Here is a 112,388-nt window from a genome sequence, read left to right on the forward strand (position 1 = left end):
TCAAACGGGGGATTGTAAGAATTTATAGTCAGCCTTGACAAAGATTCCACTCCAATTTAGCTGTTGAATAAAGCTCATCCCTCCAAAAGGCTTGATAATCATAAATGGTAATCTCAGTTCAAGCAATACAATAATATAACCTGAAGTAATACTTTCTTAATAGTAGTATGGGAGCAAATATGAGACTTCTTGAACCAACACAGATCAAAGAGGGTTCATGATAATAAAAGACATCTATCTAAACATTATCTGACCACTTGGTTGAGCACACAGTTGGATACAATGACGGATTTGGGCACAGTGGGAGATATAGAGGTCATTTGTAGTATTAGTCTTAATTTACATTTAAAGGGATACTTCATTAGCATTAGGGGTGGGAAAACAGGTTTGAAACTATAAAGTGTTAAGACTGACTTTGCTCAGGGTTCACTCCAACTCCGATGAACCCAGAGTGCTTCATGTACTTTGCTACTGCTTCAATTGAATAAACTACTTTTTGATTGAGACCTTCAATGTCCTCCTCATCATTTTTTTCTTACACAGTTTTAATACATATACACTGTGACAACTCAAAAGAGATATCACAGCACCAGGTGTTCATACAGATCCAGAGAAAGAGAGAGCAATTTCAGGTGATCATTTTTAAACATCTTAATCTGAACTATTGTTTAAGTAATGCTAGACTTTAATAAGATTAGATTGATTAGCAAAATAAATTTGTGCTATCAAGCAGATGTAGACGCCAATGAAAATATGGCAGATTTTTTCTTATTTTTCAAATAAACAAGGTTTAGGTTAATGGCACATTATTTGCATTGACATAATTATATTTAGAAGATTTAATATTGTGAATTGTTTAGACTATACTCAAAGTGTGCCTTTATGCTTTGTTTTTGTTTGTTTTGTTTGTTGCATTGTGGACATCTAGAGCTGGAAAGATCAAGGAGGACATGAATAACTCAACAGTGAACATCAGCGCATCTGAAGCATCTACAAACTCCACATATTCACTTTCTGAGTTATTAGGTCCTCTGGAGATTTGTGTGTACAGCATCAATGTCCTGTTTGGTTTTCCTACCCACTTCTTCATTATATATCTCATCGTCACAGGAAAAGGAAGTGGATTTGCATCAGACTTCTTCCATCTCAATCTCTCAATATGCGAGATTGGTATCTCTCTGGATAGTTTGATTACTGTTCTGTCATCTTGTGTGTCAGGTCTCACAAAAATAATAAGTTTTTTATTAGGACTACTCATCACCGGTCGTGCTCTGTTTCAGTGTCTGATCTGTCTTGAGCGTTACCTGGCTGTGGTTCATCCTGTAACCTTTCTGAAGTACAAACCTCTCAGATATAAAGTCATCTGCTGCACTGCTGTCTGGATAATAACTCTTGGATCCTGTTTAGTCTGCATGTACACATTTACAGCGACCAACATCAATATATATAGAGGCTTCATCACAGCCCAGCTCTTTCTTTTCCTCGCTGTTCAGTTTTTTTGCTGTTTGGCCGTTCTCAGAGCTCTGAAGCAGTCAGGACCAGGAGAGAGAGGGAGAGAGAGAGAGGAGGAAAACAACATAAAGAGAAAAGCGTATATCATTCTCATAACTACTGTCAACATGCTTATCATTTATGTTCCATTCATTTGCTCGATACTTGTAGGCATGCTAACAGTGAGGAATATTAAGCCACTGTGGTATTTAAGCTTTATTTGTTTTATGCTGGCTGTAATTTCACAACCTGTCTTGTATCTGCAGCGATTTCGCAAACGCTTTTGTCCCTGTTCTAAATAAAACATCCGATCACTAACTACTAGGTTAAATAAGTTGGTAAGTGGGCTATTGACACAAAATTTCCACCAGATGTAGCCATCGAGCCAAATATTACATTCATATAAAGAAAGCAGAACATTTAAGTATACAAGTTGAGTCATAATAAATAAAACGAAATGACACAGGGAATAAGTATTGAACACATGAAGAGAACAAGGTGCAAAATGGCATAGAAACCCAGGAGATCATCTGAAATCTGTCAGTATTGAGAGAGAAACTCTGCCCCCTATCAGTAGTAATTGATATCAGCTGCTTTAGTCCTAATTGATGGCCTATAATGGTTTCTCATTACCCAGAAGGCACACAGGAAAGACTTCATGATAGGTAAAAGAAAAGAACTCGCTCAAGATCTTTGTAATCTTATCGTTGAATGGGGGAATGGTTATAAGCGCATTTCCAGAATGCTGAATGTTCCTGTGAGGACTGTGGGGGGCATTATCCGGAAATGGAAAGAGCATCAGTTCACAATAAACCGTCCACTATCAGGTGCTCCACATAACATCCCTGTCTGAGGAGTCCAAAGAATAATCAGGAGAGTTCTCCAAGAGCCAAGAACCACTCGGGCAGAACTTCAAGAAGACCTTGCATCAGCAGGTACTGTTGTTTAACCCTCGTGTGGTGTTCATATTTTTGTTACTTAGACAATGTTTGTGGGTCTAGTGGACCCACGGCATTATTCGTATCCTAAAACAATGCAGTCATACAAATTTATGTATAACTGTTTACAGATGTTTATTTTAGCCTTATTGGAAGTAATATAGACAGAATTTATGGTTAATATTTGTCATTTACCACTAGTAGAGGACTATTTATAGATTAAAGTGCTATTCGTTTTTGTGATAATATGAAATAAGAGAAGAAAATTCTATTCTCTCCCAGATATTGGGTAAAAACAACAGTATTTATCACTTTTTCATCTCAAATACGTTTTTCATCACTTTGATGTTTAAGTCTTTGAACTTAGTTTGAAATTGTACACATTTGTGTCAGTTTACATAGCACAAGCCCCATCTGGAAAGATGCTGTATCATAACACATCATCCACATTGAACACATAACCTGTTCATGCCAGCCTACACAACACATAAGAAGCAGATTTTTACCATGTAGCTGTGTTGCATATGCATTTCTTGCATTTTATAGACATATACTGTGTCTTCCTGTCCATCTTATGTCCACACACACTGCAGTAAAATGTGTTGCTATTGGCTACAACCCTAAAATTATAAAAATGCTTGGATATAAAAAATTTCTTTCTCTATTTCTACTTCTCTATTTACTTTCTCTCTCTCACGCACTCATACACACACATACGTGCGCACACACACCATAGGTTTTGTGGTAAACCCATGGTTTTACAAATAGTAATCAATACACCAATTTACCATGATTACTACACTTTTACTATAATACAAGCATGGATATTTTTTGTAAGGGAGATAATGGGAAAATGTAGAATTTCCTGTTAGACAGAAGGTAAAGTGTTTGGGACAGTGGGGGCAAACAAGTGTTCATGCTTGATATATAACATGTTGTATCCTTGTGCTGTTACAGCAAGTGCAGAAGGACAAAACTCTGACATGCATCCATCACATAATGTACAGACATATATACAAACACACTCATGCACTCACAGGAGTCCCAGATAGAAGAAAAATAGAGTGAAGTTACATAGCACATTACATTTTTACACTCTTATTAACCCCGGGTCCAGTGGACCCGAACACCACATATGTAATATAAATGCGTAGGGGGGTGAACAGTGTACAGTAATTATAAATTTGTTTATTTTTATGTTCTTTATAGAAAATGAGCCAAGGCCAATGAATCTGAGGTTGAAACAATAATTAATTGCATAATTTTTCTTTTAGTAAACATTAAAAACGGGTCCCACAGACCCGAACACCACACAAGGGTTAAAAAAAAACTATAAGCAATGTACTGAACCGCTATGGCTTCCATGAACACTTACCACGCAAGACTCCATTCCTGAACAAAAAGCGTGTTGAGGCTCGGGTAAAGTTTGCAAAAGAGCATCTGGAGAAGCCTGTGAATTATTGGTAGACTATAGTATGGCCAGATGAACGCAAAATTTAACTTTTTGGCAGTCATTCTACACACCATGTTTGTAGAAGAAATGGCACTGCCCACCACCCCAAGGACACCATACCAACAGTTAAGTTTGAGGTTGCAAGCATCATGGTTTGGGGGTGCTTTTAAGCAAGGGGTACTGGCAGACTTCATATTACTGAAGGCAGGATGACTGGAAAAATATACCGGGACATTCTGGATAAAAATCAGCTGCCATTTACGAGAAAGCTGAAAATAAAAAGAGGGTGGGCAAACACAAGGCCAAGGAAACAATGAAGTAGTTTCAAAGAAAGAAAATCAAGTTGCTTGAATGGCACAGTCAATCACTTGACCTAAATCCCATAGAAAATCTATGGAAAGAACTGAAGATCAAAGTTCATAAAAGAGGCCCAAGGAACCTTCAATAATTAAAGACAATTTGTGTGGAAGAATGGGCCAGAATCACTCCTGAGCAACGCAGACGACTGGTCTCTCGATACAAGAGGCGTCTAGAAGCTGTAATCACCAACAAAGGCTTTTCTACAAAGTATTAAATAAAGTGTGTTCAATACTTATTCCCCGTCTCATTTCACTTTATTTATTATGACTCAACTTGTATACTTAAATGTTCTAATTTCTTTGTATGAATTCAATATTTGGCTTGATGGCTACATCCGGTGGAAATTTTGTGTTAATAGTCCACTTAGAAATTCCCTTACTGCTGATGTGTCAAAAACTTATTTTTCCCGCCGTATAATCTATATTTGTATGTATTGATTTAAAAAATAGTAATATATATAGATTGTAAATTAACTGAATTTAAGTGACACAGTGATTACTAACTCAACTGATAAAATGATGCATCTACACAGCTTGTGCAAAATTACAAAAGATACAGGCCAATGGATGTGTACAATGTATACAACATTACAATGCTGTTCCATTAAAAAAAAATATTAAAAATAAAATGTAATGTGTCATTTATTGTTATTATTTCATATTTATTTAACATTACATTCCACTTCATGTAATCTAATATTTTGGTTGACAGGGTTTGAGCTTTGTTCTCAAAAAGAAAAAATGTCAATTTTAACAGATGTTGAAATGAGAAAAACTTTGACCGACTAAAAGCTACCACAAATAAAAGTATAAAGTTGTTGATGTGGTATTTTCAAAAAGTACACATTTAAGGTACAGACTGGCAGCTCAGAGGTAACATAAATGATAGGATCTTTTTAAAGGGTAGCTACTAATCCAGTGACAGCTTTTAGACTTCTATTTCTGAGAGTATAAATTAATTTACTTTCTCATTAATTCAAGACTGTTTGTCCACTGAATGCAGTTAAGGGTTTATAGTCTTTCATGATTTTTTATAATTAAATCGATACTTGTATCACACATTTTCCAATCATAAAAATAAACAGCAGTGTTTGTTTAAAAGTTTTAAAAGTATGCATATTTGTTCATTTTGTATGAGAGCTATTTTTTTATTTTGATTTCTGTAATTCTCTAAATATTTGCTTCAGTTCATATAGAAATAGTCAATGTACTGAAATCTGTTAAGTCTGCTAACAGGACATTCAGGTAACAAACTTCTTTCACTTCTTATTGTTTACCCTTTTAAATTTATTATGGTTTTATTATGGTATTTGTAGTAAAACCATAGTAACCACAAATCTGCCATCATCTCACTACAGTTACCATAGTTTAACCATGATAATTGTAGACATAAAATACAAATGGAAATTTGAGCAAAACATGTTTACTAACACGTAAACATATAAGACCCAGGTGAATTTCGAAAGGGATATTTGAAACATCAGAACAAAATAATATAAATATTAAAGCATATGCAAATTTAGTTAAATAACATACTAAAATGTTCTTTAGTAAACATTTTTATTAAACAAAAAAGTTTTGGCATTAAGCATTTTGTTTTATTTCTCATACAACAGTAAACAAATAGACAATTGTTTTTAAAACCCTGTGTAAATAAATTATTTCTAGTATGAACTAGGACAAATGTTTTATAACTTTTTATTCATTATAAAATATGTTTTTTTATTTCCTAATTAATTGTTTATTTATTATTAAAACATTCTTAACTTTTTAAGACATGCATTGTGATGAATTGTTCGTCTTTTTCACATCATGTCATGTAGTTTTTCTACAATTGAATACATGCGTTTGTGTCCCTCTGGTAGATAACATGTGCAAATATTCATCTCCACCACTTCAAACTTCACCTCATCTGAGATTTATCTGAAACTATTTGAGACAAAACAATGATTCATTAAACCTACAGCTAACTTTCATTTTTGATTAATTAACGACTTTCAAAATTACAAATATGGTGTAGACCTCCCGTGAAAATGATTTTAGTATGCATTTAAATAAGTAATTACAAATAAAAGCAAAAGAAATCTGACTTTTTGGAGAGGTTACAAATTTGCTTTTATTTTGCTTACATTACTTGCAAGTGCTTTGTGACTTAAAAAGTCAAATAAATCCTAGATATTTTACATTATGTCACCTATGTAATTTTAAAAATCATTTTGGGGTGGTTTCCCGGGCCAGGTTTAGTGTAAACCAGTACTAGGCCTTAGTTTAATTAGGAAATATAGCTAGTTTCAACAAACATGCCTTACTAAAAACATTACTTGTGTGTGCATTTTGAGGCAAAACAAAGGACACTGGTGTATTTTATGATATGTCAGTGCAATAAACTTACATTTATAATATGTTAGTCTAGGACTAGTCTAATCCCTGTCCGGGAAACCTCCCAATAAAGTCTGATTTATATTTAAATGGATAATGATGTGTAACCTAAGTTTCTGTATTATTATTATTTATAAAGGTTTGTGTAAAATTTTGCTTATTGTTATCATTATTAAAAATATGACATACTTTTTAAACAAAATTGTCATCCATGTGTAAAGAAAATGTCAGATGTCATGTGCATGAAAAAGAAGCTTGACTGCCCCCTGCCGGCACTATTATATTAATACATCACAGGTTTATACAGTTGAGGTTGAGTTTATTAAAAGGCTACATGTATGGCAAGCCATTTAAAACTTTTATTTGTTGGGTTCTTGATATCGACAATTCCATTTTCACTAGTTAAAATTATAATTCTTGATATCAGAAATTACATTTCTACTAGTAACAGCAATTCAATTCTTGATATCCACAATTACATTTCCACTATGGCAAGCCATTTTAACTTTTATTCGTTGAGTTCTAGATATCAACAATTCAATTTTCACTAGTTAAATTTTTAATTCTTGATATCAGAAATTACATTTCTACTAGTAACAACAATTCAATTCTTGATATCAACAATTACATTTCCACTATGGCAAGCCATTTTAACTTTTATTCGTTGAGTTCTAGATATCAACAATTCAATTTTCACTAGTTAAATTTTTAATTCTTGATATCAGAAATTACATTTCTACTAGTAACAACAATTCAATTCTTGATATCAACAATTACATTTCCACTATGGCAAGCCATTTTAACTTTTATTCGTTGAGTTCTAGATATCAACAATTCAATTTTCACTAGTTAAATTTTTAATTCTTGATATCAGAAATTACATTTCTACTAGTAACAACAATTCAATTCTTGATATCAACAATTACATTTCCACTATGGCAAGCCATTCGAACTTTTATTCGTAGATATAATTCTTGATATCAAAAATTAAATTTGAATGGTGGCCTATGGTGACATTTAACTAGTAAAAATACAATCAAGAATTGAATTGTTGATATCAAGAATTCATGAATAAAAGTCAAAACGGCTTGCCATACTAAGTGCAAATAATTCCAAAACACATTGTATCTCTACAGGAACTCAATGCTGCATAATAAATAAACTACCTTTAGGTGATCAGTTATTCTGTAACATTCTTACTTCAACTATGGGTGAATAATTAGATGTTATTAAGACACCCTACCTGAACACACCAGAACTCACATCATATTCATCAAGAGCCTGCATGTAATTTGTTTTTCTTTTGGCAGTCAAAATGAATATTTAATATAAACTCACTGTCCAATGCAGTACAATATTTTTGAAACACAATTGCGAAGACAGAAAGATGTAACTGTTTAGAAACGACACGTCTAGGAAAAATTAGCACACTACTGTTAAAATAAGTAAAAGTACTGTACACTCATTTTAAACTATTAATAAAGTATAATTCCTGACAAGTTTATATATTATCATGTCCGTATGCAAGGAAGTAAGTCCACCAAAATATTTTGTGAGTATATAAACTCACGACTATACTGTCAGGTTTAAATTTTGCTTCCAAAATAAATTTAGATATCTTAAATTACCAAATTTTTAAAATGCAATTAAAATAAAAATATTTTAAACATAGTTTTTTTAGAATAAAATTGAGGTTACACTTTATTTTGATAGTCCACTTTAGACACTAACTATAAATAACTTTGCAACTACATGTCCACTAACTTTCAATAATTTGCAACTATACGTCAACTAACTGTCATTAGTGTATTAGTAGACTGTAAGGGTTGGGGTTAGGGAAGAGGTTTGGGTTAGTGGAATAAGTTGACATGCACCTGCAAAGATACTTAAAGACAGCTAAATGTCTGTTGAGATATCATCACAATAAAGTGTTAGTAGATATTAAGCAGTCAGTTTACTAATTCTCTAAAGATTGGTAGTTGATAAGTAGTTGCAAAGTTACTTATACTTAGTAAAATGTCTAAAGTGGACTATCGAAATAAAGTGTTACCAAAATTGAAATTGAGTAAGACAAGCTTTGACCAACCTAAAGCTACAACTCTCATAAATAAATGTACAAAAGCTGTTATTGGGGCGGTACCTTTTTAAAAAGTACACTTTTGTACCCTATATTGGTACTTTAAAGGTACATTCTGTATCTGTACCCAAAAGGTGCATACTGTATTAGGATCTTTTGAAAGGGTAATATTCTGGTGACAGCTTTTGAACCTTTATTTCTAAGAGTATATGAATGATTTAATTTCTCGGACATTTATTCATGTTTGTTCACCGAATGCAGTTGTGTTTTTCTCTTTTTTTATTAAATTTATACTTGTATTACACATTTTACTTTCATAAAAATAAACTTTGTTTTATTTTTAAATAAACTTTGTTCTTTGTTTTAAAGGTTTTTTAAACACAAGTGTGCCTCTTTGTTTATTTTGTATGAGAGCTATTTTTCTTTTTGATTTCTGTAACTCTAAATATTTGCATGTCACATGTTTTGGTTTATAGTATATCAATAAGAGACTAGTCAGTGTACTGAAATCTGCTCTCTCTACTAACAGGGCATTTACTCTTCAGGTAACAAACTTCTTTCAGTTATTTTATTTCCAGAGTGAATAATATTTGATAGTACCTGTGCTGTTTTGTATTGCATCTTTGTAAGCAGGTGTGATTTAATTGTCTGGTTGTAGTTCAAAGCCTCCAGTGTGAACTTAGCAAATACAGAATCGATGTGCGTACTTGTGAGCACCCTTTGAAATTTACCATGGTTTTACTATGGTATTTGAAGTAGAACCGTAGTAACCACATATTTACCACTGTCTCACTACAGGAACCATAGTTTAACCATGATTCGTAGACATACAATACAAATGGAAATTTGACAAAAAACAGGTACATTTCAAAAGGGATACTTGAAAAATTAAATCAAAATAATATCAATATAGGCAAACCTCTGTTATATTTCTTTACTAAACAGTTTTATTAATCTAAAAATAACTTTGGCATTAAGTATTTGGTTTTTTTTCTTATCCAACAGTAAACAAATAATATTTTTTGAATCTTATAAATAAATGTTTTTTTTTATTATTATTTATTTTAAAATATGTTTTTATTTTTCAAATGTATTATTTAATTGTTTATTTATTGTTAAAACATTATTTATTTTTTAAGACATGCATTGTAATTAATTGTTTGGCTTTTTCACATCATGTAATGTATTTATTAATGTATAATGAACTTCTGCAATTTAATACATGCGTAATGTGTCTTTCTGGTAGATTACATGCATGTGCAAATATCCATTCTTCAACTAAAAGATGAACATCTCCACTGGAAACTTCACCTCATCTGAGATTTATCTCTCTACTAATCTCACATCACAAGATTCGTTTTCCTCTCTCAAAGCTTGTGTCCTATGCTTTCAACTGCTGGTCGGTCTTCCGATCCACTCCTATGTTTTGTGGCTCATTGTCACAGGAAGAGGAATTGCATTTGAGTTCTTGAACCTTAATCTTACAGTTTGTGAGATCTTTTACTCCATGTATTCTTTGGTTTACATACTCGCACTAAATTATCCAAAACTTGCTATACTACAGCGGGCTTTACAAGGACTAGTCATGACTGGTCGTGCTCTGTTTGAGTGTCTGATCTGTGTGGAGCGTTACCTGGCTGTGATTCATCCTGTAACCTTTCTGAAGTACAAACCTCTCAGATATAAAGTCATCTGCTGCACTGCTGTCTGGATCATTTCTCTAATATTCTGTTTGGGACGTGTGATCACATTCATATTGTCAGAAGGGAATGCATATACCTGGGTCTTCTCGATTCTTTTCCTCCTCATCCTCCCTGTTCAGCTGTTTTGCCTTATGGCTGTTCTCAGAGCTCTGAAGCAGTCAGGACCAGGAGAGAGAGGAAAAGAGAAAGAAGAGGAAAACCACATGAAGAGAAAAGCGTTTCATCTCATTCTCATAACTACTGTGACTATGGTAATAATGTTTCTACCTTATATTATCACAGGATTTCTCACTGTTGTGGAACAAAGGGATGTTTCAGTTGGTTGGTTCATGAGTATCTTTTGTTTTATTCTGACCGCTTTTGTGCATCCCATTCTTTATCTGCAGAGGGATGGAAAACTTTTCTGTTTCTGTTCCTCATTAAAACAATTTGTGATAACACACTGATTCGTTAAATCTACAGCTAATTTTTCTCTTTTGATTTTATTAAAGGAGCTGTATGTGCATAGGAGGAGTTTGGGGGTGGGGCAGGGGGGCATTGGCCCCCCAGACCAGAGCCACTTATGATTTTATGCAAGCATTTAATGAAACAGAAATATAAGATTTCATATTTTATTTGTCAAATCTTGATGTTTTAATTGGTAGATTGAGTAATAAGGTTAAAATAGTTTTAATTCATTTAAACCACATTTATAAACCATGAAGCCACATTTTCTCACTAATCTTAAAGTATTGCAGTACCCTTTTTTGCCAGTAGGCGCCCCATGCACAAATGTGAAACTCCGCCTATGTGTATAAGTGTACCCTACTAAATAAAAAAATACTATAATACATTTGTAGATATATAGAAATCATGCTAAATACCTGTGTTTTTTTTTTCTGAAAAGCAATAATTGTAGCCAGTTATTCCCTTTTAAAAATAAGTTTTCCAATCCTGCCCACTGCCAATTTACCCAAATAAAGTATTTCCACACCACAGTTTCCAGATATCACGGTTGTTTAAATGAGACTGCAATGGCTCATAAATGCAACCTTTGGGATAAAGGAATGGCCTTGGAACCAGTGTCTCATAACTTTCAGGTTTGGTTTACAAAAATACATCATCCCTGTGGCACTCACTTATGCTTTCCATTGTTAGTTTATGTATGTGTACCTGGCAACCCAAGAGGGAGACATGAAAAACATTTTAAATTTAGACTGCGGTACCAAGTTCAACCGCCAGACATCAGTGTTACACACAGCTCATTTAACAACTTTCAAAATGATAAATACAGTATAGACCTCCTTTTAAAACGATTTTGTTTGCATTTTAGGAAGTAATAAATAAAAAAACAAAACCGATCTGACCTTTCTGATAAAACTGATTAATATCTTTTTCTATTTTAATGGCAAAAGTTGTACTAATGTAGCCTAATTGTTTAAGATTTCTCTATTATGGTTTGTGTAATGTATTGTTCACAGTTATCACTATTAACAATATTTTATACTTTTAAATAAAAATTGCTGCAGTCTCTTTGCAAAGATAACAGAAGATAATTTGTGACCCAACTTTTTTTATTTACTAAAAAAATTTATTTGTGAAATTTATAATTGAAATTACTAGATTATGTTACTTTATCTTAATTGGATTTCACAGACAGGGTCACATTTGTTTTAAAGAGGCACTGTGTTATTATATTTACATCTTCCTACTGATCACAGCGGCCTTGTTATTTATTAACTAAGTCATGCTCACACAGCAGAAAAGAATTAAAACGCAATAAATAAGTAAATGTTGATATCTTATATTGCAAAATTTCAAAATGCTTTTCAAAGTGTTTTATTTGTTGTGTTGCATGTTACGACTCACATCAGCCTTTCAGGTGATATTATGCATCCAGTACATATTGACAGAAAATTATTTTTGACATGAATAAAGACTATTGGATTCATAAAATCTCAGATCTGTTGCACAGCTGCATGGATTATCTGTTGTGGCTCCTGTTTAGCCTACATATATTATGGTAATGAAAATTCATATAGATGTTTTGCCTCAGTTCAGTTCCTCCTCTTTCATTCAGTTGTTTTGTTGTTTTATATATATGACCAATAATCAGTATCGGTCGGTTAAAGCTATTTTTCACAAAACAGCCGATAGTCATGGCCGATAAATCCTGTCATTCAAAAAAAAAACAGGAAAATGCTATGAATTTGTTTAGAAAATGTAAAGAAAAATCTGTAGTTTAATGTTGAATATTAATGCTCATTGTATTGTATTGTAATTGTATTGAATGAATACCACCAAACTTTAAGCAGATATCAGTCTGAATAATCGACTCGTTTTCTCGAATTTATATATATATTAAAGATCTGCCTATATATTTATGTTTATGTCAAAATCAAACTTTTCAGAAAATGTCTTATTTGTTTTCTTTTTTATTATGTTACATATGTGACTCTGTCCGTGAAATCCAGGCTAAAGTCTGATAATCTTATAATGAGATTTGAAGCATCAAAGTTTGATTTCAATCATTGATTTTAATCTTTGATATGATCTTACTTTGATATTAAAAATATCAAGATTATATTTTACACAATGTTCTTTACATGATTTTTGTAGAAACAGTAAATCACAAAAACATTAGCTGATTTTTCACAGACTGAGTCACATATGTCTGAATAATGGTATTACTAATATTTTTCCCTGATTTTTTTGTGCACAACATTTTCCACAGGATGATTTGCATGCATGTAACATTATATTTAACATTTAACATCATGTTTACCTTCTTAATTATCTGTATGTATCATGCAACACATAAACACACACACACATAGGCTATAAGTATATGCCAGCATCAGCGCATTTAATTTAATGCCACAAAAACAAATGTTGTGTTGACTCTACTTCATTTTATTATTGCAAGTGGATGCACACAATAAATGTATCTAAATCATATATATATATATATATATATATTATAAGTAATTTCAGATTTATTATATTTATAATTGTAGCTACAACTATTTGAGTAGAATTTACTTTTTTTCAGTACACTAAAATGAATTATGTACAACCAGATCAATTTAATGGTTTAATTTCTACATACTAAAATTAAGTTTAATCCAATAGTTTTTTAATCTCTTATTCTATCTTAATTTTCATTAATATTCAGACAGATCAAGCAAACCCATAAAAATAAATTAACCAGAATAGCTGGAGGACAGCAAGTATTATACACAGGCACCATTCTTCTGAATGACGATAACCACAAAACTCAAAACAAAAATTATTCTAAATCTTAAGTTATATTTACTTAAATAATTCAAGTAGTTTCAACACTAAATTAAATTTCTTCTTATAAATTTCGGTGGATTTAACATGATAAAATGAAGTTAAATGTACTTAATAATGTGTTAATTTAGAATAACTAAAAAATTTTGTGTTATTTTTACTTTTTACAAATTGCTTATAGAATTTCCTTTTTTTTTTTACTAAGGCACATGATCATTTTTTTTACAGGTGATTAGTTATTGCATGTGCCTTGACATCACACAAATCATAGATCAAAAAATCCTACTGAGCTGCTAGAAATATCTTCAAATTAGCACTAAACCAAATCCAAACCCATACTGAACAATTGATTGAAACCCAGAGAAATCAACGCAAAGAGTGAGGATGAATAATGAAGGTAAGGTGAAGCAAAGAAAAAAGAAAAGCCTTTCAAGATGAAGTAATAAAATGTAGCGACATTACTGACCTGATGGGATCTTCAAGTACAGGTCGGTTTCATCTGCACTGTAAGTAATGTACTGTATCTTTGCGTTTGGTAACTTAACTACTTAAGCATAAACCACAATTTCAGCCTCCTTTGATCCTGAAACCAACTTTTGCATCTACCCTTAACCTAACGTATAACCAAGTGTTAGCGTATCTGTTTTCAGTATTTTGAATACCCGACCAATTCAAAACCAATTGACCTAGTTTATAATTTGGATTTGAAAGCAGATGCTATGGGTTGGTATCCATGAGACACATTGTACTGTGTCACAGATCCCATTGCATTGTGATCTATGACCTTTTGTTGACCTTCTGTTTGTGGGCAAAAGATGATGTCATCGTCCGGGATGTAAATGTTATCAGGGCTCGCAGATAATCGCTTTGTTTCTTTCATCCCACGTTTCTTTTGCCCCGGTTCTCCCCTACTGTACATTTTACTCAACTACGTTTTTACATTAAATATACTTAAAGGGATAGTTCACCCAAAAATGAAAATTCTGTCATCATGTACTCACTCTCATGTTGTTACAAACCTGTTGTGGACCCCATTCACTTCCATAGGAAAAACAGAATACTGTGGAAGGGAATGGTTTGGATACAAACTTTTTTCAAAATATCTTCCTTTGTGTTCATCAGAACAAAGAAATTTGTACAGGTTTGTAACAACATGAGATTGAGTAAATGATGACAGAATTTTCTTTTTTTTTTTTAAATACATAAAAATCTAGTACTATCTTGTGTATACTTTTAATTTTATATAAACTTAACTTTTACTTGAGTTTTAACTATTTTTATGTAACTAATTAAGTATTTAAAAATATTAATGTGAAATGTAGTGAAATAAAAAGTATGATATTATGCTTTAAAATGTACTGAAGGAAAACACTCTGATACTTGAAAAATTTACTTATTTATAAGTACATTGTATAATATGTATATTATATATATTATAGTAGTATATAATAGTGTGTTTGTCTTGGGAAAAAATTAACTTTCCTTTACTAAAAAATTTTCACTACATTCTAAAGCAGGGATGGGCAACTTTGATAATGACGAGGGCCAGCATTTTCCTCCTTTATACCAAGGGGGCCAGAACCACACGCACAATTTACCATTCTTAATTTTCTTTATTAAAAAACCACAATATACAATTAACCTGTCTTTAAAGATTTTAACTATAAAACTTAGCAATTATTTTAGTTCTAAATTATAACTTTATTTTCAGTGGACAAGCATTTCAGATAAAACTTCTTATTTGCATTGCTTTAACATCTGTAACAAGCAAGGCACTTTTAAATTAGTATAGAGGAGTTTATTATCTGACCCTTAGAGAACAAAATTATTTGAAATAAAAATACATAAATTCAAAACAAAATATATATAAAATATATATTCAAATCTGAGAGCAATTCTGGCCCGAGTACGACCCGTCAACCAAACCAGTGTCATTATTTTTAACCCGACTCTCGTACCGTTTCTCAAAACCAAGTACGCCGAACTCGGACTTGTGTCCTTCGTAGTTCGAACTTGCAAGTTCAGACTCGGAAGAACGAACTCCTGACGCGAAATGCATTCTGGGAAACTTCGCTGTCATAAGTCCACACAAGTCTCCTCTGATGCATCCTCGATAAAATGGGCGGATCAAGAACACATCCGGGGATTTTATGTGAACTTGGGCTTGATGCGAACTTTGAATTGGAACAGTACTTGGGCCGCGACTGATGACGTTTCACAAGTCCACAAGAACACAAGTACAGACAAGAACGCATATTGAGAAACGGCTTCGATCTCGGATCTCAAGGCGGACCTCAACGTCTTCTTCACATAAGCCTAAACACAGGCTTATGCTTACTGTGACGATCCGCGGGACCTAGCGCCCCCTCCTGGTTGGCAGTATTTATGTCCAAATACAAAAATCACTATTTTAAAAGGATTTGATTAAGTATAATGTGGTCCAGCGGGCCGTATAAAAATTTACCCCGGGCCGTTTGCGGCCCTCGGGCCGCCAGTTGCCCATCCCTGTTCTAAAGCATAAAATAATACTGTGTACTACTTTGATATTGCATATGTAAATTGATTTTATACCTAATTACATAAAAATTGTGTACATTTACTTTCCTTGAGTAAAAGTACAAAAGTACTTTTTACTTAAGTAAAAGTAAAAAAACAAAATGTTTAATGTTAAATATTAAATATAAACCAAAAACTTGAAATAATGAAATGTAGTGGAGTAAAAATTATGATAATATGCTTTGGAATGTATGTTTTCCATAGAAAAACACTAATAAAATATGAATAGTTAAACAGGTAAGTTTATGTAAAAAGTAAAAGTACTTTAGTACTGTGTCCGCCTCTGTATATATGAATACTTTAATAATATAAAATAATTGAGTACTTTACACCTCTGGGTATTGTTACATTTGATTGACATGTACAATTCTTTAGTGTTTGATTCCCAGAAAACACATATAGTGATAAAAAAATGCATTGATTGAATGCACTTTAAGTTGTGTCTCCCAAATACATAAATGCAGTTTAACCATGTTAACTATTGCATGTTAACTATAACTATGGAAACATGTTAACTAAGCAGTTTAACTATTGTAAAATGTTTAAAAGTGTCTTAAAAAGTACCTGAACTCACTCTTTCAATAGTGTCAAGATATGAATACTTAAATATACTGGAAATTAACTAAATAGTTATTGCTAAATTTAAGTAAAGTGTACTTAGTTGGTTGAGTCCATATGGACAGTGAGCCATTGTTAACCTTTATCTTGACCTTCTCATTGGCAGACCGCAATCTAAAGCCATGATGTTACAAATTAACACATTTGCATATTATGGTTACAGTTCTCATGCTATATAAAGTTGTGCAAGTTACATTATACTTACATAATGCGTCGACTGGAAAGACAAAGTGGCCAGCTACAGGTAAGCATCTCTAATATATATAAATACATTTATTGTATAGATCAATGTTGAATTTTCTTTATGCATTTAAAAGCCATATACATCTAAATCTAGTGTTGCTAAAAAACAATTGCACTCTTTACAAAATGACAAAATGAATGTTCTGGTGCACTTACACTCCTTTGAATTCTTATTTATAGATCAGATTTAATCGACTACATACGGTGAAGAGATGAACATCTCCATTGAGTTCTCCTTCATTGACCGATCAAATTCTTTCAGTTACGTAGCTTGTAACAGCACAAGGGGAAACACAGTTTTCGAAGTGTTTTCGATTGTAGATATAATGACTCTTGCGTTGAGTCTTCCTATCAACTCCTATTTGATTTGGCTCATTGTAACAGGAATCGGACATGGACTTGCAGCAGAATTCTTCTATCTCAATCTCGCTCTCTGTGAGTTATGCCTGTGTGTGGAAGCGTCTTTGGGTCTTCTCGGCTACGCCACTGAAATTTTCTTGAAAATTTTGGATTTTTTCAATGGATTTGCCACAACCGGTCGTCCTCTGTTTCAGTGTCTGATCTGTTTTGAGCGTTACCTGGCTGTGGTTCATCCCGTAAGCTTTTTGAAGTTCAAACCTCTCAGATACAGACTGATGTGTTGCACGGCTGCCTGGGTCACGTGTATTTGCTCCTGTATATTTAATTTCATCACTTTGCACTATGCATGGCTTAATGTGTATTTTATTTCCTGGTTGGCACAGTTTTTCTTTTTCTTCTCCATTCAATTGTACTGTTGCTTTACTGTTCTCAAAGGTCTCAAGCATACAGGACCAGGAGATATTGGGAGAGAGAAAGAGGAGGGCGATCACATGAAGAGTAGAGCATTTAATCTCATTCTCATAACTACTGTGACCACGGTTATCATATACACTCCCTATATTACTTTAACAATCATTGATACGTGTTCATCAGACAGTAGGCACATATTCAGTGTTCTTGCTTATGTTTGTTTCGTCCTTGCTGGTTTGGTGCAACCGTTTCTCTTTTTCTATCGGGTGGGAAAGCTGTCTTGCAATAAATCACCGTGATTCCACTTGGATGCTGATTTTAATATCTGATTATAGAAGCGACATTTAAAAAAATATATAAAATTACTTTAACAAACACCTGCATCCAAAAATTCAACAGTGGTAAAATCAATTATGATAATGATTAGAAATATTTAGTTATCATAATGTTACTCTTTAACCCCTTCAGACCTGATTTTTTTATTGAATTGGTTGATCAGTATTTTTATTGGTTTGAACCACAAAACATGTGATGTCGATTCTAGTGGGCACAGGGTCTGAAGGGGTTAAGAAACCTTTATATTTTTATATTTATATTTTAAACCCATTTATTTTATCATAGTTAAACTGGCATTAACTTTTTGTCACATTGTACCTGAAAACACCTTATCCCTAAAATTATTTTAGTACACATGCATTGTTTTTAATATTAACTGTATCGATTAATGTCTTGATAAAACAATAACCAGTGATGTAATAGATGAGAGTAGATGTAAAATTCTTTAGCGTTATACTTGCCATCACTTCTTGTGAATAAAAACAAGACAATATTTTTTCATTCGTTTCCATGTCTGTGATATCCAGGCTACAGTCTTATAATCTAATTGTGAGATTTCAACATGACCTTAATATTAATGATAGATTTTCACAGAATTCAATTTAAATGCATATTAAATGTAATAACATTGTACAACCATTTTAGCTAAACAAAATTGTAACTTTATGTACAAATAATAAAGAAATGAAATGCCTGTGTGATCCTTTGTGTGAAATCCAAATTCTGTGAAAATAAAGACATGCAATGGTTATTTAATTTTCACTGGATGTACTTTACATTATAACAATTATAAGGGGGAAAAATCACTAAAATGTTTTTTTCATGGACTGCGTATGATAAAATAAAAGGCCACAGAACATCTACAAAACCGCATAAATAAAATTTAATAGGAATACAAAAACTTACTAATAAAATATGAATAAACATTAAAGTACTTTTCTTTTCTGACATTTTTAACTTTGCAGCAACATTAATTACATTAAGGGGCACTTTCCTGGACAGTCCAAGACTAAAATGCTTTTTTGTCTTAACTTAAAACAGATTGCATCTTAAAATATATCAGAGCCATAGTTCTGTCTCACATCAAGTTTTTTGTAAGGTATGTTTGTAAAACAACTTAAATGTCCTAATATAACTAGGCAAGGCAAGGCAAGGCAAGGCAAGGCAAGGCAAGGCAAGGCAAGGCAAGGCAAGGCAAGGCAAGGCAAGGCAAGGCAAGGCAAGGCAAGGCAAGGCTAATATAACTAAAATGAAAACCACCCCATATCACATAAAAGATGACAAGAAATGCTTATTAAGAATGAATAAAGTGTGCCAGCAATCTAAAGCCTAAAATAATAGTATTAAAATCTCTCTACATGGGCAAATGTTGCCACGTTCTGTGGCTATGAATGCTTTGATTATTGTGGTATTCAAGTTTTCCGCAATCCACCTCTGAAAAAATATGCAAATTACGGTGCTATTTATTTTTGCTTTTATTCATACAGTTGCTTTGTATTTATTCTCATTTGCCATAAGATGCTTATTTAGCACTTATCTTTTTAATCTAATATTTGGGTCTCACTAATTTAGTGATTTGCACATTAAATAATGAGATCATGAGCTCAAATGCTACAATTAAAATAGCAATAATGATTTAGGCTTAAAGGTGCAATTTGTAAGATACTTGCAGTAAATTATCCAAAAACCACTAGGCCAATGTTATATTTTGTCGAGGTGATTACTATGAATATCTTTATTTTTAAATACTTTTAAATCGTGAGAAAATTGCCTTTCTAAACAGTGACACGGGGCAGTGCAGTCGCCTGTCAAAGACAGTAATATCCACGTTACCCTTTGTTACCGCCTTTACTGACGTAAAATCCACATGACAGCAGTGTCGTGGACAAATGCGGAAGTATCCGTTAGCGTCTGTTGGGTTACGTGCTTGTTTATGGACTATTACGATTACTCTTTACCGTCTGCCGCTGGTTGTGTTAGCAAAGACAGCTCCTGTAAGCAGCGGGCCAACCAAACGACCCAAGAAGAGTTTGGGACAAGACGAGAAAAAGAATGAGGATCAATATCGGTGTTGCATTATCCAGATGGAGGGAGCTTCGCAACAACATTTAACTAGACAGAGATGCTGATCTGGCTTGTGTTTTACGCGACGGGTGAGTTGTTTTGAATCGTAACCCTTCAAAAATTGTATGCTATTATATCGATCACAATATTGGTGTGTAGACTAATTACTTTTGCACCGCAAGAGAATAATCTCTTTAAATCATTTTTATCATTGGTTAATTGGTTTATCAATAGTGTTGCATGTCATATGTGGCAAGATGGTGGTCAAACATTTGTTTATCTATATGTAATTGAGAGGGGTAATATCTGAATTCATTTCATTTGCATTTTCAGAGCAACGTCTAGACAGAGATTAGTTCAAATGACATTTAAATAATGAACCCACAACTGCTCCACGCAAAGTTTCTCAGTAGATAGTATGTGGCAACATTTTAGAACACAACCTCCCTTTGGTAGTACATATGCAAAACATCTGAATAATTACATTTTCTATTTTTATCGACGTCCACCCTCTTTCAAAAGTTTTTTAACAAAAAAACCTTGTTGCTGCAAAACCTGCATTTTACACAGCTTTCTGGATTTTTTTACTTTTTGCTGATTTCAAATGGATTTTCCAAGTTTTGCGTCTGTTGGGACCTTTTTAATAAATTTTATAATGATTGACTCTGTGTCTGATCTGCTCGGTGTTTTAAATGGTAAGGGGTATATGTATAACAATTTAAGTAAACAATTTAATTGAAAACTACTGTTTTTTGTTATGTCCACTTAGCTTTAGTGACATCATGCACTCAGCTTGGACTCCAGTTTTGTACCTGATGTTATCTCAGCAAGATCAGAAAATGTAAACGAAAAGCATATTTCGATCGTAAATTTTTTTTTTCTTCTAATGCAATGACATTTAGTGCCTAATATCTAGGCTGTTACGTATATGTCTTCAAAAGAATTGTAATGTATATTTTAAAATGCTTTTTTATCAAATTTTTCAGGATGAAAATCAGTGGGACAAATTTCAAATACCATGTTTACTAAAAAAAAACAATTTTATATCAACAATGGTATAAAACAATCCAGCATTTTGGATCCAAATAGATTAAATTACAACCCATCAGACTGGGTTCATCCCTTTTTGACCCATCGCTGGGTTGAAAACAATCCAACATTTTTGTATAAGATAGTGTTTAAGAAAACCTGCAGCATAAAACTTGCAAAAACACTTACTTTTTTAATTTTTCAGAAATCTCGTTTTTTGGTTGGGCATTCCAATTAATATCAATTCAACTGCAGTTGGTTTGTTTTGATTTAAACCTTCATAAGTTAAAAAAATACAGCTAAGTAGCACAATATGTAAAGGATAATGTAGAGGCAGCCGGTAGTTATCGGGAAATAAGCCCCGACAGTGTGGTCTTGTATCACACTGAAGGGGCTTATTTCCCGATAACTACCGGCTGCCTCTACATTATCCCGCTTATTACACAGCTACTTGTCACATAAGAAAAAAAACGGACATGAATATGAATTTGAAACATTTTATTGGCATATTTGTTTTAAATTAACATTTTTATCCTTCCGCGAAACTTTGCACAGATGCATAAAATGATCGTAATACCTTATTAAGATCCTCTGCTTCATACTTGTCTGTCTCCATTTTTCCTCTTTTAGCCAGTCTTTGAGAAGTTTTAATGCCCATTCTGTATTTTTTGTGTGTTGGCTTCGTAGCTGTCATGCTTGTCAAGTTCAGTCTCAGTAAGCTGTCTGTGTCTTGTCGTGGTTGTCCAGTGTTTGTCACAAGATGGCGCCAAACAGTAATCTTTATTGATCTTTATTGGCGCGGAGCGATTTTACTCGTACAAGTAGTACCGGCTATGCGTTATTACTTTGGATCGGTTATTATTTGAAAAGAACGAACCTGCAAATGTCTCAACTGACCAATCAGAATCAAGCATTCCAGAGAGCCGTGTAATAAAACAAAATAATAACATGATAACATAATAATAAATATGTTTTGACAAAAATGTTAAAAACTGAGTTATCTCGTTTTGCAACAAAACTCTTCATATTGTCTTTTGTTCTGTTTTCTGTTTTTTTTTATATTGTACACTTTTAAATAAAAATTGGCATATGGAAATTAAGTACAGTTCTTGTGTTTGCAAATAATAGTAGAACAAAAAGAATGTTGCAATTAAGAGACGTGTGAATATTGAATTAGGTCAAAATGTACAGAAAGGTTAGATATTACATTACACCTTGATTGTCTGGATGTGAATTATTAAATTGATACCTTGACGTATTCTCATTAGTTCTTTTAGGCATATGCAAAGTTTGGGGGGCACTGACCCCACAGCCACTTAAGATTTGTCTTTCGGCTATTAACAAAATATAAATTTATGAATTCATTTTTATTTGTCTTAATCTTAAAATCTTAATATTTTAGTGGATAGACTGTCTAACTTAAGGCTAAAATAGTATTAATTTATTTAAACCATATTTAAAAAACACCCCCTTGCTAATCTTAAAGTATTGCAATACCCTTAATGATAAGTATTGCGAGTAGGTGTCTCCCAAACACAAAAGTGAAACCCCGTTTGGGTTTAGGTGACAAATGACATTATTTTGAAGCAGGAAAGTCAGAACTCGTCCATTACATTGTTTGCTTTTCCCGTATAAACATACGCTCTGCAGTTTGCTTTACACAGCAGGTGGTAGCACATAAAGCTGCCAAACTGAATTATATTATTAGTATGAAAATGTCCTTCAGATATATTGCCAACACCTGCAGAAGATATGTAATATTTGATAGTAAAAATCTATTTAATATAGCCTGTATCTAGCAGAAATAGCCAAAGTGTGACAAAGTTGATTTGTATTTAGAAAAAAATGCATTTGAATAAAAGCTTTATGTCAGATGATACATGCCAAAAGTTGTGTGAATAAAACAAATGGACAACCTTTCATATAAATTATAAATGATGAAATGACATCAACCTTAAAAAATACCAGCAAATATATGATTGAAAAATGAAAGAGATTTTAAAAACAATTTCATATTAAAATGTTATTTGAAAGGCATCGTTTTAAACCAAGTGTTGCATGATAGAACTAAGACATTTTATTTGCATATAAGAAGTTTTATGCCGTTAATACACACTGCTCAGAAAGACATTACATGGCACCAGATGTTCATACAGATCCAGAGAAAGCGTTTTCAGGTGATCTTTCTAAACATCTTAATCTGAACTATTGTTTATGTAATGCCAGACTTTAAAAGCAAAATAAATTTGGGCAGATTTTTTTGTGCTATCAAACAGATGTAGACGCCAATGAAATGGCAGATTTTTTCTTATTTTTCAAATAAACAATGTTTAGGTTAATGGCCCATTATTTGCATGGACTCGTTACAACCGAGATATGCAGCAAAGCATTTGTGAAGCCACAACACGCACAACCTTGAGGCGGATGGGCTACAACAGCAGAAGACCCCACCAGGTACCACTCATCTTCACTTCAAATAGGAAAAAGAGGCTACAATTTGCACGAGCTCACCAAAATTGGACAGTTGAGTTCACTGTACTAAACAGTGACCCCCACAGTCACCAGATCTCAACCCAATAGAGCATCTTTGGGATGTGGTGGAACGGGAGCTTCATGCCCTGGATGTGCATCCCACAAATCTCCATCAACTGCAAGATGCTATCCTATCAATATGGGCAAACATTTTTAAAGAATTCTTTCAGCACCTTGTTGAATCAATGCCATGTAGAATTAAGGCAGTTCTTGAGGCGAAACGGGGTCAAACACAGTATTAGTATGCTAATACTGCAAATTGCAATATATATGTTGTTAATTTGAGCGTTTTTTTTTTTCAAATGTCACCATAAGTGACCCAATGATTACTAACCCAATTAATGAAATGATGCTTCTATACTGTTTGAGCAAAAATTACAAAAGATACACATTCTACATATATATATAAATAATATGTCATGTTTCATGCATTATCATTATTGTATATCTATCATCACATTCCACTGTCTTATATAATCTAGTAATTTTGTTGACAGGATGTGAGCTTCATGCTACCCTTTATCAGGTTAGGAAAATAAACTGTGCCCTTGCATTAATCTCACAACACATGGCTTTGTCATAGGATTATTTGTCATTAATTATTTGAATTTCATTGGAAATAAATGTAAAAATCTCAGCTTTAACCGACTTAAAGGAGACATATCATGCTAAATCCACTTTCTTAGCTCTTAAATGCATTTTGTTGTATATTTGTAGTGTTTAGAAGTACATAAAAGTTGAAATTAGTCTCTTCAGTTGATATCTTTATATTCTTTTTTGGTCATATTTTCCAACCTGTTCTGATTTTTCTATCTATTACGTTTTTTGAACAATTACGTCACAGTATTTGCAGCGGAACTGCCAAATAAGGACATCGACTCGTAGCCCAACACTTCGAGCAATCCGCCATTTTCAATTTCTCGCTGCGATATTGTAGTCCAAGCTCAAGGATGCAGAAGTTACAAGAGAGTAAATCAAAATGTTAGGTTGTTGAACCTGTGCCTGGTTGAGTTTTATTTTTCACAGAAATGTCATTTTTATGTGCCCGAAGCACTTCAAGGATAACTATTTCACCAACCTCCACCTGTATAAAGTAGGATTTGCTGATAGACTTCGTCTGATTGAGGGGTCAATTACTTCTATCTTTGGAGACGACGAGCAGAGCACTTCGGTAAGCTGTAAATAACTTTAAAAACAGTAAAGTACACAGTGGTCATGGTTTAGCAGTGCTGTTTCTCACTCCGAAGGCTGCAGCCTGCAGATGTCGCATGGGGTCATCAACCCGGGATTAAGTTATAGCATATAACAACAACTTACAATTAACTAAGAATGATAGTCAACTATATAATTGTTAATATTCGTAAATAAGACAGCCGGCAATAACACACCATTGCGATACCTCCATATGAAGACGTATCTGCAGGTTCGTTGTCTTCATTTTCATCTCACTCCGTTTCCGACTCTGGCGCGAACATGTACGGCTGGATGGACAAGTCTTCCGTTGTTGACATTTTGTGAATAACGAGTAAATAAAACGTTTCTGTGCCGCTAGATAATCGTATCTCTGCTATAAAACTACAAAAATGGCCGAACGGGGTGGAGTTTAACCGAGTGTCACCTCTGCAACCTGGAGAGGGGGCAGGGTATGACGTGCATTTAAAAAGACAGCACCAAAACGAGTTGCTCTCAGATGCACATCAGAAAAGGGGTAGAAAGGGGGCCTGTGGGGCTATAATAATGAGGAATTCAGACCCAAGCATTGCAGTTTCACTTTATATAGACCACAAATAGATGATTTATATGTAAAAAGGACAGATTTAAAAGCATGATATGTCTGCTTTAAAGCACTCTCTGAAATAAAGGAATAAAGCTGTCAGTGTGGTATCTTTTCAAAAACTCCACCTTAAAGGTACGTCAAAGATAAATGTGGGTACCTCATACACTGAAAAAAATATTTTTAATGTTTGCGGGTTTACATAGTCTTATATGTTTTTTTCTTCTTAGTTAAATTAATACTTGTATTACACATTTTACATTAATTAAAATAAACAGCAGGGATCTCTGCTTAAAAAGTGTGCCTACATGTTTATTTTGTATGAGAGCTATTTTTCTTTTTAAGTTCTGTAAGTCAAATAAATTTTAATATTTGCATGTCACATGTTTTGGTTCATAAAGAGAGCAGTCAGTGTACTAAAATCTGCTCAGTCTACTAACAGGGCATTTACTCTTCAGGTAACAAACTTATTTCACTTCTTATTTTTTTGTATGTTTTGCATTGTTTCTTTGTACGTCTGGTTGTAGTCCACAAATACAGTAGCGAGGTGTGCACTTGTATGCAAATAATATGAATAAAATACTTATTTTATTAAACATTTTTATTAAACCAAAAAAAAACTTTTGCATTAAATATTTGTTTTTATTCCTTATCCAACAATAAAAAAAATAATATCGTTTTAATTCTATGTAAATAAATCATTTCTAAAACTAGAATAAATGTTAAAAAAAAATAATGGTTTATTTATTCATTAAAACATTATTTTTATTGAAGACATGCCTGTTGGTTAATTCTTCAGCTTTTCCTCATGTGTATTTTGCTTTTGTGCAATTTCATACATGCTTATGTGTCTCTCTGGTAGATTACATGCCTGTGCAAATATTCATTCTTCAAATAAAAGATGAACATCTCCACTAGAAATTTCAACTCATCTGAGATTTATCTTTCTACTAATCTCACATCACAAGATCTGTTATCCTGTCTCAAAATTTGTGTCATATGCTTTCAACTGCTGGTCGGTCTTCCAATCCACTTCTATGTTTTGTGGCTCATTGTCACAGGAAGAGGAATTGCATTTGAGTTTTTGATCTTCAATCTTGCGGTTTGTGAGATCTTTTACTCCATGCATTCTTTGGTTTATCTACTCTTACTGAAGTATCCGAATCTCACACTACTACTACAGGTTTTAAAAGGACTAGTAATGACCTGCCGTCCTCTGTTTGAGTGTTTGATCTCTGTCGAGCGTTACCTGGCTGTGGTTCATCCTGTAACCTTTCTGAAATACAAACATCTCAGATATAAAGTCATCTGCTGCACTGCTGTCTGGATCATTACTCTTATATTTTGTTTGGGACGTATGATCGCATTCATACTGTCAGAAATTAATACATATATTTGGGTGTACTTGATTCTTTTCCTCCTCATCCTCTCTGTTCAGTTGTTTTGTTGTGTGGCTGTTCTCAGAGCTCTGAAGCAGTCAGGACCAGGAGAGAGAGGAAAAGAGAAAGAGGAGGAAAACCACATGAAGAGAAAAGCGTTTCATCTCATTCTCATAACTACTGTGATTCTGGTGATAATGTTTGCACCTTATATGATCACAGGATTTGTTGCTGTTGTAGGACAATGGGATGTTTCACTTGGTTGGTTCATGAGTATCTTTTGTTTTATTTTGAGCAGTTTTGTGCAGCCAGTTCTTTATCTGCACAGGGTTGGAAAACTTTCCTGTTTAAAACGACATTGATTCATTAAAGCTACAGCTAACAAATATTTTTTTATTAATTAATGATTTTCAAAATGATAAATTTAGTGTAGACCTCAGTGAAATAAATTAATTTGTATTTAGTAATTACAAATCTCCTTTTTGGAGAGGTCACAAATTTGCTTATATTTTGTTTACATTACTTGCATGCGCTTTGTGACTTAAAAAAATGAAATCAATCTTAGAAATTTTACAATATGTCTCAATGTTGTCATTTTTAAAAAATCATATAAAGTCTGAGTCATAAAACTTATTTATGTCTATTTCTAATTAATTGGAAAATGTTCTGTAACCTGTCAAGTTTCTGTGTTGTATTTTATAAAGGTCTGTGTAACGTTTTGTTCATTTTTATCATTATTAAAATAATATACATTTTAAATAAAGAAAATTCGTTAAATTGTCTGCAGTTTTTTTGCAAATGATAACAGAAGGTAATTTGTGATCCAGTCGGTGAAACCCAGCTACATTCATTTTTTTGTGATCATTAAAGGTGCAGTGTGTAAATTTTAGCGCCATCTAGTGGTGAGGTTGCAAATTGCAACCAACGGATTAATCTACTGCTCACCCCTCGCTTTTGAAACACATAGAGAAGCTACGGTAGCCGCCACCAGACAAACATGTCATCGTCTTAGACAACTTAGTAAAAAAAATTGTCAGTTAAGGGCTTCTGTAGAAAAATGGCAGCACAAAATGGTGACTTCCATGTAAGGGGACCCCCAGTGTATGTAGATAAAAAGGTCTCGTTCTAAGGTAATAAACACATAACGGTTCATTATGAAAGGTATTTATACACCCCTGATAATATAGTTTTGTATATTATTTTGCATTTCTGTCAAGAGATCCTTCTAAAAGTTACACACTGCACCTTTAAATCATGTAAAGAACATAACCTTAATATCTTTAATATTGACAAAGATTGAAATTAAAGTAAAATCAGTGATTGTAAATAAAACTTTGATGCCCCTAATCTAATCCTTAATCTAATCTAAGACTGGATTTCACAAACAGGGTCACATTTATTTAGAAATAAGGAGGTGCTGTGTTATTTTGTACCTTGACATCTTCCTACTGAACACAGTGGTGTTATTATTTATTAACTCAGTAAAACTCACACAGCAGAACAAAAAAAAACACAATTAATACAAATACAAAAATAACTTGCTACATAGAATCCACAGATGGAAATGTCAGATGCCAGGTGCATGATAAAGGAGCTTGACCTGCCCCCTGCCGACACTATTATATTAATACATCACAGGTTTGTACAGTTGAGGTTGAGATTAATAATAGGCTACATGCAAATATTTCCAAAACACATTTTAACTCCACGCTGCATATAATAAATACATTTACTGTAGCCTGCCAATATAAAGGTAAAAATATTTGGCTCATATTTGACAAGTTATATATTATCACGTCCATAATATGCAAGGAAGTAAGTCCAGCAGAATATTTTGTGAGTAAACTTGATCACGACTTTACTGTCAGATTTTAATTTGGCTTCCAAAATAAATTAGATATCTTGTATTACAAAATTTCTAAATGCTATTCAAAGTCTTTAATTTGTTGTGTTGGATCTTACGACTCACATCAGCCTTTCCTAGCTGATATGTTGCCACCAGTCAGGGGCGCTGCTAAGGATTTTGGGCCCCATGAAAGGAATCTTGACAGGGCCCCCAACACAGCTGAGACTTTTTTCATATTAATTTACATAAAACCATGTGCTTTTATGGTATTTTGACTACCAATGGGGTGAGAAAATTTTACTTGAATTAAGTGTTTAAGAAAAAATTAATCTTATTTCACAATTTTTTTCTCACCCCATTGGCAGATCATTTTGCTTGTTTTAAGAACAATTTCACTTAAATTGTATATTAATTTGTCTTAAAACTAGACTCATTTACTTAGGCCATTTTGCTCATCAAGATAAAGCATCATAATTTAAGAATTTTTAGATATTTCTACTGAAAACCAGACAAAAATACTAAGTAAGAAAGTCATTTCCAGTGTTGAACGTTTAACTAAAACTGTGTATTGTTATTGTTTCCAGCGTTTTCTTGACCTAACATGGGGAGAAAATTGAGTTCCCTTATCATGCACTTTTAACACTAGAACGGCCACCAGTAGTCATTTTAACCGCAAAATGTAAAGTTATGCATTGCAAAAAATGATTTTCAAGAAAATAAGTCTAGTTTTTAGACCAAAAATATTACATTTAAGGGATTTTGTGCATAAAACAAGCAAAAAAGTAAGCAAATTTTTCTTGAATTTAGTGTTTAAGATAAATGTTCAAGATTTTTTTGCTTACCCCATTGGCAGATTTCTTTGCTTGTTTTATGCATAAAATCCCTTAAATGTAATATTTTTGGTCTAAATACTAGACTTATTTTCTTGGGTTGTTTTGCTCATCATGAAAAAGCATCTTTATTTAAGAAATTTTACATATTTTTACTGAAAACAAGACAAAAATACTAAGTATTTTTTCTTGAAAATCCTTTTTGCAGTGTGGTAATTATCTTTAACACTAGAACGAACACGGCGTCATTTTGACCGTTTTGAAATTTGCATAGTCAATAACTTTGTCTAAATGAATCATAAAGCCTACCTGACTTTTCCTAAAACTACATGAATTTTCATTAAAACTAGTTTAAATATTTATTGTGTGAATAAAAACAGAAATATAATAATTTCTATCTATAAAGTCCACAGGCAGTCATTTTGCGCTGTTTAAATTGAGTTTTGCCGAGTCGGTCTGAATCAGATAATGTGAAAGTATTACAACTCCACATGATCTTCGAGATGCACCGAAACCTCACAAACAGCTGATAGTAGTTTGTACAGTAGCTGGCAGAGGATTATTATCAGAGTTCATGAAGTAAGACTGCTTGCAAGACAGGTGCAACAGCGTGGACCGCAGCAGGGTGCTGAAAGTGGGCGGACCGGCGGAGCCTCGTACAAAGATGCCGAAAACGGATGGCTGTGAGGCAAAGCCGTGCAACCGCTGCACTCTGCTCTATCGAAACGTGCTTACTTGTCGAAAAATGCTACCGTAGAGACCTGGGGCCTCATGTTCGAAGAGTGAGCACAGAAAAGTGCCGTAGGCTACGATCATTGTCACGGGCGGGCGGTCCACTAACAATTTAGGCCTACTTACAAACCCACCTTTTCTTGTGAAAAATTGGGTAACATAATGTCGACCCTTTGCCTCTTTCACTTCTTATTTTTTTCTCTTTCCGTTTTTGACTTCCAGATTATTGAGGCATTTTCACTTCCTTGTCAGTCAAGTTGATATTCTGCCGGCGCTATAAGTGAAGTCAAGCTGTGTTGCCTGGATTTTACAATTTGGACGGACTGAACCATTTTATGATAATTGGGAGAGGGGAAAGGGGCCCACAAACGTTTGTGTTTCCTAAACAAATACATTTTTTGATACCAGGAAACAGCAAATAGAACAATTTAAAGTTAATAATTTTTACTACTAAATATTTTTAGCACCACAATTTTGGGGGCTTCTCTGGGCCCCCTCTTACTTGTGGGCCCCGAGAATCGTCATTGTTTACCCCCCCCCCTTTACAGCAACCCTGCCACCAGTACATATTGTATTTATTTGCTATCAGTAGTTCTGAAGGTCTGATAATGCATAATGGGACAGTTGTAATGAAAATGAAAACACCAGCCCTTTGTGATATAACCATGTGCTCATTCTAAAAAATAAAGGTTAAAAAACATTTTGATTATAAAATTGAAGTTGACTAAGAAAATCTTTGACCAGCTTAAAGCTACACTTATACATAAATGTACAAAAGTCATTATTGGGGTGGTATCTTTTCAAAAAGTACACTTTTGTACCCTATATTGGTACTTTAAAGGTACAAATCTGTACCCAAATGGTGCATAATGTATTATGATCTTTTTAAAGAGTACTATTCAAGGGACAGCTTTTGGACCTTTATTTCTGAAAGAATATAAATGAATTTATTGCCTCATGAAGAAATTGCCTCAGGCATTTCTTCATGGTTGTCCACTGAATGCAGTTGTGTTTTTATTTTATTTTATTTTATTTTTATTTTTTCATTTAACTGATACTTGTATTACAGATTTTATGTTCATAAAAATAAACGTCGTTTTTTTTCCACACAAGTGTGCCTATTTGTTTATTTTGTATGAGAGCTATTTTTCTTTTTGATTTCTGTAACACTAAATATTTGCATGTCACATGTTTTGGTTTATCAATAAGAGAATAGTCAGTGTACTGAAATCTGCTCAGTCTATGAACAGGGCATTTACTCTTCAGGTAACTAACTTCTGACACTTATTATTTTATTTCCAGAGGTAATTATATTTGATAGTGCCGGTGTTGTTTTGTATTGCATCTTTGTAAGTAAACGTGTGATTTAATTGTCTGGTTGTAGTTCACGGCCTCCAGTGTGGGCTTAACAAATACAGAAGCGATGTGCATACTTGTGAGCACCCTTTGAAATTTACCATGGTTTTACTATGGTATTTGTATAGTAACCATAAAGTTACCACTGTCTCAGTACAGGAACCATAGTTTAACCATGAGATTCGTAGACATACAATACAAATGGAAATTTGACAAAAACAGGCACATTTCAAAAGGGATACTTGAAACATTAAATCAAAATAATATCAATATAATAACAAATGCAAATTGCTATTATACATATTAAATATTTATTTACAAAAAAATTTATTAATCTAAAAAACTTTGGCATGAAGTATTAAATTGTGTTTCTTATTCAACAGTAAACAAATGATTTTATAAAAATAACTTTATTTATTTAATGTAAAGTATGTTTTTATTTTTTAAAGTTATTATTTAATACTTATTTAAACATTATTTATTTTTTAAGACATGCATTGGGATTAATTGTTCAGCTTTTTCACATGTAATGAATTTTACTCTTCTGCAATTTAATACATGCGTTTATGTGTCTTTCTGGTAGATTACATGCATGTGCAAATATTCATTCTTCAAATAAAAGATGAACATCTCCACTAGAAATTTCAACTCATCTGAGATTTATCTTTCTACTAATCTCACATCACAAGATCTGGTATCCTGTCTCAAAAGTTGTGTCCTATGCTTTCAACTGCTGGTCGGTCTTCCAATCCACTCCTATGTTTTGTGGCTCATAGTCACAGGAAGAGGAATTGCATTTGAGTTCTTGAACTTTAATCTTACAGTTTGTGAGATCTTTTACTCCATGCATTCTCTGGCTTACCTACTCTCACTAAAGTATCCAGATTTCACTATACTGCAGCGGGCTTTTCAAGGACTAGTATTTACCTGTCGTGCTCTGTTTCAGTGTCTGATCTGTGTCGAGCGTTACCTGGCTGTGGTTCATCCTGTAACCTTTCTGAAATACAAACCTCTCAGATATAAAGTCATCTGCTGCACTGCTGTCTGGATCATTACTCTTATATTCTGTTTGGGACGTGTGATCGCATTCATATTGTTAGACGATAATGCATATACCTGGGTCTTCTCGATTCTTTTCCTCCTCATCCTCCCTGTTCAGCTGTTTTGTCTTGTGGCTGTTCTCAGAGCTCTGAAGCAGTCAGGACCAGGAGAGAGAGGAAAAGAGAAAGAGGAGGAAAACCACATGAAGAGAAGAGCGTTTCATCTCATTCTCATTACTATTGTGACTATGGTTATAATGTTTGTACCTTATATTATCACAGGATTTCTCACTGTTGTGGGTCAACATGAAGATTCATTTGGTTGGTTCATGAGTCTCTTTTGTTTTATTCTGACCAGTTTTGTGCATCCCGTTCTTTATCTGCACAGGGTTGGAAAACTTTTCTAATCGATTCATTAAACCTACAGCTAACTTTTCATTTTAGGAGCTGTATGTACATAAGAGGAGTTTGTGGGTGGGGCAGGGGGGCACTGCCCCCCCCCAGACCAGAGCCACTTATGATTTTGAGCAAGCTATTGATGAAATATAAGATTTCATATTTTATTTGTCAAATCTTGATGATTTAGTAATTAGTTAAAGATTGAATAATAAGGTTGAAATAGTTTTAATTAATTTGAACCATATTTATAAACCATGAAGCTGTATTTTTTTGCTAATCTTAAACTATTGCAGTACCCTTGTTTGCCAGTGGGCATCAAATGCACAAATGTTAAACTCCACCTACACTGTTAACCCTGATATTGTCTTTACTTAAAGAAGTGAAGTAAACATCACTTAAATATTTTGTGTTTTGAAGCCAAAGCTTAAAAAACTTTAGTTGATTTAACTTTTAAGCTTACAAAATCCATTAAACTAAAGATTTCAAGTAGAATGAATTTAAAGTTATTAGTTCATGTTGTGAGGATTACCCATAATCCTTGCGCTTGAATACTTTGATTATTTTCTGCTTTTTCACAGAATAAAATCTGATAAGAACTTTCACTACTTAAATATTTGTTAATAAAATGTCATATAGGTTTAAGCTCTTATATTATTGATGTTGTTTTGTTGTAAATTACAATTTTATAAAGTCACCGTACTTGATCAGTGTTTCCGTACATGAACCCTGTTCAGAACACTTTATTGTATTTCTCTCCACAGTACTGAAAATGCATGTCAAAAACACAGTTTTGTGTGTGTGTTTCTGTGGAGAATCACGTTTATTCAATTACTGACTTAAAATCAGTCACCAATTCTGTGTTATAATACCATTTATAACATCAAAAGTAATATAAAGTGATAAAAACTAAAGTTATATGCAAGGGGTTTCCTCACAAATTTCTAGTAATGTCAACTAATCTGGGTTAAGAGTGCAGGAATATTGAAAGAAGTCTATTCAACTTAAAATTGTTGTTAGAACAGTTTATATGTTTAAGTAATCATTACTTAAAGTTTTTAAGTAATCATTACTTAAAGTTTTTAGGGCAACAAGTTTGCTTCATTTTTTTAAGTATACTCAACTTATCCGGGCTTACAGTGTATGTGTATGTGTTTTAAAGTGTACTAAATAAAAAATTTTTTTATAGATATTTAGGAAACATGCTAAGTTGACACATCTGATATATATTTTTTTTTTTTTTGCTGTAGCCAATTTTTTTTTTCTTTTTAAAATACGCCTTCTGGTCTCGAGGGTCTGTTTTTGTTAGATCCTGCCCACTTCCAGCTTACCCAATTGTATTTTGACAGCAATAAGACCGCAATGGCTTAGAAATGCAACCTTCTGTGGACACAACCTCTGAAGTGAGTCTGAGATTGAGCCTCAAACACAACTTCTTCAGAATTTTTGCTTCATCGGTGAAGATCTTGTTGGACAAAACGTGCAAGTGTCATGAACCTTTGTTAAACATAGAGTTTATTTTTTTGTGATAATCCAAAAGTCTATGGGATAAAGGAATGGGCTTTGTAGCAAGGGAACCAGTGTCTACCTAACTTTCAGGTTTGGTCTACAAAAATACATAATCCCTGTGGCACTTACTTATGCTTTCCAATGTTAGTGTATGTTTCTGGCAACCCAGAGTGGGGACATGAAAAAATTTTGAATTTAGGCTGCGGTACCAAGTTCAACCGCTAGAAGTCAGTGTTACACACAGCTCCTTTACCACTTTCAAAATGATAAATACAGTGTAGACCTCCTGTTAAAATGATTTCAGTTTGCATTTTAAGAAGTAATAAAAAAACAATCTGACCTTTTGGAGAGTGGTAACATGGTCAGTGTCACAAATGTGGGTAACACTTTATTTCGATAGTCCACTTTAGACATTTTACTAATTATAAGTAACTTTGCAACTACTTATCAACTACCAATCTTTAGAGAATTAGTAGACTGTCTGCTTAATATCTACAAGCACTTTATTGTGATGATATCTCAACAGATATTCAACTGACTATAAGTATCTTTGCAGGTGCATGTCAACTTATTCCACTAACCCAAACCTCTTCCCTAACCCCAACCCTTACAGTCTACTTATACTCTAATGAAAGTTAGTTGACGTATAGTTGCAAATTATTGAAAGTTAGTTGACATGTAGTTGCAAAGTTGTTTATAGTTAGTAGAATGTCTAAAGTGGACTATCAAAATAAAGTGTAACCCAAATGTGCTTATATTTCGCTTAGATTACTTACATTTGTTTCATGACTTAAAAAAGAGAAAGGAATTTTAGATATTTTACATTATGAATACTTGTTTTAAAAAATATATATAAAATCTGAGGCATAAAACTGATTCATATTTATTACTTATTTCTTATTTATACTCAAATGGGAAAAAGTTTTACTAATGTAGCCTAATTGGTTAAGTTTCTGTATTATGTTAGTTCATTGTAAAATATTTGATAATTTTAAATAAAAACTGTCTTGCATGAGTAACAAAATGGCTGCAGTCTTTTTGCAAATAATAACAAAAGATAATTTGTGACCCAATTTTTTTATTTAAATAAAATCTTCCAAACATAAAGGACATTTAAATATTACTCTGGTTAATATTGACTCAGAAAAGATCAATATACAATTTACTGTCTGGTGCTATATATTCCTGTGTTTTATGGTTTATAATTACAGGGGAAAAAAAATGGGGTTTGATTCCCTTAAAGCTTATGGCAATTTTACATATTTTTTTTAGAATGAGAACAAAGCTGCTTTCAATTGAACCCTGGATGGGTTTTGTAAATACATTATGACTTACATTATCATGTCTTTTTGTGTTATTATCCCTATAATGCGTTTACCCATCAGACTTTTATAACTACTAATCTCAGAGATACATGTGCTGGATTCATTATCTCAACATTGCATATCAACCAGGAAGGCTGATGTGAATCGTAAGATGCAAAACCTAATGAAATGTTGCAACATGAAATATAAATATTTTTGGATGCAGAATTTCCGTGTGAATTTGTGAAATATTTTACACTAGTTGTAATCAAGTTTAAAGTTGTAAACAAATTATAAATGTTTCAAATGTATTGCTGAAACACATCAAAAAGTTTTTTGCCATTTGTGCGTCCAGGATCACCTTTTGTTTGATTCACGTTTCCTTTGGTGTGTAAAGGTATATTCACATTATAAGCAACTTTGTCGCTGTGTGTCGCTCGTCCCTTTCAAAAGAAGCGTTTCTATATCTGGTTGTCATAAACAAATGAGTAACGTCCACTCCAGTAATGACACAAGAATGATGTGAACTCCCCTGCTTCGTTCTCATTGTCCCTCGTAATTTGCTTAAAGTAAAAAAATTCAACTTTGTCACGCGACTGGACATGCCCATCCAGCTGTCAACGGTCACTGTCGCTCTTGTCGCCGGATGCCGCCAAGCTTCCACTGAAATCAATGAGATTGTGTTGCTCTGCTACTGCTCATCGCTTATAATGTGAATGTAACTTAAGTGTGTATTGAAAGATATGCAAAAGGTAAAAACCCAAAAGTAAATGATGATGCGAGTTATCGTCTCCAACGTAAATCCCATTTCTTGGACTACAACAAACACACGGATTGTAGGCAACAGTTTACTTCCTGTGATTGGTGATGTAGACATTGTGAGTGAATCTTTCAAACATGGTAAGGCAGCATCACATTTCCAGCTGACGTCAGAGGTATTGAGGTCAATCACAACATACAGATTAGCTGGCCCATCAGGGACCCGGCACTTTTCAAATCGATGAGTTTTGTACACAATTTGGTTGGGTGGTGAATAACAATTTTTTTCTGTGGTGTGACAAACTCAGAACACATTTATAATCTACATCTATTTTAAATACTCCCAAAATATTCTAGTAGACTAAACTTTCTTGTACAACCCCAAATCAGAAAAAGTTGGGACACTGTAGAAATTGTGAGTAAAAAAGAAATGGAATAATTTACAAATCTCATAAACTTATATTTTATACACAATAGAATATAAATAACATATCAAATGTAGAAAGTGAGACATTTTGAAATTTCATGCCAAATATTGACTCATTTTGGATTTCATGAGAGCTACACATTCCAAAAAAAGTTGGGACAGGTAGCAATAAGAGGCCGGAAAAGTTAAATGTACATAAGGAACAGCTGGAGGAGGACCAATGTTTAGGAATGGGAATGTTGTCCTATTCTTGTCTAAAACAGGCTTCTAGTTGCTCAACTGTCTTAGGTCTTCTTTGTCGCATCTTCCTCTTTATGATGCACTTAATGTTTTCTGTGGGTGACAGATCTGGACTGCAGGCTGGCCATTTCAGTACTCAGATCCTCTTCTACGCATGCCATGATGTTGTAATTGATGCAGTATGTGGTCTGGCATTGTCATGTTGGAAAATGCAAGGTCTTCCCTGAAAGAGACGATGTCTGAATGGGAGCATATGTTGCTCTAAAACTTGGATAAACCTTTCAGCATTGATGGTGCGTTTCCAGATGTGTAAGCTGCCCATGCCAAACGCACTCATGAAACCCCAAACCATCAGAGATGCAGGTTTCTGAACTGAGCGTTAATAACAACTTGGGATGTCATTGTCCTCTTTAGTCCGGATGAAATGGCGTCCCAGTTTTCCAAAAAGAACTTCAAATTTTGATTCGTCTGACCACAGAACAGTTTTCCACTTTGCCAAAGTCCATTTTAAATGAGCCTTCATTGAAAACGCCTGCGTTTCTGGGTCATGTTTAGATGATTTTGACATATGGGACCCTATTTTAACGATCTAAGCGCATTGTCTAAAGCGCACAGCGCAACGTCTAAATGGGCGTGTCCGAATCCACTTTTGCTAGTTTAACGACGGGAAAAATGGTTTGTGCGCCGAGCGCATGGTCGAAAAGGGTCGGTCCTTCTTTTTTAATGAGTAATGGGAGTATTTTGGGGCGTAACGTGCAATAAACCAATGAGAGTCTCACCTCTCATCGCCTTTAAAAGCAAGTTGCGCTGGCGCTATGTCTAATCCCTATTTAGATGACGGACTTTGTAAACTGAAAAACTAAGCAGAGGAAGAAGATCCCCAGTTTAAGATTAATGTTAAATAATTGTGTTGTTTTTCACGTGCATTGAAATTGTTATTTTTTTAATTAAAACCTTTAAAACTCGTTTTCTTTTAGTCATGGAAGTAAAAAGCAGGCTTGTAATTGCTTTAAATGTATGGCTATCCAATATCATCAAAAAATAATTTACAAGTATGTAAGAAAAGGTTTCTACTCTAAAAATGCTTTATTTGTAACAAACAGGAGATAAAGAATTTACAAACGGCTCTCTGCACGTTTCAGCACTTGGACAGCATCAGGTTTTTTTTAAGCATTACTTAAAAATGTTTCTCATCTCACCATATCAGATACAATAAATCCGTGAGGTAGCATTTAAAAAAAAAAAACATTTAAAAACAGATGCATTTGTTTAAAGCAAAGCATTTATTTACTTACCAGGCTGCAGGTGAAGCAGCTCTTTGTGCCTTCTAACGTCTCATAATTAGTCCTCATTTATGTCCAAGAGACTCAATAATAATCTTTTACATTCAATCCTTTAATCTTTCATATTTAAAAGCGTTTTTGTGCTGCTGCCATTCATGTATGTGATAAGCAAACCCGCGTTGTCGTCCCGTATGTCCCGTTTATAGACGCATATTACTAATGCGCTCTTTAAATAATAAAAAAACATATTGCGCCATTGACTTTAGACTTTAGAGCAGGTTTTTGTTGGTCAATGGCGTAGTCTATTTTAGTTGCCTCAAAATAGCAACGCGCCAACAATGCGCCTGAACACACCTAATTTTCAGACCAGAACGCCCATGGGCGCAAAAGGGGGTGCAAATGCATTTGCTAGTTAACCAAAGTGGCGCTAAACGTGAAAATTATCATTGCGCAGGGTGGAAACTAGCAAAAGACACTTGCCTCGCGCATTGAGCTGCATTGCGCCGGGTGTAAGATAGAGCCCCTAGAGTTTTAGCCGGCAATGGCGATGGCACGGTGGATTGTGTTAACCGACAATGTTTTCTGGAAGTATTCCAGAGCCCATGTTATGATTTCCATTACAGTAGCATTCCTGTATGAGATGCAGTGCCGTATAAGGGCCAAAGATCACGGGCATCAAGTATGGTTTTCCGGCATGGACCCTTACGCACAGAGATTGTTCCAGATTCTCTGAATCTTTGGATGATATTATGCACTGTAGATGATGATAACTTCAATCTCTTTGCAATTTTTCTCTGAGAAACTCAGAAAACTATTTTTCGCTGCAGCATTGGGGGAATTGGTGATTATGCCCATCTTGACTTCTGACAGACACTGCCACTCTGACAGGCTTTTTTATACCCAATCATGTTGCCAATTGACCTAATAAGTTGCAAATTAGTCCTAAAGCTGTTCCTTATATGTACATTTAAATTTTCTGGCCTCTTATTGCTACCTGTTCCAACTTTTTTTTGAATGTGTAGCTCTCATGAAATCCAAAATGAGCCAATATTTGGCATGACATTTCAAAATATCTCACTTTCAATATTTGATATGCTATTTATATTCTATTGTAAATATAAGTTTATGAGATTAGTAAATTATTCCATTCCTATTTACTCACAATTTCTACAGTGTTTCAACTTTTTCTGATTTGGGGTTGTATATTATGGACAAAATAATATAACTTTTTAAATATTGAGCCAAATATCTTCCTTTATATAAGCAGGCCTTGCCTCACTATACATTCATGATGTCACATGTGACATGAAAACATTTGCATAGGGTATCGGGTCTCATGCTATAAAGATGTGCAAATTGGATGATTCTTATATTACACATCAACTGGAAGGCAGATTTTCCAGCTACAGGTGATAATTTCTTCATTTCTCTCTTTATGAATAATGTAGCTGTGAAAAATAAAGTTTCACATGAAAATATACTAGAATTAAAAATCAAATATGATTTATAAAAGGGATTCACTGTTAACGTTTTGAAATTGTTCTGGTGGACTAACACTACCTTGTATTCTCATTCATAGATCCATTGGATACACTGCAAAAAGTGAAGAGAGATGAATACAACTCATGAGATCTCCTTTATTGATGGAATCAGTTCCTTCAATTTCTCAGCTTGTAATGACACTGAGGAGGAGGAGGAATTCGAAATGTCCACCGTAGTAGATGTAATCACGCTTCTGTTGAGTTTGCCTATCAACTCCTATGTGATCTGGCTTATTGTTAAAGGAATTGGAAATGGACTTGCGGCAGAATTCTTCATTCTCAACTACTGTATCTGTGAGATATTTCTGTGTTTCGAATGTCTCGCTAGTATTATCAGCTATCAATTTGATATTTTTCGGGGAATTGAGAATTTTTTAGACGGACTTGCCATCACCGGTCGTCCTCTATTTGAGTGTCTGATCTGTCTCGAGCGTTACCTGGCTGTGGTTCATCCTGTAACCTTTCTGAAGTACAAACCTCTCAGATACAGACTGATGTGTAGTGCTGTTGCCTGGGTCATAGGTTTTGGTTTCTCTATTTTCAATTTTATGGTTTTGTTCTTTTTTTTCAACAAGTTGTATTTTATTTCCTGGGTGGGACAGTTCTTCATCTTCCTCTTCATTCAGATGTTTTGTTGTGTGGCTGTTCTCAGAGCTCTGAAGCAGTCAGGACCAGGAGAGAGAGGGAGAGAGAAAGAGGATGAAAACAACATGAAGAGAAGAGCGTTTGATCTCATTCGAATAACCACTGTGACCACAGTTTTGATATATGCTCCCTATATTACTACATCAATTCTTGAAAAGAGTTTTGACAAATTAAGTGACATATTTGATTTTATCAGTAATGTTTGCTTTCTTTTAGCTGGTTTGGTGCAGCCTATTCTCTTTCTCTATCGGGTGGGGAAACTGAACTTCATTAAATGTCAATAATTCTACTTTAATAATAATAGTATTCATGAATCTAAAATGTTATTGGATGATCCACACTGAGGCTATTACACCTGTGACTTTGCATTGAATAGTAATTCTGTAAAAAAAAATTAGCTGCCTTAAATGTTTAAGTTTAATGAAATTGGCTGTGCAAATTTTAACTTACTGTTTTAAATGTTGACTACGCTTCAACTTTTCAGATTAAGTTAAGCAATTCAACTTGTTTTGGGTTGCTATCATTTCAAATAATTGGCTGCCTCCAATTTTGTGTAGCCTACGCATAAAATGTACTATTACGACAATAAAATGCCATATAAATTTAATTGTAAAATTGTAAATTAGTATGAGGACTGTTTCAAAGCTTTGTATCTTGTATCTAGATGTAAATTAAGCTTTAATTCTGACAACTTATAAAAATAAGCTATACCCACATGGGTAGCACTTTATTTTACAGTACCTGTACTTACCTTGTACATATATGGTAAATAAGTTGTACTTAGTGGTGTTTGATATTAGTTATCATATAATACCTGTCATTTACCCTAACTTGCCTGTAAATACGAAATATATATATATTGTACATTTATTTGTAAGTACAGTAATGTTTCTTGTTAGTTACAGTATACCTGCACTATAAGTATGTATCTGTTATTACCCAGTACTTATCTATAGTTACATAATAACTACCAAGTATGTACCACTGGTAAGTACAGTAATGATAACAAATAATTACCATGTAGATACCTAAAAGTAAGTACCACACATTTGTCTGTAAGTACCACTTATTTACTATATATGTACAAGGTAAGTGCAAGTACTGTAAAATAAAATGCTACCCTAATATGTATAGTAATGGACTAGCAATACTGTTAAAGCAAAACTTTTTTTATAATAATAGTCTTTAGGACCATGCATAACCAAGCAACCGGAATGCATGTTAAAATATTTGTATTAAATATATATAAAATATATACTAAAGTGTGTCTATAACAATGCTTTTTAATTACTAAAATATGCCCAAATTCTTAAAGCGGTTTGGTCGCCTTTTCTTTATCTTCACTGATATTTTGTCATTGAAAACTTATTGCTATAACAATTTAAAGCAAATCTGTGCTCATTTACAATCGAGAAAATTTGATTGAGTGGTTATTTGTTTTACAAATAAAACCAGCTTGTTTGTTTTTAAATAAACACACTTATCAATTTTCATGATGGATTTGTACTGTCATCACTGTGAAACCAAAAGGATCTCATATATCACGAATGATCCATGTAATCCATATTTTTCCAAAACATAAAACCCTAAGATAAATCACTTCATATTCATATTTACAATATATATTTCTTTACCACGAACAAAAATGGCAACACATTCTTTAAGCTAAATACAAGTTTTAAAAATATGAAAAATCAAAATATAGTTGTACCTTAACGTCCTAAGACCCAAGCTTTGGTTCAGATTTCTTCCAGCTATTTTGGGGGTTAGGAAGAACCAATAAATATAATAACCAAATATTTTTCTTTGAACATGAAGCAGTGTTATGGTCCATGTTTGTGTACAACAGGTTACAGTTGTACATAATTAAATATTCTGGAGCAAACAACAAAAAATTTTATGTCTTATGACATCTAGGTCTTAGGAGGTTAAGTATTCAAATGCTTTCATGGCTAATTTGAAGAGTTTTAAGTGTTGTTTAGACACCTAACTATGTAAATTAAACTTACTACTTGTTAATAAAGTACCAACATTTGGTTAAATACAGTAAAATGTAAACACTGCATCTGGGTTTCCTTTATAATCGTCCACAGCATTACAGCAAACTGTAAACTAAGATCACCGTGTACCAGATAAACAGTGTATTGTTGCTTTTAGGCAGGGGTGTCCAAACTCGGTCTTGGAGGGCCGGAGTCCTTCACAATTTAGCTGAAACTTCCCTCCACACACCTGCCTAAAAGTTAAAACCTTGATTAACTGGATCAGATGTGATTGATTGGGGTTGAAGCAAACTTGGCAGAGACACCGGCCCTCCAGGAGCAGGATTGGACATTGATGCTTTTAAGGCAATACTATCTCAGTAAGGTAATATTAACCAAACACTCTTTAATTACAAAACACTGTAAAACCTAAAAGTTAACTCAACTCAAACCGGTTGCCTTAAACCATTTAAGTTTTAAAACACATACATTTAAGTACTGTGAACTTGAGTCATGTGCAATTATGCACTTATATTTAAGTAGTGTGAACTTAAACAAACTGAGTCATATGCAGTTATGCACTTATATTTAAGTTCACAGTACTCAAATGTATGTGTTTTAAAACTCAAATGGTTTATTGCAACCGGTTCCCTTAAATGGTTTGAGTTGAGTTAACTTTTAGGTTTTACAGTGTATCAATTAAAGTATTTGCATATCAGGGTTTCAAATAAGAAGTACAAGTCGCATCCCATTTTAAATCAAATCATGTGGGAATGCAGCTAATTTATAAGTCATCTCTCTGATCATTCTTTCATGATCACATCAATCACTACACTGTCACTGTATCAAGACAAAGGTAATGATGCTTGTTTTATCTAAACTTAAACTAGGATTTAGGGCTTGACAAAAGACACATAGTTTTATAAAAAAAATATTTTGATAGACTTGAAAACATTCTTAAATTAATCTGATTTTTAATATAACTTCATTTCAGAGTTTAATTTTAATTTCTTGTTTTGAGCAGTGTTTTAGAAGTGCAATAACAAATACAATGTTGTATTCAGTATGTTGTTTATGTTATTAAGAGTAGAGTAACTTTATTTTGGGCTAGCGTTGGACTAATACTAATTTATCATTTTGTGCACACAGTAAAAGAATGAACATCTCCAGTGAGATCTCCTCCTTTCATGAATCGAATTCCTCTTATGTCTTTCCCAATGGCACCGCAAAGGAAAAACCTTTTGACATGTTTAAGGTGGTAGATATCATCAGTGTGGTGTTTGGTTTTCCTGCCAACTTCTATGTGATCTGGTTCATCGTAAAAGGAACAGCAAACGGTCTCGTGTCAGAATTCTTCAGTCTCAACGTCACTGTCTGCGAGATACTCTTGTGTATAAAATCACTCTTGGAGATTTTTAATGATTCTTCTATTATCTTGTCTGTTATTATTTTTATACATGGTTTTCCCATTACCGGTCGTCCTCTGTTTCAATGTCTGATCTGTTTCGAGCGTTACCTGGCTGTGGTTTATCCCGTGACCTTTCTGAAGTACAAACCATTCAGAAATAGAGTGATGTGTGCTGTGGTTGTCTGGGTGGCAACTTTTTGCTCCAGCGGCGTTATGATATCAATGTTCCTGTTGTCAATCTCCATCAATGTGTACTTTTGTTTCATATTGGTGCAGATCTTCATCTTCCTCTCTTTTCAGTTGTTTTGTGGTTTGACTGTTCTCAGAGCTCTGAAGCAGTCAGGACCAGGAGAGAGAGCGAGAGAGAAAGAGGAGGAAAACCACATGAAGAGAAAAGCGTTTCATCTCATTCTTTTAACTACTGTGGCCATGCTTGTTGTATACGTTCCCTTTATTATTTTAGCACTGATTTTTGTGAGTCCAGCTGTAAATAATCTAATATTTTCTCTTACTCTAGCTTGTTTTACATTGGGTGGTTTGTGTCAGCCAATTCTCTTTCTCTACCGAGTGGGAAAACTGAACTTCACCAAAAGTCCATGAATCTCATCCAGCTTCAATAATGATAAATTAACAATTAAAGTTATAGGAATAGTCGCTTAACTATTAAATATCAAATCCTTCCTTATATATGATTAAATAATCTGTAGTTCACTCTAAAAAATGCAGCATGAAGTTAAAACAACTTCTACTTTAACCTATTATTTTAAGTTTTGACCTATGCATAGTTGAAATTGTTTAACTTATATTTTTATGCTTCTTTAACTTAAAAAATTATGTTGATGGGTTTAATCACACATACTTATCAAATAAATGCCTTGTAAAGTGCTGTAAGGTGCTTTGGTCAATGTCTGTCATATTTGTAAATGTTATGATTTATAAAATTATGTAATAAGTGATGCAACAGATTATAAGCAAAGTTCATGCTTGCTACAAATAAAAACTGTATTGCAACATAACTTCACTCTCACTCTGTTTTTTTTTTTCAGTTTTAAGAAAAATTCAAGCTAAAATTAGCCACTAAGTTAACTAAATAACTGTACTTTTACAAAGATTTGAATATACTCTTAAAACGGATATGTTAAAAACAACACATTAGTGCATTGTCCCAGAATCCACCAATCTCTGTGTTATTATTGAAACAATAATTGTTGTGTTACTTTTAACACAACTTGTGTTTTATTTTAACACAAAATGCCCTCCGGCGGGCGGTTTCCCGGGCAGGGATTGTCCTAGACTAAAATAAATGTAAGAGCTGTCCAAACTGAAAACAACTTGCACTGACATATCTTAAAATACATTTATGCTGGACCAGTATTCATGAAGCCTGTGGAGATGCATCCTGTATTGATGTTGTTTTGAGCAAATTTGCCTGTCTATGTAATCGAGACAAGGTCATATCTCAATTCACTTTATTTGCATGTACAAAACTCACAAAGATTAGTTATTATAACATATAAATGATGTAAGCTCTCCACGATTGTGTATAAATTGTTCCATTCAAATAATTTCATCAGATATATAGCAATAAAGACGTTTTTTAACATAACCAAGTGTTAAATGATATTTTAAGTGGGAGAACGCAAACGCCTGTTTGGTGATTGATTCTAGTGCCTCGGGCAAGATATGACATGAAAAATGAAATGAAAATGATTTATGCAAAATGAAAGACACACAGACAAATATAGCCTACAACTTTTACTTACAACCGTGCATATTTTAGAGTGTGATAATAAATGCGGTAAAAATAAAAATAAATAAATGCATATATGGCTAATAGATGTTTTTTAACGTGATCTGTCAGGGGAAAAACATAAACTCCCTTTGTGACAAACTTTGCTTAAAGCAGGGCTCCAGACTGCCACCAAATGGTGGCATTTTGCCACCAAAATTTGAAAGTGTGCCACTGAATTTTACATCCAGTCGCACATGTGCCACCAGTACATTTGACGTTTTTTTGTGATGTGACACTGAATTTGAAACAGCACATTTTACTTTCTGCATCTATCATGAAAGTATTTATAAGTAATACAGTGGAAATTAGTAGAAATGTGAATATTTGGTCAGCATGTTGATTTATGGTGTGTGCCTCTACATTTTCTGGTTGCGCCCCTTAAATTTTCAGTTGGGGGCCACTGTGCTCCTAGTAAAAAAAGTTAGTCTGGAGCCCTGTTAAAGGGTGTTATTACAGTAAACTGTTATAGCTCTGTGATGTTATTAAAAAAAAAAGTTTTGGATGAAAGTATTTGGCATTTAATAAAATAAAAACATGTAAAGGAAACTTTTGCAAAACATCTTTCTGGCTACGATTTCCTCTCACTACCGCCACCTTCTGTTTGCCAATGAGAAAGTCAGCTCATGAATCAAGGTCATGAATGAATAAACATTATAACACAATATGCAAGATTTAATAGTAGGCTACGTTTGCTTCTATCATCTAACCTAGATAGATACACTTTTTAACTTGCACTGAAAACTATAAGTAGGCTACATTAAGTATTTTATTATATATAATATAATATGACATTAGCCACATTATATAAGTAGGCTATGTTGACATTACAATTGCCCTTAACATGAATTTGTTGTTGGTTGTTTGTTTGTTTGTTTTAAACTGTAGGTATTGACAAACATAACAAACAGAATCAATAATAAACAGATATTAAAGGTATAGCGGAAGATTTTCTTTTTCCGTGTGGATCATCTAGATTATTGGTCTTCCCAGATGTCAATCATTCTGATTATATGTTGACGTACGAGCATCGTACGTGCTCGTCCCATTCAATGAAGCTTGCGTTCTCACTGTGTTTTTTTTTTCAAAATGTCTGAGGGTCGCAAAAGAAAAAGTGTCTACGAATGAAGAGAAAGGACTATGTAGAAAGAAACAAGACCAGAGTGTTTATGGGAGACTATTTCACATGATGGCATGAGCTAATAGGACAGGTTGGGCTTTCCACGCGAAGTTTCTACTCGACAGGTAAAGTTTGGCATGCTATTTGGAGAAATCCATTAAAATCACTGCTAGTAAAAGTTGATGTAAGCTATGATTAGCGATGCTAGCCCTGGCACAAGTCACGAACCGCACACACACGGTAAACATGCCGACAGCAACTTGTAAACAGAGTGAAGAGAAGAACTACGCTTCTGCATGCTCTCTCTCTCTGTCTCGTGCACGCGTTTAATAGGCGTTCCCTCTCGGGAGGAGGTAGAGTGTTGCGCACGTGCATTTTTTTAAAAAAAAGTGGAGGGGCGGTTCTTTTAAATAATTCGGGAAAATCTTCCGCTATACCTTTAACTACTATGTATGTAACGTTATATGTTGCTTACCACTGCAGTTTAGCGAGCGTTTCATGATTTTAAAAAAGTAATTAAAACTGTAAAACTAAACAGAAAAACTAACTTATAATAGAAAGTACCTGGTACTCAAAATGTGCCAAAAAGTTTACCTCACTATTATTTTTGAGTTCATTCAACATCTATCATAGATTTAAGTTAACAGTAAATATTTTTTTGAGTTTTTACAACTACACCAAAGGTAAAGAGTTTAGGGAACTTGAAAAGTAGATTCAACCATAATTAAATATTTTAAGTCAAAAGCCCTCTAGTGGCGGTTTTTACCAAAAAGTGACTTCATCATTGAAAGGGCACGTCTCAGACGTGTTTTAAACGGATGAATTTGCTCTTGGATGCAAATAATTACAAACTTTTGGTGGTTGTGATGAGTTCAATTTGCCAGGTAAGCTAAAAAAGAGTCTGTCACTGCAAATTTACTTCATTTTAAAGTTAAATCAACACCATTGGTTGAGGAGGTTCAGTTCCCAGCATGCTTTGCATGAGCCCGCAAAACGAGAGCATTTTTTTGAAATTAAGTGATATTTTATGTGGTTTTTAGTAAACAAAAAGACTCAGTAGTGTTAAACATTTATTTATCTTGGAGATTTAGAAAAGTTTTTTATTTTAGTTTAGTTAGATATTTTAGTTTTGTGCTTACCATTGTTCAGAAGTGTAGTGCCTGTGCTTAGGTTTTAGGTCAATACTGTGTTGCTTTATCATATAAACAACACCTATGTGAAAGTCAGCACTAAGATCAGTCTCAACACACTTTCACTGGTATCAAATTTTCATGAGTCACATGGTATGTTTCTGTGATTTGTGAACAAAATTAAATGGTAGTTAGTTTACTTGAATATTTTGAGTACTCTGAACTTGTCAGGTTTTACAGTGTTCTGTTAAGTTGTAAAATGTAGATATTTGAGTAGAGGAAACTTAAGAAAAACAAGGCAATCAGTTGCCAAAAAATATTTAAGTAAAACTACTACTTCAATTTAAGTTACATAAATTATATAATTTAATTTATATAAGACTTTATCTAAGTTTAGCTAAATAATTTTTTTTATTTGAATTGAAGTTCTCAGTACTCAAAACTTTTAAATTGGCAAAATTAGAAAAATAGCGGCAATCAGTTGCCTCATTTTTTTTGAGTTAGTAGAACTTATACGGGTTTACAATTCGATTAAACGCTTTTTATCACTTTCTGAAATCACTAGTTTTAGTCTAAGTATTTATTTAGTGAACAAATCGATAAACGAATGTTAGTCAGGTAGGCTATGCGTGATGGATGACGACCGTTAACTTTTAAATAGCGAGTGCCCAGCTTTTTGTGGAGGCGCACACCAGACACACGCAGTGAAAGAATCCGGTGCCACGGATTTATAAATGATCTGTGCGTTTTACTCTTCGTTTAACTCTAACTTGATAGTTAAGCTATTAATGTTGGGTTTATATAGGCCTATCATTATAAGACATAAATGAATTTAAACTTACATTTATTTATGTTGTAGCCTATGTATGTAAGTCATTGATGTCTGACAATTATGAGAAAAAAAACTATTGCAGAACGTGACACCCTTCAGGTTTTAATATGTCCACAAAATCCTATTATTACAGGGCAGCCTAATAATAGCTACACATTTATCAAGGATTCAGTCATCTTATAGCAGTGAGAGTTTTGTTTAGGGCATGATAGATTGCTCTGTTGTCATTTATTATTTATTTAGCACTTTCATTTCTTATGTAAGCCTACTTTTATTTACATACGGGTGTTTTAATCTGGCAGCAGGTGAGTTATTGCTTTCTATTTGCATGTCATATATTTTCTATGACACTTAAGTTCATGCCATTATATTAATACGAGACCTGCAGTGCTTCTTGGAATACGGGAATATCACATCTCAGGTTATTCTTTTATCATTGACTTTAGACATATGATTGACCAATACTAATGACTAATTTCACAATTTTTAGCGGTTAATATATATTTATGAACATAATTTGCACATAATTTGTCACCTGGAAGAATTTGAGTACATGTTAATATTGTTATATTGTAAGATAAACATATTGTGTTTTGTTTCTGTTTTAAAAATATTTATTTTGAAAACAGGTTCTAAAGAAAGGAAAACTGCTTTTCCATGGATTTTCTTCTGAGCAACGTCACAACAAATGGCACGGCATCATTCTTCCAATTACCCATTGTTGGATGGTACCTCACCGTCCTTCTTGGACTTCCCACAAACTCATATGTAATTTGGCTTATTGTCTCAGGAACCGGAAATGGAGTTGCATCAGAGTTCTTCAGTCTCAATCTGTCCGTCTCTGAGATTTTTCTCTGTTTACAGTCTCTTTTGTATATTCTGAATAGTACAGCACTGTTAGTGACATTTCTAACTGGACTTGCTATGACGGGTCGTCCCATGTTTCAGTGTCTGATCTGTGTTGAACGTTACCTGGCTGTGGTTCATCCTGTAACCTTTCTGAAGTACAAACCCCTCAGATATAAAGTCATCTGTTGTGTAGTTACCTGGATAATTATTCTTGTTACATGCGTGTCTGCATGTTTCAGTGAAACTTTATCTTTGTACTATTCGCTCATGTGCTTCTGCTTCTGTCAGACTTTGCTCATTTTCTCCATTCAGTTGTTTTGTTGTGTGGCTGTTCTCAGAGCTCTGAAGCAGTCAGGACCAGGAGAGAGAGGAAGAGAGAGAGAGGAGGAAAACCACATGAAGAGAAGAGCGTTTAATATCATTCTTATAATTACAATAGCAATAGTATTTACATATTTTGTCTTTATGTTAGAAGTAATTAACTTTCTTTTGACATATACGTTTAATAACAGACTCTGGAGCGTCGGTCATGTTTGTTTCGTGCTGGGTGGTTTGGCCCAGCCCTTCCTCCATCTCCACAGGACTGGTAACCTACCGTTTTGTAAAGGCCCATAAAGTTCATCCTTAGCTTAACATATATACATGTTAGGCTAGTGACTGTTTAATAAGAGAAATACACATTGCTTTGCTTCTTGCATATCAAAATTCAGAATAGAGGAATTTATTTATAATATATATGAATATAACGTATCTTTTGTGGTTTTGCATATTTAGTAAACATTAAAGCTGTATTGCATATTTCTGTGCTTCTTGTGTCTAGTGTTTTGAAATTTAAGAAACAAAGTGAACGTAAACAAAGCTACATTGAGAATTACTAAAAAGTGTAACACAATGAAACAAAGATTTTAATTAATCTAAACATTAATTGTGCAAAAAAAAATTGGAGCTAAATTTCACAATGTTATAGAAATATTTTTTCTTTGTTAAATATGATTTCTTATTCATTTTGTTAATGTGTTAACTTTAAACATTATATGAAGCATAACTGCATTACAAATTTTCTAAAATTGGTGAAAATGTATGTTTGTTTAAATAAATGTGCCATCTCCTCACAATTCAATCTTATTATTGGAAGAACATGAAGCTGAACTAATTTGTTTGACATTTTTAAACATCAGGGCCTCATTTATAAAGCCTACAGATCTGATGATAAAGTGTTCATATGTAAAAAGTCCACATTTATAAAAACTTTGGAAAAGTGCTTACCGCCACGTCCAGGTCCAAGCAGATGTACGCACTTTTGCTTGTCCGATTGCTGCACGTTTTTTGGATATAGTATAAGTCTTTATTATGTTTGTAAAGGAATTAAACATTCTGCTTTCGTTCGTTTTATGAATCACGTACGCACTTTTGAAAAATTATCGTGAGGCCAGTTTCTACGGAGCATTTTATAAATGAGGCCCCTGAAATATTGTTTTTTATTCTGTCAACATTTGCAAAAACATATCGGCTCATAAACTTTGCATACTTTCAAAAGATAATCTGTCTGCTATTGTACATTCTGGAGCAAAATCCATACTCTTTACATTATAGAAGACAAACTTCATGTCGCAGGAAGAAAGCAGGAATATTTTACAGTCACTATTCAGGTAAGCATTTTCTTAATCAAAACACAACATTTCCTTCACTCTTAAAAGTAAAGGTGCTTCAGGAAACCATAGAAGAATCATATTTGGTTAAACGATTCCTTTAACATCCGAATAACCTTTCTTTATTTTTAAGAGAGTACATTAAATTAAAATTTAAAATGGTAAATGGGACCCTGGACCACAAAACCAGTCATAAGTAGCACAGGTATATTTGTAGCAAAAATACATTGTGTCAAAATGATCGATTTTTCTTTTATGCCAAAAATCATTAGGCTATTAAGTAAAGATCATGTTTCAAGAAGATATTTTGTATAAAAACTTTTTTGTGAGTAGATTCAGTTGCTAAGGTCTTCATTTGGACAATGTTAATGGCAATTTCTTAATATATTAAATATAAATGTTATATATTTACATTATATACATTTTTAAATTTTTTGTCTGAGAAAAAAAAACAAATATATATATATATATATATATAGTCTCAGATAAATATTAACAAACCATACATCAATGGAAAGCGCATTTATTCAAATTTTTGTGTTACCAATTTTTTATTTTTTTTATTTCATGTTTTATTAATTGTTTAATCCTGATGACATTCAGTATTTCATTGTTATTATGATTGTTTAAAAGTACAGATACCTATACTGTATATGTAAAACTGTGAAGCCACCAAAACTGCCAAGTGCCATTAGTACAAACCATTCAGGTGAATATTTATTTTAAAAATGTATAAACAGGACTTGAAGTAGTTAAAATGTACTACTGCATGGATTAAAACACTTTTTTGTGCAAATAAAATTCAAATGCAGTGTTTCAATTGGATTTTTAAATATTTCAGTGCATCTGACTGACTAAATATTATCTACATTGAAACATTTAAATGTTTAAAAAATCCTTTATTTATTTGTCTGTTTGTTTAGGTAAAAGCAACCCCCGTGACACAATGAACATCTCAAATGAAACCAACTTTCTGACAGACAATTCATGGAACATGACCAGTGTGTCCGTATTTAAATTGGTACCTTTTGATGTTGCAATATTTGTAATTCATTTCCTGTTTGGTATTCCTACAAACATCTATATTCTTTGGCTTATTGCCACAGGAGGAGGAATCGCAAATGATTTTTTTACCTTGAACACCTCTGTTTGTGAAATCATGTTCTGTCTGCGCTCTGTGTTCAATGTTATCGTAGATACATTTCCAAGACTCTCTAATATTGGGATGTTTTTTACTGGATTTGTCATCACCGGTCGTCCTCTGTTTCAATGTCTGATCTGTGTCGAGCGTTACCTGGCTGTGGTTCATCCTGTGACCTTTCTGAAGTTCAAACCTTTAAGATACAGAGTTGCAGTTTGTATTTTTACCTGGATAGCGATTTTGGTCTCTTGTGTAATTTGTCTGCAGTTTGCGAGTCCTGGTCTACAGTATGCTTATATAGTTGTGTACACATCACAATTCCTCATCTTTCTCTCCATTCAGTTGTATTGTTGTGTGGCTGTTCTCAGAGCTCTGAAGCAGTCTGGACCAGGAATGAGAGCGAGAGAGAGAGAGGAGGAAAACCACTTGAAGAGAAGAGCGTTTATGATCATACTCATAACTACTGTGACGTTAATAATATCTTATATTCCAGGTTCTATTACAGCCTTTCTGCAGATTCTGTTAATATTGACTCCACCAGCTGTGAGTTCATTGAACCGAACATGTCTTTTAATGGGATCTTTTGTGCAACCTCTTCTTTATATCCACAGGGTTGCAAAGCTACCCTTTTGTAAGAATCATTAGTTTGAGTTTGATACATTTTATGTATACGAAGCATTTTAAATTTTATTTTCAATCTTGACCTAATGAGTTGCTGTAACTTAAAAAATAAAACTGAAATAAGTTTGAATGTAAAGTGAACATGTTTTTGTAAGGTTGGGTCGGTTCAGAGGTCCGCCTGACCTTAAATCGCTGCATGTGAACATGCTTACGGCAGTAGTTTCTAGTCATTTAAAAACCGTAAAGATTCGTTTTTATTGGATGAACTGTCGTATGCATTAAAATGGGGCACTATCCAATGCCATTATGAAGCTGAAAAGAGTCATGATATTATTTAATATAACTCTTGACTATGTTTGGCAGAAACTAAATCTTTAACAACACTGATTCAGATTTTTTAAGTTTGGGCAAACTTTTCTCCTTCCGTTTCTCATGAAACTTGCAACTTATTTAGACAAAACACTGATTAATTGACTAAATTGAACAATATCTTTATTTTCCTAATGTAAAAAGTATATATTCACAGTGGGGTCCAATATGTTGAGACTGGTAGTGTACAGAAGAAGCCATTATTTACAGTACATTGGATTATGCTTTTACATCATATATTTTATGTTCATTTTGTAATATTATTTACAATTGCTATAAGTATGATTTGGGTAAACATTAACTTTTTTCTGTAATGTATATTTAAATTAAAAAAAAATTTATTTGTTGATTGCTTTTTTGTTTGTTTGTTTGTTGACAAGGTCTTATTTTAAATCTATAGTAAACATCGCTGTTAACACCAACATGTTGAATTGACTTAATTGAAGAGCCTTTTTGGTTATTTGAATACTGGAGTGCAAAACTGGAGTGTAATTATTATTTTACTATTGACTGCTAATAAAACAATATACAATGTTTGGTTTCAGTTGCATCATTTTTAATGATCAGCAAAACACACAAATTAGAACAGCAGGTATAGGCCAATTACATTGCAAAATAAACACACTACCTGCGCACAAACACATGCATTAATATCAAAATTTATGACAAGACTATTTATGACAAGACAGTTTACACTCACCTAAAGGATTATTAGGAACACCATACTAATACTGTGTTTTATCCCCTTTCGCCTTCAGAACTGCCTTAATTCTACATGGCATTGATTCAACAAGGTGCTGAAAGCATTCTTTAGAAATGTTGGCCCTTATTGATAGGATAGCATCTTGCAGTTGATGGAGATTTGTGGATGCACATCCAGGGCATGAAGCTCCCGTTCCACCACATCCCAAAGATGCTCTATTGGGTTGAGATCTGGTGACTTTGGGGGCCATTTTAGTACGGTGAACTCATTGTCATGTTCAAGAAACCAATTTGAAATGATTTGAGCTTTGTGACATGGTGCTTTATCCTGCTGGAAGTAGCCATCAGAGGATGGGTACATGGTGGCCATAAAGGGATGGATATGGTCAGAAACAATGCTCAGGTAGGCCGTGACATTTAAATGATGCCCTATTGGCACTAAGGGGCCTAGAGTGTGCTAAGAAAACATCCCTCACACCATTACACCATTGCATTAATGAGAAATTGAACAGGTGTTCCTAATAATCCTTTAGGTTAGTGTATATAACTGGAAATTAATTGGATGTTGGGTGCTTTAGATGACACAACATGTGGTCTGCATGCTGGTTTACAAAAAAAAACTATTCAGAAGATCAGTCAAACATAATTTAGTAAAATATTTAGCCCACATGAATAAAATAGTAGAATACTACAGACATGTAGTTTACATGAATGTCAGTATTTTACCACCTCACCATGCATTAACATTGCATGGTATTTATAATACAATAGAATAGTTCATGTTTTAGTTTATAGTATATAAAATGAAATATAGTGAGTTGTGTAAAAGTGGAGTAAATAATTTAGTATAACATTTACTATAAGGTTGAAAACCATTATACCATATTATGTACAGTTGATTTGAAGTGGAGTTAATACTTTAAAATACTTTAACATTTACTATGGTAAAAAACACCACATTATGTACAGTAGGAGTTTTACTACAGTTTATTATAGTAAAGTATACTACAGTATTTTTCATGATTATTAGAGTACAAGTACATTTATCGGTACTTTGATTGTTTTTCTTAATTAGCAAAAAGTTATTTTACAACATACCTAGCACAATATTATACCTTTACTCCAATAAATTTGATTTAATCCTTATATATATATATATATATATATATATATATATACAAATTCTATAACTTGTTTTACTCAAGTAAAAGTACGTCAAAGTTTACCTCGAGATTTTTTTATGTACTTATTATTAAAGGTATGAAAAGCAACTTGTATGGTTGTATTTTGACCGCCATCATACTTTTTTAATGTTAAAGGTTATTTGTTTCATCACAGCAAAATTATTTTATAAAGGATATCTCAATACAGAAATTATTTTTATATACAGTATTTCTGAAGACAAAAAAAAACACTGAAGCACCATATCAGCATTCCCTGATGATTTGCATGCATGTAAATTTCTTTTTTCAAATTTAGCATTTTCCATAACATAATTTATCATATTGAATATTTGCATATATGATGATGTTTTATATAACAAACCATGCTCATTTTGTGACATAAATAGTAGACTACATGTACAACAAGTCAGTTTAGAGATTTATCTTCATCCAGAGACTGCATGGGTATCTGTTCAGGTGATTTGTCTGATTTTATTTTTTTACACTTAAACAATATATTAAAATGTATCTGTGGTTATCAGGCATACACATGGATTATAAACACAGATTTGATTGATTATGTAAAGTATTTGAGCTGTATTTAAAAGCTTGAATTTATTTTCCAAATTTGAAAAGATTTCAAAATTTACATTGTATCTTGTGGCTGCAAAAACAGGTTTTGTAAACTTTAGTTAATTGAATTCAGTTTTATACTGAAAAAGTGAAACTTAAACAAATTACTTGGTAACACTTAATAAAATAAAGTTTTGTCAACTTAGAAAAAAGTAAGAAAAAAATCTAAATAATACTTTAATTGGTAACACCTTATCAATTGTAAATTTTTTCAACTTTAATTGGTAACACCTACAAATTTTTTTTTTTTTTCACATTCTTTGGTAAAAAAGTATGTTTTTTAAGTTAATCCAGCCCAGCTACCTCCAATGGACGTATAACAAAAAATGGCATAATATTAAATTTCACAATTTTATTAAACTACTAGAAATGTTGTATTGTGTCATTTTCAACCATTTAGTAATACCTTGCTTTATTTACTCACACATGGAATGAATTGAGAAACATGTTGACTGACTATAATTTGAATATAAAAAATCTTCTTAGTTGGCTTTCTGGGTTGGTTTATGGATTAAAATCATCATGTCTGCATGCATTGTCTACTACTACTACTATAAGCATAAAATTGTTGCATAAAATATTCCTATTTTAGTTGTAATTTCTATTATTTATATTTTTGACAGAGCTTTCGAGATGAACGATTCAACTAGAAATTCCACTTCCAACATCACAACTCATGGATTAACTGTAATGGACGGTGTCCGGATTGGTGTGCTATGCTTAAATCTCCTGTGTGGTGTCCCTACATACTCTTGTGTTTTATGGCTTATTGTCAGAGGACGAAATGGGGTTTTATCAAAGATCTTTAACTTCAATCTCAACATATGTGAGATCTCTTTCTCTCTGACATCTTTGGGTTTTTTACTATCGGCATGGTGTCCGGGTTTCACGACGGTTCAGAGACTTTCACTCGGACTAGCAATAACAGTTCGTCCTCTGTTTCAGTGTCTGATCTGTGTCGAGCGTTACCTGGCTGTGGTTCATCCTGTAACCTTTCTGAAGTACAAAACATCTAGATATAAAATTGTTTGTTCTGTTGTTGTTTGGCTGATAGGTCTTGGCTCCTCTTTGTTTTGTCTGTTTATCTTTGCCTTAAATTATACTTATGCATTTACCTGGTTTGTGCTTGCACAGTTCCTCATCTTCCTCTTTATTCAGATGTTTTGTTGTTTGGCTGTTCTCAGAGCTCTGAAGCAGTCAGGACCAGGAGAGAGAGGGAGAGAGAAAGAGGAGGAAAACAACATGAAGAGAAGAGCGTTTTTTCTTATATTCATAACTACTGTCAGCATGATATTGATATACACCCCTTTTATCATCTCGGGATTCCTTAGCATTCTGACACAACAAAATTTTGTCTCAATGTTGCCTATTTGTTTCACTTGTTTTATTTTGGGCGGTTTTGTACTGCCTGTTCTCTATCTATACAGAGCTGCAAAAAGCTTTGTCTGTCATTGTTTATAAGCAGACTGCTTTGAAAGTGTCCTGTGAGCCATCTATAATACAAATAACAACAACAAAAATTAATTCACTTCGCTGTTTGCTTTTGATAAACATAAGTTTAGCATTTTGGTAAACTTAAACTCGAAAAGAGATGCTTGACTATCTTTCCACTGCTTTAATTCATAAAAATGCTGTAACGTTGCATGCACATTTAATCAAATTAATTATGCAAGTCAAATTAATTAATTATTAAAATAAGTTTTTGACTACACTGTAAAAAAATTTTTATTTTAAATGTTTAATCAATTCAGATTTACTATTATTTATCTTGACTAGTCAACTTCATTTATTAAGTTATATAATATAAACTTATGACCATTTTGCAAGATGTAAACAGCACTTCCTTTTGTTTTTAAGTTTTTTTAGTTCATTATTTAACATTTTGATTCAGTTCTACATTTTATGTTGGTTTTATTTTGTAATATTAATTAATATTTTGTTCAGTGTTAAAACAATGAAACAGGAAGTGCTTCTGGACCAGTGTTGTTTACATCTTGCAAAATATTGATATGACATTTTTTACCGTGATGTAAAACCTTGCTAAAGTGTTTTTTTTTGTGCTGGGCAAAGATTAATTGCCAGATATTTATATTCTATATGACATATAAATAAATCAAAATTATATATAAATGAATATAATGAATGAATAATTACACACAGTAGACACACATATCAACCTGATCTCACAAAGTTCCGTGGGATAGTTTTCCTATTTTCAAACCATTTCCGCTTCGGTTTAGGGTTAGATTTGGTGTTTGCGTTAGTATGTCACTTTAACTATTGGTTTATACAATTTTTTCTGATTTATTCTTTTATATTTTCTAAACTTTAAACAATTGTCGCCTGGCGTTGCGGTTAGAGTTGGGTTTGGGTAGGGATGTCATTTTATGTAAATCTAACCCTAAACCGAAGCGAAAACGGTAAGAAAATAGGACAAAACAGTTGAGTAACCAATCCGTGAGAATGCCACGGAAAAAGACAGTCCGTAGCAGGGCCACGGAAAAATGCGGAGATCCGTGAGAATGCTACTAAAAAAATTGGCAAAAAATTCCGTGACTATCCCACCATGAGATGCTCCTATTTTCAGAATTTTATTTGAGACTTGATTTTGAGCCTGGTTTTCACAAACAGCAATACAAGATTTGTCATCTAATATCATATATAAGAAAAAAGTATAAATACTTATATAAAAAAGTATAAAAGTTTAACTTTACTTCCAAGTACGTGCATTCACTGCTATGATCTGTAAACGTGTTTTTGAACAACCTGCTCTGTCATTCATAATATTTGCATAATTGCTTTGCTGCATATATTGGCCTAAAATATTCTTGAGCACAGGCAGAACTGATCAGCTTACAAGACTTTAAAAGTCGAAATTTTACATTGGGAGAATTTGAAGATTTGATAATTTTTTATTCAGGTACCCAATTTTCAACTTTGTCAAATTAACAGTTATGTTAACTTAAAAGTTAAACTATTTTAACTTGTTTTTATAAGTTATGTCAATTATCACTTAAAAAAGTTGGTTGAATGAACAAACCAAGTTGTTTTAATTTCATGCAGCATTTTTACATGTAAAGCTTGAATTTATAAAGTGCTTGATCATCTGGCACCAAATTAGAGGTTTAATGTCACAAGAATAATGTAGGCTATTTTGCATTGTCATTTTTTTTTTTAAGTTAGACTGAAATGGAGGTTATTTAAAGGGGCAGATGGGAAGACATACACTGTCAGAAATAAAGGTACAAAACTGTACCTTTTCTGTCACTTTCTGTACCTTTTCTAGTTTTCCGTTTGGTACCTTTACATGAATAAAAAACTGAATACAATTTTAGGTAGATTACCGTACTTTAAGGACCTACATTGTTAGAAACATTGTATGGACCTTTAGGTACAGATGTGTAAATATTTAGTAAAAATATGTATCTTTAAGATACTAATATGTATTTTTGAGGTACTAATAAGCTCTCTTTGGTCCCAGTATGCACCTCTGAGGTACTAAAATGAAATCTTTAGGTGCAAAGCTGTACTTTTTGAAAGGGTACAGCCCCAGTGACAGAAAAGGTACAGTTTTGTATTTCTGAGAGTGTAACAGTAAAAGAAAGTAAAGAAAACAGTTAAGATCTTGTATTTGGCTATATACTGTATGCATCTGTGGTATACAATGATAGCCGATATTCTCAGCAGCAAAACTGTGTACTGTTGAATAGGTTGACTGCCGTAATGAATTTTCTCAGTTCTTACCATTTAAGTTATTTTTAATGTTATCTCACATGGTTCACCTTTTTATGTACCTTGCTTTATAATTGAATTCAGCAAAGCTACATTTTAATATACTTTCTCAATAAGCAAGCTTTCTGCATCTTTTTCATTAAATATTGTGTTTTTTTATTTCAGTGGACATTTTTCCTCTATCCCAGCCCACTTTTATTGTTTTTTGTTCAGGTTAAACTAAGGACAGAGAAACAATGAACATCTCATATGAAACTGCTCCATGTAACATGACCAATGTTCTTCTTCCCTTTGATGTGGCGGCACATATCATGAATGTACTGTTTGGTTTTCCGACACACTCCTATGTTCTGTGGCTTATTGTGACGGGAACGGGAAGAGGAATTTCCTCCGAATTTTTCACTCTGAACATTTCAGTTTGTGAGATTGTGTTCTGTCTGCACTCTGTGATCTGTGTAATCGCCACTGAATTTCCACAAGCGTGGAACGTTGGGATGTTTTTATCTGGATTTGTCATCACTGGTCGTCCTCTTTTTCAGTGTCTGATCTGTCTTGAGCGTTACCTGGCTGTGGTTCATCCCGTAACCTTTCTGAAGTACAAACCTCTCAGATACAAAATTGCATGCTCTATTATTCCCTGGTTAATGATTCTGATCTCTTGTGCATTTTGCCTGCAATTTACAACCCCTTGTTTAGTTAGTCTTTTTACATGTTTGTACCTATTGCAGTTCCTCCTCTTTCTCTCCATTCAGTTGTTTTGTTGTGTGGCGGTTCTCAGAGCTCTGAAGCAGTCAGGACCAGGAGAGAGAGGGAGAGAGAGAGAGGAGGAAAACCACATGAAGAGAAGAGCGTTTCATCTCATTCTCATAACTAGCATGACATTGCTGATAACTTATGTTCCCAGTTCACTTCTGGCATTACAACATTTTCTGCCAATATCTGCTATTCCAGAACTTGATACGATAAGTCTTACTACTTTCGTGCTGGCTGGTTTTGTTCAACCTCTTCTTTATATCCACAGGGTGGGGAAAATAATGTTCTGCACAAACTAATACAGCCCACCAGTACCCAGGTAAAATAGACTTGAATGTACTAAAAACATACTTAAATACCAGCAAGTAAAAGTTAAAATAATAAAAGTTTAAACGTTGTACACTACAAATATAATTTAATATTTTGGATTCGGCAGATGCTTTTATCCAAAGCGACTTACAGTGCATTACAAGCTATACATTTTTTATCAATACTTGAGTTCACTGGGTTCAAACCCATGACCTTTTTTGCTGCAAACGCAATGCTTTACAGAGCTATAGACTACAGGAACTTTATTACATTAAAAGTATAATTTTACTACTTCAGTGCACTTGGAAAAAAGTATACTAACAAGTATACCAAAACCCCCATAAATAAATAGATCTTAGTGCATTAAAATAAATAGTGTCTCAAAATAGCACAGCTGGGTACCTTAATGTTCTTAAATGTATCTTGATGGGATATTAAGTACAAATTAAGTGCCATAAAAAGTACATTTCCCAAGTGTACTTAGTGTACTTTTTTCACCTGGGTAATTGAGTAGTTGGTAAGGGATGTCATAACATGTCATACTTATTGTTTGTTTTATAACAATAAAAGCAATTGCATGTGCTCTGATTTCCATAAAATCACCATAAATATAAATCTCCTGTGAAAATTTTCTATTGTATGAAAATGTCTCGGTGTGCATAGGTGACTAGAAAAACAACAGTGATGTAGCATGGCATATATCCATACTACTTAAGTATTTTTACTTACATAAAAGTACATTTTCAAGTATTTGTACTTTATCAGTGTTTGTCTTTAGAAAACATACATTCCAAAGCATATTATCATAATTTTTACTCCACTACATTTCATTATTTCAAGTTTTTGGTTTATATTTAATATTTGAGTACATTAAACAACAGTGATGTAGCATGGCATATATCCACTATTTTTACTTACATAAAAGTACATTTTCAATTATTTGTATTTTATCAGTGTTTTTAATTTTTTTGAAAACATACATTCCAAAGCATATTATCATAATTTGTACTCCACTACATTTCATTATTTCAAGTTTTTGGTTTATATTTAATATTTGAGTACATTAAACATCTATTTTTTTTTGTACTTTTACTTAAAGGACAAGTTCGGTATTTTACACTTAAAGCCCTGTTTTCAGATTGTTTATGATGAAATAGAACGGTTTTGACTGAAAATTCGAAAATTATGCGGCTGCCCGGGAATTTTTGGGGGTTTGTGTTTCACCTCCCACCTTTACAATGGGTTTAATGGTGCACAGGAACAATCCTTCCTAAAATGCATTAAACTTTCGTTTACAAAGACGTGAAACTCACCGAGTGGTCAGGGGTGTTCACTGATATGCTCACACAAAAATCGCTGCATAATACGCATTCCAACAGGTTTTATCGTAGTTTTTGCCAACTCCATTGACTTGTATTAGTTGTGCTGTGAGGTACGGTATTACTCCGCGCCGGGAACTTTGTTTCTATTCTTGCAATTGGCAATGGCGGATAAGCGCCACCACCTGGGCTGGAGTGTCTATAGACCCCTTCACGGTTTACGTCACAGGCGGTTCCCACTGCGCATGTCGGGGTCAGAAAAGTCATTACAGCAGATTGAGTTGCGTATTATTCGGTATCGTCAAAAATGCCTACTTACGTCGTGGGCTGTGAAAATCGCACCAGGCCTTCCGTTAAGTTTTCGCAATTCATGCAGAATCTCAAAAACAAAAAAATACAACATCTGCATATGCAAGCAATTAACGTGCAGACTGGGACAAAACAAATATCAAAGAGGCTTGTGTTTGTAGTGCTCACTTCATTTGAGATAAGTCATCATTTTTCAGCCCTGTTAGATTAAATTATAAAGCCTAAATGGTATGAACAGTTTGACCCCATGCTGCACGCGCACCCGATAGTCATTCAATGTTTACAAACCTTGAAGGGGTCTATTATTCAAGCTCTAAGCGGAAGAATGTACGTGTGTGAGGCGTTTGGAAAAATAGGTCCACAAGTTAACAACGAATGCTAAAACAGCTGTTGGAAAGCATCTTTTGCAGCGATTTTTATGTGTGCATATCAGTGAACACCCCTGACCACTCGATGAGTTTCACGTCTTTGTAAACGAAAGTTTAATGCATTTTAGGAAGGATTGTTCCAGTGCACCATTAAACCCATTGTAAAGGTGGGAGGTGAAACACAAACCCCCCAAAATTCTCGGGGCAGCCGCATATTTCGAAATTTCAGTCAAAACCATTCTATTTCACCATAAACAATCTGAAAACAGGGCTTTAAGTGTAAAATACCGAACTTGTCCTTTAAGTAAAAACTACTTTCGTACTTTTTCTCAAGAAAAGTAAAAGTACACAATGTTTATGTAATTAAAATTGCATATTCAAATTGATTTAATACCTAAAGAATACACAGCATGATTCTATGCTTTAGAATGTAGTGAAAATTTTTTAGTAAAGTAAAATTTTTTCCCAAGACAAACACTTTTGCTTGGAAAATGTAACTAAAATATTCAAGTGCTCTGCATAGATATTTCTTTATAATTTGTCTTCAATTGTTTATCGCACCCTAAACTTTTGTATTAAAAAAATAAAACATTAATCCTCAGAACAACAGACAAGCCTCTTTTTTTCTTAAGTAACATCATACTAATAACAAACAGGAAAGATCATGAAATCTTAAAGCGATAGTTCACCCAAAAATGAAAATTTTGTCATAATTTACTTCCCCTTCAATGTTGTTTTAAAGTTCTATAAATGTATTTGTTCTACTGGACATTCATATATTTATATATTATGTATTATTTTATATAAATTAGTATGCGAGCTCTTACAAATAGATGTGCACACACTCACTGGTATGTGTTAATTGACCTTTTAATGTTTGCTCTTCTTCAAGATGTTACATAGAAGAATTTATCGTTTCTTTTTCTCAGGAGCATGAAGGTAGAAATCTTTGGTCAGTCTGGATGCAAAGCACGGCATTTGTCTTTTTTTATTAGTTGCTGAATCGAGGGTGTACGACTGGAAGTGATTTGCCACACCGTGGTTTACTCGTGTCAGAATCTGAATGACCTCTAGATGGCAGTCCATTAACATCTTGCAAAGCTCACAGATAAACACAGAACCCTTCTGTGGACTCCTCCATGAGAAATACCCTGAAGAGGGAAAGTAATGGTTTTATTATGTATGTGCATATTTGCCATGTGTGCATCTCTAGATATTTATGTACATACTCTAGATACAGTAGTGGCCAAAAATGAGGTCTAAGGTGGGAATTTGTACGATATTTGTTCTTAATGCCCCCTCAGGTTAGGTTAAACAATCAGAATATGATATTTATGGTGCAAAATGGATAAAACAAATATGAAAAAATAAAAATAATTTGGAAAAAAGGCCAAAAAGCATTGGCAAACAAAAAGTTCACAGGTAATAAAGCATTTAATGTATAGACATTTTATCCAAAGTGATTTTCTGTGCAATAAAGCTAAAACATTTTATTAATAACCTACCTGAGTTTGAACCATAGACTGTAAAAAAAAAGATGGACGTAGGGTCCGTGATGATGTCACCCATAGGTTTCTGAAGATCGTTTTTGAAGCTTAAAGTAGGCGGTGCCTGTCATCGGCATCTTGGCCGTGCGTCACCGCGCATCACTTGCAGATATCCGAAAATGGGTAAAGAGGGGGGACGTGGGTGAAGCTGAGGTGACTGGTTGCTGAAACCACGCCCGCCTAGCTCGACTCTAGTGACAGCAGTGGCTGTTCAACTGTCACTCAAGTGGCCACGCCCTTAATTATACAGAACTTTAAGGCTTAATATCAGTTACAAAAAGAATCACCCCCTCACAAATGTCATGAAGGGCAAAATTAGCTATTCAGACCAAAAACTATTTTGTACCAGGCTGTAAACCAATTATTTTCTACTGTAAATTTGGCCATTTTAACATAAAGGTCTATGGTAATTGACTCCCTTTTGGAGCCTGCCTCTAGTGGCCAGTCGATAAATTGCAGTTTAAATCACTTCCGTATTTGCTTCATCAGAGAGATTGGAAGGTTTCCCCTCGGTTTGAACCAATGATCTTTTGTGCTGCTGATGCAAAGCAATGTATGTAAAGCATACATTAACTAAAATTTATATATTATTAATATTTGTTTATCTTAAGTTGTTTATCAGCAAAAATGTTAATTTATAATCTATAATAAAATATTTGAATAAAGAGCTAAGATGTCTATTGTTTAAAGTTGGACATCACTTTTGGCCACTATTGTTTTTAAGACACACTCACTCATACAGTATACGAAATAACTACATGACAGTTATTGCAATCCCAACCTTCCACTGTGGAATAACAGCAAAGAAAATCAACTTCCGGAACATCGGAGATTCCAATAAAATCCCCCGATGTTTCTTCACTGTCTGCTTCAACACCATGGTCATACATCATCCCTCTGCAGGCCTAAAGATGAAATCACATCCCCATTTACGTGGTTAGGCTTTCAGTATGAGTGTTAACCTTAAGGAAATCTATTAACTAGTGTTTTAAAATACTGACAATATTAGCATTTAAAATGTACAGTCTCTCATTTTTGCCAATACAGATCAATGGTTTTCATGACATCATTCTGCCATTCAACTTTTATCAGATTTCAGGCTGTGAGGTAAACTAAACACCATTGGCCATTTTAATAGGCAGAGGTGCAACTAAATACTGTATGTCCCATCCTAACTTCCTTTGTCAGTGGAAATTACATCAACATATCGAACATTAAATCACTTTAATGCTGGGACAGAAGAAACAGGAAAAAGCCATGGTTTGAAAAAGTATGAGGGTGGATCAATAACAACCTAATGTTCATTTTAGTGCATTTATTGTCCGGGTAGCGAATACCTGCAGGAAGAAGAGTTTGGGCTTGCCCTGTAAAGTTGGGCAGAGGTCAGAGGTCATTGTCATGGTCAGAGTTTTGACAGGAATGGAGCGCTGATCTGATCCTAGAACTGTCCCTTCTTCTCCATGGCTCATCAGTACACACACGAAGCACGACATGTCAGTGTGGTTTTCTTTTGACACTAAAACACATAAGGTACAGTACAGTCAGTTGGTCAAAATTACACATACATGTCACATAATATACAAAAAATTATTTTGTACCTTTTCTCAAAACTGCAATCATTTGATCAGCAGACAGGTTTCGTTCCAACTGTACATTAAAACCCAAAGACTGAAATGTACTCAGTAATAAATCTTCATCTACTCTACAGCCGTTCCTGTGCAAACGTGGAGATCCTGGAACATCAAGACAACAAATAAAAGTAAGCAAAAAGAGTTTAATGGTTCTTGGTTTAATTCTTAAAGTACTTTTAGGAAAGTTGAAAGTGATTCATTGAAATTGGGATTCAGTGAGTCATATGCTAATTCAGTGACTTGCTGAATCAGTGAGTGAGTCATTTGTTTGTGAATCAAAGTACAATGGTATGTTTGTAGCCCACCAAGGTCAGCAATGATAAATGTGTCATCCGTTTAATCTCATTGTTTTATTTTGCCACTGAATAGTACTGCATGAAACACTTACAGTAAATTTGTAAATCTGGGTTGCGGTGATGAACTACTGAGTTCAAATCTTATTCAGCAGTTTCAAAAACAGCTGTGCAAGTAATATAAGGGCTTTATTTGAGGAACAAATACTTGATGAGATAAATCACAAAGTGGGTCTAACATGCTGCATATCACATGAACAGAAGAAATTGCTGTGGTATTAGAATTGAGACACTATGACAGATCCTGAGTCAGCATGAATAAAGATTAGTAAAAATACAGTGTTATTTTAAAAAAAAATGTAATAAAATCAGATTTAATGTTCATAATAATGTAATATTTAAAGCCGTTTAATAGATGGTGTTATTGATCAGCTAACTTATAAACTAAAAACACATACACCAGCAGAGTGAAATGTTTCTCATAATCTTAAATCTTTTAATCTGAAGGTGTGTGCTTAAATGTTTTGAAAGAACCGATAGACAAAATATTATTTTGCCAAACATATTAATTTCCTATTAGAAATGAAAAAAATAAGTTTGTCAAAATATTAATTGTGATTAATCGTATACAAAATAAAAGTTTGTGTTTGCATAATATGTGTGTGTGTGTGTGTGTAATAATTATGCATATAATACACACATACATATTTAAGAAAATTTTTATGTATTTTTTATTTATATATAATCTAAAATATATCAGAATCTAAATATATATATATGAAAGTTTGTTTTTTGCATAATCTAAATGTTTTTCAAATGCATACATGTGTGTGAATTTATATATACAAAATAATTATCCACAGTGCACACACATATATTATGCAAATCAAAATTTTATTTTGTATGCGATTAATGCAATTAATATTTTGACAGCCCCAGTAAATATGTATTTTAAAACAATTGTGATTTATGAATGTTGAAGAAAACGCAGCAAATAAGAGCTCAGAATAAATGTGACCTCCTTTAATATTTTATTTACAATTTATCTTATGTTAAAACCTCATAAATCTGCTGTATAAAATGCCACAAGTACGATTTTGCTAATTCTAGACAAATGGTGAAAACACTGCATGTTTTGATTTATTTTTATTTATAACATAATTTAACTGTATTTTTTTACAGTGTAGGAATTAAGTTAAAACAACTTGGTTTTGCAAGTCAAATCAACCTACTATTTTACATTTTTGCTTTGAAAATTTGACATAACTTATAAAATCAAGTTGAAATTGTTTAACCTAATTTTTTAAGTTAAAGCAACATAAAAATATATGTTGATTTGACAAAAATGCTGCGTATTTTTTAGTTAAATTTGTGTTACATAATTTTAGATGAGTTTACTATCGATCCAGAAACAATAAGTGTTTCCAAACTTTTCACATAAACTTTTTACAAACAAGGTCATCATGTGTCAGTGTAGATCTGCTGATATTTACCATTGAAGTGCTCATTACTGATGATTAGACATTTGCCTATGTTTTTATGATTCTCGTAGGTCTCAAACACACAGGGTTTTCTGACAGTGCTGTGAACACAAACAGTCAACACATTTTCACATTTCAGATTAGGAATGGCATAATGGAGAATAAAGCCAGAAACACCTGCAACAATGATCCAAACTTTCAGCTTCCTGCGTGGGTCAAATTCATTGCTGTCTTACCTGTGATCTTCACATTCATTGAAACCCTTTCGAGCCTTTGATTCTTTAACCCACTGCATTCTGTGCTAGACAGTTAAATAATGTAACTTCCAAATCAATAGATTAAATTACGTGTCTATGTCACGAACTGCCTTGAGACTGGGTTGCAACTTCCTAAAATCAAGCGCCTTTCGTGTCATTCTCATTTTGGTTTCATTTTACTAGTAGAAATACAAAGTCTATGCAATTGCCTCAATACGGCGAAAGTTAATATTTTACAGATTTATTTGCCTGTATCAGATACCAAGCACCTTCCACAAACAGATCTTGAACTATGTACTAAATATTATATCTTTTTTTTCCAAATCTTCACTGAATGAGTACAATTAAAAGGACGTTCGGAAGGAAAATGCTATATGAAAATCAAAACAAAGTGAATTCTCCCATTGATAAAACAATCTTTATATATCACAATCTTTTTGCACTTTCTAGAATTTTAAACGACACTTTTGAGAAAATGGTTGAGGAGAATGCAACTGTATTTCATTCACTCTTCAGTATAATTCCCTCAATAATCACCGACTATACATTCAGGAGGATAATATGATGAAGATAATAAAGTAAAAGGAAATAAAAAACACACTATACATCATTCATATCCTTAATACTGTATGGAAATCATCCAAAAAAACAGAGCACAAGAAAAATTTATTTTATTGTTTTAATTCATTCGAAATATAGGTTACACTCCTGTTCTAGTTTTAAGAATTTCTTAATGACATTAATTTCCTCATAGGTATTTTTTTTAATTTTGACTTTTCCCTTGACCTAAATTTTTTTCTAGAAATACTCCCTGAGACTTTAAGTAAATATTTTAATAATTTAACCACACAGTTGCTTGTTTAACTTCAAAAACATTTATTTTTTATTTTAACCGTTTTATTCAGTAGTACTTTATGTCATTGTTATTATTACCTGTTATTGGACCTTCATTTGGTAATTTTCTTTTGCTGATACATTAAACACAACAGAGTTCTAAGTTTTTTTGATATATTGTAGTATTGTGTATGGTCACATGACACGCAGGTTAAACAAATAACATATTTACTTATTAATTTTAAAATAACTGATATACATTTTGATTTAATTGTAATTATTGAATTCAGGAACCTCAATTCCCTGCAAACCACCAGTGTTTAGTTTGGGAACCCATAGAAAATAATTATGACTTAAGGGATAATGAAACCACAACAACAGTCATTCCCTGTGAAACAGAAGCAAAAACAAGTACATAAATTAAGAATAAACTATTCACATACATTCAAATCCTGAGAAAGTGAAAAATGATGGATGTGAGTTCACTGATGTATGGCTATTTCAGGGATTGACTGCACTGTAAAACCTAAAAGTTAACTCAACTCAAACCATTTAAGTAAACCGGTTGCATTAGTAAAACACATACATTTGAGCACTGTGAACTTAAACAAATTGAGTCATATGCAGTTATGCACTTATATTTAAGTTCACATTAAATATAAGTGCATAATTGCACATGACTCAAGTTCACAGTACTTAAATGTATGTTTTTAATAACTTAAATGGTTTGAGTTAAGTTAACTGTTAGGTTTTACAGTGTGCTGGATACGTTTTGTGTTATTGTTGTGTTGCTAGGCCAAATAAACAGCTAATCAAATTTTTATATTTTGCTCGTATGGTAAGTAAGTACCCACGTAATAAGCGGGATAATGTACATTCCCTAGTAAAGTGGCTTCACATCAGGATCTTGATCATCCTATGGGATTTATTTTGTGATAACAACAGGTTGTCTGTATATTATCCCTTACTTTATGTGTGTCAGAAAAAATCAACAGTAAAAAACAACAGAAATTGACAGCAGAAATGTGCAGCAATATAAAAGAGCTAAACATGTTTGTGTAAAGTGTGTAAAACAGGTGGCCAAATAATTACAGGCAACAATGCCAGCAAAGCAATAATTCATCAAATGATGAACATTTGCAGTAAGTTTACTTTCACAGTTTGCATCAAATTTATATTTTTAATTATTGGGTTTACTATCCCTTTAAAAGGATATTTCACCGAAAAATTTATTTATTCACCCTCGTGTTTAACTAGGCCTGTATGAACTCTTTTTTTCTCCGATGAACACAAAAGAAGAAATTTCGATAAATGATGACGAGCACACAGTTGGTGGAAACCATTGACTTTCATAGTAGGATAAATAACATTTATGGAAATGTTGTGATAAATGATGATGAAGATATTTTAATAAAATTTGGTAAGCACATATTTAAGAGTTGACATTCCCATTGAATTCCATAGAATTTCGTTGTTGTTTTCTACTATGGAAGTCAATGGTTTCCACCAGCTGTGTGCACAACAAATCCCATGGAATTCAATGGGAACGTCAACTCTTAAATGTCTGCTTACCACATTTTATTAAAATATCTTCATCATCTTTTATTACAATACTTCCATATTTGTTTATCCTACTAGTTTCCACCAGCTGTGTGCTCGTCATAATTTATAAAAATGTTGTGTTCCTCAGAAAAAATTATACTTAGAAGAACATGAGGGTGAGTAAATGATGATGCAATTTTCATTTTTCTGTGAACTATCCCTTTAATGCAAGACAAACATTACTGCTAAAGTGTGCACTAAGCTAAGATGCTATGATGATTACAATCAGGTTTGTTCTTATGTATGTTTCTTCTGGTGAGCTTGAAAACTTCCTAAATAAGTGAAACTCTGTCCACAGGTAGCGCAGTGATAAGGTTTCTCTCCTGTATGAACTCTCTGATGGGTTTTCAGGACATCTGATCGAGCAAACGTCTTGTCACACTGAGAGCATTTGTAAATCCTTTCTCCCGTGTGAATTCTCTGATGCTGAACTAAGTTATTATGTTGACTAAAACTCTTCTGACAAACATCACACTGATAAGGTTTTTCTCCGGTGTGCACTCTCTGATGATCTTTAAAATGGCGTGGATCAGAAAAGGCCTTTCCGCAGTAAGAGCAGAGGAAAGGTTTCTCTCCGGTGTGAATTCGCTCGTGGCATTTAAGATGGGATTTGTGAAGAAAGCGTTTATCGCAGTATGAACATTGATAAGGTTTCTCATTACTGTGCGTTTTTTGGTGGTCTGATAGATTATACGATTGCCTGAAGGATTTACCACATTCGCTGCACTGATACGGTCTCTCATTGGTGTGTAAAAGCATGTGATTCTTCATATGGTTCATGTTGCTGAATCGCTTCTCGCAGTGAGTACACCCATAAGGTTTTTCACCCGTGTGAGTTCTCTCGTGAGCAACAAGATTTCCTTTGGTGCGGAAGGATTTGTCACAATCGCCACACTGAAAATCCTTTTCAATGTTGTGTGTCTTTACGTGAACTTTGAAAGCGGAATTTGTGGTAAAAAAATCCTTCCCACAATGCTCACAGTGAAACTGCTTCTTCTCATTTCTTCTGTGCATGTTTAAATGAAGCTTCTTCTCTTGAAAGGTAGGAAAGCTGATCTTACATTTCCTGCACTTGAAGATTTTCTGTTTGGTGTGTATTTTCTCATGTCTCGCTAAGCGTCCCTTAGAGATGAAAGTCTTTTCACAGATATTGCAGGAAAAAGTTTGTGCCGCCGCTTGTTTTTTTGATGTGGAGGCCGTTTCTTCGTCAAAACATGAATCATTGTTTGCATCTAAAACGAACATAGAGTACAGGAGGGTTAGCAACCTGCAAGTATTTCTTTATCAGGAAACATGTTTTTAAATGCTTTAAAAAGTTAAACTGAAAAGATTTTAATATTATATTGCGTAAAATACAGTTGATGGTTGTCTGTGACCCGGTAAAAACAAAACTAACATTTTATTTAATTTGAACGTGCAAACAGCAACAACAGATCAACAACAAATCCAGGATTTATACATCATCAAAGAGCATGCGATCAGTCCAGAGGATTAATATCCAAAGTGGACAAATTGTCTCTTTTTAATCTACCACAGTGGCCATTTCTAAAGCCGGACACATTTCAAAAAGTTTTGATTGTTTGTGCAAAAAGAGAGATGCTTGTGGTCATAGACAGAGGCGATCGGGGAAAGTCAGTCCAGACGCACGCGCGAGACAGACTGTGCCTTCACACCAGATGCGAATGAAGCTAATAAATCGTGCTATTCGAGGTTAGTTTGATGCTTGAACATTTTGAGTCAACTCATGTAATTCGCACGTGAAATTTAGCGTCATTCGCGAGTGAAATTTGTGTCATTCGCACGTGCAAATACGCTCAATTTGCTGGCTTTAGCTAGCTTGTAGTTTATATACACTCACCTAAAAGATTATTAGGAACACCTGTTCAATTTCTTATTAATGCACTTATCTAATCAACCAATCACATGGCAGTTGCTTCAGTGCATTTAGGGATGTGGTCCTGGTCAAGACAATCTCCTGAACTCCAAATTGAATGTCAGAATGGGAAAGAAAGTTGATTTAAGCAATTTTGAGCGTGGCATGGTTGCTGGTGCCAGACGGGCCGGTCTGAGTATCTCACAATCTGCTCAGTTACTGGGATTTTCACGCACACCCATTTCTAGGGTTTACAAAGAATGGTGTGAAAAGGAAAAAATATCCAGTACGCAGCTGTCCTGTGGGCGAAAATGCCTTGTTGATGCTAGAGGTAAGAAGAGAATGGGCCGACTGATTCAAGGTGATAGAAGAACAACTTTGACTGAATAACCACTCGTTACAACCGAGGTATGCAGCAAAGCATTTGTGAAGCCACAACACGCACAACCTTGAGGAGGATGGGCTACAACAGCAGAAGAACACACCGGGTACCACTCATCTCTACTTAAATAAGAAAAAGAGGCTACAATTTGCACAAGCTCACCCCCTTGGTGCCAATTGGGTATTGTTTAAATGCCACGGCCTACTTGAGCATTGTTTCTGACCATGTCCATCCTTTTATGACCACCATGTACCCATCCTCTGCTGGCTACTTCCAGCATGATAATGCACCATGTCACAAAGCTTGAATCATTTTAAATTGGTTTCTTGAACATGACAATGAGTTCACTGTACTAAAATGGCCCCCACAGTCACCAGATCTCAACTCAATAGAGCATTTTTGGGATGTGGTGGAACGGGAGCTTCGTGCCCTGGATGTGCATCCCACAAATCTCCATCAACTGAAAGATGCTATCCTATAAATAAGGGCCAACATTTCTAAAGAATGCTTTCAGCACCTTGTTGAATCAATGTAACGTAGAATTAAGCCAGTTTTGAAGGGGCAAGGGGGTCAAACACAGTATTAGTATGGTGTTCCTAATAATCCTTTAGGTGTGTGTATATATAGCTCAAATTGAGTAAAGAGCATTTTTTACAACTTTCCAGAATATCCAACCTCCTCACTCACTTTCTCCCAAGCAAGATCCTTATTATTCCCGTTTTTATAAAATGTGTCATACAGCTCCGGGTGTCCACATACAGCAATAATGATTTTGTCCTCCATAGCCGTTTTGTATTTCTGCCTCAGCTCGCTACGTTGTAATAACGTCACTATTAGACCACGCTCCTGATTGGTTAACACGGCGCAAATATCTGCCAAAGTTCCGATTTTTCAACTCATGCAAAACTTTAAATTCACGCCGCAGGATGTCATCGCATCTTTGCATTGACTTAACAAGTAAATCACTCGCGCGTAACGCTTCATTCGCGTCTGATGTGAGCGCACCAGGAGACGGGCCACGCCATCTTGCACGCACACACGCACATCTCCAAACCATATTCAAGTACGGTCGGACACATATGCAGAACAAAGGGTTTCTCATACAAATGATTGCAAAAAAGTTAGGGCAGCAATAATTTGTGTAATTTACAGACCATTCACAAATTAAGGATAAAAAAGTGGCGACACGTAATATTTTTTATTTTAACTGATAATATTATTCGTCATAAATTCGTACCTTTAGTTAACTGGTCAATATGAACATCCCTAAAAGGGTTATCGGAAGCTTGGGGCGACGATGTCGCGCGACTGTGTGGTTTAGTCCACATTATATTTCTAGTAAATGCATTCATGTTGAGTATGAGAAACTTTTAGTGCGCCATGCATGAAACAGGATCTCACACGAAAAGACCTAACATACCTGAAAGAATAAAAACATCATCATCTTCATCATTCTCAACATTCTCATCTTCATTATGCTTATCTTCATCATTATCATCTTCATCAGTCAACTTCTCAAGTGTGTTTTTTTCCTCAACATTCTCATCTTCATCAGTCTGATGTTTCTCAAGTATGGTTTCTCTTCTCATCTCCATCAGGTTCCTGCAGTCCACCAGTTTGACCGAACACATCTTCAGGGGAGTCTCCAGGATCGGTTTCTCCTCTTCAGTGTTACAGACAGAATTCAGAGACTCTGTAGAGATTTGAACAGTAGATTTATCATCCTGTAAGTCTTGATTACTGTCACAGACAGTCTCCTGAGAAACTCTGGGGTCAGAGTCCCGCGTGTGTGTGGATGTCTGTTCAGACAGATGTTTGTCCAGCTGTGGCGTGGTCTGATCTTTGTTGATCGGCAATGAATCCAGACATTCAGTGGCGGTCCCATCAGTCACACACAATGAAGATTGACACAAAAGCTTTTCCAGCTCCTGACAAAAAAACAACAACACACAATCACACACACATAGCAATGCTGTTATAGACAGTATGACAATGAGATTATAGACAGTATTGCATATTAATGATTAAGATATAAATGTGTCATCTATTAACAAAAATAATTATTTTTAGATCACTTTTTAAAAATAACTTTTATAAAAGGCAGACTAAATCTAAAGCTTTATGTTATAAAATTGTTCCCATTCAAACATGGGAACGTGGTTTAAAACAGTACTTTAATGGAGAATCAGAATCATTTTAAGAAGTTGATAAGAAGTGACATTAGTTTAGAAAAGAAGCTTGATGTTGATTCAAGTACAAACCTCATCTCTTGATCTCAGCTTTTCCTCCAGTAACGCAACCTCTTTCTTCAGCTGAGAGATTTCTGTGATGAAATCATCGATATCCAGCATGGACAGATCAGTACCGGTCGATTTACAGCATATCACATCCACCTGCTCCTTCATGATGAACATCCGAACACAAACAAATACAGACACACAAAACTGTCACTGTAAAACTAGATAGAAAAGCATGTACACACAGAGCATACAAACACAACACACGTGATCGCGTTTTCTTTAGCGGGTTTATCGGCGTACAAAAGAGCAGCAGAGCGCCTCCTACCGGACTGGAGACAGAACAAAGTTTTTAGTCAAATCAATCTTGAAAATAATTTCTAAACATATAAGAAATGTTAGAGAAAAGTATTGCTGAAACACACCAACAAGACTGTAAACTACGTATTACTCAATTGCAGAGTTACATCGTTAAACAGTTTTTCACCATTTCTGTGTTCAGGATTAAACGGTGGCTCAGTGCAACATCATCTGTCTGCACAAGCGGAGGCTGCAGTTTCAGGACCGCTGTTTCAGGACCGCAGTTTTAGGACCCTCGTTTTTTTTAACAGCGCCATCTAGCGAAACTGTAGCCTCTGGTGGTGCAGGCAGATGCTACTTGAAAAAAGTGCCACAAATGCATATTTTCACCCAATTTAAACTACTTTTAAAGTTTTAGATGTTTTTAAAGGTTTATTACACCCAAATACTGCTTTCTTTATTTAAATTAAATCTGATTTTTAGGAATGTTAAGTAATTATTGGCTCTATGTTGCATTATTTAATAACTCATCGAGTAAAATAAACAAGGAATCGTGTACTTACGCCTTTTTAGTCAATCACATATTCAAGAACAGAGGGAATACACAAGGATGACTCTGGGGTAGATTTAAAATTTTTGTATTTATAAAATTATATATTGCAACAGTTGAATTTTAACACACACAAAACAAAATAGTGTAACACTTTACAATAAGGTTCATTAGTTAACATTAGTTAATGTATTAACTAACATGAACAAACCATAAGCAAAACATTTGTTACAGTATTTATTAACCTTAATCTTTAATTAAGCTAAATAAAGCGTTTAGTTGTTTTTTCATGTTAGTTCACAATTCATTAACCAACTATCAAGTATTACTAATTGTTGAAATTAACATTAACAAATATTAATAAATGCTGTATAAGTGCAGTTTATTATTAGTCCATGCAATTAATGTAGTTAACTAATGTTAACTAATTAACCTTTTGTGTTACCCAAATTTGTTAATGATGTGAACAACATAAGAACTGCATGGACAACGTCTTCACTGACTCCTAAGTGAGAGAAAGATAAAGAAATGAATGAAACCAGGAACATTTAGTTGAACATGTTCAACAACTCTTTAATTTTTGATTTCAAACTTTATATCAATCTTCATACCAAGTAATGTTCATATTAGTATTGCATAGTGTTCATTACAGGATCAAAGGTTCTTGAAACATTCATGTCAATAAAGCACATCTGAGCAGATAAAAAATAATAATAGAGAGAGATAGATAAATATAAATATTAAATATTTAAAGCACACATTGTGATGTATGCAGCAGCAACTGGATGCTCTCCCCTCTTTTTTTCAATTGTTTGTCTATGATTCGATTAAATTCCTCCACTTCACTGAAATAGTACATAAAGAACATAATCACTGATTAACAAAAATGCTGTTAAAAAGTGGTACACAGTACAGTACAGTACAGTACAGTACAGTACACAGTACATGACACAGTCTAACACATGGTATTTTAACAGTCAATTATTATGATGGCCTACTGTTATGTCTGACTATAAAAATGTCACATTTCTCAATCAACATTAAAACCACATCTAAATAAAGAGACATATTCATAACATGTATTGTGTGGTAACGTCAAAAAGGCTGACTGTGATCATGTGACAGTTAAAACATATTTATATTATTTTAACTAAAAAAAAAAAAAACGAGTAACTAACTAACAAGTTTTTACAACCAGCGTAATACAGTTTTCTTGTACTGTCACTAAGTCAACACAAGCTTTTATGCAACAGTTTAATTAAACGAATGTGCTAACAAGTTATTTACAGCATTATTCTATAAAAAGCACGTTGAATGACCTCTGTGTATGAAATGTGCTACACAAATAAACGTGCCTTGCCATATTACATATGATGGATATGCAAGACTATTTAGCAAATCACAATCACTATGTTAATCGGCTATGTTAACTTTCCAATGAAATGCATCACGATTGTATTTAATGTTCAAATAAAAATTGATTCAAACTTGATACTCACACTCTGCTTGTCATCCATCTTTGTTGGTCCTCTAGTTCGCTAGGTGGCGTTGTCACTAAAAACCTAGGGTCCTATAACTGCGGTCCTATGACTGCGGTCCCGAAACTGCAGCCTCCGCTTGTGCAGGCAGATGCTACTCGCTCAGTGACACACTTGTGCATGGCCCCGCCCCTAACACAATCGCGAGCATCCATATTTACTTGGGTTATTTTAGAGCCATTTTTAGAGTTTATATTAAATATTTTACATGTAAGAAAAGTAAAGAAAATGATTAATTTATTAGCATATTTGAAAAAAAATTGTCATTCATTTAATTAATTCCATTATTCATGCTTTCATGTAATGTTTTTCTCCCTCTAGAACCAAATTTAACTTAAATTAATAACATAATTATCTTTTATTTAAGTGGCAATTAGTAAAACCAAAAAAAAAAGAGTAGGGGCAATTTTTTTGATTATAGGCTAAATCTGGTCAAATCTTCCCGTTAAAGGGTTAGTTCACCACAAAAATGAAAATCCTGTCATCATTTAATCACTCTCATGTTGTTACAAACCTGTACGAATTTTTTTGTTCTGATGAACACAAAGAAAGACATTTTGAAGAATGTTTGTAAGCCCCATTGACTTCCATAGTCTGGAAAAGGAATACTATGAAAGTCAATGGGACTTTTGGGTTTAGTTACAAACATTGTATTGAAGAGGTTTTCATGTATTTTGGAAGTATGACTTATATTTGTGATGTAAAACAAAATAAAGAGTAGTGATTCCAAAAAGAAACATGGAATGTTGGGGAAAATCTAAGACCATTTAAGAATTGAAAAAGAGTAAAAGAGTGTAAAGTGTAAAAAGTCATGTTTCCGAATATTACAGCTGTTGGCCCATATGTTTTAGCATTACAAAAATGGACAAGATAAACCCATCACATATATCTTTCTTTCAGTTACTCGTATAATCACACTGTGTAGACATCAGTTTCTGAATGGTTTTTCAATGAAGATATTGGTATGGATGGCTGTGGATTATCCTTTATAGAATTTAGGGTTACGCTTTGGGGGTCTTGCTTACACCAATGCGACTCTTGTAATCCAGCCATGAGCCATCTGTGATGGTTTTGCTCAAACTGTTGGGGGGTGTTGATTTGTTATTTTGCAGATGACTGTAGGTCTGATTTAATCTTATTAGACTCCATATGGACCAATTTAACTGAGATTTAATTAAGATCCAGCCTGCATCATGACTATATGGTCAAAAATGGTTAAAAAACACTGGGGCAGCACCCTTTGATAAGGTGCAAAGGTATACTTTTTGAAAGGGTACCGCCCCAGTGACAGCTAGAAACCAAATTTTTTTTGACAGTGCATATGGTGAAATCGTCTTTTACAGCAAGTTTAAACAGATTGAGTAGTTTTTGCATTAAAGTATTAAGAGCGTCAAATTTGTAAAATATTGGGCATATGGTTAGCTTTTATTGTTTGCTTGGCTACCAAAAACAGCAGCTAACCAATCAGATGCTTGAACCAGTGTCCATTCAATCTGCTTACATGAGCATGAATCAAGATTACATCATTTACCAGAATACACTTTGGATTTTAGCATAATGTTCAACTAAAATGATGTTAAGATTTAATCTTAAAAACGATTTAATGTACATGTAGCCTACATATACATGATAATCAAAGGTCTTCAGGAAATTGAAGTTTTTTGTTTGTTATAAATGAACATGAATACTGAATGTTTCTCAGATTTACAAACCTGTTTCGTTCATTCACTATATTAAACCAAGTGAAGCTTTAGACTTCATTGCAGGCACGTGCAGAGGGGGGGGCGGCGGGTGCCCAAGCACCTGCCCCTTTACCCCTGGATGACCAAAGTGCCCTTTTTGACAAGGCATTTTTTTGTAATTAAATGCCCTTTTGTGAAGGCCTGCCCAATCTAACTATTAGTAAAATTAATAAAAAATATTTTAGACGCAAAAAAATTAGTCACATGATGACGTATTGAACTTTCATTGGACAATCTCTTTAGGGACGATCATCACTAGCTAGCTCACAGCGCTAGTAGCAGGCAGCAGCGCCCACACGTGCACGACACGGTGCGAAGTACAGGGAGGATCCCCTCGAGCCGGCATTGAACCGAAGCGATATGCTTGTTATATTATTATTATTTTACAAGAACAACGTGAGGAGAGCATGCACAGCTTTAGTTTATTGCTGTCTGTGTGTATTAACATCTCTACAACGTTAGATGCAAACAGGGCTCTCAAGTCTCACGCATTCGGCGGGAGACACACGCATTTCAGCCAGTTTACACGCCAGTGACGCCACACCTTGTATTCCTCACGCTGAAAATAAAACATTCTTCCCATATAAAACAATGGATGAGGCAAAGGCAGGGACGTTCTCTGCCGGGAGTTCATACAGGTAGCTGTCTCGAGTTTTTAGGTGTGCTCAACTTCAAGCAGCAATGCAAGAACCGAAACGCATATGACATCAAAGTACCGCGAGAAATATTCGGGAAATCATACGGAGGAGTTTGATTTCAAATCGCTCTCGCGCTGTTCTAATGTCATCCACCTGTCACGCGGAGTTTGGAGGAGCAAGATCCGATGAATACGGTAAAAAAAAACTCGTTTAATTTTGTATCATATTGAATTTACGATTCCTGGACTCGCCTTTGATAAAAGACAATGTGAGCTGATGTTGGGTAATATAGCCATACTCGTGCTAAATTATTAACTCAGTCAAAAACTCTCCAGCTTTGCAACCAGTTTTAGTTTACCTGAAAATAAAGAAAGTACTAGAGGCTTCATAAAATGAATGAAAGGAGAGATGAATGTCATTATTTTATAGCCGTGTCATCAAAGCATCAAAGTGTGCAAAAACACAACACAAACACGATTCAAAACTAAAAACTATAGGCTACTCTCTTTGTATACAAATTTCGAACAGGATTAGAATAGAATAGAATTATATTTTAAATATGACAACAAAAACACAAGACTGTAAACGTAATAATATCTTAATGTCACAATGCAATAATATCATATAATTTCAAAACTGCATATACTGTTGTTGACACACACAAACACAAAATGAAATGCACTGTAAGTCGTTTTGGATAAAAGTGGCTGCCAAATGCATAAATATACAGATATAAAACTCAGTCTATATAGATTTTTCTCTCTCACTCTATTTGCAAGGAAAATAAAGGAAAACGTTTGACTTAAAATCATCTTTCTATTCTGTATTACTTTATTATTTGTTTGAGTTGTGTGCTTGCGTGTCAGCGAGCAAAGTGCCCTTTTTATTTTTTGAGCACCTGCCTCTCCAATTGTCTCTGCACGGCCCTGCTTCATTGTTAGTATATAAAGAACAGAACACTGAACTGACTGCTGTAGATAAAACCACAACTATCTTACTGATATCTCATGCGAACTACAGGATATAACTGAAAACATGGAGTGGTTTGAGAACTCAAAGTATTCAGTTAAGGGGATATTTTACCCCCCAAAGAAATTGTCATTGGCTTTACATACATTTGAGCTGTGTCTTTTTATTCAACCCAGTCTCACGGCAAGTCATGTTATAGTAACGAAAATTTTGATTAATTTATTCATGTTTGCTGACACGAATTTCCACTGTTTTTCGTGTCTCTGGAGACGAATGTCTGTTTCGTCCTTTCCAACACGAATTTCTATCAATGGCTTTTCGTGTCTGTGCCACGACTTTCTTTATCGTGTCATTTTATATTTAGTTTTTTCATCGTTGTTTTCTATTTTTTGACCATTGTCGCTTGGTGTTTGGGTTAGCATCACTATTGCAACTCTAACCCCAACTCCAGGCGAGAATAGTTTTAAAAGCGGACGAAAAACATGTTGAAACCAATGCATAAAATTACATCCTAACGCAAACACCAAATCTAACCCTAACCCCAAGCGACAATGATTTAAAAATAGGAAAGAACAATGAGAAAAAATATATAAAATGACACGATAAAGAAAGTTGTGCCACAGACACGAAAAGTGATTGATAGAAATTCGTGAAGGACGAAAAAGACATTGGTCTCCAGAGACACAAAAAACAGCAGAAATTCGTGTCAGCAAACACAAATAAATTAATCATTACTATAACACTACTTGCCGTGAGACTGTGTTGTTTAATTCAATGACTGCCCCACTCAAATTTGTTTATACAGTATTTCTTTAGTGACTGACAGTATGCTTAGATCTCAGGCCAGTTTTCACTTTTGCATTGGCTTTAGATTTAAGATGCTAAATCAGCATGAAGTTAAATGTGTTCAACTGAAACCATTAAAGTTTCCGGATATGACACATCAATGCTCTTGTAGGGCAGATATGATTTTCTAAGCACTTTAAAGGACAAACATTTATGACACAGAAAGACTAAGTCAGCATACTGAGTATTTGTTCATATCTCAAGGCCAGTGGACATTGTTACATGCTGTTAAACTAGAGTCACCATCCAGAAACAAAACACACACACACACAGTCATGGACACCTTATTCAGAAAACAAAATAGTGTGAAGTCAGTTTCTTCTTTTTAAACAAAACACGTGATGACTCACAGATACAATAAATAAATGTGACAGGATTATTTGTTTTATTATTTCATCTAAACATTACGATAACTTCAGACAAACACAACTTTACATAAACGTTTGATCTTTTATAAAGTATAATAACAAATAGCTTCAGTAATAACTGTGTAATATGATCTTTTTAGAATATAAATTTTTTTGGAGGTTATTATGAACTATATTACACTCTTAGAAAAAGGTACAAAAGTTGTCACTGGGGCGGTAACTTTCCAAAAAGTACACTTTTGTCCCTAATATGTTACATATGTATCCAAAATGACAACTTCTGTACCTTTATTCTGCAAGTGTATTAATCTGGTTATTAATGAAAACCACTGTTCTTTAAAAAAAAAAAACAGGTGATAAATAGTTGTTTTGTACACAGAAAAGAATAAATCCTTAATACATATGGATGTGAGATACCTAAAACTCAGCAGGATGCAAGATCTTACAAACTCATTATACAAAGTAAAAAAAAAAAATAAGCAGGGAATCACTTATAGAAGGGGTTTTGAATTGTCTTAATTTGTGAAAAAAAAAACTTGGGTTCAGTGTTTTCTTACAAAAAGAACATTATTTCGTCGTGAAATAAAAAATCTCACCAGGTCTTCTGTTGTCTATCTAACTGCAACAGTGTAACTCTGTATCTCTATTATTTTGTTTCCAGCAATGTCTCAATATTTTTACTTTATGAAACATTTGAGGACATCACTAAAGAAAGCTTTTATCAGATTGTCCCTAAAGTATTGCATACACAAATACACACCGAGTCCTGGTGAAGTCCACTTCGGGTTTTCTCGCCCCTCCTCTTTCTCTCTCTCTGGGTGATTAGTGATGTAAGTCCGTGTGTGATTGGGTGAGAGAGTGTTAGTCTCATTACCGTCTGTGCTCAGAGTCTTACTGCTCTCTGATGCTGTCCAGAGGAACTTCATGTCAACTCAGAACGCTTATAGGAATTACAACCAACAGAAGAGATTTAAAGAATCATACAGGAACTTATAACTTTAAACTGATTTCTGAAGGTTGTGCCACTATGAAGGACTCAAAAAGACATTAAGCCGACGGGACATTTGCTTTGGGATGTTTGGAGTGTCTCACGTCACCATGGAGATCAGGAAAGTCCATCTAAATGGTCACAGGACACTATTTCTCACAATGATGATGTTCAAATGGGGTGAGCGCTCTCTATTTCAATACTTACAGAATTTATATTAAAAGAAAGATCTCAAATATGTTAAGATATTTAGGGAAGAAATGTACTGTATGTTGACTTCTGAATGATAATCATATAAGAACAAGAATGCAGAAACTGTTTTCAGACAATGATTTAAAGAGGTTAAAAGTAAATGTTTATGAATATGATGGATAAATGCAGTCAAAATGTGTTTATTTGTAAACTTTATGTATATAGATGTATATAGTTTATAGTTGTTCTTTAGCTCTCTCAGAGTCAAGAGCAACAGGTTGGATGTTGTGTGAAATTTTACTCTGCTTATATTAATGTACAAAAAAAATCAAATGCATATTGTTATCCATACTCCACAAAAAGAAAATAAAAAATTATATAAATATAATATAATATATATTTAATAAATTACTATTAATTATTATAATATATTAATTATTATAGCGATGTTTCTTTAAACAAATAATAAGCCACTGAATAGTTTTGATTTGATATTTTGCAACTTGCTGATCACTAGTTTTGTGATTTTCCCTGACCAAAGATAAAAAAAACATGAAAAAAAAACCCTAGAAACCTTAGCATCAGCACTGACTTTAGTCCAGAAAAAGGCTAAGCAGTCAAAATTTAACAATCTGTTAAAACTTGTAATTCATTTTATTATTTACAAGACATCTCATCTTCCCGAATTTCATTTATATGAAAGCATAAAAGTCCATCATCATTGTGTATAGGTGTTTTCTTGTTTCCCTCGATCTGTAGTTGATATGAGCGGTGCGTGGTACAGACAGGAGTTTGGGGGAGGTTATTCATCCCTGTCTCTATTTTCCCTCCCTCTGTCCATCCAGTCCGATTCTGCCCCGCTCTCAGGCCGCTGTCTGATACAGAAAAAGTTTGGGGGGTGGGTGCCATTGTTTCCCGTTGCCATGACAACGTGGCTGAGTCATTTGGAAACGGTGTGAGGGAGGAATTCATGTTAAGCACTTTTAGCCGAGCTCTGTTTGCTTTTGAGTACCGTAGGCTTAACGGTCTTTCATCCGATCACACGATCAAGCTGTGTTTTCTGTGGCGTTGATCATATATATATGAGGAATATTAAAGTGGATTATATTTTAAGTGGTTTTGAAATGCTTGTAAACACATAAAAGTAAACAGGGCGTGTAATTGTGTGTAAACGTTATTGTTGGTTTTCTTCATGTGGTGTTGTTGCCCTTGGGATTATTTTAGGACATAGCATTAATAGTGGTGGGTCTTTTGGTCTACAATGTAATTCATTAGTTGTATTTACATTTGCATTGCATTTATGCATTTGGCAGATGCTTTTATCCAAAGCCATTAGAAGAGGTTTAAATTTTTATCAGTATGTTTTGGGTTCGAACCCATGACCTTTTGCGCTGCTAACACAATGTTAGCTACACTTAAATGCTGGGTTATTTTTAAAAAGGGACGAACCCAATCCATTGCACTGCAATTTAACCTACGTTGCGTCGTTTTAACCCATTGTTAGTTCAAATATCATTGCTGGGTTAATTTAACCCAATGTGACCCAACGCTGCTGAACAGTGTAAACAGGAGCACATTTACATTATTTACTTTGCAAAAGATTTTGCATTTGTAAATAAAGTTTGTACTGTATTGTGTATTTCTTGTAAGGTCGTAATGATCACATGCAAAAGTATTTAACACTTTGCAATAATGTTTATGCATTTAAAAAAAAAACATTCCCCATGAGACAGATTGTTACATTTTAAATTTTTAAAGTCAACTTTTAAATGCCCCTTACAAATTTACCAAAAAAAAGTAATCTTAAGTGCACACATCCGCATTGTGTTGGCCAGGTGCTGGATCAAAATGTATGTCAAATGATGAAGAGGAAATCCACACAATGTTCTTCTCCCTTTATTGGCAACGTTTCGATCAAAAGATGAAGCCTGATGAAGATCTTTTGATCAAAACATTACTTTTATAACTAAAGGGAGAAAACAGTGTGCATATTTCCCATTGCAAATTTACCTTAATAACCCTATCAACTGTGTTGATGGACACCACGGTAAATTTTTGCAATGCATCAGTCACCAATGACATCCATTCATTGAATTTAAAAAGTTAACAAATGCAGATCATTACTGAGCTGCAGAGCTTATTTAGTCTCAGTTTGTCAAATAAAATGAGGTGCAAGACTCAAAATGCAAGTGAAGGTTATTTTAATATACTCCCTGTTCCGGTAAAGCAAATTTGCATGATAATGTTGCTCTGGTTAATGTCTACGTGTTGCCTAAGTGGATTTAAGTGTTGTGTAAAATGGAAACTTGGTAGGCACTTACATTATCGCTTGGCTTAGTCAGAACTCATCATCCTGATCTCAGATGTTGCTGCCGGGTCTGCAGTGTTGAACTATCATTAGACCACTGTGCCTGAAGTGTACAGATTATTAAGAGTTAATGAGGGACTTGTGTGTAAAATTGTGGTCTGATTTTGTGGTCTGCATCAAGCACTAAGAAAAATGGATGGGGGGGATCCTGGAATTCACATGACTTTTTCAATGAAAATATCTACAATGCACCCTGCCCCCTCTCTTAATCCCAACATGCACGCAGGGAGAGAACAAAACATTCACACGGCAGGACAGAATAAATTCACGAGTTCACTACACTTTAGAGTCAAAATTATGCTAATGAGCATTTGAGGCTACAGATAGAGTTGCTATTAAATAACTAAAATTATTTATTTAAATAAAATTATAAATAATTATGTGGATCAGTAAACATATAGAAAGTTAACAATGTTTCAGTTTTTCACAAAAACAATTGTGTCTCTTTACAATACACTCATAAAGGGGTTAAATTAGTGCACTGTAAAAAAATGCAGCATGAAGTTAAAACAACTAAAATCATGTTGATTCCACACTGTAAAAAATACTTTGCTGCCTTACATTTTTTTGTTGAATCAACTCAGATTTACAAGTCATTTCAATTTAATATTATTTATCTTGACTAGAGATGAGTTGTTATAACTACAGGTGAGTTGTTAAAACTTATAAAATAAGTTGACTTTTCTCAACTATATTTTATAAGTTGTGACAACTCATCTCTGTTGACATGACTTGTAAATCTGAGTTGATTTAACAAAATTTTTAGGCAGCAAAGTATTTTTTTACAGTGCAACATCAACTATTAATTCTCTTTTAGAGCAAAAACATGGATCAAATTTTCCTTAATACTATAAATCATCATTTTAGAATCACAACTTGGTTTTGCAAGTCAATTCAACCAACTTTTTTAAGTTTTGACCTGTAATAAGTTGAAATAACTTATAAAAACAAGTTGAAATGGTTTAACTTATATTTTTATGTTACTTTAACTTAACAAATTATGTTGATTTGACAAAAATGCTTGCAAGTTTAATCAATTTGAAAATTATAATTAAGGTGATGCTTGTAAAAATAAAGTTATAAGCTAACTCAAATGATATTTGTATCATTTATAGCAACTCTTCACTAATCAAGAAAGTCTAAATGAATTGTAAATTTAAGTTGATTAAACATAAAAATTTAAGTGCAACAAGGATTTTTTTACAGTACACTGTAAAAAATACTTTGCTGCCTTAAACATTTTTGTTAAATCAACTTAGATTTAAAAGTCATGTCAACTTACAATTATTTATCTTGACAAGAGATGAGTTGTTACAACTTATAAAATGAAGTTAACTTTTTTTCAACTATATTTTATAAGTTATAACAACTCACCTGTAGTTGATTCAACAAAAAAATTGAAAGTCAACAAAGTATTTTTTACAGTGTATAGAATAACAAAGAATTGCTAATACTCTTAAAAATCAAGGTGCCATCAAAGTTTTTCTTTCTTACCCATTTATTTCAGTGTAAAACCATAGTCAAACCATGGTAACTGTAGTAAAACCATGGTTTAGGCAATGGTAATCAATACATTAAAAAACATGGTAACTACAAAAACATGGTACATTTTCGGTAGTGCCAATAATGCTTTTTATGACATAATTTAGGACTTTTATTTTTAAGAGTGTAGTCTAATCATGTTGATGCCAACATCAACTATAAATTCACTTTTGGAGCAAAAACATTTCCTTAATACTATAAATCATCATTTTAGAATCACATGGAAGGACCGAGCATGCATACAAACACATACACACACTCCTCCTATGCCTGGGAAAATAAACAGATCACAGGTTATCTCAAAAGTCCTGTCTCACATCACCTCACAGCTGCCCTCTCTCGCTCTCTCTGAAATCCATCTGTCCCCACCCATATCTCTGTATAGATGCAGAATAATCGTGTGTTATCTCATAGGGCTGATCGTCTCCCCATCACTTGACCCCTGACAGATTTCACAGATTTTACAGTCAAGTAAACTTGAAAAGATTTATACAGTACAGTATGTTAACGCTGCATCACCATTTTCCTAAAAAGGTGTAAAAACCCACACATACAGATGCAACCACCTCATACACACAATATGCAACCCTTTTAAATAGTAAAACTAACCTATCACACCCTCACAGCAAGAACTCAGGCACAAACAGGGATGATTGACGGTTACCTAAACGTAAGGGGTGGTGTTTTGTTTGATTGACAGCTGGTATCAGGGCGAAGAGCGAGTTAGTGTGTGAGGTAAGAGCGATGGTTTCAGCTCTTAAAACATGCATGGCTAACATTCCTCCAGCGTTCAAGATAACCTAAAACATTCACACACATCCAGAGTATTAAATAGTACTGAAGACAGGAGAATGTCCCTGTCGGATGAAGACCAGAGACGCTTGTGAAACTCCAGCGTGTATCATCACAGACACTACACCACTTACTCCACCTAAAATCTAAACGTGTCATACATCTGGATGTTGTCCACATACCAACAAGCTTAAGAGAGCACAAATATGTTAAAATGGAATGTGGGCAGATCAAAAGGTGACAACGTTCCAGTTAAATCTCCCTTATTGAAAGTACGTAATTTTACTGACATTCATCACCATCTAAAATGAAGATTTCTCTCTAAGAGCTGTTGAAACTTTGTATGCTGAAAGTAACTATCTCATATGATTGTCTACCTAAAATGAATCACTTTATTATTTCCTCACTTTTGTAAATCGATTCGGCTAAATACATTTGCATGTACTGTATGCATTTTGGTAGATGCTTTTATCCAAAGCTACTTACATTGCATTTTGTGTGGTCGCTGGGTTCAAACCCATGACCAACTGTTAATGCAATGCTCATATCTACCAAATGCATACAGTACATGCGAATATAGGCCTATTTAGCAGACACTTTAATCCGAATCACGTTTAGACTGGCTTCTTGACAAGATATTTTAAAACTCAAAGGTCTCACAAATGTGTGGCATAAAAACATTAAGGAATTTCTTTTATAATTTTACGATTTGCATTATTAAAATGAACCCTAATGGCATCTTTTGTAAAAGATACAAAAAACGTGCAGGGCTGCATAACAATTAATCGCAACTAATCGTTTGCAGAATAAAAGTTTTTGTTTACATCATATATGTATAATAATTATGTATATATAAATACACACACATGCATATATAATTTTTAGAAAAATAATATATTTATATCTTAAGTATTTATATATAAATGACAAATTATATATAAAAATAAAAATGTACATACAAATTTAAATATTTCTACAATATATACATGCAGGTGTGTGTATTTATATATATTCATAATTATTATACATATACAATGTAAACAAAAAACTTTTATTCTGCAAATGATTATTGCAATGCACTGTTATGCGGCTTTAAAAATGTGTAAAATATATAAACACATACTCTTGAAACATCATACAAATATTTGGTTGTCAAAGTTAGTTGGTAATGTGACAACCTCAACCAGCGGTCACACTGTCAAGATACCTGTACACTGTCAGAAATAAGCCATCACTGGTACCCTTTAAAAAGGTCCTAATACCATTAAGGTACAGATGTGACTTTGTACCAAAGTCAACCCTTCAGGAACAAATGTGCACTTTCTAAAAGGATACCTTTATTATGCACTTTATCTAGCAAATTCATCTATAAATCCTAACAAAAATGTGTGACCATGGACCACAGGACCAGTCATAAATTTCAATCATTGTATGGTTTGTTAGGATAGGACAATATTTGGCTGAGATGAAAAGCTGGAATCAAAATATTGAGAAAATCACCATATCATGAAAAAAATATATAAAAAGTGCTATTATTGGGTCCTCAGTGCTTCTATAAACCTAGAAAATGTGAAAAAGATCAACTCAGCAACCATGTGAGAAAATAGGTCATTCAAATTTGGCTCCCCTTGTGATGTCAGAAGGGGATAATACCACCCCTTAATCTGCACTTTCCGACCACGGCACTGCCATTTAGGGCAGAGATCAGCTCATTTGCATTTAAAAGGACACACCCAAAACCAGCACATTTTTGCTCACACCTACAAAGTGGCAATTTTAACATGTTATAATAAATTATCTATATGATATTTTGAGATAGAGTACATACATATGTGAAGTTTTAAGGACACCAAATATTTATTTGACATCTTAAAAATGTCTTGTGAAATGTCCCTTTAAAAGTTCCCCATAGCAACACATATTACTAATGCAAATTTTTTTATTTACGGTATCTTCATTGGATGATCTTTTTATGCATAATTTTTTTTTCTGACCCATTCCATTCCATTTGCTGTTGCTCAAAATTTACCCATGCGACTTTTAACTGGTTTTGTATTCCAGGGTCACATTTGGTACCCGTTAGTAATTTAACAAAACCTCAAGTCAAAAGTAAAAATTTTTTAAATGTTTGTTAACCACCAAGAGATACCACCTGCTTATGTAATTATATAATGTAGTGACACCTGTGTGTTTAAGTGTCCAGCAAACATTTGTCTGATGATTATGGATTCTTGTTGACTTTGTGTTGTAACTTCTCTAATCATAAATGATCTTTGGATGAACTGCTGGTGGCATTTTTGTAAGTCACTTTGGATTAAAATGTAATTGTTTTAGACTGGGAAGAAAGCGCGAGAGTGTTTGATTCCCGGAAAGGTTAAGAACATTTGATACAAGTGGACATGTGTGAGGTTGTGCCAAGAAACCACGTGTTACACGTTTTGGCTTACGGTAAAGAAGCTTTAGTGACTCTACAGCTGCCAAGACACTGAGTGTCAAAAGGACCATCCAATGTGGGCATCTTCAATTGTTGGATGATGCTGGGACTTTCTTTTCATTTCCTTCTTGTGTTTCATTTACTGTTTAAGCTGCTTTGGAACAAACCATAACAAGCAACATCAGTATTGTAAAGAGGTTTTGGAGGGATGTCCTTACTGTATAGAGTCTAATTGCCAACGAGTAAGGAGACAGGAAAGCACAGTCAGAGATCACAAAGCTGCCTGGCTTACTATTGAGACCAAACTAAAGCTTGTCTGTTTGACACACCACACTGAGAGGATTACAGTCAGATCAGTACGTGAAATTAAAGGCCTGCTCAATCTCTGATGATGCTCAACATTAACTACTACACTCTTAAAGGCTGTTTATATACCTTGTATTAGGATGCGTTTTGGTCAATCGGATCACAGGTAGACGAGAGAAACGCGTTCACATTTTCACCTGGTGTTTAAATCCATCTCTTTGGTCCACTTTTAACCACTTCTATTCTGATTACTTTAAGGGGATGGTCTGTGGGCGAATCCTTCATACACGAGCGGGAGAAATGACCGGTTTAAAGGGACACTCCACTTTTTTTGAAAATATGAAAATTTTCCAGCTCCCCTAGAGTTAAACTTTTGATTCTTACAGTTTTGGAATCCATTCAGCTGATCTCCGGGTCTGGCGCTAGCACTTTTAGCATAGCTTAGCATAATCCATTGAATCTGATTAGACCATTAGCATCAAGCAAAAAAATAACCAAAGAGTTTGGATATTTTTTCTATTTAAAACTTGACTTTTCTGTAGTTATATCGTGTACTAAGACCAACCAAAAATTAAAAGTTGCGATTTTCTTGGGAGATATGGCTAGGGACTACACTCTCAAACTGGCGTAATAAACAAGGACTTTGCTGTTGTAACATGGCTGCTGCAGGCGTAGTAATATTACGCACTGCCCGAAAATAGTCCCCTGCCATTGAAAGTAACCAAGGGGACTATATTCGAGGAACTGCATAATATCACTATGCCTGCTGTCATCGTTTACTTTGGGATTTGTACCTTTTGCATATCATTAACATGTACTAATACACACTTATGGCGCTTTTCCATTGCATAGTACCCCACGGTTTAGTTTAGTTTGGGTCGGGTCAGCTTACTTTTGGGAGCTTTTCCATTGGGTGCAGTACGTAGTACCCGATACTTTTTTTCGTACCACCTCGGTTGGGGTTCCAAGCGACCCGAGCTGATACCAAACGTGACGTGAAAACACTGTAGATCACTGATTGGCCTGAGAGAATCGTCACGTCATCGCTATAATGTAAATATTAGCTTTAGCTTACTGCTAGCTTGCGCTGTCTCAAGCAAACATGTTGTTATCTGTGTTCTGCTATAAGTTTCCAAACACCCTTTTAGCGATGAAAAACATCCGCAGGTTGGGAATCCGGGACACCATAACAGTTTTTTCCAGACTTGCAGTTTGTGGCGGCACATTCGCGACGTGCACGTCCGCATTATATATGCTTAAATGCAACTTGAATGAGGCTCAGCGGAGCGCCGTCGACTGACGCCACGGGTCGGGTGTTTGAACAGAAACTGTCATGTGAGACAGAGGTAGTTATAAACGCGATGTGCAAACATCTATTTGTGGTGGCCAATTTTAATTTTGTGGCAGACTGAGAAATAAATGAATGTATGGGAATGTACAACAACGCTCTCACGTGTATGATGTCTCAGCAGTAGGCAGCGTAAATATAACGACACGCCTATAATCCCTCCCACTGCGAAGTGATACTAAACTCGATGGAAAAGCTAACCACGCCAAAGTGAGGTGAGCTGACCCGACCCAAACTAAACTAAACCGTGGGGTACTATGCAATGGAAAAGCGCCATTATATACACACACAAGGAAATGTAAAATCATGAATCGGACAATAGGTGCTCTTTAACATAATTTTTTTCAGATTATAAAAAGGTGAGATATTTTTAAAGAACCTTTGACTGAATGGTTCCTTGAAGAAAACAAAATTGTTCTTCTATGGCATCGCTGCACACCTTTACATTTGTGTTATTTTCTGTTAGTAACGCAAAGCTCATGGTTTAATCCCCCCAAAAAAATTATGATAAAGGATATGTACGATATAGATTGCATGCACTGTAAGACACTTTGGATGAAAGCACCTGCCAAATGCATACATGTGCATGCATAAGCTAAATAGATAAATGCCTTAAAGGAATATTCAATTTTCTTAAAAGAAAAATCCAGATAATTTACTCACCACCATGTCATCCAAAATGTTGATGTCTTTCTTTGTTCAGTCGAGAAGAAATTATGTTTTTATTGAGAATAACATTGCAGGATTTTTCTCATTTTAATGGACTTTAATAGAGCCCAACATTTAATACTTAACTCAACACTTAACAGTTTTTTCAACGGAGTTTCAAAGGACTATAAACGATCCCAAACGAGGCATTAAGGGTCTTATCTAGCGAAACGATTGTCATTTTTGACAATAAAAATAACAAATATACACTTTTAAAGCACAACTTCTCGTCAAGATCCGGTCCAGCGCGACCTAACGTAAATGCGTAGTGACGTAGGGAGGTCACGCGTTACATATATAAAACGCACATTTGCGGACCATTGTAAACATTAAACTGACACAAAGACATTAATTAGCATCAGTTGACATACAACAACGTAGGAACGGTCCTCTTCCAACACACCTGTAACACTGGGGCGGAGTTTCGCGTTCGTCCTCTGTGACCTCTTGACGTCATGACGTATTGCGTGGGGTCACACTGACGCATCACGACGGGATCTTGATGAGAAGTTGTGGTTTAAAAGTGTATATTTGTTATTTTTATTGTCAAAAATGACAATCGTTTTGCTAGATAAGACCCTTATGCCTCGTTTGGGGTCCTTTGAAACTCCATTGAAAAAAACTGTTACGTGTTGAGTTAAGTGTTAGTTGTTGGTGTTTATTAAAGTCCATTAAAATGAGAAAAATCCTGCAATGTTTTCCTCAAAAAACATAATTTCTTCTCGACTGAACAAAGAAAGACATCAACATTTTGGATGACATGGTGGTGAGTAAATTATCTGGATTTTTCTTTTAAGAAAATGGAATATTCCTTTAAGTTCATGTTGTTCATTATTATATTTTAGTAACCATAAGCATATACCTGCCTCATATCGATAGTCTGATATCACTGTTCACCTGATGTAGTGGCTCCTCATGAATTTTTTTATTTCTAAAAGTACAGACAGCAAATGACATCAGAGGTAAACAGACATAAGAAAGTGAGAGAAAGAAAAGGAGGGAGGAGGTAGATCTGGGGTCACAGAGGGCAACATCCCATCGTCTCTGGGTCAAATTAGCTTAGCAGTAACTATGGAAACTAAGACTAACACAGCGGGCACTAGCTGGGTCAGTCCGACTGAATGTCCGGACCGGGGGTAGGGTGTCTGATGTAACACTGCATCCCATATGACAGAAGAACCAAATGACTTGTAAAGCTTTGTTTCATGTCAGCTCAGCTGCGAGTAACGGGCAGTAAAAATTGGATAGATACTGAAATTGGTTTCTATAGAGTGATCTTTTAACAACACACAGCGACAGGTGTCACGAACCAGCATTTAAAAAGGATTACACTTCAATAACGAATTAGTCAGTCCTTACAGAAAAGTATTTTTAGATCTTGCGGCACGTTTTCTTAAAAAATAGGATGAAATATGCAGGATATTTATGCAATTTTATGCAATGAATTTTTTTAATTTTAGACAAAACAAGAAGAAAGAAACCTGGAGAGATTTAGACCAATATAAGGGTTAGTGAATTATGACAAAAGTTTCATATTGGGTGAACTATCCCACTGTGGAATTACAATTTTGTTCCTAGAGAAACAAAAGATTTAACTGTACCCTTTAAGGTACACAATAGGTTTGTAGTGTACAATTTGTTCCCAAAACAGTACCCAGTACTCCAGTGATGGCTAGTTGTATCTTAAAAGGTACAGTTTTGTGCCTTTTTGTTCTTGAGTGTGTAGATTAGGGTGGTCCTTATTTTTCAACTTTTAAAAGTTCATGCTCTCACCCCACCAATATGTTTACATAAATAAATTATAATATTAATATTAATTAATATTTAGAGGTTTACTCCTGTTTTAGTTGTGATAATATGTCTTTCAAAGCAAGAAAGCTTTAATGTAAATAAAGCACATAGACAATACACACTGAGACAATGGCTGAAGCAGCACGAAGCAAGTCCGCTATATGGTTACACGGATCAGAAGGGACTGAAATAACGAACAAATTTACCCTCCAAGAAGTTTTATGTGTGTTGTGCGTTTTTAAACAGTAAAGTTTTGCAAAAATATGACATTTCGGAAATATTTAAAAGCTTTGAGCAACCTCTAGATATTCAATATTGTAGGAACAATTCCATTTTATTGATATCCAAACAAATTAGGGGATGAAAGTTGAAAATTACCCATTATAAGGACCACCCTAGTGTAGATGATAACTCATTCATACTGTAGGCACATACAATACCTTTTATTTTTTTATAGCTTTCTCATATTACCTGAAAATGAGAAAGAAAACCTACATTGAAGGAGAGACCCAAACCATATCTGGAGACCTTATTATCAGAGATTTAAGAGTTGGTACCAGTAAGCCACCACCTGGCAACCATCCAGTTCACCCCAGCAACCACTTAGCAATGCATTAGAAACCACTGAGAACACCCCAGCATCCGCATAGCGCTGCCAACTACTTCCAAAATTTTAACAAAGTTTAACGGTAAAGAAGCAAATAAAGTGTGTAGAGATTTTAGATCACCTTGACCTTCTCTTGTATTCAAATTTTTTAAAAAGCAAACTTAAATAAATGTAACTTTAATACATTACCCCTAATATGGAGTAATAGATTGTTTTCTCAGACGGTAACAGCTACAGTGTATAAAACAAAATAAAAAAAGTCAAAGCTATACTTGATGGTGCCTGACATTGAGATCTTACACATGGTCACTGCTTCTCTCTCTCTCTCTCTCTCTCTCTCTCTCTCTCTCTCTCTCTCTCTCTCTCTCTCTCTCTCTCTCTCTCTCTCTCTCTCTCTCTCTCTCAAAAAGCTTACGCTAAATCTGTCTGAGGAACATCAGATCAATTAGAACCTACACAGCATTAATCTCTTTTACACACAGTGTTAACTAAAAGTCACAGCACTCATGATGACAAAATCAAATGATTGGATTTGTGTGATAGTAGCATTGCCAACTACTTACTGGCATCTAAGTAGGAAAATTTGGTAAAAAGATACACACAGTTTCCTTTTCTTCAGTTTTCTGAAGCATTTTAACAAAACACTTTATTTCCAGTCCACGCCTGCTACATGCACAACACTCATAGTTTATCCACATGGACACACACGGGCACAACACTTCATTCCTTTTGCTCATTCATTAATATCTTCCGCCTGAATGAATATTTGGGATGAAGCCTGATCAAAGCCAGTTTAAGGGGGCCAGGGCACAAAATGGTTGAGAGTTGGGTGGGGGTGTGGAGTTTAGGGGGACGAGGGGCCCAATGAAGGTTAAGGATGGGTGGGCCACACTAATGGATCCGAGCGGTGGGGGCAGAAGGTCGAGGTCAGGCAGATAACAGGAATTTGCAATGACTCAAAGAGCTCTCGTGCCATTGGTCGGATTTTACGGGAAAATCCCGGTGAATGCCGAGCACCTCATTCAGCTTGTACAAAGACATGTGCGCATATGCACAAAACATGCAATTTACTGCATACAGATGCACAAGGTCAAACTTTTTAACATATCTTTCAATTTTGACCTTTTAGTTCAAAGTTTAAATCACCTTTTTGAGCTAACAATGATAAAGAGCAACTCTTAGATGGGCCTGGTTTGTGTAATGCTGACATTGAAGATTTTTTTACTCTTTGTTCCTGAGTGTCACTGTGCCTCCTACATTCACATGATTAAGATGTAGCACCATTACATTTGATTTTACTATTATTTGAATGTGGAAAGTGTTTCAAAAACTTTTTCAAATGGTGTGGAGTATATTTTTACACAAACATACATACATAGATATACAGTACTGTGCAAAAGTCTTAGGCCACTGTGCCAGAATTAGAATTATAAATTTGTGTTTGATACCCACTTGCATTTTTCCAAAAACATTATTTTGCATTCAAACAACATTTGGAGGATTAATAACAATACCACTATAGACCCCCAAGGGTCCCAGGACCTCCCTATTGAAGAACCATGATGAGTGATTTCGAAGAACGCTTCATGATGCTTCGAAACATTTACGAATCTTTTGTTTCGAATCATTGGTTCGGAGCTTGTTTCAAGCTTGCCAAAGTCACGTGATTTTAGAAAACGAGGCTTCATTACGTCATAACTGTTTCGAAACGTTTCGAAAATACAACGATTCACCAACAAGGGGAGTTGATCACAAATGATCAGTGTAGGTGAACGCGGGTCAGTTTTATTATAAAAGTTAATTAAAAACATTCATCCTTCTGACTAATAACACTACCAATTTGTCTACGTTTTGTTTATAGACAGGTTTAATGACATAAATGTGCAGCATTAAAAAGGGAGTTCGTTTTAATGATGTGTTTGCCATAAATAAAACAAACAACACAGAATACACTTTTAATTTATGTCTTAATTAAATTAAATAATTTATTTACATATTTTTAGAACAATCTTGCTATTATTTTGTAAAAAGTGTCAAATGTTTGGACAGATCTTGCTGCTTTTACACTATTTTGAACAGCAGATGTCGCCAGCGTGTATGGTGTTTCGAACGCTTCGAAAAACTGAATCAATTTACGAAGCAATAGGTTCAATTGATTCGAAGTTCCGAAAAGCTTCGTTTCTCCCATCACTACTGATATATGAGCCTTGTCTTATCTTATGATGCGTATGCAATTAATATTAATCTTACAAAAAATAATGAATAATCACAATTTAGTTTAGCATTGCCAGTCAGAAAAAAAACATTACTAACAAACACAATAATAAATCTGTTGTTTCAGGAATATTCTGTTCAGGTTCATCTGATTTGTGTGCATCATCACCGTGCGAGAACGGGGCGACGTGCGTGGACACGATGGACGACTACGTATGTCTCTGTTCACGTGAAGGTATCCGGTACACAGGAAAGAACTGCGAGGAACTGTACGACGCGTGCGTGTTTGCTCAATGTGAAGGTTGTGTGAGTGAACCGGGCTCAGAACATTACACCTGCCCGAATGACGTCAACGAATGTGAAAGTGGACCTTGCGTGGGTTTACTTTCTGAATGTGTGGACGAATTAAACGGCTACAAATGCCTATGCCCACCTGGATTTGGAGGAGAAAACTGCAGCCGTCGTATTACAGATTGCATCGATGAACCCTGTTTGAACAACGGCACCTGTACGAGGAGAGTGGATGGATTTGAGTGCACCTGTCCTGACGGTTTTCAGGGAGAGACGTGCGAAGAGGACGTGGATGAGTGTGCGTCGCGCCCCTGTCAGAATGGCGCCATCTGTCTGGATGGAGTGAATAAGTACCTCTGTTTCTGCGTGCCGGGTTACCAAGGAAACAACTGTGAGATTGACATCAATGAGTGCGCATCCCGACCTTGCAGGAACAATGGAACGTGTATTAATGAGAAAGATCGATATATTTGTGAATGCCTACCTGGATATACAGGTAATCTGTCTGAATGTGTGTTTCACTCAACTCTCATTATATTTTTTAGAAATAAGCAATATTCACTTCTCATTGAGAATGCAAATCACTGTCACAGTGTCAGAAAAAAATGTAAAAAAAATTCAAACATACTGATAGCCAATCACAAATTAGAAACTGTTAAAGGGATAGTTAACCCAAAAATAAAAATTCTGTCATCATTTACTCACCCTCATGTTGTTACAAACCACAAATTTCTTTGTTTTGATCAACCCCGAAGGAAGATATTTTGAGGAATGTTTGTAACCAAACCGTTCGTGAGCCCCATTCACTTACACTGTTGGAGAAAAGAATGTTATGGAAGTGATTGGGGCTCATGAACAGTTTGGTTACAACATAAGTTATAAAGTTTGTTGATTCAAGCTCATATTTTGAATTCAAGCAATGGTATCTCTGTTATGTGAATTGTACATCTTGTTCAATTTCTCCTCAGGAGTAAACTGTGAGATAGAAATTGATGAATGTCAGTCAAACCCCTGTAAAAATGGCGCCACCTGTCACGATCTTGTGGGACTGTACACCTGTGACTGCATCCAAGGGTTTGAAGGGTCTGACTGTGAGGTTAATATCAATGAGTGCCAAAGCGATCCATGTCAGAATGGAGGAATCTGCCATGACCTCATTGACAGGTAAGGGCACGACTAGGGAAAGCTAAATAGTGAATGGGAGCCGTGCACATAATGGCCGCCCTGATTGCTTTTGTGTATTTTGTGCAGTTACGAATGTGAATGTGAGGGGACTGGGTTTATGGGTGACCACTGTGAAGAAGATATTCCAGAGTGTGCTTCCAATCCATGCCAGCATGGAGCAACGTGCCTAGAAGGAATTAACCACTACAATTGCACCTGCTGGCCAGGTAACTCCCTTAAATATCCAAAAAGAATCACAAGTCTCTATTTAAATGGAGAGTTCAAGAAATGACTCTTTTGTTGCTCTTAACTGATATTGGCGTGTGTTTGTAGGTTTTGAGGGTGATAACTGTGAGGTGGATGTAGATGAATGTGCCGATACTCCCTGTGAGAACGACGGTGAATGTTTTGAGAAGTCTAAACCTGCGCACTCTGAATTCAGTTACGCCAACGCTGCTGGTTACGTTTGCCAGTGCCAGCCAGGATATACAGGTACTTATAACACACACACATACAGATGTACACATGCAATCCCATATGGCAAATATGTTTTAAAAGGTTAATTCACCCAAAAATGAAAATAATGTCATTAATGACTCGCCCTTATGTCGTTCCAAAGTCGGAAGACCTCCGTTCATCTTCGGAACACAGTTTAAGATGTTTTAGATTTAGTCCGAGAGTGTCCTGACCCTCCATGGAAAATCTATGTACGGTGTACTGTCCATGTCCAGAAAGGTCATAAAAACATCATCAAAGTAGTCTGCACTGCAAAAAATGACTTTCTTACTTAGTGTTTTTGTCTTGTTTTCAGTAGAAATATCTAAAAATTCTTGAATTAAGATGCTTTTTCTTGATGAGCAAAACGACCCAAGTAACTAGTTTAGTTTTAAGACAAATAATATACCATTTAAGTGAAATTGTCCTTAAAACAAGCATAATTATCTGCCAATGGGGTGAGAAAAAAAATGTGAAATAAGATTTCTTTTTTCTTAAACACTTAATTCAAGTAAAATTTTCTCACCCCATTGGCAGATATTTTTGCTTGTTTTAAGCACAAATTCACTTAAATTGTATATTTTTTGTCTAAAAACTAGTATTATTTTCTTTGGTCATTTTGCTCATCAAGAAAATACATATTGATTTAAGAATTTTTTGATATTTCTACTGAAAAAAAGACAAAAATACTAAGTAAGTAAGTCATTCTTTGCTGTGTGTGACATCAGTTGGTCAGTTGGAATGTGTTGAAGCATCAAAAATACATTTTGGTCCAAAAATTACGACTTTATTCAGCATTGTCTTCTCTTCCAGTTCTGTTGTGAAGCGTGTGCGCGAGACTAAAGTCACGTGACTGCAGTGACGTGGCCGACATGTTATCCTCAGACATGTTTGCAAAGTTCTTGTTTTTTTTCAAACTTACAGCACGCGTCTGCCTCAGACAAACTTCACAAAAAAAAACAGCAGGAGCGCACCAGATAACACGTCAGCCGCGTCGTACGTCAGCCGCATCACTGCAGTCAAGTGACTTTAGTCTCGTGCACGCGGTTCACAGTAGAACCGGAAGAGAAGGCAATGCTGAATAAAGTCATATTTTTGGTTATTTTTGGACCAAAATGTATTTTCGATGCTTCAACACATTCTAACTGACCCATTGACAGTATACCGTACATAGATTTTCAATGGAGGGTCAGAAAGCTCTCGGATTAAATCTAAAACATCTTAAACTGTGTTCCGAAGATGAACTTACAAGTCTTACGAGTTTGGAACGACATGAGGGTGAGTCATTAATGACATTATTTTCATTTTTGAGTGAACTATCACTTTAATTTTTTTTAAATATATTTCAAAATATACAAAAAATGGCCAAAAAATATATTTGCTGAAATATGTTTAAAAATATTGATATTTTTCACCATTATATTTTTATATTATATTATTATATTTATTTTTTGAATATATATATTCATGTCAAATTAGAAGAAAAAAATTGTGTTTATGTTACAAACCTGTAACATAACAGGTTTGAAAAGATTAAAATTAAATATGTTTTCAATTTCAAAAATATACTTTATAAAATAAGATTGTATTTCGCATATATTTAAAATATAATTTGGCCAAGAATACATTTCTTGCCATGTGGGTTTTAAAATTAAAAATGTATTTGCTTGCCCTTGAAATACATTTTAAAATATATTTAGTTTTAATTTTTATTTCAACATTTTCTAATTCAAAAATATATTGAGCATATATTTAAAACATATTTTTGGCTAAAGAAATTATTTTTTTCCCATATATGGTTATGGGTTATGCATTTTACTTATATATTTTATTTACTTTCCGCAGGAGAGAACTGTTCAATAAACATAAATGAGTGTGCGTCCAAGCCATGCCACAATGGAGGCAGCTGTGAGGATCTTGTAAATGCGTACACATGCTTGTGTGCAGAAGGGTTTGCAGGTTAGTATTTGCGCGTGTGAAGAAAAGTGCACATGTGCCTGTTTGTTTTATTATTAACCTTGTGCTTTGTGTTTTTCTCAGGTGTGCAATGTGAGGTTAATATAGACGAGTGTGAGAGCGCCCCCTGTCTGAACGAAGGCATATGTGAAGATAGAGTGGGTGAATATACGTGCCACTGTCCAGAGCCTAAGGAAGGTCTTCTGCCCTGGGGAGGACCTCAGTGCAGCGTGCAGCTGCGTGGTTGCATTGAGCACCTGTGCCAAAATGGCGCCACCTGCCTGCCGTGGTTTGATGGAAAAAAACATGGACATACTTGTCTCTGTGCGGCTGGTTTCTACGATGACGTCTGCTCTACACCAACCACGTTCTCATTCTCTTCACCGAGATTCTTCCTGTTTGAGGTTCCACAACTTGAGCGCCGAAAGAGAGAAGCAAATCTCAGCCCTTCCCTGGAGGTCCGTCTGCGGTTCCGCACCACCCTACCAGATGTGCTGCTGTTCTTTCGCGGCAATGCCGAAATCTTCCTGTCCCTGGAAATTGTTGGGGGTGAGCTTCTTACCAGAATGACCCCGGACGTCGGAGCGCCAGTGGAGGCACGGTTGCCAGGTCTCGTAAGTGATGGAGTTTGGCATGAGGCAGCGGTGAGCATTCAAGAGTCTACCAAACTTGTTCTGCAAAGCTGTGACAGTCAAGCATGTAGGGTGGAAAACAAGTTCCTGGATGACCATAAACCTTTTTGGACCCATAAGAGCCTGACAAAGGTGTATGTTGGTGGAGTACCAGAAGAGTATCTGAAGTTTACTTTGGGCGGGCATGGATTTTTGGGTTGTATGGAGGACCTGCAGGTGGACGGACGTCATGTTCTACCCCGTGATCTGGGTGATGAGGATGAGAGCATGGAGATGGGATGTATGAAGACTGAATGGTGTGAGATAGACCCACAGCCCTGCTCTCAACAAGGAAAATGCGTCGACCTCTGGAACGACTACCGATGTGACTGCTATAGACCTTACCATGGACATGAATGCACCCAAGGTATTGATCCACACACTGTCTGAACCAAACATCAGTAAATAAGACAAAATCATGTCCCACAAGGGTGGTGCACCATTAAGAATTTATCTGAGAAAGGTTTTCAAATTTTTATTCTATTTCGTAAATTTATGTTGAATTCAGGGACAATTCTTATATTCTGAATTTTGCCCAACCCCATCTCTTTCTCACACACTTTCTATTTCTTTATCTTCTCAGCTTACCCATCTTGGACATTCGGTCATGAGGACTCCGCCAGCTTTCTTGCGTTTAAACTGCTGTCTGATTTCGGCAGAAACTTCAGCGTGACGTTCTTCCTGCGATCGCTTCAGTCGAATGGAATGTTACTTCAGTTTCGCAGGGCGGGGGAACCTTACTTTACTGTCTACCTGCAAATGGGACGAGTGAAGGTGACCTCTGTGGCGAAGTCATCTGTATTGTCATTCCCAGAGTTTGTCAGCGATGGGGAGAAGCGGCTGTTGCAGGTAGACGTCGAGGATGGTCAGGTGTTCTTCATCCACAAAGGCTGGCGTGTTGGACTGGGCTCACTGTCTGACTTGGAAGTTCTAGAAGGAGACCTGGTGTATGTGGGAGGGGTTCCAGGTGAGGGCGGAGCCGAGTGGGGAGGCCACTTTAAAGGCTGCCTGCAGGACCTGAGACTGGATGATGTGCATTTGGATAAGGAAGCATGGAACGGTAGCATCAGTGAGACTGTATATGTCTCAAGTCAGACACAAAATGTGCTTTTGGGATGCATCAGTGATGACAAATGCAAGGTATGTAGGTGCTCATGCAGCTTACATTACATTTACATTAACATTAGTTGGAAGAAGCTTTTACAAGTGCATTACTACTAACACATTGCTCTACTAATGAGCTACAAGAAAACTATTTACTATTTCATTCATCCCATAATTACAGTCAGTGGAAGAAAGCAGATGTTGTTTCGTTTCTCTAAGAACTTTATTTTGGTTTTCAGATGCAACCTTGCATGAATGGAGGAGAGTGCACCATCACATGGAATGACTTTACTTGTTCCTGTCCACGAGATTTTACCGGAAAGACGTGCGAAAACCGAGTGTGGTGTGTGAGCGATCCTTGTGTAAATGGTGGACGATGTGTGGATCTGTCGGACGGTTTTGAATGTAGGTTTATGTTCTGCACCCAGCTGGATTGATAACTCACCTATCCAATGCTATCTCATGGCAATTTGTACGGATTTTACGAGGTGGCTTACTCTTATTAATTTGTACGACTATAGATTTTTGTAAGATTTTCCTTGACCTCTGTGACGTTGGGGTTAGGGGCGGGGTTTTGTTATTGGTTTTTATGATAATCGAACGTCTTGCACTATTAACATCGTACTAATTCATATGAATTAGCCAACTTGTAAAATATGTAAAAATTCTCGTTAAATCAGGCTGGCCTATCAGGATATGCAGACTTAGTATATTGGAAGAAAAAATATAGGGATGTACCGATATATCAGCTTATAATTGTTATTGGCAGATAAAAGCATTTTTCCCACTATCGGACATCGGCCGATTGTTTATAAGCAGCAAATGATCAGGGCAGATTATATGCTGGAAATCAGAAACGCATCAAGTTGCGTAATCTACACTTTTAGGATTGCATGACAATAATTTGAAACAAGAAGTAAAAGGCAAAACTATCAGTACTTATCGGTAGATGTCATTTAATGGGGCGTACATATCAAACGCAAATTCAATGATTTGCACAAGTAGATTACATACAAAGTCAATGCAAAGACGCGAGTAGACGCAGACTCTCGCGGGGCGATGCAAATGATGCACCATGATTGCCGTGAAAACATGCACTATTCGCCTCAAATGCATCTTTGCGCAAGTTGAAAATATTTAACTCGAGCGAAAAATTTGCATGACACGAAGTTAAGTCCCGCGAGTAATTTAGAGTGAGGAACGCAATAGTACTTATAACGCACACTTACAGATGTACACATGCAATCCAATATGGCAAATATGTTTTAAATATTTTTTTAAATATCCAAAAAAATTGCCAAAAAATATATTTGCTGAAATATGTTTAAAAAAAAATTGTATATTTTGAAATAGATTTTGAAAATAAATATATTTTAAAGCAAGAAAATATATTCATGTCACATTAGAAGAAAAAAATGTGTTTATGTTACAAACCTGTAACATAACAGGTTTGAAAAGGTTAAAATTAAATATGTTTTCAACTTCAAAAATATATTATAAAATAAGATTGTATTTAGCATATATATAAAATATATTTTGTCCGAGAAAACATTTCTTGCCATGTGGGTTTTCAAATTAGAAATGTATTTGCTTGCCCTTGAAATACATTTTAAAATATATTTAGTTTTAATCTTTATATCAACATTTTCTAATTCAAAAATATATTTAGCATATATTTATAACATACTATTGGCTAGAGAAATGTAGTATCGGTTAAATGTTTTTATGATAATCATACGTTTTTGCATGATTAACATCGTACTAATCCATACGAATTAGCCAACTCGTAAAATTTGTACAAATCTCAAGGCAAAACTATCGGTATCGGTAGATGTCATTTTAATGGGGCGTACATACCAAATGCAAATTCAATGATTTGCGCAAGTAGATTACATACAAAGTCAATGCAAAGACGCGAGCAGACGCAAACTCGCACGGGGCGATGCGAATAATGCACCACAATTGCCGTCAAAAAATGCGCTATTCGCCTCGAATGCATCTTTGCGCAAGTTGAAAATATTAACTTTATATAAACTAAAGCAAAAAATTTGCATGACACAAAGTTAAATCCCACGAGAAATCTAGAGTGAGGAAAGCGATCCTTTGCGTTTGGTGTGTACGCAGCATAAGTGATTGAATATCAGTATCTGCACAGAAATGTTGTATCGGTACATCCCTAGCAAAAATATATTCTTCTGTTAGCATTTTTCAGTAAAAATATAAAAAATTCTAAAAACAATACAAATTTTGAAGCAACATTGTATATTTGTTGCTAATTTTGTTGATTTTTTACTTACAACAAGTGCATTATGACAAAATCTAAATCTGAAACCAACATTTGAAAGAAATAACACATTGGATAATTTTTTTTCTTTTCAGGTATCACAAATGCAACTTTCGACAACACCCCACTACACTACAGTGCCCAAGGGACCCTAGTTGCCCCGGTGACCAATGTTACCCTAGAGCTGCGTACACGACAGGAAAACGCTGTATTATTGCGTGCATCAAGAGGGGTGGAGCTTCTCCTAATTGGAATGGTGGATTCAGTCATTCACGTAGAGCTTCACAGCGACAACAGTATGGAACCTGCAATCTTCTCCGGACGGAGACGTGTTGCAGATGGCGACTGGCATCACCTGCTCGTGTCCATGGCCTACTCAGAGAGTGACGCGTCACCATGGATGATTTGGGTGGATGGTATCATTGATGGTAGCAGTGCTCCTGTGCCTGCCAGGAGGTTACATTTCCTCAACGACCGGTCAAGTGAAGTAGCACTGGCAGAGACGTACACGGGGTGCCTGGGCACGGTGAGGGTGGGTGACGTCTACCTTCCGTTTCTAGACAATATTAAAGCACCTCAAACATCTCGGTTTTGGCGACGTCCGGACGAGTATGTAAGCCTAGGGTGCTTTGGGGCACCAGTGTGCCATTCTCACCCCTGCAGGCAGGGTGGCACGTGTGTGGATCTTTTTTATACTTTTGGCTGCCAATGCCCACCTGGTTGGGAGGGGACAACCTGTGAGAAGGAAATTGATGAGTGTGCTTCCGGACCCTGCGTCCACGGCAAGTGCAATGATAAGTTTAATGGGTTTGAGTGCGTGTGTCACCCAGGCTACGGTGGACCCGTCTGCTCAGAAAACCTGGATGAATGTGAGGGGTCGCAGTGTAAACACGGTGGCACCTGCGTGGATGGGATCAATGGCTACACTTGTATCTGTCCACCTCAGTACAGCGGGACACGTTGCCAGTGAGTACGCATTACTGATTGGAGTTCAGATTGAGGTCTTTAATGAAATACAAAAATTTGAGAGTAGTTTGGTATTCAAATATACATGTGTTTTGGATTATCAGGTACAACTACCCTCCTCTGAAGTGTGAAATGGACTTTGTGTGTGAAAATGATGGTGTGTGTCATGATACACAATGGGGAGCGAACTGCACCTGCTCAGCAGGATTCACAGGAGACAGGTGTGATTTACTGTAATGGATTAACAGTTATAGATGTATGAGGGCCCATAGATGAACAGCACAAAATTAAACCGTAAACAAACTTAAAGGAACACGCAGACTTATTGGGACTTTAGCTTATTCACCGTATCCCTCAGAGTTAGATAATCCGTGCGTTCCGTAATTCTGTCTGACGCAACCACCGCTAGCTTAGCTTAGCACAAAGACTGGACGTAAATGGCTCCAGCTAGCATACAGCTCCCAATAAGTAACAAAATAATGCCTATTTTCCTATTTCTGTGTGATTTATTTAGTCACAGCGTGTACAAATAATAAGGTCATATACAAATACATAACCGTATACATACTAGGAACTATATTATTACTATACTATTCCTGTGGTGAGGAGCAGTATGCTAGCTGGAGCCATTTATTTTGTGCTAAGATAAGTTAGCGGTGGTTGCGTCACACAGAGTTACGGCACGCACGGACATGAAAAGGGTCATGTATAGACCAATCTAACTCTGGGGATACATTGAATAAGCTAAAGTCCCAAAAAGGCAGTGTGTTCCTTTTATGGTGTTGTGCACCTTTGGGTCACCGTACAAACTTAACGAATTTCCATTTGTTACCATTAAATGTGAACATAAACTTTAGTTAAATATACGATTTTCTGACCGTATGCATTTGCATTTTCTTCATTCAGATGCGAGACAGAAATTGACGAGTGCGCTTCCGGCCCGTGTCTAAATGGAGGATCCTGTCTGGATCGGCTAAATCGGTTTCAATGTTTGTGTCCAGCGGGATTCAGTGGCCAATTTTGTGAAACAAATGTATGTAAAAACATTCATAACATATTTTTTTTGTTCCTGTAGCTCAATCGGTAGAGCATTGCATAAGCAGTGCAAAGGTTGTGGGTTCAATCCCAAAGTATACATATGTCACTTTAGATTAAAGTGTCTGCCAAATGCATGTACTGGAAGCAAAAATGAGAATGCAAACTTATTTTAATAGCTTAATCTGAACAGTTTTCTCTCTCTCTGCAGAAACAGTCTCACAGAGATCGTATCCCGTGGCTGGCGATTGCTGTTCCAGTGGTTTGTGGCTGTGCGCTTCTGGTGGCCATCGGTCTCATTTTCATGCTGATGACCGCGCGTAGGAAACGTCAGTCGGAGGGAACGTACTCCCCAAGCCAACAGGAATTTGCTGGTGCACGCTTGGAGATGGACAGCATGTTAAAAGTACCACCCGAGGAGCGTCTTATATGAAAAATAAGCCAACAGACGTAATCATATAGAGTCTGTGGAGCAAAAACTTTTACCACCGCATCCTGAAGATGCAACAGATGAAGGGCAGCTTGAAAACCATGCATTAAAATAGTGGATCATTTACACTCCACTAATCTACTGTCATTTTTTGAGGATAAATGCATCCTATTTACATCATCAGAACCATAATGAGTCTCCAACTATTGTGTAAATACAACAGGACCCTTACACTGACTCTTGGGGAAAAGGAAAAGTTGCGGAGTTAAATATCCAGGAGGACACTTTCAAGTCCAAAAATTTGAAGTTGGGCTTAATGCGATTCTTTACTTTATGGATATATATATATATATATATATATATATATGCGTGAACTGTGTCAGTATGACATTAGTACATTATAAGGAAACAGGGGACAATAACAGTTTACAGTCTACCTACAGTATTATCTTCAACAGACCTGTCTTCTTTATAAAACATCTGGATTGCAGAGGCCTCATGGACTCACCTGGTTGAAGATACAGTAGGATATATGTGTTATAAAACAGTATTAATGAAGAAAGGCACTGACTAGTTACTTTTTTTGTCTGTTGATGCCTTCAAGTCACGCAAGGGTAATCTTATGAGATGAGAACATGAACACAACCATGACGTTTCCGGTGGGGAGCTCTGAACTTTTGTAAGTGTTACTTTTCCAGATTGGGATGCTATATGTTTTTGGTCACACACAACTAAAAATGTTGCTATCAGTCAAAATATTTTAACTTTGAATGGTGACCATAGTTTGTATGTCAGAACGAATGTAGATGCTTATGATGTGCTACATTTTCCATCAATCTCTGTGGCAGCATGAGGATACAAAATAATTCAAATATAATGCACTGTTCAACATATACATTTTTCCTAATGGAAAGAAATCAGTGATGTTGAGGTCATAAGTAGGAAGGCACCATCACATCCAACACAAGCAAATTACGTCATACGTAATTTACAAGGCAACTAAATCGTAAGAATTTGTACGATTTTCTTTACCCCTATTTTGCTAAATCGAAATTTGTGGCCTACATTGCAAATAAATGACTTTCTTACTTAATATATTTTTCTTGTTTTCAGTAAAAATATCCAAAAATTATTAAATTAAGATGTGTTTTCTTGATGCGCAAAATGACCTGAGAAAATAAGTCTAGTTTTTAGACAAAAAAATATACAATTTAAGTGAATTTGTGCTTAAAACAAGCAAAAAATCTGCCAATAAGAATTTTTTCTTGAATTTTTCTTAAATAAAGTGTTTAAGAAAAAAGTTCAAGATTGTTTCTACCCATACGTAATTAAAAAAAATATATATATATATATATACTAAATATATTTTTGAATTTGAAAATATATGTTTTTAAAATATATGTTACAACCCATATGGCAAGAAATGTATTCTTGGACAAAAATTATTTTAAATATATGCTAAATACAATCTAATTTTAGAAAGTTTATTTCTGAAGTTGAAAATATATTTAATTGTAAATTTTTCAAACCTGTTTATATTACAGGTTTGTAACATGAACAAAGTTTTTCTTTCTATGTGACGCAAATAAATTTTATTTAAGTGAATTTGGGCTTAAAACAAGCAAAAAAAAAATCTGCCAATGGGGTAACCCTACGACAAAAAATATGTTTTTAAATATATTTCAAAATTTACAAAAAAATGGTTGAAAAATATATTGGTGAAAAATATATATTTTTAAACATATTCCAACATTTTTCTGCAATTTTTGTACTGTACATTTTAATTTTTTTGATTGTTTAAAGCACATATTCACTTAAATTGTATGTTTTTAGTTTAAAAACTAGACTTATTTTCTTGGGTCATTTTGCTAATCAAGAAAATACAGCTTGACTTAAGAATTTTTAGATATTTGTACTGAAAACAAGACGTAAGAAAGTCCTTTTTTTGCAGTATATGACCAATTTCTACATTTTCATAAGATTTCCTTTTGCCCCCATGAAACGTGTGTTTTTGTACGATTCACTTTGTATGAATTCATATGAATTTGCCAACTTAATACGTATGAATTCCCATGAGATCAGGCTGTAACATAACAAAAGGTTTTAGAGGACAAAATATGCAAACTGCTAAACCATAGAGAGTTATACACTGAATAAAACATATCATACCAGGTGCTAATATCAAGTTGTTTATATATTTGAGTGTAGGAGGTATAATATCTAAAAGATTTTGGTGTTAGGTCCCCCTTCACTGTTGGATCTGATAATCACTCGAGGGCTATGCATTTATATCCGTTAAGGTCATGTGAATATTATTATCATTTAAAACAGATAAGAGAACTGAACATGTAGATACACTTTTTATTTCAAAAACGTTTAAAAAAGCGTTAATGGCTATATGAGAAAAAATGAAGTGGGAGATTGGGAGCCTATAGAAATCTGACTATTTGCAGCTAGAGGTCCCGTTTAATTTTCGTTACCAATTTGAGCAAAACAGGAATATAACTTTTACTTGTCCACAGTAATTGCCATGTACGTTTGAGTCTGATATTGTGAAAAGCTGTGAAGAAAATACTGTTGACAATCACCGCACAAAACCCTACCTTTAAAAAAAATGTATTTATATTTATACACATGTGAGACTACTAAAGATGCAAATAAAACAGTTGTTATAAACTTACAACACCATGCCCACTGAAATATCAGTCTGCCAACAGGGAAAATACCGGTGTATAAAAATAAAGAGATGATAAAAATGAATCATTGCTGAGGTCCAGGTGATCTGCAGATTTAGTGAATGTAGTATGAATTCTGTAAAAAGTCTTTGAAGTTTCATTTAGTTGAACTTGTATGTAAGCTTGTATGTTCATGAATGTTGTAAACTATGAAAGTAATTAGTTTGTTATTTTGTGCGTCCTGTATTTTTCACTTTAAAGCAAGTCACGACACTCAAAAACACATAGGAAGCTAATTTTTCTAAAAGTTTTGTTTAAACACTGTCGAAACATCATTTTGTCTGTATATTTTTGGACGTGTAAATGTGCACAAATTGTTTAATAAAAGTTTCTGATGTGTCTGACTGGGTGAAAATGAATTAATAAATGAATAAAGGTGATGTAAGCCAAAGCTACTGGTGATTAGTTCAAATAAAGATGGTTAGTTTAAATAATACATAATGTACAATGTAATATAATGAAGTGATGCCAAGATCATTACAAACTGACAAGGTATATCTCTACTGCTTATTCTTTAAAGGGAACATTTCAACAAGACTTTTATAAGATGTCAAATACATCTTTGGTTTCCAGGAGTACGTATATGAAGGTCTAGCTCAAAATATCATATAAATAATTTATTATAACATGTTAAATTTACCACCTAGTAGGTTTACTTTATAATGCAAATGAGCTGATCTCTGCACTAAATGGCATTGCCGTGGTTGGATTAGCAGATTAAGGGGCGGTATAATCCCCTTCTGACATCACAAGGGGAGACAAATTTCAAGTAACTATTTTTTCACATGTTTGCAAAAAATGATTTACCAAAAACTAAGTTACAGGGTTGTTCTTATTCACATTTTCTAGGTTGATAGAAGCACTGGGGACCCAATTATAGCACTTAAACATTGAAAAAAATCTGATTTTCATGATATGTCCCCTTTAAACTTGGCACTGCAGTTCTGTGAGTATACTTGCCTTGTATGATGTGCTTGTGATCTGCATCCTTCTGGATAAATTTACCTGCTAAATTACTAAATGTAAGTCTACACAAAAATACATGCACTGTAAAAAAGTTGGTTCCACTTAAAAAAGTAAGTTAATTCAACTTGAAAATATTAGTTGACACAACATATTTTACACAATTTTTTCTAATATTTTTAAGTGAATTAACAATTAAAATGTAAAAATTTAGGGCAACCAAGGTCACTTACTTTTTAAGTTGAACAAACAAATCTTTATTTTACAGTGTGGAATGAAAATGGGTTAAAAGAAGAAAAAGGGGCAAATAAATTTCAAACTTGCCTCTTTCACAGGAATATACTGTGTGCTCTTTAATTATGACATACACAAAATCAAACATCCAAATAAAATAAAAAAGTGCACGATGATAAAAAATAACGGGATACAAGTTCACATTAGGAAACATTCCAAGAGAAGTGATATGTTATACATCAGAATTCATGTTTTGAAATGTTGGCTATGCTGGGAGCCATCATGGTTTACACCCCACTGTCTCAGTCCTGCTAAACAAATGATGCTGTCAAGAGATGTTCATTACATTTGATATAAGGAACAATAAACGAAAACCTTTACCCTGACCTCACATCTGTATAGTTTGACACTTTTTCCAACATCTTAATACAAGGCCACATTCAGTGCTTTTGTTAACTGCTGTTATCGAAATAAACTTCAACCAAGAGCAGCTTTTAACACTAAAAATAAGACACTTTAATGTATTTGCAGATTATATTGTTGGCATAAAAATGTCACCCCATCACCAGTTTATCCAACAATTAATACTGAAAATAATGTATGTGCAGAATCCAAAAACTTATA

General features: G+C 34.5%; 3 protein-coding genes and 1 long non-coding RNA gene across 4 annotated transcripts; 1 reads left to right on the forward strand and 3 right to left on the reverse strand.

Annotated features, from left to right (window-relative positions):
• Window positions 1-63,912: 63,912 nt before the first annotated feature.
• On the reverse strand, window positions 63,913-70,508 carry casp21 (caspase 21, apoptosis-related cysteine peptidase). The gene is made up of 6 exons (XM_065243940.2): window positions 68,247-70,508; window positions 68,023-68,111; window positions 66,204-66,338; window positions 65,943-66,121; window positions 65,387-65,510; window positions 63,913-64,209 (listed from the first exon to the last, which is right to left on the reverse strand). The coding sequence occupies exons 1-6, from the start codon at window positions 68,303-68,305 to the stop codon at window positions 63,968-63,970; spliced, it is 828 nt and encodes a 275-aa protein (XP_065100012.1). The 5' UTR covers window positions 68,306-70,508; the 3' UTR covers window positions 63,913-63,967.
• A 207-nt stretch (window positions 70,509-70,715) lies between these two features.
• Window positions 70,716-75,538, reverse strand: LOC135721589 (uncharacterized). The gene is made up of 3 exons (XM_065243939.2): window positions 75,220-75,538; window positions 74,379-74,886; window positions 70,716-71,935 (listed from the first exon to the last, which is right to left on the reverse strand). The coding sequence occupies exons 1-3, from the start codon at window positions 75,370-75,372 to the stop codon at window positions 70,941-70,943; spliced, it is 1,656 nt and encodes a 551-aa protein (XP_065100011.1). The 5' UTR covers window positions 75,373-75,538; the 3' UTR covers window positions 70,716-70,940.
• Window positions 75,539-83,027: 7,489 nt separating this feature from the next.
• Window positions 83,028-108,937, forward strand: crb2a (crumbs cell polarity complex component 2a). Its single transcript, XM_065243938.2, has 13 exons — window positions 83,028-83,314; window positions 97,564-98,223; window positions 98,696-98,891; window positions 98,979-99,118; window positions 99,225-99,383; window positions 101,232-101,345; window positions 101,427-102,380; window positions 102,597-103,153; window positions 103,357-103,522; window positions 105,497-106,367; window positions 106,472-106,588; window positions 107,274-107,400; window positions 107,614-108,937. Exons 1-13 carry the CDS (start codon window positions 83,221-83,223, stop codon window positions 107,833-107,835), a joined length of 4,377 nt encoding a protein of 1,458 aa, XP_065100010.1. The 5' UTR covers window positions 83,028-83,220; the 3' UTR covers window positions 107,836-108,937.
• Window positions 84,083-97,947, reverse strand: LOC135721588 (uncharacterized). The gene is made up of 3 exons (XR_010521512.1): window positions 97,870-97,947; window positions 85,648-85,737; window positions 84,083-84,386 (listed from the first exon to the last, which is right to left on the reverse strand). It is a non-coding gene; the product is annotated as an uncharacterized lncRNA (long non-coding RNA).
• Window positions 108,938-112,388: the final 3,451 nt, after the last annotated feature.

This window comes from Paramisgurnus dabryanus, chromosome 18 (genome assembly GCF_030506205.2).
Source record: "Paramisgurnus dabryanus chromosome 18, PD_genome_1.1, whole genome shotgun sequence".
Lineage (NCBI taxonomy): Eukaryota > Metazoa > Chordata > Actinopteri > Cypriniformes > Cobitidae > Paramisgurnus > Paramisgurnus dabryanus.

Coding starts and splice junctions, on each gene's coding strand:
- LOC135721589 (XM_065243939.2), bottom strand. CDS start 75,372: ATGTTCATCATGAAGGAGCAGGTGGATGTGATATGCTGTAAATCGACC. Junction 74,887..75,219: donor AGCTGAGATCAAGAGATGAG/GTTTGTACTTGA, acceptor TTTTTTTGTCAG/GAGCTGGAAAAGCTTTTGTG. Junction 71,936..74,378: donor TGATGTTTTTATTCTTTCAG/GTATGTTAGGTC, acceptor TGTTCGTTTTAG/ATGCAAACAATGATTCATGT.
- crb2a (XM_065243938.2), top strand. CDS start 83,221: ATGTTTGGAGTGTCTCACGTCACCATGGAGATCAGGAAAGTCCATCTA. Junction 106,368..106,471: donor TACAGCGGGACACGTTGCCA/GTGAGTACGCAT, acceptor TTGGATTATCAG/GTACAACTACCCTCCTCTGA. Junction 107,401..107,613: donor GCCAATTTTGTGAAACAAAT/GTATGTAAAAAC, acceptor CTCTCTCTGCAG/AAACAGTCTCACAGAGATCG.
- casp21 (XM_065243940.2), bottom strand. CDS start 68,305: ATGCAGTGGGTTAAAGAATCAAAGGCTCGAAAGGGTTTCAATGAATGT. Junction 68,112..68,246: donor AATGAATGTGAAGATCACAG/GTAAGACAGCAA, acceptor TTGTGTTCACAG/CACTGTCAGAAAACCCTGTG. Junction 64,210..65,386: donor CTGTTATTCCACAGTGGAAG/GTTGGGATTGCA, acceptor TTCCCTCTTCAG/GGTATTTCTCATGGAGGAGT.